This window comes from Pinus tabuliformis, chromosome 8, assembly GCF_031772625.1.
Source record: "Pinus tabuliformis cultivar Carrire ecotype Pingquan chromosome 8, CPIR1, whole genome shotgun sequence".
In the NCBI taxonomy this organism is placed as follows: Eukaryota; Viridiplantae; Streptophyta; class Pinopsida; order Pinales; family Pinaceae; genus Pinus; species Pinus tabuliformis.
In genome coordinates, this window is record NC_142294.1 from 1,563,790,401 (window position 1) to 1,563,934,579 (window position 144,179).

General features: G+C 39.0%; 2 protein-coding genes and 1 pseudogene across 4 annotated transcripts; 2 read left to right on the plus strand and 1 right to left on the minus strand.

Moving 5' to 3' along the window:
* The first annotated feature begins 26,050 nt into the window (after positions 1 to 26,050).
* Positions 26,051 to 28,807, plus strand: LOC149241960 (uncharacterized; annotated as a pseudogene).
* Positions 28,808 to 40,242: 11,435 nt separating this feature from the next.
* Positions 40,243 to 93,473, plus strand: LOC149241961 (replication protein A 32 kDa subunit A-like). Of its 3 annotated transcripts, none has more exons than XR_016246602.1 (11): positions 40,243 to 40,582; positions 40,683 to 40,799; positions 40,886 to 40,983; positions 72,512 to 72,553; positions 73,588 to 73,665; positions 90,550 to 90,628; positions 90,723 to 90,818; positions 91,633 to 91,718; positions 91,888 to 91,959; positions 92,042 to 92,194; positions 93,455 to 93,473. XR_016246602.1 is itself a non-coding variant. In XM_089374090.1 (10 exons), exons 1-10 carry the CDS (start codon positions 40,475 to 40,477, stop codon positions 92,121 to 92,123), a joined length of 858 nt encoding a protein of 285 aa, XP_089230216.1. In that variant the 5' UTR covers positions 40,244 to 40,474; the 3' UTR covers positions 92,124 to 92,309. The 3 variants fall into 3 exon arrangements, 1 of the variants encoding a protein (XP_089230216.1); XR_016246603.1 differs by lacking the exon at positions 93,455 to 93,473 and adding an exon at positions 92,323 to 92,363; XM_089374090.1 differs by lacking the exon at positions 93,455 to 93,473 and having other exon boundaries at positions 40,244 to 40,582; positions 92,042 to 92,309.
* Positions 93,474 to 106,202: 12,729 nt separating this feature from the next.
* LOC149241962 (uncharacterized) lies at positions 106,203 to 106,526 on the minus strand. Its single transcript, XM_089370731.1, has one exon. It carries the CDS (start codon positions 106,524 to 106,526, stop codon positions 106,203 to 106,205), a length of 324 nt encoding a protein of 107 aa, XP_089226857.1.
* Between the last annotated feature and the right edge of the window lie 37,653 nt (positions 106,527 to 144,179).

Sequence of the window (144,179 nt, forward strand, 5' to 3'; positions counted from 1 at the left end):
AAAATGAGAGTGTTTTTTTATCTTCTGTGACCATTCTAGCTAGTTCTCTTTCCGAGAGAGAACTACTCCAACTATAGAGATCAATGAATGCATTTAAAAAAGTATACTGCAAAAAAAAAGTGTACTTCTGGTAGAAAAAAATGTAGTTATGGTGGCAAAAATGCACTTTGATATAAGCGACAAAGGTATTACTTGGCGGAGTTGTTATAAGGGGGAGGTTGTATATGGGCGAGGGGGTATGTGGGATAGGGAGTATATGGGAGGAGGTAGTGAGCGTAGACAATGTGATATGGATATGGAGTATATGGGCCAGCGTATATGATAGTGCGGAGTATGCCAAAGCTCCCGACACCAATTTTCTTTGATTATGCAAAGTTCATGGTCGCAGTTTCAATATCGGCTAAGGAGAATTCCTCGGCTCTCTCAGCATGCTTGCTGCAGGTAGAGGGTGTTCCACTTCATTGTTTCATTATTGCTCTAGAGATTTGGCATCTGAGGGAGCCAGAGTGGAGTTGGGCAACAATGGGTGAGAGTATGGGAGCAACACAACTCTGCATTTACACTATTTTACATATATTCACCCAATCCCATTGATTAGGTGTCAACAAGTATAAATAATGGATTATGCTTATATGATCCTCATTGATTGCTTTTATGCCTTGTTTGTTTACCTATTCCGCCAAATCTTGGAGGTTGATTCCTTCCCTCTCAATTAACTCCTTCAATTTTGGATCCTCTGCTCCTACCTCACTAGGCGTCATCTCTGCGTCTCCCTCAAAATATTTTGACATATCTGGGATATCTCCTGGTTGCTCATAGTCCTTAGTCTACAGCCCCATTTCCTCCTCTTTATTCTCTTCTTTGTTCTTTTTTCTTTGTTTCTTCGTCTTCCCTACCTTGCTCCTCCAGGTTTTCCTCAGCCATAATTTCAAAGCTATTTGTCTAAGTTCTATTTCCCTTTACTTTATTGTTGTCTTCTATTAGGTCTTCCCCTTAGCTTAGGTCTGATAAAACCCTCTGTATCTTTTCGATTTGTATCTTTGGTCTTTTCTTCCACTTTTCTTAGTGGGCATTCCCTTATCATGTGGCCATGCTTATGGCATCTACGACATCTGAAATGGATTTTTTCATAGCCCACTATTTGTATCCAAAATTCATCCTTGAACTCTAGCTTGACTGCTTCTGGTAGGGCTCCCGAGACATCCATTTATACACAGATTTTGGCATATGCTATGTACCTTCCTTGTAGTGTTTCTTCTGAAATTTTAATGACTTTACCCAAAGAATCTCCCATCAAATTTAAGGTTGTAGGAAGCCAACATTCCATGGGAAGGGCATACAACCTGACCCAGACTAGGATGCATGTGAAGGTTTCCTTTTCTGGGGTAAAGTTTTCCATCCACGGTCGCATATATAGACCAGCTTATGCAAAGAAATATGGGCCACCATCAAAGATCTGGTCTCTGTCTTCCATATTAGCAAATACCATTATGAAGAATCCCTTTGACCCTAATTGCAATTCTATTTCTCCTCTTGGTTTCCAATGATGTTTCATGTAATCGCACAAGGCCTTTTTTGTGGGCCAGAGCCCCACAAATTTTCATATGACCGCATATGATCTCATTCATTCTCTAAAGGCCTGGGTTTCAGGATAGATGATTAATGTCGTTGGGTTCATCGTCTTTTTTGTCTTACATGGTCCTGTAGATCCCGTTGACTTTTGTTGTTGTTGTGGGTCAGTTGGCTTTCTTGTTGGGCCCCTGTCTTCATTCATTCTCTATCCTTTCCCACCTACCTCTGTTAAGCCCTGGGTTTTTCTGACGTACCATCTGTATGGCCATGTGCTCCAAAACCCATATGGATCCCTTTACCTTTGTCCATGACCACATTCCTATAGGAGGGAGCCCCTCTCCCTCCTCCTCGGGCAACCATTCGATACAAACCCTAGCTTCTGCTCTGTGAATTGCTAGGAAATCGCTTCTTCCTATTTTTTCCAACCATATTAATTCTAATCTCTATACAATATATACAATATCTCATTGTGGCAGTGTTTTGTTTTATTCATTAACATTTGATATATAAGTTTGGGTGAGATTTCGTTCTTATATAATATGGTTTAAATGTGGTTATGTTGGTGTTTTGGGTTTTTCATTAAAATTTGATTATATAAGTTTTAACTATACTTATAGACTAAATGCTCCTTGCATTTTTTCTGGTTAATTTTAACCAAAATACTGCAGAGATTTTAATATATAGAATTCAAATGCCCTAGGGGTTTTTCAAAGTGTTGAATTTATTTATGAATTCAAAAAACTATTTTAAACAACAAAAAAGCACAATCTTGTTTGAAATTGTATTGCCCGAGGGGTTTTTCAAGGTGATGAATCCATTTATGAATTCAAAAATATATTTTAAACAACAAAAAATCACAATCTAGTTTGAAATTGTATTGCCGAATTTCAATGAAAAAGGATATTTCATCTATAAATTAGACTACGCCATTTTTTTCAAATTTGATATAAAATAAAATAAAATAATTATTTTTTTAATTTTTTATTATTTTGAAATTTGTTTATTTATTTCATGATTGCTGCATTTTTTAGTTAAAAATGGTATTTTCCTAGATTTTTTCCTATTTCCAATTAAGTTAAATGATTAAAAAAAATAAATTTTAATGTGTGTGTGTATGTGTAATCTTGTACATTAACAAATAGGTAAATGTTTGGTTAATCTCGACAAATCTATCCAGGTGCAAATCTATATATAACATCGAGCGGGATCAAATCTCTCAAGGTGCAAAAGTTAAATCCATCTTAATTTTGACAAATCTATCTCGACAATCCACCCAGGTAGATTTGTTGAGATTAAGATGGATTTAACTTTTACGCCTCAAGAGATTTGATCCCTTTGGAGGTGTGTGTGTATGTGTGTGTCTATATATATATATATATATATATATATATATCCTCTCTTTGGACCGAGACGTGACATTATCTAATTATATATATATATATATATATATATCCTCTCTTTGGACCGAGACGTGACATTATCTAACTCTAATGTGACAACATCTCTTGGCCCAAATGTAAAGTTATCTAACTCTAACGTGACAAGGACTCTCTCAAGCTCAACATTTTTCTATTTATGTTTTTTATAATGAGCTCAACGTGTTAAATACATGAATTAAACTAGAGTGGGGTTAATCTATCTTGACAATCCGCCCAGGTAGATTTGTCAAGATTAAGATGGATTTAACTTTTACACCTCAAGAGACTTGATCCCTCTAGAGTTGTGTGTGTGTGTGTGTGTGTCTATATATATATATTCTCTCTTTCGACTAAGATGTGACATTATCTAATTCTAATGTGACAACATCTCTCGGCCCAAATGTAAAGTTATCTAACTCTAACGCGACAAGGACTCTCTCAAGCTCAACATTTTTCTATTTATGTTTTTTATAATGAGCTCAACATGTTAATTGCAGGAATTAAACTAGAGTGGGGAGGATAACAACATTTCACTTGTAGAAATTCCCACTGTATATCAACAGATTATGAAATAGACTAAAGCAAAATACAAGATCTACTTCTACAATAAGCTTTGTGAAATCTTAACCAATTTGAGCACGATCAATGAGAACACATATAACTAAGAATGAGAAATCAATCACACATAACACAGAAGAAATAACTCGGGGAAAGCCTCAACCTAAAACCCCAATCTCTGTATTATCATATAAGTGGAAATCTTGTTTAAGTTACAAAAAGAATCAGCTCTCAAGATATCCTACTCTCTCTGCAATCAAACAATACAGCTCACAGACTGAATAGACACAGTATATGTCCTCCTCAAGCCCTCCAAGCCTCCTATTTCCTTGAGCATTTTTTCTTGGGGTCTAGTGATGCCACATGTGTGAATTGGCCTCATCACACTCACAAAACCTGAAGAAGTAACTGCGCAATCCTTAAGGAAATAATTCCTTCTGCATTCAAGGGATATTCACAATGGAATATTCTAGCAACTGATAGTACATTGTCCCTCCATCTCATCTCAACTGGGTCTCTGTCTGAATTGACATGCATGAGTTATTTATGAGAGAATATTCAGTTATCTGAAGTGCAGTAGTTACATGCATGCATGCATTAACTAACTGAACTCACAATTAATTCAACAAACTGTTTGAATTAATCTAATTGGACTTGACTCAGTTAAATGAGCCAAAAAATTACAACTCATCCTTATCTCTTTACTTGATGGATAAATTCCTCAATTAATGGAGAAACTGTTGCATGTCCCCACATAGACTTCATGTTTGATTTTCTATAATTAATTAACTCATGGTGAATTAATTAATTATTTTACAAACAGTTGCTAAGATCAAATTCGAATTTTACTTCACTATTTTAGTTTAGGGACTGACTAAAATAGGAAGGTATCCCGAAATGCTATTTATAACAATACTAAATTTAGCACTTCTATATTTAGCATTTCTTGTTGCTATTTTCAATACTCCCTCTCAACAAGAAAGGGATTATCAGTAACCCCAATCCTGTCTCTGTGGAACTCGAACTTGCATTTTGACAATGCCTTCGTCAAAATATATGCATCCTGTTCCTCAGTCGAAACATACAACAACAACATGATCCTCTTGACCACACAATCTCGAAGATGATGATACCGGATATCAATGTGCTTGGACCTGTCATGAAAAACTGGATTCTCAGAGAGTTTGATACAACTCTAGTTATCACAGTAGATCACTGTAGGATCCATCCTCTGACGAAACAATCCCACTAGAATCTTCCACATCCAAATGGCCTCACATGCAGCTTGACTAATAGCCATGTATTCAGCCTCTGTTGAGCTAAGTGCAACTGATCTTTGTTTCCTGCTGTACCAAGAAACTACAGCTGAACCAAGGTTGAAGATTCCTCCAAAAGTGCTCTTCTGGTCTGATGGACTCCCTGCCCAATCCGCATTTGTGAAGCCTTGAAGCTTCACTCCCTCTGTCCGTCTGTACCACAATCCGAACTGAGATGTGCCTTTGAGGTATCTCAGCACATGCTTCGTTGCCTTCCAAAACAGCTTGGTAGGTTGAACCATAGCTTGACTCAGCTGGTTCACCGCAAAGCATAAGTCGGGTCGTGTGTTCACCAAATACATAAGTGAACCCACCAGCTGCCGATAAACAGTAGCAGCTACTACCTCACTTGAAGTAGCATCCTCCTTCCTCCAGTTCCCAGCTAGAGGAGTCTGCATGGGCTTGCACTTCTCCATGTGAAAGCGCCTGAGTATCTCATTGGCATACTTGCCTTGAGACACAAATACTTCACCATATTTCTACCACACCTCCATGCCTAGAAAGTAGTGCATAAGACCCATGTCTTTCATTTCGAACTCTCTTGCAAGGTCCTCCTTGCAAGACTGTATCAGCTGATCATCACCTGTCAAAATCAGATCATCGACATAAAGAACAATGATCAATGGTTTACCTTCTACCATGATGTGGTAAAGGTTCGCATCTGCTTTACTCTTAGTGAAGCCCAACCCGGTGAAATAGTTGTCGTTCTCGGTGTAGCAAGCACAGGGTGCTTGCTTCAGCCCATACAAATCCCTCTTGAGTCGGCACACATGCGACTCACGATTGAAGGCCTCGAAACCCTATGCTGCTCAATGTACACCTCATCCTCAATCTTCCCATTGAGGAATGTTGTCTTCACGTCCATCTGGTGAATCTTCCACCCCATCTGAGCTGATAGTGCCAACATCGATCTAATCGATGAGTACCTTGCTACGGGAGCAAAAGTCTCATCGTAGTCGATCCCTCGACCTGTGAGAAACCCCGGGCAACAAACCTTGCCTGATGTTTCTCAATACTGCCATTAGCTGCCTGCTTTACCTTGTAAAGCCATCTGGAACTCACCACTGACTTACCCTGAGGTCTTGGGATAACATCCCATACACTGTTCCGAATGATAAAGTCGTACTCCTCTACCATTGCATCCACCCAGACTGGTTGCTGCACTGCCTCCTCGAATGAAGAAGGTTTGGTATGTACACACTCCCCAACCGGGGCCATGTGCCCAGTGTACCGCTCGGGTGACCTCCTCTGTCTGCACTGAGAAGATGGCTATCCCACATTCTCCTGTGCATCCAGCATCAACCTGTCAGCTTCCCTTGAGCGTTTTCGCCCATCTCTGGAAGTATCAACATGAGTGGATGTCTCCACTCCCAGATCCTCTGCAAGTGGTTGCTCCGCATCAATCTGAGGCTCCTCCTCCTTAGGAACTGAAAGTTCCTCCTCTGCATGCAACTTGAGCTCCCTGTCAAGAGATAATCGCATGGCTTTCTGCTCATCAAACTTCAAATCCTTGCGTACCACAGTCCTCTGAGTGGAAGGTAGGTACACCCGATAGTTGTGGGGTGTATCCGTGTACCCCACAAGTATTCCCAACTCAGTTGTTGGGTCTAGCTTCTTCCTGGCATCTTTGGTCACATGATAGTAAACTGATGATCCAAAGATTCGGAAGTGACTTACATCAAGTCGCTTCCCGGAAAAGGCCTCTATAGGTGTCTTCATCCCCAGTATACGGTGTGGTCTTCTGTTCTGCAAGTATACTGTTGTATTGCATGCCTCAGCCCACAAATGTAGCGGTAGACTTTGGTCATGCAACATCGCTCGAGCTGCTCCCACAATTGATCTGTTCTTCCTTTCGGCCACCCCATTTTGCTGTGGGTTATGGGGTGCCGCCAATTCCCGTTTAATTCCTGTTGCAGCGCAAAAGTCTTTAAACTGTTGGGAGACATATGCTCCACCATTGTCGCTACACAAGGCTTTTATTTTCTTTCGACATTCTTTCTCTGCCAAGGATTTAAACTCACAAAACCTCAAGAAGGTCTGATCCTTCTTTTGCATAAAGTAGATCCAATGTCTACGAAAAAAATCATCAATAAAAATAACATAGTACCTTTGTTTAGCGGTGGAGGCTATAGAGAAAGATCCACAAACATCTTAGTGAACTTGCTCCAGGATTGCTCCAGCTCTACTGTCTCGATCCGTAAAGGAAGATTTCGCATACTTACCCAAGGTACAACCTTTTCATGTATTCGTCTACTCAAGTTTTCCCTTGGGAAATCCGGTAGAAATCTATTGCATGATCTTCAGGGCTCCATGGTGCAAGTGGCCTAATCTTCTATTCCATAGCTCGCCAACATCTTGGCTCTACACCATCTCAGCTTTGGAACTCAATGTAGCACAGTCGTCTACCTCCAACTTGTAGAGATTCTTTACTCGAATCCCAATTCGCTTTGTCTGTCAAGTACCGATATGCCTCAGGAATACCTTTCCTTTACTAAAGACTACATCATAGCCTTTATCTTCTAGCATAGTGACAAACACAAAATTCTTCTTCAGACCTGGTACATACTTTACATCAGTCAGGGTGAGGGGAGCTCCATGCTCCCTCTGAAACACAACCGTACCTTCACCTGAAACATGGTACTTTCCATCATTGCCCATCTCGATCCGCATCTGGAGATCCTTCTCCTCCAAGGTACAGAAAAGATTCTTGTCACCTAGCATGTGGAATGAAGCTCCACTATCCAAGTACCACACACATCCCACCATGGATGAAACCATGCATGCGATAAGCGAGAAATCCAGCTGAAATTGTGAGGCCAGTGCCTCACCATCAGGTTCGAGGAACCCTTCTTGGATTTCTTTTGTGGACAATTCGTAGCATAATGGCCCACTTCATGACAATGAAAGCATCGCACTTTCGATTTATCAATCTTCTTCCCACCATGGGAAGAACCGGATTTGGGATGGGATGCCTTCCCTTTCCCTTTCCTTGCCTTACTCGCCAAGGCTAGATTTTCCTCATCATCTTGCTTCGATAAGGATCCATATCTGGTGCTTCTTCTTATTTCCTCCTGCATCAGATCCGACCAAAGTCGTTCCCAATCTGGCAGTTTTTCTCTTCCATTAACCGAGTCTTGGTAGCTATGCCAGCTCTTAGGAAGACCGAGGAGTGCAAGACTCACCATGTCATCATCAGCGGTCGTGATCCCTACACTTCCAAGCTCATCCCTGTAGGTGGTGAGCTTGTTCAGATATGTAGAGATCGTGTCGCCCTTTTCACACTTGATCTTATGAAGCTTGTCTTTCAGTGCCAGCTTCCTCTGATCGTTGTTGTTCTGATATAGATCTTTCAATGTTTTCCACATCGAAAACGGTGTCTCCTTCCCATGGAGGCTCGAGACAATGTGGTCTCGAACTCCCTCCAGGAGGATTCTCCTTGCTCTAGCCACACATTTCTTCCATTCTACCAATTGAGTAGCATCAGTCGACTTGGGGACTTCTTGATCAATGAAGTCCTTTAGACCGTTATCCTCTAATACTGCTTCCATGTGATCCTTCTAGGCTATATAATTCTAGCTGCCATCAAGGGCATACTCGAGTCTCAAACCACTAAACACCATTGGAGAAATTGAGATGTGATAAGAACTCGATTTCTATATTCATGAACCACAAACTTCAAACTTCTCCCTTCTTGTATATTGTTCTTCTCCTTTGATCACCTTTGCTCTGATACCATGTAGAAATTCCCACTGTAGATCAACAGATTATGCAATAGACTAAAGAAAAATACAAGATCTACTTCTATAATAAACTTTGTAGAAGGTTAATCAATTTGAGCACGATCAATGAGAACACATATAACTAAGAATGAGAAATCAATCACACATAACACAGAAGAAATAACCCGGGGAAAGCCTCAATGTAAAACCCCAATCTCTGTATTATCATACAAGTGGAAATCTTGTTCAAGTTACAAAAAGAATTAGCTCTCAAGCTATCCTACTCTCTCTGCAATCAAACAATACAGCTCACAGACTAAATAGACACAGTATATGTCCTCCTCAAGCCCTCCAAGCCTCCTATTTCCTTGCGCAATTTTTCTTGGGGTCCAGTGATACCACATGTGTGAATTGGCCTCATCACACTCACAAAACCTGAAGAAGTAACTGCGTAATCCTCAAGGAAAGAATTTGTTCTGCATGTAAGGGATATTCACAATGGAATATTCTAGCAACTGATAGTACACTATCCCTCCATCTGATCTCAACTGGGTCTCTATCCGAACTGACACGCATGAGTTATTTATGAGAGAATATTCAGTTATCTGAAGTGCAGTAGTTACATGCATGCATGCATTAACTAACTGAACTCACAATTAATTCAACAAACTGTTTGAATTAATCTAACTGGACTTGACTCAGTTAACTGAGCCAACTAATTACAACTCATCCTTATTTCTTTAACTGATGGATAAATTCCTCAATTAATGGAGAAACTGTTGAATGTCCCCACATAGACTTCATGTTTGATTTTCTACAACTAATTAACTCATGGTGAATTAATTAATTATTTTACAAACAGCTGCTAAGATCAAATTCGAATTTTACTTCACTATTTTAGTTTAGGGACTGACTAAAATAGGAAGGTATCCCGAAATGCTATTTATAGCAGTACTAAATTTAGCACTTCTATATTTAGCATTTCTTGTTGCCATTTTCGAGGATAACAACATTTCTCTCAACCATAAGTCATGTTATTGAGATTACTTGCTTGTGGGATGTTGGATATAATCTTGGTGTTATAATGACAACTAATAAGTTTGATTCAAATTACAAGTTACTAGGTTTTAAAAAATTATTATTTATGTCCTTTATAAAAAAGAGATTGATTTTAGAATAATAATTAAAATTAATTTTTTGTTGATTAAGAGTCTTTTTTCAAGATAATTATTCCAGTAAATCACATATCAAATTCTTGAGTCAATGTGTTTTGAACCACTAAGTGTAAAGAAATATGGCATTCTAATTCCTAGTATTAATTAGTTAGAAACATTAATTTGAATTGAAAATCGCATAATCCAATAAAAACATTTTAAATAATAAAAAAGTCCTAAAAGCTAAAGGCATTTGGTGGAAATGTGGGAGAGAACCTATGCACTTAATGTGATTTTGTTGAATAAATTTGATAACGCAGTGCATAGGAGCAACTAATAATTACGGAGTAGCCTTTAAGTGCGACTTCTTGGAGTTTCTGGCAGATTTTTGGTCGGAATCCACGAAAAGATTTGTGGCCAAATCTTGATTTGTGTTGTTTAAACTAGTTTTTTTACCGCATATATGGATTCAACACCCTTAAAAACCTCTAGGGCACTTCGACTCTGAAGAGTACACTTGTCAAACTTGTGATTTCAATGAATCCTTGTCGGATTCTAGACAAATGAGATCATAAAATAAACCAAAAAAATTACAAAAAGTCACACTTAAAGACTACTCGAATAATTACTATCCTTAACTATTTGTTATTTTTCTATATATAAGTTTTATATATTCACTTTAAAATAATTAATTATTATATTATTAATAAAATAATTAATGCTTTTATAAATATTTTATTAATATAAATTTATAAATTATTATAACGTAAATTATAACCACATAATTACGCTAATAAGCGCCTCTTCTTGAAAATGGTCATGCCAACCTTCGTCTACCCTTTTGTCTTTGGGCTTACATCTTTCCCATGTTTTGACAACGACATTTTTCCCCTTTAGGTACGTGTTTCAGCACTGTGTGGACCACGGGGAATTTGTCTCCATCATTGCCTTGTATCAAAGAATGAGCGGGAGTGTTTCCCTACAAACTGTTGGGAATTTGATGAGCTTCATGATGGAATTGAAGGCTCGCATGCCTTTAAAATCATGTGCTAAGAACGCGTAACACCCTCCTCCCACATCCACCCAAGTAACTGTGAAAATCGGGGTAAACATGAGACGAGTGGCTACTATGATCAAATTCGACCTCCTATGTGACCTTAAGGAAGTGGAATTGACGGAACATCACACACGATCATCCAACATCATCAACAGAACCATTTGGAGACAAGTTAGCCACTTAGACAACCTGTCCCTAGGTCCCACTGTTGTTTTGGAGCTCTTAGGCCATATGCTATGGGCAAGGGAGCGACCAACAACCTAAAGCCACTCTCACGAGCTTGCTTGCCAGTGACCAGGGACCAAAATTGTTAGTGTTGTGCCAGCGACCCTGGGATTTAAGCCACTTTTTCGGGGCTAGAGCCCAGACCACTGCCAAAAATGGAGTGATAGCTTAGAATTAGTAAAAATACAAGGAAACAATGATGCAAAAGAAATAAACTGAACAAGACCATAACTAGACCCCTACTAGACATGACATGCATTTCGTCAAACATATCATCAAAATGTAATCTACATGTGTAATCAACATAATTAAGTGTAGGGATCTCATACTTATCTAAGAATCGCTATGAACCATTGTTCCCTCATGTGAATTGTTGCATTATCCTCTATTAGGTCATAGACACATTATCCATTCATATACAATTAAAAACATGTTGAGATCCATACATAGTTGTTGTCATAAAATATAAATATAACAAACATAATAGGAACATAAATGTCATAAACATATAAGCCATCAAAATCCACATATACATCAGTACATTTACACATGAAATCAAGGGAATGGATTTCTCATTAATGAATGCAATGAACCAACCAGAGATGGGACTAGCACTTTCCCCCCGACCATAGAATGGATGAGCCAAATATCTCTTCAACCATTCACCCCCGTGCCATATTACAAGCATGAAGGCATGATTCAAACCACAAGAACCAACCAGGGCATATCGAGGCTAAACCACCTCACCCTCATCAACAAAAACCAGACTTTATCGTAATCCATTGCGGATCACTAGGCCAACACAATGATCACATCATAACAGACTTTACCATGATCTCCACCCAATCACTAAGCCAAACAAGCATGGATGCCACCAGATTTTTCCACCTACACCGTGAGGAATTTTTCTGTCTCCTAGTCTCTCAGGCTTTACTGCAATCCAAACCCAGATCACTAGGCCCTAAACTGAGACCCACTCTCTAGGCTTTACCGCATATCCCAAACCCGAGATTACTAGGCCCAACGGAGAGAAAACCACCTCTTGGCTTTACCGTATATCTTGCCATTCACCGACAAGGATTCCTAGGCCATCCGAGGCAACATAAAATATGGCTTTACTGCAACCCATAGTCTCACTCATGGGTTACTAGGCCATGCGTTCTATCATTTCGAAGATCCACCTCACTCAGCTTTGAATCCATATGGCAATCCAGCTCAACCAAAACATGAGAACCCCATCACTCCATGGTTATCCATAAATCACAAGGCTATGCTGAAAACATTGTTACACCTCGCAAAACCCATGCCATGATAGAAAAGAACCACATGCAATCCCATGCATGAAAAATATAGCAAGGAAAATACACATGCAAGTCAATACCTGCAATGAAGCATGTTGTAGCTGCTCGATCCTACCTTTCCCTTCTTGATCTTTGCTTCCTCTTGCCTTCTTTGCCTTTCTAGCTCCAATGCCAAAGTGCTCTAAGAAAACAATAAGTGTCCAAGAGTATGAGATAGAGAGAGAGAATAATGGGAGAGCTCCAAAACTCAACTAACAAAAGGTTACCAACTAATCCTCATAAGCCTTTTTATGAATGAGGCCTCTATTTTCTTCATTTTCCATTATTTTCCTTCAATTTTCTCCTCACATGCAACATGTGATCTTTCACCTCCCTTTTCTCCTAATTTCCATATTTTTCATAAATAATTGTGCCAAAAATGTCATTTTGCCTTTCCAAAGCCTTAGTCATTGCCTTTTCCAATTTCCTTAGCCATAAACAATTAAATGAACACCCCCCAGGATGTATTTCCCAACATTCAGCTTGGAATAAGTGTCCCATCAATCGTGGTTATTGTTTTTAACTTTTATTACATGGAATTTTCACTAGGGCTATTACATAACCCTCCCCTCGGGGGACACCGTCCTCGGTGTTCAATCACATATGTACCTCAATAACCTGTTGAAAGAAGACATACTGCTCATATAGCTTTATAACACAGTTCGTTGCAGTATTTACAATGAAGGAACTGCTCAAAAGCAAAACATCATGACAACATGATAACATACCGCATAGTGGAGTTTTATAACATAGCTCATTACGATATTTATAATGATCATCCCGCTGAGTGTCAACCCACATGACATCATAACATCATGATAACATAACCACATGATGGCATAGTAACACGACAACATAATCATAATGACATAACACCTATACCGCATAGTGGAGCTTTGTAACATAGCTCATGGCGGTATTTACATCCATATACATGTTTATATATAACAACATTACCAAAACATATATCAAAACATATACTAAACACCATATCTAAGCATATATCAAAACACCATAAAAAGCATATACCAAAGCACCATATTAAAGCACATACCAAACCACCATATCAAAGTTGTTTTGCCTCAACCGATAAACAAGGAAGGATACATAGCCCGCATCTGATCCACCATCTCCCATGTAGCTTCAACAGGCCCAAAGTGCTTCCATTTCACTTTAAATTGCTCGATAGCTTGGTTCCGGAGCTTGATCACCTTTTTCCGCAAAAAAACACTAAGGCTCCTACTGGAATTCTCCATCTGGTTCCACCTACAATACAGACCAGTCAATCACATGATCAACATCCTTAGCATACTTCTTAAGCAAAGATACATGGAAACATAATGGAATTTCACTGTCGGAGGTAGTGCAAGTTGATAGGCTACTGGCCCAATCCTCTTAATAATATTGGAGAGTCCACAAAACCATGGTGCCAGCTTAGCACATGATCCAATCCTCAAAGAGATCTTCTTCAGTTTGATGCGCAAGTACACCTGTTTACCAACCTAGAACTCCTTGAACAACCTGTTCCCATCTAAATAACTCTTCTACCTATCCTGTGCTTCCTTTAGATTCTTCTTGATCACCTGCATTTCCTGTTCCATGTCTGCCAACATATATGGTCCAATCAATACCCTGCTAATCGGATCACTCCAACTGATAGGAGTGTTGCAACTCCGCCCATACAATGCCTCAAAAGGACTCATCCTCAATGACTCTTGATAATCGTTGTTGTATGCAAACTCAACCAAAGGGAGATACTCTTCCCACTTCTGTTGTTGATGCATCACATACATCCTCAACATGTCCTCTAATATCCTGTTGACCCTCTTTGTCTGTCCATCTGTTTGTGAATGATAAGTTGTGTTGAAGGCCAACTTTGTGCCCAAACCTGCAAATAACTCCTTCCAAAACTTGGAAGTGAACTTTGCATCCCTGTCTAACACAATCTTCTTTGGAACATTGTGTAGTCTAACCACATCTCTGATGAATACCTATGCCACATCACTAGTTGAGAATGTAGATTTCACCAGGATGAAGTGTGCAACCTTTATTAATCTATCCACAATAACCATAATGGAATCATGTTGTTTCACTGTCTTCGACAACCCTGTGATGAAATCCATGGAAATGACCTCCCATTTCCATTTTGGAATCACGATTGGCTGTAGCATTCCACCTAGATGTTTACACTCTGCTTTCACTCGCTGACAGTCAAAACACCTCGCCACAAACTCTACTACATCCCTCTTCAAATTCAGCCAATAGTAGAATTTCTTCACTGCTGTTAGTGTCTTCTGATAGCCTGGGTGACCTGAATAAGGTTTCGCATGAAACTCCCTCAATATCACCTTCATGAACTCACGGTTTCCAATACATATATCATGTCTTGGAACTTGACCAGTCCATCTGATGTAAGACAATAATCCATACCTTGTGCAGCTGCACTTGTACCGATGCCTACACCTATACTTGTACTAGTACCCTGCTACAACCTGTGCACAACTGCATATACCTGACCTCCTGTTGTCATGCTTGCTAGATCCTATCCTGTAAGTTTGTCCCATAGGAGCTCATAGTTGCCAAGTGATGTACATGTACCCATCTACTGAGAGCATCTTCCACCCTATTCTCTTTACCTTTGATGTACCTGATCTCGAAATCAAACTCACTGATCATGGCCAACCATCTAGCTTGCTTGGCATTCAGATTCGGTTGGTCAAACAAATACCTCAACCCAATGTGATCACTCATAATTACAAATCTCCTGCCAAGAAGATAGTGTATCCACATCTTCAATGCATGTATGATCGTTGCTAACTCAAGATCATGTGTCAGGTAGTTCTGCTTGTGCTCATTTAGTTTCCGGGACTCATAACATACCACTTGTCCATCCTACATAAGGACTCCACCAAGCCCTCTCTTGCAAGCATCTGTGCATACCATAAACTCTTTGTCTGGATGTGAAATTTGTAGCATCGGTGCATGTGTCAATAACTACTTAAGTTGCTCGAAGCTAGCTTCACACTCCTTTGTCCACTCGAACTTCTTACCTTTCCTTTGCAATGATGTGATGGGATAAGAAATCTGCGAGAAGTTCCTAATGAACCTCCTATAATAGCCTGCCAGACCCATGAAAGATCTCACCTCATCCACACTCTTAGGAGCTACCCACTCCATGATGGCCCTTATCTTCTCTGGATCTACTACAATGCCTTCCTTGGAGACAACATGTCCCAAGTAGTGTACCTCAGTCTGAAAGAAACTACACTTGTTGAGCTTAGCATACAACTAATGCTCTCTCAACAACCTCAACACTGTTGCTAAATGCTCGACATGCTCTTCCTCATTTTTAGAATATACCAATATATCATCAATGAACACAATAACAAAATTATCCAAATATGGATGCAACACACTATTCATCAAGCACATGAATGTAGTTGGAGCATTAGTTAAGCCAAATGGAACAACAACAAACTCATAATGCCCATACCTAGTCCTGAACACAGTCTTGTAAATGTCCTCTTCTTTGATGCGTACCTGATGGTATCTGGATCTCAAGTCAATCTTCGAGAACATTGCTACTCCCTTCAACTGATTGAACAAGTCATCGATCCTCGACAAAGGGTACCTGTTCTTAATAGTCACTTTGTTCAACTGCATGTAGTCAATGCATAATCTAAGGGTTCCATCTCTCTTCTTCATAAATAAGACCGATGCACCCCAAGGTGATACACTTGGCCTAATGTATCCCTTGTCCAACATTTCCTTTAACTGTAGCTTTAACTCAACCAACTCAGGTGTGCTCATCCTGTAAGGTGCTTTTGATGCTGGAGCTGCCCCTGGCACTAACTCAATAAAAAAGTCTACCTCCCTATGAGGTGGCAACTCTGTAATGTCTTGAGGAAATAGATCCTTGAACTGTTGTAGAACTGGGTATCTTCTCAACACATATGCATCCTCAACTTCCTTACCTTTATCACTAGAAATGTGCGCTGCAAATAACTTGCACCCTTTCTTGCAACTACGCTTTGCTTACATAGTTGTCACCATCCTAACTGATGTGGATTTCTTCTTACCTTACAAGACTCTTGGTTCCCCATTGTCATCAACACACTCAATGGTTGTGTCATAATAGTCTACTTTGTTCCTATGAGGATACAACTAGTCCATGCCCAACAACATAATGTATGAACCCAATAGTAATACATTCAAATATGTTGCGGTAGGCATACCATCAAAGTCAAATGCACAATATCTTAGCCAATGATGAACTCATTTCTTCATACCTATAGCCAACTGTACTAACCAAGACTCTGCATGTAATTCCTTACTCAAACCACACTTATCCACCAAGTTAGGACTAACACAGCTATAATTTGATTTAGGGTCAATCAAAAAGAAATATCTTGATCACAAAGCTTACCGTCCATCTCAATGATATATGCCTAGTTTTATGCCTATTTGTTGTCCATTGCCGCATAGATATGTGGAATACTTTGACCAACATCCCCAACAGTCTACACCTCCTGTGCAGTCTATATCTGAGGCCTACCACCCTGATTCTGTGGACAATCTCTCCTAAGGTGCTCCTTACCGCATGTCCAATACTCCAACTGACCAGTTCCCTCACCTCTATGTTGTTGTTGTTAATGTGACCCATGTCCTTGTCTATCTGCATTAAATCTCTTTTGCAGTGCCACATTATCTTTCTCCTCTACATGCGAAGGCCTTGTCCTACCATTTACCTTTACCTTTGTCCTTTCCTTTCCATCCATGCTGAGATTCATTCTTACGCTTTGATTGTTCACAACAATGCTTCAGTTTCCCAATAACTTCCTCAAGTGACCGAGGCCCATCATACTCAATATGATCTCTAAATGTTAATGAAAAACCACTGATAAATCTCTGAACTTTAGCCTTCTCATCAGTAAGATACAGTTCATATCTCAATAGCTCCAAAAACTTGGTCATGTACTCTTCATCTATCATTGATTCCATCTTTAGCTCATAGAACTCTTTAGCCTTACTATCGTAGTACCTTTATGACAATTACTTCTTCCTGAAAAGCCTCTTGAACTCCTGCCAACTGAAGTCATTTGTCCTGATGTCTCAGACCCGCTTAACATATTCCCACCAAATGTTTGCTCTACCTTTCAAGATGAAGATCGCTACTCTGGCCTTCATGTTATTTGTGTAATTATGCAACTCAAAGAATTTTTTCATGTTGGGTGTGTGTTATATTCTTTACATGGCTAGCCCCACGCATTGGGGGGCTACAGGGGGAGATGTCGCTCCCCCTTTTCTTTGCACCGGGCGCAACAAGGGGGGTGGAAGCCCCCCCTGAGGAGGGCGGTAGCCCCCCTCTACGGGGTCCAAGGCAGCAACCCGAGGAATTTTTTTTGGACTAGGTGGGTGCACCTACCTATGGCTTTGTGCATGGTTTTCACACATGGTTTTGGGCGTGATGTTTTTCTGCCCATGGTATTTTGTAGATCCGGTGAAGGGAACTACGATTATGTTCTAATCCAAGGTTAATGGATTGGGGTTTATGGATGTTTCGACATGTATATATATGTATTGTAACATTGAAAGGAATATAATGAAAAATCAATCTAGTAGTCCCGGTTTTGGGATCTAAGGGAAAATCCCTGTGTATATTTTATTTATCTTTTATGCTCTCGCCATTGTTTATTTTTTGTTTTTTATAATTCGTATGCAGGTAATTTCTGTACGGGGTTAAAACCTACATTTGGTATCAAAGTTGTTTTGGCTTCAAGGGGACGTCTTTGCTGTTGACGAGTTTTTCTCGGGCCTGTGGTAGATCCTGTTCAGTGGGAGATCTGCGGGATCGATTCTTGTGGTGAAAGAAGATGGCAAGTAGTGGAATGATAGAGATCGATAAATTTAATGGTCAGATTTTTAAGTTGTGGAAACTCAAGATGGAGGATCTAATGGTGGATAAAGATCAATGGATCGTGGTAGATCCGAGTACTAAACCAACGACAACGTCAGCTAAAGACTAGGCAAAGTTGGATCGGAAGGCAAAGACCACAATACGGTTTTGTATTTCAGATTCAATATTGTTGAATGTATCAAGGGAAGCTTCGGCGAAGGCTTTGTGGGACAAGTTAGGGACTTTGTACCAATATAAGTCTCTGGTGGATAAATTGTTCTTACGGAAAAAAGTTGTATAACCTAAGGATGAAGGATGGAGACTCGGTGACAGAGCATCTGAACGCCTTTAATACTATGGTAAGCCAGTTTTTATATGTTGATATAAAAATTTCAGATGAAGATAAGTGCATCAATTTGTTGTGATCTCTACTAGATTCGTGGGATAGTACGGTTGTTGCAATAGGTAGCAATGTGACTACCTTGCAGTTTGATGAAATAGTCTCATCCTTGTTGTCAGAGGAGATGAGACGAAAAAAATACGGAGGGATAGAATGGTGATGCCTTATCTGTACGAGGACGGTTCCAGAACATTTAAAAACAAAAAACAAAAAACAAAAAAAACCTCTAGTGGGAGATCTAAATCTCCAGGAAAACCTGTAAAGGTGTGCTGGAAATGTGGAAAGGAAGGGCACTTCAAAAAGGATTGTAGATCTAAAGCTCCTGAGAAAGGAAAGGGATCTGATGATGCTCCTTCTATAGAGGCGAAAACCACCTCAAATGAAGGGGGGATATGTACTTAGCTTCTTCTTCAAGTACACATGTAGATCACGAGGCATGGTTGATTGACCTAGGTGCATCCTTTCGCTTCACTCCCCACGGGGAGTGGTTCTGCAAGTATGATAAATATGATGGTGGTGATGTCTTCTTAGGGGATGATATGAAGGCTAGAATTTGGTCGTGGAAAAGTCAAGTTGAAGTTGCAAGGTGGAAGCATTATAACACTTCTGGGTGTTCTTCATATTCTTGCATTGGCTAGAAATTTGATTTCTTGTAAGCAAGTTGGATGATGTAGGTGTAAATATAGTGTTCAAGAAAGATACCTGCAAGATGGTTCGGGGAGCACTAGTATTGATGCGGGGAGTTTAGATTGGAATCTGTACAAGCTTCAGGGTAGCACTGTTATTGATGGGTGCAATAGTTTTGTAGTTCCTGAAAGTGGAGCAAAAAATCTAGTGGTCTCTGGAGAAAAGACCATGCTATGCCATCAAAGGCTTGAAAATATTGGAGAGAAGGGTCTTTGAATACTTCATGGTAATTGTGTGGTAGAAAGTATGTCTAATTTCTCTCTGAATTTTGATTTATGTGAAAATTGTGTATATGGGAAGCAGAATCGGGTGAGTTTCCCCTCTGGTGCCAAGAGGGCAAAACATATATTAGAGCTTGTGCACAATAATGTGTTTAGACCTGTGTCAGTTCCATCATGGGGTAAGTCTGTGTACTATGTATCATTTATAGATGACTTCTTAAGGAATACATGGATATATTTCCTTAGGAATAAATCTGAAGTCTTTGACAGGTTTAAAGAATTTAAGGCTCTAACAGAAAACCAGACAAAGAAGAAGATAAAGGGATTGAGGGCAGATAACGATGGAGAGTTTTGCAAGAAGGAATTTGAAGATTTCTGTAAGAAGTGTGGTATAGCATGAAAGAAGACTACTCCATACACACCTCAACGAAATGGAGTTGCAGAAAGAATGAACAGGACATTGTTGGAAAAGGCAAGAAGCATGCTCAATGGTGTCGGGTTAGGACATGAATTCTGGGCAGAGGCGGTGGAGACTACATGTTACCTGGTCAACATATCACCTTCATCAGTGTTGGAGGATAAGACTCCACAAGAGGTATGGACTGGTAATAAACCCTCTCTGCCACATCTGAGGGTATTTGGATGTGATGCATATGTACATGTTCTAAAGGAGAAAATAACCAAGCTGGATAGTAAATCCGAAAGGTGCATCTTTATTGGATATAAGGATGGTTTAAAAGGTTATAAGCTTTGGAAACCATAAACAACCAAGGTTGTGTACAACTGCGACGTGGTGTTTAGAGAGGTGAAAGATGTTATTAAACATGAAGTCCTACCAAAGGAACCTAAGAAGATAGAGTTTGAGCTAAAGGAGGAGGAATCAGATTATATAGTAGAAGAGGAATCAAAAGATGAAGAGCCACAAACTCCAGCTGTGAGAAGATCAGTTCGAGAAAGAAGGCAACCAGAAAGGTATAATCCATTTACTTTCTATTCAAATTTTTCTTTATCTATTACTGATGATGATCCCAAAACTGTCAAGGAAGCAGTAGATTTAGAGGATGGAAAACTCTGGAAAGAGGCCATGGTTGATTAAATGACATCTTTGCACAAAAATCAGGCTTGGGATCTGGTGGAGTTGTCTGCTGGAAGGAAACCCATTGGCAGCAAATGGGTGTTTAAGAAGAAGATGAATGTAGAAGGCAAGGCAACGAAATACAAAGCTCAATTGGTAGAAAAAGATTATTCCCACGTGTCGGGAATTGATTTTGGTTATATTTTTTCTCCTGTTACCAAGGTAGCTTCTATTAGATTACTTTTATCTGTTGTTGCTGCTTTTGATTTTGAGGTAGAACAAATGGATGTGAAGACAACATTTCTTCACGGGGATATGGAAGAAGAGATCCACATGAAAGAACCTGAAGGCTTTGTAGTGAAGGGTAAGAAAGAGCTGGTATGCAGGTTAAAAAAGTCTCTATATGGGTTAAAACAGTCACCAAGGATGTGGTATAAAAAATTTGATACATATATATGGGGATTTGGCTTCATCAGAAGCAAAGTAGATGACTCTGTGTATTTTAAATTAGTTGGTGACTGTGTTATTTATTTGGTCTTGTATGTGGATGATATGTTGTTGATTGGAAATGACAAAGAAAATAGCCAAGAATTGAAGACCCAATTGTCCTCCGAATTCGACATGAAAAATCTTGGTGCTGCAAACTATATTTTGGGCATGGAAATTAAATGAGATTGGGAAAAAAGGAAGCTCTGGTTAAACCAGAGGAAGTATGTCGAGACAATATTGCAGAGGTTTAATATGCAGGACAATAAACCGGTGAAGTTTCCTATTCTTGTCGGTGTAAAGTTATCTGTTGAATAGTATCGCAAGACACAAGAAGAGGAAGAGGATTGTCCTGTGTTCCATACGCAAGTGCTGTCAGTAGCCTGATGTATGCAATGACCTGTACTAGACCAGACATTGCACATTCAGTGGGAGTATTGAGCAGGTTTATGTCAAAACCAGGGAACGAGCATTGGACAACAGTGAAGCGGGTTTTCAGGTATTTGCGTGGCACTAGCAATTATGGTCTGTGCTACCAAGGAAGACCAGGATTGGATAGAGTTTTGGACATCTGTGGATTTGTTGATGCAGACTCAATTAGAGATCTGGATCAAAGAAGATCTACAAGTGGGTATGTATTTAACCTGTTTGGAGGTGCAGTCAGTTGGATGAGCAAGAGACAATCTGTAGTGGAACTTTCAACTACAAAGGCAGAATACATGACAATCACTCATGCAAGCAAGGAAGCAGTTTGGTTGCAAAGATTGTGCTCAAGTATGGGGTTGGTACAACGATAAGGATAAACTATGACAGTCGAAGTGCAATTTTCTTGGCAAAGAACCCTACTTATCATTCAAAGATGAAGCACATTGATGTTCAATATCACTTTGTGAGGGATATGGTTGAGGACAAAAATGTGTTGCTGGTAAAGGTGGACACTTTGAAGAATGTTGTAGATGCATTGACAAAGTCTGTGAGCACTCAGAAGTTTTATTGGTGTAGAGAAACAATGGGCGTTGTAGGGCTGGACCAATGAATAAGCTCTCCTGTGGAAAGAAAACAAGAAGTGGGAGAATGTTAGGTGGCTAGACCTACCTATGGCTTTGTGCATGGTTTTTGCACATGGTTTTTGGCATAATGGTTTTTTTCCCATGGTATTTTGTAGATCCGGTCAAGGGAACTACGGTTATGTTCTATTACAGGGTTAATGGATTGGGGTTTATGGATGTTTCGTCATGTATATATATGTATTGTAACATTGAAAGGAGTCTAATGAAAAATCAATATGGTAGTCCCGGTTTTGGGATCCAGGGGAAAATATCTGTGTAAATCTGTTTTATGTTTTATGCTCTCGCCATTGTTTATTTTATGATTTTAGAATTCATATGGAAGTAATTTTTGTATGGGATTAAAACCTACATTTCATTCCAAGTTTCCAAGCCTCCGCATCTTCCGGCTTCTTCATATCTCCATCAAAATTAGGTGGTTTTGCTTTCTTGAATTCATCTGGCAAGTATACCCTATCATTCCTCATGTAAGGATGATAGTGATGATGATCACGATGTCTATCAAAACCAACACTAGAATAGTACCTGTACTCATCGCCCCTCCTACTTGGAGTGTCCAACAACTTGCCATCTCTCACTATGTCAGATCTATCTGACCTGTGTCTACCAGGAGACCTACGACCAATGCCCCATTAGTTCTATCCTCATGTCCATGGTTGATCCGAAGTGGCCCTTATTGTTGCAAGTCTGACAAACTGTGAAGAAGTATATCATTAACCTCTGCTTGCGTCTCTTGTGCATGTATGATCCAGTCATTATCTTCCTTACAACTCCTTATCTCTTCCTTTAAGCTCCTCAATGTAACTGTCAAATCGGAAGGATTTCCAACACCATACTGCTCTTTAGATCCATATGGAGAGTCTTTGTAGGCAACCATCTTGCTAGCCATTTGGTATTTCTTCCTGTAATGCATAATATGTCAGATAAACTAAATCACAATAAACAAATGTACCTTAGTATAGCTCGGGGAGGATACCTTGTCTGCAAGATCACCAAATCAATGTGATACACATATAACATAATCATAATAACATATAGACATACACAAATAAATGTATCGACACATAAACATCACTCTAGTTGGGGACCAATCATCAATGCAAGGCCATATCAACAATGCATGCTATGACCTCATGCATGACAACAACCATTAATCCATTGTACACATTGCCACATGCAACCAACAACATGCATAAGTAATGCCTAATCAACTACACATACACATAAACGCATGTAGTTGAACATAAGCGATCAATTTTTGTAATCAACCTACAAGACTGATACATGTAATCAACATATTCAAGAATGTAACCTAACATAAAAGGATGTAAGTATGCAACATAAAATCAACATGTAAGCGACATATGATCCATATGTAACCAGTCACATACTCATGACAAATACATTTCACAAAATCAAATTAAATTCTCAATAACAATCATACTACAACCATAACCAATCATCAAGCCAATGCAACAAGCACATGAAATGCAAGTGTAAGAGACACACATGCAAATGACATGCATGCATGACCAACACACACTGCCCATCAGTCCAAGATTTGAACCACCCCTCTAATACCACTCTGTAACACCCTCCTCCCACATCTACCCAAGTAACCATGCCAATCAGGACAAACATGAGACAAGAGGCTACTATGATCAAATTCGACTTCCTATGTGACATTGAGGAAGTGGAATCGATGGAACATCACACAGTCATCCAACATCATCAACAGAACCCTTAGGAGACAAGTCAACCACTCAGACAACCTGTCCTTGGGTCCCACTCTTGTTCTAGATCGCTTAGGCCATAGTCACTCTCATGCTATGGGCAAGGGAGCGACCAACAACCTAAAGTCGCTCTCATAGGCTTGCCTGCTAGCGACCAGGGACCAAAATTGCCAGTTTTGTGCCAACGACCCCAAGATTTAGGCCACTTTTTCAAGCCCAGAGCCCAGGACCCTGCCCATAATGGAGTGATAGCTTAAAATCAATAAAAATATAGGGAAACAATTATCAAAAGCAATAAACTAAACAAGACCATAAACAGAGTCCTACTAGCCATGATAGGCATTTCGTCAAACATATCATCAACATGTAACCTACAGCTGTAAACAACTTATTAAGTGTAGGGATCTCATACTTATCTAAGAATCTCTATGAACCATTGTTCCCTCATGTCAATTGTTGCATTATCCTTTATTAGGTCATAGACACATTATCCATTTGTATACTAGTAAAAACATGTTGAGAGCCATACATAGTTGTTGTCATAAAATATACATATAACCAACTTAATAGGAATATAAATACCATAAACATACTAGCCATCAAATTCCACATATACATCAGTACATTTACACATGAAAATCAAGGGAATGAATTTATCATCAATGAATGCAATGAACCAACCGGAGATGGGACTACCATGTTCCACCCAACCATAGAATGAATGAGCCAAATATCTCTTCAACCATTCACCCCTATGCCATATTCCAAGTATGAATGTGGGATTCGAACCACAAGAACCAACTAGGGATACCGAGGCTAAACCACTTCACCCTCGTCAACAAAAACCAAGCTTTACTGTAATCCATCCCGGATTGTTAGGCCAACACAATGAACACATCATAACAGGCTTTACCGTGATCTCCACCTGATCACTAGGCCAAACAAGCATGGATGCCACCAGATTTATCCACCTACACCGTGAGGAATTTTCCTGTCTCCTAGTCTCTCAGGCTTTACCGCAATCCAAACCCGAATCACTAGGCCCTAATCTGGGATCCACTCTCTAGGCTTTACCGCATATCCCAAAACCGGGATTACTAGGCCCAATGGAGAGAAAAATCACCTCTTGGCTTTATGGTATATCCTATCATTCACTAACAAGGATTCCTAGGCCATCTGAGGCAACACAAAATTCTACTTTACCACAACCCACAATCCAGCTCAAGGGTTATTAGGCCATGTGTTCTATCATTTTGGAGATCCATCTCACTCAGCTTCGAAATCCATCCGACAATCCAGCTTAACCAAAACATGAGAACCCCATCACGCCATGGCTATCCATAAATGGAAAGGCTAGGCTGAAAACACTGTTACACCTGGAAAAAACCATGCCATGATAGAAAATAACCACATGAAATATCATGCATACCAAATCTAGCAAGGAAAATACACATGTAAGTCGATACCTGCAATGAAGTTTGTTGTAGCTGCTTGATCTCGCCTTTCCCTGCTTGATCTTTGCTTCCCCTTGCCTTCTTTGCCTTTCTTGCTCCAATGCCAAAGTGCTCTAAGAAAACTCTATGTGTCCGAGAGTGTGTGTGTGTGAGAGAGAGAGAGAGAGAGAGAGAGAGAGTAATGAGAGAGCTCCAAAACTCAACTGCAAAAGGTTACCAACTGATCCTCGGAAGCCTTTTTATGAATGAGACCTCTATTTTCTTCATTTTCCATTATTTTCCTTCATTTTCCTCCTCACATGCAACCTGTGACCTTTCACATCCCTTTTCTCCTAATTTCCATTATTTTCATAAATAATTGTGCCAAAAATGCCATTTTGCCTTTCTAAAGCCTTAGCCATTGCCTTTGCCAATTTCCTTAGCCATAAACAATCAAATGAACACCCCTAGGATGCCTTGCCCAACATTCAACTTGGAATAAGTGTCCCATCAACCGTGGTTATTGTTTTTAACTTTTATTACATGGAATTTTTACCAAGGCTGTTACAGAATGTGCCACTGCCTCATGTTGTAGACACGCCTTGCCGGTGATCAGTGAGGAGACCCTAATTCACGAGACATGTTATTGTGGAAGCTTTGAAAACCAACGATGAGCACAAATGAGTTCCTTGAATGGATGTCAAAGATATTGCGAGGGCTTATATAGGAGACATCGACTCGTGGATTTTGTACTTAAATTGCTGGAAAATCGCGTGTCGGAGGTTACATTGTGCATAGGGCCATGAATCCCAACACCAAAGTCCTGGAATATTGCATACATGATCTCAGCTTATCCCCTTCGAGTGGTCATGTGAGCACCTCGAATGTCCCTGTGTCGGCGAGTGTTGAGGAGATTAGTCAGAAAGATATAGCTAAACACATTGAGTACATCTACAGGCTTGTGCTAGAAAGCTATGAGCTTGCAACAAATAATAACAACACATTGACTACCATTCTAATAACCAATCGAATAATTCTCGACACCAAGCACTTTGTCAAGAATTATATAGGAGAAATGATGAGGAGAGGTGCCACCAATTGATGGGGCTTCGATGACGATGAGATTCTCAGAGTTATGTGCACGATGTCCCTGAGCAAACATTGTCTGGCCAGTAGCAAGCATAGTCGTAGCTCGCCTCCTGCGCCTTTGATGGACGTCGTGATTCTACCACCTCATGCCACCGTTGTTGATCTCAAGAAGGCATCCGAGAGGGCCCTCAGGGAAACATACTAAACCACAAGCGAATTCATGCAGAGTCCATCTCCGGTCTAGACGAAGACAACGACAACGAAAATATCCTGTTCAGAGCCCTTGAATCAGGGTCGAGTGTTGTAGTCTAAGGCAGTGACATCGACATGTTGAGCGAGCTCTAGTACAAAGGTAAGGAAGGAGGTGCCCAACGTGGATGATTGGTTGGTCGAATGTCCGTGTGGCACTAAGGTCGATGGCGGTGAGAGGATGATTTCCTGCGACGTGTGCTGGGTGTGGCAACATACTTGCTGCATTGGCATTGTTGACATTGACAAAGTTCCAAACATGTTATTTTTTCACCGCTATGAACTCCACCTCTTCCAGTCCATACTTAAGTATTTTTTTTTTTAATACATCCACTCCATTCCATTCTTTGGATGCTTTTGTATACATATAAATACACTATTATTCATCACGCTTTTTACATTATCCTTGAAATAAGCTTTAAAAAATCCCATCAAATCTAATCAATGATGAAAAATTCTGATGTATCAAAGTTGAGAGGTGCTTGTTACATGCCCAAGTTAATGGAATGATATTTGTAATATCATGTTTATTTGTCACATTCTCACTGGTCACATTCATGTGAATTAAAGCTTTGAGGTGCTTGTTGCATGGTAAGTTAGTGTGATGATATTTGTATTATTATGCTCTCTATGATATTTGTAATTTATAATTTTTTTTTTTTAAATGAAGTTAGTTTTGAAGTTTAAGTATTTGGGTTGATGTTATAGTTTGAGCCGTACTGGTAATTTGGGTGGTCTTTCGTCGATTTTGTCTCTATAACTTGTGCCCACCACTCTATCTCTAAGACCAATGCTTCATGGTGTTTCATAGCGTGAGGACAAGACCTTTATAAGAAGTGAACGTTGATCAAGGACGATTTTTTTTTATTCGTATTATTAAATCTTAACTTTATTTTATTATAAATATTAGTGGTGATTTTAATTTGTTATAATTATTGGAAAAATAAAATAAAATAAATGAATAACTTTGTCATTTTAATTAATTTTAAGACTATGTAAAATTTATAATAATTTTGAATTTTATTAATATTATTATTTATGATTATATAAATTTTATAATTTATTTATTTTATTAAGGGAATTGATCATTAGGGGAGTCTTGCAATTCTTTTGGACATTTTAAAGTTTTATTTCCTATTTTTTTTACTAAATATAATATATATAATAAAATTCAAAATATGAAATATAGAATGACATAAAATATAGAATTCAAAATATCTTTATGAATATAAAATTATATAAGTTATAATTTTAATAAAAAAATAATGAGGTTAATAAATTACTATTGTTTTATTAGAAGATTATTAAAGATGGACAATGCAGAGTGTAACTGCTCCCGGTTTTACTCGATCTATCCATGTCCGTCGACACCCTTATCTTCCATTGCAAGCAATGCCTTATATAAATCTACAATCTTATCCACTTCACTTCACAAACTCCCAAACGTAATTCAAGTTTTTGTCAACTTTGACTCGCATTTGAATTGTCTGTACAGTGTTATGACATTATTGGACCATTGGATTTCAAGGATGAGTAGAGAAGAAATACACAAAGAACAAATTTTGTAATTTGATTATGTAGACAAGGATCGTACCACAATCAAAGTGATGAAGAAGATTGTTTTTTCCCGCGATGGAGGTTGAGGGTTCGATTCAACTGTCTCAGAGTAAGAGAGTTGAAAATGGGGCACCAAAATCATGGGTGCTCCTGTGGCCCCCTCCTCCCATCCAAGAGGCTGCGATGTGGACTGCCCCAGTGGAGAACCCGACCCCCAACTCGTATATTGTGAAACCATCTCCAGTACAACATTCAAAGAGTACGCTCTCATAAAAAAAGCTTTGATCAAGGAGGAATTTGTTGTTTTTATCTATTCTTTCTCTGATTATATTTTCTATGTGCAAATCCCTTGGAGTTGGTGCTGCACAACTTCAACAAATGGGCCAAGAAGGCTGAGAATTTGGCCTCAAATGTGTGGACCAACTGTAAGTATAACTTCAATAGCTTCTTGCATTTTCCTGACAAATTATGTTTAAATGCAGTGAAAAATGGGCACAACGTACCAGATGCGACATGGGGAAGCCGAGCTTAGGTGCCAAAGCCCTAACAGGGTGACTTCAAAGCTCTATTTCGATAGGCATTTTTGGTTTCTCTAGAGGAGAAGTTACAAAAAATGTATGCCTAACAATGTATTGTAAAATTATGTTTGGATGTTCATTCAAACTCTTCGATGAAGGATATAATAATGTTCTTAATATGGTGGTGTTGCAATTTTGAATCACTCACCATTGTAATTTGTTACCATGTGAGGAAGGATTGCGGGAGAAAATGTAGAAGGTTTAATTTGGTTGTAGTTTAGGGAAAAGGTGATCCGGATTTAAACAGGAACGCACCAAATTACAGAGATAACCATATACACAACGATGCAGCGGAAATAATACTTCATTTCATTAATGGAAAATACTGAAATATGCTTACAACCAGAAATGGAAATAAACCAGCTAGGGCGATGGTAGCTTATCTCTGAGAAGAGATGTGATGGCTACATGCCTCTGAACTGTGTTACAATGAGGCTCGAAGGCCTATTTATTGTTGAGAAACAATGGAAACCCCTTAACATTCCAAAACCTAACCCTAGGAGATGAAACGCCAACTGTGGGCCCCGTTTGGGGTAAATTGGTACATCAACTTCCCGGGGTCGTAACTTTGTCATATGATCTCCGTTTGACGCGTACAATAGCTCATTAGAAAGATCTATCCGAGCACTATCATTGTTGGAACGGGCAACGGATTCCCATGTTGCCCCTGGATTCCCCAAAAAACGTCGTTTAGGGCCTCAAAACGGCTCTGGAAGTTCAGGACCCGAAAAAACTGCTAAAAATAGTAAGTTGTGCTACAATTAAGGAAACTGAAAATGCTGAGAAAGACAATGGTGGGGGTCCAGGTGGACTTGGCAGGTGGCCACCAATATCCACCTGGATCATTCCTCCCCCCTTAGGAAGCAATGGTCCCCATTGCGTTGAGCTCCTCCATGAGATGAGGAAACTTCTGCTGAACTTGTTCCCTGGTGAGCCACTTGCCCTGCTGAAGGAGTTGGCCTGCTTTGACAACTCGATACAGTTGGATATTCTGTTGGCGAGTGTTCTTGATCTGTGTGTCCATGATCCGATCAGTTGTAGCTTGTTCAATGCAATCTGGATTTAATTCTGTGGGTTTGAGCTGTTCTGCAATGTCGGATGTGTCTAGCAATGGTGGAAAATATGGCCGAAGGCGGTCCACATTGAACACTGGGTGCAGGCCAAGGAATGGGGGAATGTTGAGCTCAAATGCATTGTCTCCCATAGCCTTAGTAATGGTGTAGGGACCATATCGGAGTAGTCTCAATTTCCGATAGGCTCCAGTAAGGCGTTCCTTTTGCAAATGCAACCAGACTTTGTCACCCACCTGAAACTTGTGTGGCACCCGGTGTTGATCATGTCGCTGCTTGTACTTGGCATTTGATTTCTCAAGAATGTCATGGACCTGCTGGCGAATATGTTGGATGCGCTCAATGAAGCTGGTGGCCTTATCTGTTTCGGACTGGACATGAGCTGAATTCATGTGAGTAGCTGCAAGTGGCATGGCCACATCAATGGGGCATAGTGGCTGGAATCCCAAACCCACCTGAAAAGGGCTATGGCCAGTGGAGCTGTGAAGAGCTCGGTTGTAGCTGTGCTGAACATAGGGGAGGATCTCGTCCCATGTGCGTGGATGCTTTGAGTTATACATGCGCAGAATGTGCACAATCATCCTATTGACAACCTCTGTCTGGCCATCAGTTTGAGGATGGAAGGCTGTGGACTTCGTGAGTTTGGTGTCCAACATTGACCAGAGACTGGACCAAAATGTGCTGAGAAACCGACTGTCCCGATCTGAGATGATAGACTGTGGGATCCCAAAGTGCACCCACACTCGTTCAAAGAAGAGTTTAGCAGTGGCTTCTGTTGTGATATTCTTCTTGCAGGCCACCATAATGGCCATCTTCGAGAACCTGTCGACGACCACAAAAACACAGTCATTTCCATGCTTAGTGGAAGGAAGGCCTGACATGTAATCCATGGAGATGGATTCCCAAGGTCGACTAGGGGTAGGCAACAGGGTATAGAGGTCGTGCTTCTTAATGGTCGGTTTGGCAATGGCACAGGCAGTACATGATCTGATGTACTTCCCAACATCCTGTCGAAGATTCGGCCAATAGAAATAATTTTGCAGTACTGCCACTGTTTTCTCGACCCCGAAATGCCCAGCAGCCCGACTGTAGTGTGCTTCCCAAATCATCTTGGCACGCTCGCTTGAAGGAACACAAAGGTGACCGAGGTGGCATAATAGGGCATCCTGGAGGTGAAAATCTGCAACATGCCGACCCTCCAAGAGTGTCTGGTATGTGTGGCCGAATTCTGGGTCGCTTTTGTAGAGAAGTGGCCAATCAGAAGTCTCGTGCCCACAAGAGTTGAGCACGGTGGTTAACGCCATGATTGGTGGTCGACTGAGGCAATCTGCAACATTATTGGTGCTGCCCTTCTTATACTTGATATTCAAATGGAACTGTTGCAGGTATGTAGACCACTTCTGATGGCGATCATTCTGCAATTTCCCTTGGGTCTGTATGAACTGCAGGGGTCGGTGGTCTGTGTGGATGACCGTTTCCTTCCCCAAAATGTAATGCTTCCATTGTCGGCAGGCCTGTACAATGGAATACATCTCTTTATCATAAGTGGGGTACTTCCGGACTGTGTCTGAAAGTGTTTCACTGTGATATGCCACTGGATGTCCATGTTGAGTAAGGACTGCCCCAATAGCATAGTCAGAGGCATCTGTCTCGACCTCAAATGGTTGTTGTAAATCTGGTAACGCGAGCACTGGTGCCGTGCAGAGGCGATCCTTCAACTCCATGAATGCCTTCTGTTGAGATTCAGACCAAAAGAATTTTGCTTTAGCCCCTCCCTTGGTGACTTGACTCAAGGGCCAAGAAATATGAGAAAACCCCAACACAAACCTGCGGTAGAAGTTGGCAAGACCTAGAAATCTGCGGAGCTCTGTTAGAGTGGTTGGAGAGGGCCAATCCCGAATGACTTGGATCTTGGCTGGATCAACGTGCACCCCCTGTTCATCAATGATGTATCCCAGATACTGAACTTGGGTCATGCCAAAAGTGCATTTCTCCAAATTGGCACATAGCTTGTGTTGCCGCAGTGTTTGGAGAACCTGTCAGATGTGGTGGAGGTGCTCTTCCCAACTCTGGCTGAAGATCAGAATGTCATCCAAGTATACTACTACAAAGGAGTTGGTGAATGGCCGCAAGATGTCATCCATTAGCCTCATAAAGGTTGCAGGAGCATTCGTCAATCCGAAAGGCATGACCAACCATTCGAAGAGGCCCTCCTTGGATTTGAAGGCAGTCTTCCACACATCAGAGGGTTCGATTGGTACCTGGTGATATCCTGACTTCAGATCGATCTTGCTGAAATATTTCGCCCCCTTTAGTTGGTCTAGGAGGTCATCAATCCGCGGGATCGGGTACCTATTACAGACAGTGATCTTGTTCAGCGCCCAATAGTCAATACAGAGTCTCCACGTCGGATCCTTCTTCTGTACCAACACGATCGGGCTCCCACAGGGCGATGAACTCGGACGGATGTGACCTTTCTGCAGGAGCTCCTGAATCTGCCTCTTGATTTCATTGTTCTCCAGAACGGAGCGCCGATAAATTGGTCCATTGGGTAGCGGCGCACCTGGGGTCAGATCGATGGAGTGCTTGACTTGACAGTGCAGAGGAACCCCTGCCGGGGAGGTGAAGATGTCCTCGTACTCCTTCACAATCTTGTCCATCTGTAGTTGTCGTGCAGAGGGACCCCGTTTGGAGGCCGCGACCACTGTCTTCTTCTTTCCTTGAGGGCGTATCATCAGGAAAACAAATTCCCTGGTTTTGGAAATGATCTTACTGCATTGTTTTGCAGTAATCAAAGAGATGGCGGCATGTGGTGCTACCTCTGGTATCCTGAACAACTTATTTCCCAATGTAATAATAATAGCACGAGGCCTTGATTCATACACAACATGTCGCTTCCACAAGTATGGTTGTCCTAGTAATACATCACAAACTTCAAGGGGAGCAATGTCACACAATACCTCATCCGTGAAGGGCTTGATGTTGTATGGAAGGCGACACTGCTGGCTCACGCAGAGATCTCGTCCTTGGTGAAGCCACCCAATGGTGTATGGTTGTGGATGTGCTGTGGTCGGTAAGCCCAACCGCTTCACGACCTCTGCTGAAATGAGGTTCTTTTGACTCCCGCTATCAACAATGAACTGTATCGGGGAGCCCTTTACCCACATCTGGGAGTGGAAGAGACGCTCCTCCTCCTCTGGATCTTCGGGTTCATTTTTCTGGATCTTTGCGGTAGCAACAGTGGCGCTGGGATCAGCATCAATGATCTGCTTCCCTTTTTCATACCTCTTATCGGGCTCTGACTCAGAGTTGGAACATGCATCTGATTCTGAAACCTTTAGCTCAGCCACCAGTGACTGCTTGACCCGACACTCACTTGTGTTGTGAGTGGAGCTCTTATGGAACTCGCACCATTTTCCAGTGTCCTTTCTCGGCTTTGCGACGTTGTTCTTTGCTTGCGGCTTCGGCTGGTTGTCTTGGGCTGTCCCGCCTTGGCTTTGTCCTTTGTTCTGTGGTTTAGGGGCACCTTTCCCCTGATTTGGATTCGCAGATCCAAAGTCTCGCTTCTTTTGTTTAAACTTCTGCTCGACCTTGACGGCATATCGGTATGCTGCGCCGAGCGAGGGGATGTTTAGGAATTGTATTTCTTCCTGGATGTACTTGTGCAGGCAGCCACGGTATTTGAGTATCAAATGTTGCTCCGAATCCTTGATACCCAACTTTGTGCGAAGGGTATGGAAAAGATTGGTGAACTCCGGCACGTCTTGGTCCCTTCCCTGCCGCAGCGTGGTCCACTTTATGTATTCATCCTCATAGCTTCCAACAGGGTAGTACTGCTCCTTGATGGCATCCCGGAACGAATCCCAGGTGGGTGCGGCTGAAAATAGTGAGCCAGTACTTTCGTTCTTCTGCTCGCAGTAGGTTTCCCACCAGTCCTTGACGTGGGGGGCTGCTTTGAGAAGAGCAAAAAACAATCTTTTCCCGACTCGAAAATTCATGAACAGAAAAAATAACCCTCTAGCAGATTTAACCATTTATCTACGGCATCTGCGTCTATCTGACCCTCAAATATGGGGATTTCAAAATTAACTTGTACCTTAAAGGGTGTGGCGTTTCCAGAGTAGCTGCTGGAAGCCGATGCGTCGCTTCTGGGTAGCCGCTGAAGGATCTGAGCAAAGATGTCCATCATCGCGTTCCATTGTCGCTCGAGGGCTTCTTCGAGCAAGATTTTGATGGGATCTCCTGCCCCCTCATATTTCTTCTCGTCCGCCATGGGAGGCCGTCGGGATTTGCGAGGCTGGTCTTGCAAAGGTTCAACCAGTTCAAGCCCTAACTCCTTATATCCCGACCTTGTTGGGGACATGCAAAGAAAAACAGAGAAAAAGCAGACCGCTCTGATACCACTGATCCAGATTTAAACAGGAACGCAACAAATTACAGAGATAACCATATACACAACGATGCAGCGGAAATAATACTTCATTTCATTAATGGAAAATACTGAAATATGCTTACAACCAGAAATGGAAATAAACCAGCTAGGGCGATGGTAGCTTATCTCTGAGAAGAGATGTGATGGCTACATGCCTCTGAACTGTGTTACAATGAGGCTCGAAGGCCTATTTATTGTTGAGAAACAATGGAAACCCCTTAACATTCCAAAACCTAACCCTAGGAGATGAAACGCCAAACTGTGGGCCCCGTTTGGGGTAAATTGGTACATCAACTTCCCGGGGTTGTAACTTTGGCATATGATCTCCGTTTGACGCGTACAATAGCTCATTAGAAAGATCTATCCGAGCACTATCATTGTTGGAACGGGCAACTGTTGCCCATTCCATGGACCCATGTTGCCCCCGGATTCCCCAAAAAACGTCGTTTAGGGCCTCAAAACGCCTCCGGAAGTTCAGGACCCGAAAAACTGCTAAAAATAGTAAGTTGTGCTACAATTAAGGAAACTGAAAATGCTGAGAAAGACAATGGTGGGGGTCCAGGTGGACTTGGCAGGTGGCCACCAATATCCACCTGGATCAAAAGGACATGGAAGGGAAGGGTGTTTTTGGGCTAAAGATCGGAACCTTCTTGCTTGGCTTCACAATGCTGCACGATCTGCCCAATGAACTTCAATGACGTGGGTATCATATGGTGTCTAGTGTTGTTGATATTGGGTTTTTCAAGGATGTGGCTATCGCTGATGTGAGGAAGCACAAGACTAATGGGGTGTAGACTGAGGATGGTGTCCACCAAGTTGAGGTTTTGGATGTGGAGAGAGAATTGGAGGCCATTTGGCTAAATGGGTGAATTATAGGGCTACATTACATGTCGGGGATGCATAATTCGCTAGTTGGGTTGGAGTGGATTGGGTTGACTTCTAGCTAGCAGGCACCCAACTAGGGTTGAAGTTTTGTAGGTAATGCATATGAGTCTGTCCAACATAGTGCAAAGTGATATAAATTATGTATCTTGGTTCAATGGTAGTCTATCATAGACATAAAACTCATGGTATATTTCAACGATATGGCAAAACTTTATATAATTTATCACAATTGTTTCACAAGGAATTATAAACTTATCTAGTGTTATGTAGTGTTTTGGAATGTACAAAACAAGGTAAGTATGTATTGTCCTATATGTGCATTTTATGTCCTATATTTTTGGGACTGCAATCATCACAAGTTATCATCTACATGACCATGGTAAAGATGCCCTTGCACTTTTTTCCCAAATCCAACAAATAGGCATAAAGCCAAATCACATGTGTCATGTTTTCTTGCAGCCATGCAAGTTTGGTGAGAAGAAAGTTTGGATTAATTCAATTGCACGAGTCAAGAGCATCAAATTGAACCCAACATGAAGAAATATGCTTGTATGGTCGACCTTCAAGTAGATCATGGTAACATATCTTCTCTACAATCCTAGATTGAGATTTTGCAAGGTTGCTAAACATAGACTATGAGATAGACATTGAGATGTTTGGCTTTTGGAAGCTTCAAGCCATCTTGATACAAAATATAATGGGTTAGCAAAGAACATAACAAAAGTCGCATTAGAAACAACTTGTGGGACTGGAATGATGGACAATAGAATCTTGGAGTCGAAGACATAAGAGAATAAATCTATCCAAGGGAAGGATTGAGTTTCTAAGCTACATTATACAACAACTCATGGGAATCAAAATAATGCACAACATAAGGCTAGAGCTGAAGACAAGGGAAGAAATCATCCAAATCGTGTGTAAGGAGGATAAACAATGATGCAAATGTCTGAAAGGGTGCAAAACACTTATAAGGAATGCATGCCTCTTATAAGTGAAGAATTAAGGCATGGCATATGAAGTAAATTCTTTGTAGCCAACAATCGGGAGAGTAACAAAGTCTTCTTCAAAAGAGGACATAATTTCTCCAAAGAAAGTGTAATCCTTTGGGCACCATAATCTTCAAAATTCATAATTTCTCTCCTAAATTATAAGGTTCCCCCATGCCCAAGATCAAGTTTGTATTTAGGTCTAAAATCTTGGATTGAAAATCTTGCCAAGTATCTTGAATAAAAGTACATATACAAAGTCTTCAATGTAGGATTTAAATCCTTTATACAAATCCTCGTTTAGTTTATGGAGGAGTATTTAGCAAGTTTAAAATGTGGAGGAAGAAAAAGTACAGATGGAACAAGTAGCACATGGCTCTGCACTCTGCCTTAGATGTGGAGGAAGCAAATATTGTCACACTTTGCATTAGTTTGGAATTGTGGAGGAAGATAGAGTGCGAAGCACCCACCTTGCCTTCCCCCTTTTGCATCTCTGCATGAACTCTCACTCCCCATCCTCGCATGCCACATCACTCATTTCTCTCGATAACCATGGATCACTCGCACAAGTGCAACTACCAACCAATCAAATCATCATGTGGTAATGATGGTTGCATGAAATATGGAAGGAAAATTGTTCTTTGCAACGAAAAATTGTTGAATTTCTTGGTCTTGCATTCCAAGCAGAAGAGGAGATAGAGTGACTAGGATTCCAATCAGTATAAGGTAAAGAAAGGCTTGTTGGTCTTCGGAAAGGGTTGGCACTTGCTCCTAGATAAAGGACTGAAGAGAATTTGTCACAACCTTCAATAATAAGTCCACTATGGAATTTTGCTATTGCAGATCGAATGACATTGAAGAAATTAGTCTTAACATTGAATCAATCTGGCATGGGAAACATTCTAGACATTCGAGAAATTATTTGGCTTTATTTGCTAAAAATTGTCATGTCCATAAACAAATGATAAATTTCTATAGAGGTGGAGTTCTACATAGAGTGAGAAGGAGCCATCTACTCAGAAACATACTTCACTCCTTTTTGTTCAAATAATGATGGATCCAATTGTATAGGATATTGATGGTTTTACAGTGAAAAATAAAACTATTATCTTATTTCGAATATCACTTATGTAATTGTTAATTGGATCATGTTGTTGTATGTTGTTTTGATTATCAATTTTTGTGACTGTCAATTATTACTTGGGGTATGCTTGCCTGTTACATCCTCAAAATTTGGGGGAACACTATGCATGTCCTTGAGAACTAGCCTAATGTTCCTACATCCTTGAAACTTGGTGGGATATTGATTTTTGTATGCATCTTTCTCATATAATTTTCTTCCGTTTTCATGGAAAATTAGGATGCCATTTATTACTCGAATACACGGGATGCCATTTTAGTGTTCATTTGGAGCTTATTTACTTGTGTCATAACACAAATGTTATTGATGCACCTTATCTTGTTAAACTAATGTAGGAAGACCTGAGACATTGAAGACTAGGGATAATGAATGATCATGTTGACCAATCACTTTAAGATGTTGGTAGGGCAAACAAAGATAATTCCATTCCCCCTTTTTCCCTGCAATATTTAGATAGACAATGGCTCAACTTAGTTGGATTGTTCTTGACTCAAATCTCAATGAGACTAGAACCAAAGATGTCATTACTGGCTCTATTTTAAAACAATCATTCATATTGATTGAGCTAACCCATTACATTAATCAAATTACAACTGTTTTCTTTTTTCATTGTTAATATTTTTGAAACACAAGGATGTTAAAAAATGTACTATGTCAAATAATTTTTCCCCTCTTTATCCAATGAAAAGAATATACCTTATGTGGAAAATTACAAAGGAGGAGGTTGTTACATCTAACTACAATTCATACACATGGTAAAAATAACAATTCTATTTATTTATTGAATTCAATGTTGTTGAAGTGAAAAATCAAAGAATATGTGGAAAATAACAGAGGATGCGTCATTGTATTTTAGTACAATTTCTACACAAGGTAAAAATTTTCTTGAATTCAATGTTGTTGAAGTGAAAAAGCCTGGAATATGTGGAAAATAACAGAGGATATGGTTGTTATATTTTACTACAATTTCTACACAAAGTAAAAAATGGCAGTTCTATTTATTTTTTGAATTCAAAGTTGTTGAAGTGAAAAGGCATCTATAGCACACAAAAACACATATTTATGTAGTCAAATATGTGTTAATATCTCAGTGCCTTTACTTGGTCTTAAGTTTGTCCATTTGATGGTCAAGCTGCCAATTGCAAGCCTTGAGCCTAAATCTCTGCAAGCAATTCAGACTGCCAATTGCAAGCCTTGAGCCTCAATCTTTGCAAGCAATTCAAATCCTATTGCCATTTAATTCTACCCAGATTACTAGACTATGTTTTTCCAAAAATATTCTAATGTTGGCAAGTGAACTCATATTTTGGGTGACCCTTAGCCAATACTAAAATGCTCTTCCAAATTTGAAGTGTCTAACCGTTAGTTCTTTTAGCATTGCAATCTGGTCTAGAGACATGATTGATTCCTATAGCCATTACTACACTTGAATGTTGAGGAGCACTGAAAAGAAGGCAAAACACCCCTTCTACAACTCTTCAATCTTGAGGATGATTTCAACTCTGTTTGAGGTCCTAAATTAGTGGGAAAGAAGAAATATCAGAGATGAAGTTGCAAATAAGAAAGGAATATCCTTCTCCCCTTCTAAAAAATATTTTTCATGTGAAATTTTACAGTTTGTCAAATCCCAACTGTAAAGACATTCTAGACAAGCATGTTGGAGTCAAACTTTAATTCAAACATCTCTACTCAACTCAATTTCAAGTAAAGGAAATGTTTTCCAAAATAGAGATAATAACCACCACACTATTTGGTACTATTATGACTTCATGCCAATAATTTCTTGCTCTATGAGAAACTTAGTATTGTGAACCCCATATTTCACATTTAACATATGACATATTCCTGCATTTGGGTAATTGTTTCCGTCTTGCTTATCATATTTTTAGTAAATCCAAATAGACTCAGATAAAAATTCTATCTTTACATTGCCCTACCTTGTGCCAATCTTCAAGGTACATTGTTCTATTAGTCATGTCCTTTTAGGCATTTTTTACATCTAAATGGTTAAAATTCCCTAGGGTTGTTTCCTTCTATCACACTGCATTTCTCTTATATCCCAAGCATCAACCATCCATAATGGACTCATATCCTTGAGATTGCAATTAATATTTTCACACTTGTATTTTGTTGTACTGGGTTTCATATATGGTGCCAATAGATCTTACCTGATTCACAAGAGAATAAAGTTTGAGAGTTGCCTCCATTTGGTAAGTTCAGAAAATTGATTTAATTTAACATACAAATTTCCAACAACTACTTTCTTATTTATTATTTTATGATTGTCTCGTTCCAATATAATTTGTCTCGCCCCACTCTCCATTTTAGATACAAAATTGACTTGGATTTCTTTCCACATAAAAAGGTCTTTCATATAACAAGTTTGGTATGAGCCTTATCTTTGCAATATGATTTATCTAGATTTAAATATGCCATTGTTTTTTATATATACATGCCACAAGTAACTTAATAAGATGTTTCTACAACTTAATGTTGTAAATAAATATTGCCAAAAGATAAAATCTTAAATCTTATGTTACATATTGTGATTAATATGCTATATCCTAATATCAAGTGGAGAAATACTAATACAAATAAACTAAAGTTGAAAACAAAATTAACATTTACTTAAATTTTCAAATAAAAAATATAATCCTGTAAACATTAAAAAAAAACTTAAATTTAAAACATCAATCGTTAGTTACTTGATTAAGGAAACTTACAACTCCTCCAATTTTAAACTTATAGAGTCTAGACCTATCCTTACACCTTTTGGGGCCGTTGATAGTTATTTTTGTATACATTGGAAGTCAAAATTACTCCATCAACAAAAGAAATTTCGTCGACCATTGACACTAGAAGCCTAGCATGGTCCTGAAGCCTCGGGTTGAGTCGGGTACGATTAAAATATACGAAGTAAAATGTACGGGAAAAAGATACCCCAATGGAGGGGAAGGAAATTGGCGGGAGTTCTGCTTTCGCGCTCAAATCCCCAATATCAATTAAGATTCGGCAGTGGCAAACCACTATTATCATCTGAAAGACATTTCATATCAGTTGTTTCTGTTATTATTTTCCATTGTAAATTTCTTCTTTTTCTCCGTGGGGAGTGACAGAGTAGAGATTAAAGATGTTTGGCATGCAAAGTCAATCGGATGGAGGCTCTCTATTCTCCGGAGGCGGCTTTATGCCCTCTCAGGCCACCCAAGTTAACGAAGGTGGTTTTTCGTCTGTCAGGGTAAGGGGTTTTCCTCTGTCAAGATAGGCTATTTTAGGGTTTTTAATCTCTGCGTGTTTTGGCAGTTTTAAGAGCCCGATGAATTTGGATTGTTTTGCAGAAAAGCGGTACCGGCACCGGGCTTCTTCCATTGACAGTAAAACAGATAAGCCAGGCAACCCAGAAGCTCTCGGATGAGAATTCGAATTTTACAATAGATGGCGTGGATGTCAACAATGTAAGAATCATTCTTTAATTTTCACTGACCTTTTAGGTGTTCTATTATGGGAAAAATTGCCTGAATGTGTTTTTTTGGGTGTGTAGGTCACCCTTGTTGGGATGGTTTTCAACAAGGAAGAGAGGGTTACTGATGTGTCGTTTTATCTCGATGACGGTACAGGGAGATTAGAAGTGAAACGATGGTATGCTTTAGTATTATTATTTTTTCTGTTATAATGTAGCTGCTACTCAGTCAGGTCAATCAGAGTAATTTACTGGAATTTTTATTTGAGTGTAATTACATGCCCTATGTCACAAGATCGAATCCTTGCGTGTTCCTTTTTTTGGTTTAAATTAAATAAATTACCACGTGAACTGAAATTTACCCGGTGAAACTCATAAAACTAGTGTAATCACTCACATCACTTCAAACTGACTTTGTGCGAAGATCTATTTTTTTTCATGGATCTGTTATTTGCACGAATACAAGGCAAAGTAGTAAGATTTAATACGGGCATGATTTCAAATATATTTTAGTATGGACAACTTAATTGATAAAAAACAGTATGGTTTGAATATAGAAGTACACATTTTATTATAGTTGATCGAGAACCTCAACATTTCCTAAACTTTTTCCCTTTGATCTGGTATTTCCGCAAGCTAAGGAACAGGAACATAACATCCTCAATTGTTTGGGAAAAGGTTCTGGCAACTTGGGGGTTATAATGGAGATAAGGTAAGATAGATAAGATAATTATATTTATGTCCAACTAATGACCACAAAGTAGGTCAAAGGGATTGTTGAGTACACTGATGTATATATAAAGCGGGAGAACCAAACGGTCTCCTATAAAAGATACAATGCATGAAGTAAATCAACCTCTTGCTTTAGCGGAGAAGATCCAAGACCTAATAGGTTTGAGGATCAAACCCATCTCTCCTAACATTTGAGACATAACGCTGAAGAAACTCAATAATGTCTGTTGGCTCGATGAAGAGCCGATGGCAAGTGCAGACTGTCCACTAAATCGTGTCTTGGGGGGTTCACACGCTGTTGAATGCTGGAGGACCTAGTCCGTCTCCCAGGAATGGATCTGAGACAGAATTGCTGATGAGATCTTGTGTAGCAAGGTGAGGTCCCACGGATCCTCACTGATCTAGAGTCTGGATACGTATTGGTATTAATCGATCTCTTGGTGCCCCTGTCTGAAGGTAGTACCCTGAAAAATGTCGTGATCCTCTGTGTGGGGTCTGGTTTTATGGGAAGCTGAAGAACATGCGCTCAGAACCTAAGAGCCTCATGCATATATAGGGCCAAACATCTCTGATTGGGGTACCTGAAAAAGTCGGTGAGGGTTCGAGAATCTCTGAACAAACAATGAAACCTTCCTTTGATCTCGTAGTAGACAGGGCATTCAAGGATGAAGTGCACCTCGGTCTCCATTTCTTGTAAATGACATACCTGGCAGAGTCTGTCTAATCTATCCACCTGGTTGTTTGTCTCTACTCGAAGTCTATGAGAACCTACTCTGAACTGGCCTAGAGGCATGCGAAGAGCATGCATCCATTGGTGAAATGTATACTGGGGTCGAACAATGAGCCCGTGTCTCAACTCCAAGAAGTGCTCAACATAGAAGGCCATCTTTGGTAAGGAAATGAAAGTTTGGGAATTAATTTTTAGTATAAAAAGTTATATTGTATTTTCATATCAAGAGAGTAGTACTATTTATCTTTTTTTTCCAATTAGAATCAGAATAATGTTTCAATATATGTAAAGTTTAATTTTACAAAAATGTCGAAGTTTTATATTTATTTTGCTTTTCATTTTCTAGATAAATATTTATGGATATTAAAATTTCAGAATTTTGTTAAATATGATCATGTTATTATTATCTCTAATTAAATTACTAATGTCAATATTTTTTTTTAAAAGAAACGATTAGACTGATATATTCCTTCTTGGCTGAAATGTCTCAATTCAGATTACAAAATGGGAGGAGGGGCTCAGGTTTTGCCACATCCAGAATCCAAATAACTATCCTCTTAAAGATCTTGCTGATTTTACATTCTGTTCTTCTTGCAGAATTTTCTATCTGTCTTAATTTAAAAATACAAACAAACTGCTTTAGAAGAAAACAGTAATACATTCTTATCGGGCTGCTAGCAGATGGGGTCCCAGCCTTCTTCTCCATCTCTTATATAATTTCCGAGAGGGAGGAGAACTGCTATATTGGCTTCAGCGTCTGCTTCTTTGTTGTTTTCCCTCTTTATGTGAAGAAATTCCAGCTTCTGGAAGGAGAATGTAACCTCGAACCTGCTATTCCCTTTGAATTACTCAGACAGCGCGTTCTCTGCCCTCCGTAATATTTTTTCCACAGAGCCTGTTGTGCCCAACCCGGATTTGGAGCGATGATCCTCCAAACCATTTTGGCACCCATCGCTGTATTTTGAATGCTGAGATTTTTAAAGTTTAAGCCGCCTTCTAATCTAGACAGAGAGATCGTTTTCCAGCTTAGTAAAGGGATTTTCCTCTCGTAGCCTTCGCCCCCTTTCCAATTTTTTTTTTTTATATACTCCATCTTCCTCATTATACCCATGGGTGACATCATAACTGTTGCCTGAAAGATGGGCAGGCTGTTCAATACTGACTTTATCAGTACTGTCTTACCTGCTAGGTTGAGCCAATTATATCCCCAGAACTGAATTTTGAGCTTGAATTTATCCAACAGCGACATCCATTCTCTGCTGAGGACCCTTTTTTGAAAGACAGGGAGCCCCAGGTATTTGAATGAAGTCCAAGTAGAGGTGGCTGTAAAACCAAGACAATTAGAAATGGCTTGGATCAATCTGGCAAAGGTATTCCAACAATAAACTTGGCATTTGCCTTTGTTAAGCTTGCTTCCTGAGTCTGCACAGTAGTCATCCACTACCTCTTTAAATCGGTTTGCCAAGACCACTGAAGCGGCTCCCAGCAATAGAGAGTCATTTGCAAACAGCACATGATTTATACTTTTTACTCTTGTAATGTTTATTCCCATTATTTCTTGCTCTGTCTGTTTTCTGTTCAAGAGGAAGCTTAATACTGATGCTTGGAGGACAAAGAGCAAGGGGGAGAGGGGACACCCTTGCCTCAGCCCTCTTGAGGCTTTGAAAAACTCTGTGGCTCTCTCGTTTACCAGTGGGGCAATCCATGGCTCACTAATGCAAGCCTTGATCCAATTGATGAACTTATGCCCAAACTCGAATTTGTGAAGGACCTCCAGCAAGAATCTATGTCTAACCCTGTCAAAGGCACTTTCAAGATCAAGTTTGACAACCATTCCTTTCTCCTTCCGGGCCAAACTTGAGTGGATTGCTTCTTGAACCAGAATATAGCTGTCTGCTATCTGTCTTCCTTGAATGAAGCCCCCCTGGTTCTCTGGGATAATGTCCGGGAGTATTGTTTTCAACCTGTTCGCTATCACTTTTGTTATCAGCTTATAGCCTATATTGCAAAGTGAAATAGGGCGGAATCTGGAGAAGGAGTTTGCACCTCTTTCCTTGGGGATAAGAGCCAAGAAAGCCGAGTTAGTGCTTCCCCCTATTTTTTGACAGTTTTGAGATTTCTGGACCATCCTACACAAATCTTTTTCGACAATCTGCCAACAGTGCTGTAAGAATCTGGCTGTAAAGCCATCAGGGCCTGGAGCCTTGTCCGGCTCCATAGAGAAGAGGGCGGCTTTGATTTCATTATTTGTGACTTCTGCTTCCAAGAACTGATTCTTTTTGTTAGATATCCGCGTGGGAACCTCATTTACAGTCAATGGAATGTGAACCTGTCCCTCTTTTTCGCTATACAACTTTTTAAAACGCTGGAAGGCCACATTTTTTATGCTTCGAGTGTCTTTATGAATAGTGTTCTCTTCCTTGATTTCGATGGTGTTGGAGTTTTTTTCGAGCTTGGGCTTGTTTATGGAAGAAGGATGAATTCCTGTCACCTACCTTGAGCCAGAGCCTGCGAGATTTGATCCTCCAATACTCTTCCTCGGCCAGGCTTGCTTTAAGCAGCTTTTGTTGAAGGTCTGCTTCTTTTTCGAGAATTTCTTTTGTGATCTCCTCATTTTCTGAGTTAAGTTGGTGGGTCTCTAGCTGCTCTTGTAACTTCTTTCTTTCTACTGCAGGATTTGGGAGAGAATTTGCCCAAACTTTAAGAGCCGCCTTCACTCTCCTGAGTTTTTCCTCCCACACAAAGAATGGGGAGCCATTCACTGGTTGCTTCCACATATCCTTTACTAATTGCAAGAAGGATTGCTCCTTGATCTAGAAAGGATTGAATTTAAAAGGAGTGGGGCCTTTATCCCAGTGAGCCAAGAGTTCTAGCTTAATGGGCCTGTGATCAGAGACACTGCAGGGAAGAATATGCATTCTAGAATCTAGACCAAGAAGTAGAAAAGAGCTTTGAACAAGAAATCTATCTAACCTTGCAGTGATGTGGCCTGGACCGAGCCTTTTATTGGACTAGGTATATTTGCCCGACGAAGGTTTGATGTCGATCATGTCCCAATCTTGGAGTAGATCTTCAACCCACTCTCGCGCTGGATCCCTTACTATGCTCCCACCACGTTTTTCAGCCATAGATAGTGTGAGGTTAAGATCTCCAGCGATGATAATATTTGCTAGATCTTCAGAGTCTGCCAGCTCTCTGATAGAATCCCAGCAATTCTTTTTTTCTCCTGCACTGACCGGGATATACACATTAAAGAGACAAAGAGTCTCATCTGAATCAACGTGCTTCAGTTTTGAGAATAGTTAGTGGGTGTTGGCGATCTCTTTCACTCTTGTGAGCATGCTTGGATTCCAAAGGGTACCCAGGCCTCCTGAGGCACCTCTGGCTGAGACTGCTTGCCCTTCACTTCTTTTCCAGAGATTTTTGCCTATATGGAGGAAGGCCTTGTCCTCCATTTTAGTCTCCTGGATGAGGAGTATGTCAGGATATTCAGATCTTATCAAACTTTTTACTGCTTATTCCTTGATTTTGCTCCCCATACCCCTACAATTCCAGGAGACGATTCTCATTACTTATTTTTGGAGTGGAGAGCTCCTTTAGAGCTCTGGGGCGGGTTTCTATTCATCTTCGGTGTCTTAGCCAGGAGTTTCTTGAGAGTGGGTTGGCTTCCTTGTAGTTTGTCTTTGTATGTCTCCTGCTCTCTTTTCTCACGGGTTGATTTTCGGCCCCTCAAAGATCTTCTGGCCGAGGTTTGTGTTTCTCCTATCTCGCCTTCTTCTTCTGAATCCTCTGAGCCTTGTACTTCCTCAGCCTCTTCTGAGGGTGTATCTTCCATTCTGTCTGTTTTACTATCTGTTTGCTTTGGTTCATGGGGGGGCTCTTTTTGGGCCGATTCCTTCTTTTGTGTCTCTAGATCGTGGACTTCCTCTGATGCTGAACTGAGTTGTATAAATTTGTTTCCTTGCTCTTCCCTATGTGGGTTTTGAGACCCCGTTTGGAGAGCTTTCCCATTGACATTTCCTGTTTTTGGGGCTTTGCTTTTTGTCCTTTTGACCTGTGTCCACTCGTCCTCTTTGCCTTTCTCTGTTTCAGTGTTTTTTGGACATCCTCTGGCGAAGTGACCATAGACCTGGCACTTCCTGCATTTGAACGGTAATTGTTCATAATCCAACTTTTGGAGATGCGTCCAACTACCAACTCTGATCTTTATTGCCTCTGGAAGACCAACCTCGAGATCAACTTCAACACAAATTCTCGCACAGTCATATTGATCTTTGCTGTTTGCTCGATCAATGTATTTACCCAGGGTATTCCCGATGTGCTTGAGGGATTCCCAGTTCCAAAAATGCATTGGCAGATTAGGTAATCTAACCCACACAGGCACGACAGTGGGCACGTCGACTGCTGGATCAAAGTCTAGCGTCCACTTATTGAGACACAGTCCTTGGGGGCCCATGAAATAGGGCCCATTTCGGAAGATCAGATCCTTATCTTCCTTTTCAGAAAATTCGAATAGGAAGAAACCCTCCCCCAGGAAGTAAGAAGTGACTTTGCCCGATATCAGAGGCGCCTAGTTCCTTGAGACCCAGCTTTCAGTGGATCTGGGGGAGGGCCAGAGACCAGTGAACTGTCCCACCAAGGCACGCTCAGACAAAGAAAGGGCAACCTGGATCGGTTTCTTAGGCGGGAGCGAGATCTCAGGGATATCATCCAGACGTTTCACAAATTTCGAAACCTCTGAAGTTTTCTTTTTTGGCAATGAATTCAGCAGATTTGAGAAGGCCTCTGCTTCGGCGGGGGAGGGCGAAGAAGACTCCATGAAGGAGGTCTCAGCTCGGACGGATCGAGCTCCCCCAGATCGCAGCGGGCATAGTCGCTCAAAACAGCCTGCAGAGAGGATGCAGGGGATTGCTGGCGGTCGATCTAGCCTGCCAAATAGACGAGGATGCAGAGGTTCGCAGGCTGCACCTCTCGGAAACCCTCAGGCGGCCGCAGGGCCGAGTATCTCAGGCTCGATGCAGGGCGACAATCGGCAGCACAACGCTCGCTCTTTCTATTATAGACGTACTAATGTCAATATTACAATGGTTTGAGAAATCTAATATTTTAATTCTAAATTTTAATATAGTTTAAAATTGCTAATTTAAAATATTATTTAATATAATAACGTAGTAAAATATAATATATTATAATATAAGTACTATATAACAATTCCAATAGCAAAGCTTGATTGTGCATTTTCTTTTCCTTTGACTTATGCTTAAGCACATCAATGTATGGCAAGATTCATGCCAAAGTATTAAAAAAATGGATTGCATCGATTATAATGGATAACATGAAGTGGTTGCTTGCAATTCTTATGGACATGCGTATTAGATTCTTGTACTTCATATGTAGTTATCTAGTTTATCAAGCCACCAATAGTTATCTAGTTTAGCAAGCCACCATATGCCATTTTTGTTGCCCAACCTAAGTGCATTCACAATTGGAATTCTTAGTTAGCTCTTTAGGAAATTTTGAACACATGTAGAGTTGTATACTACCATGTAAATTCAAAACAGTAACTAATAAATACAAAATACATCCATACCATTAGATTTACATATATTTTCAACTAGAGAAAAATCTCCACTTTGATTACAAAAAGCCAACGATATATTAATTGGCAAGATACCAAGCTATAATAGTGTGCCCATGCATACACAATTGTTCTTCTAATATGATGGATGGGGAATCTCATGGTGGTTGTCTAGATACTACTACTTTGCTTCCCCTTCTTCCAAGCCTTTTGTGCTTTAAGAAACATTAGCCATTTATGGCTTTCTCGCTCTTGGAAGTTAGGGCTATGCGGTCATGTGCTTGTGTTCCCTTTTGTTTTCATTTATGGATCAATCATTGTTATTAACTATATGGTTTCCCCCTTGCAATTTATGCCAGCGATATATTAATTGGCAAGACACTGAGCTATAATTGTGTGCCCATGTATGCACAATTGTTCTTCTAATATGATGGATGGGGAATCTCATAGAGTGGTTGTCTAGAAACTACTACTTTGCTTCCCCCTCTTCCAAGCCTTTTGTGCTTTAATAAACATTAGCCATTTATGGCTTTCTTGCTCTTGGAAGTTAGGGCTATGCAGTCAAGTGCTTGTGTGCCCTTTGTTTTTTTTTCATTTATGGATCAATCATTGTTATTAACTATAAGGTCCCTCCCTTTTGATTTATGTTGATATAACTTAGGGGAGGTTGTTGTACCCATTTTGTTGATATGGTTTTGGGTGATACATGTTAAGGGTTTAAATGACCACCAAATTTAGATAATTTGTTTTATGTTTCTTTTATTTAAGGAGATAGAATTGGTGTTAAGGAATAGAGATGAGTAATAAATGGGAAAATATAGCATGAGGTTATATTTATTTTTATGGTGTCATGACTAGGTGTGCTTATTTTACCAAATTTTCTTAGGACTTGCCCTTTGTTGATTTTTTTAAAGGAGAAATGTGATGTCTAATTTGATAATTACTTGTAATGGTTTCTTAATCAAGTTGCTTATGTGACATGTATCATTAAGCAATTATAAATGTAAAATCTCAATAGTAATGCAATAATGATAATATGATCATAAAGAAACAACCAAGCATAAAAGAGACATTTTTCACTTAGGGAACTTGACCTCGGGAGAAAACCCAACAATTTTTTCTAGGAGAAATTCTTTAATTCAACGAAATGTACAATTTTATTTTACAATCAAACTAGGTTGAATTGACCACATAAATTCACATAGGTCAAACTTGGTCAAATAGAGAGAAAATTGACCTTTTGCCTCGCTTGTCAACTTTTGTTAAATAGGTCAAAATTTGGTCTCTTGTAATTGACTCATGAATTTGGTCAAATGTGGTCAAACTATGTTGAGAAAACTCAGTCAATATAGGTCAAAACAAATCAGAAGATGAGCTTGGTCAACCTTAGAAGACTCTTTAATTCGCACATGTGAAAAAAATCAGAAGATGATATGATGGTTTGAATTGGTGTCCAAGCGATGAGGTCGAGTGGTTTAGGATGCCTGAATTTGTGTCTTTATGGTTAGGCTGACCTATCCTTATGTTGGGCTAGCTTGACTTTGGAGGCAAATTAAATTTTGAATTTCTTCCTTCTAATTCCTTTTGAGGGCCGACTTGAGTAGTTTTGAATATTGATTGTAGCTACCCAAAGATCAACACTCCCTCTTAGTTAGGGAGGTATTCACCTTGACTTCTTGAAATGTTTACTTTGTTGAAAAATTTCTCCTTCCTAAGAAAAGATTGAATGAGATAGCTATGTTGATTTATCCATCCACTTCATGTTTTAATCTAGAACCACGTGGAAAGTATCTTGCGTCAACATCATGCAAAGGATCTAGTTATCTACCAGTCAAATCCCCCTTGCAAATGTATCTAGTTATCTACTAGTCAAATCCCCCCTTGCAAATAAATCTAGTCACCTATTAGCCAAACCTTTGGTGATATGGTTAGAACCTTCTGATTGGGCCCAACAAGACTAGTCCTGGGTCACTGGCTCTACAAGTTGTCACTTGGAGCAATGTAAATACCATTGACCAAAAAATGGTGAAACCCTGGGCCAATTACCAACCTTGCATGCCAATTGAATGATAAAACACTTGCTTGATGCAAAAGGCACTCACTCTACCCACTAGCTAAGTATTTCTTGGCAATATGGTTATAAACTTTTGACCAAGGGAGCACTTTGGGCCATTCTCCCTAGCCCCACTTTACATGGCCCTTGGGTAATACCTTTGACAAATGTTTGCCCTTGATGCTACAACGTCAACACTCCCTTTGATTGAGGGAAGCATTCTCAACCATTCCAAGCTTGTCCCTGAAGTAAACAAACTTGATCATGGGACAAGGGCTTTGTGAGAATGTCAGCGACTTGCTTGTGTATAGAAATGTATTGGATGAGGTTTGATTTCTTTTACGTGATAATTACTTGTGAATGATCAATGCCTTCTTATTACTTCTTAAGTGTTCTTCATCATGCAATTATACAATTGTATAAAACATAAAGATTATAAAGAGACAAGAGACACTAGAAATTAGGCTCCAAGCCAAAGCAAAACCTCACAAGGGGGAAAACCTAACAATCCTCCTCTTATATAATCACATCAAAATGAGATATCCAAGACCCAATACCAAAATTGCCACCAAAACATCAAGTCAATCCCTCCTCCAAGTCACCTCCAAGCATCAAAGTCAAAATAGGTCAAAATTGGTCCAAGTCTAATCTTCTTCTTGAAATTTTGGTCCTCTTTTGGTCAATGTCTTGAAATTTTGGGTTTGCAATAGAGGGGATCAAAATTTCAAGACATTGACCAAAAGAGGACCAAAATTTTAGGAATTATTCTCTACATGTGCTAGATTTATTCTCCTTTTAATTTGGTTCCCTTTCTCCTTTTCTAGTTCAGAAAAGTTATATTGTTCTTGAACAATCTATTAATCAATATATATATATATATATATATATATAGATATATATATATATATGACATTGAGTAGGTGGTTGTTGAAGGCCCAAGATGACTTGTTCCCAAGGAGGGCTGATTTTGATTATTTTGGTGAATTTTGACTCAAACAAAAAATTCATTTTTCTTTAACCCAAATGGGACTTGACTCAAATACATTTTCTTTTTTGACTCTTGACTTTATAAAATTGAAGAACATGCTTTGACTAAAAAATAAAATAATAATGAATATAATAAATATGTCAATCATAAAAATTATATTTTATTATAGTATGAAGACTGGCACTAGTTACATTTTCAACAATCTCTTTTAACTAGGGAGGTATTCATAATGACACTACATGATACTCTCAAGTTGAATTACTCATATAAGAAAGGATCTAGATTAACAAGCATCAATGATGATTTACATCATCATAGCTAGCATTGTCAAAATACCAAGGTCTTGACAAGTATGCTTTATCTCTCCACTAGATCAAAGCACACTGTTGGGAGGCATAAATTTGGACACCATTGCGTCTCAAGGCACATACCTCACCTTGGTGTTCTTAATGTTTGACCTTGTTGAAAGATGTTACTAGTTTTGGTCTTCATAATTGTACCTCTATGTATTTTATGTAAAAAGCAAAAAAAAAAAATAAAAAATGAAAGAGGAATTTTTTTTTTTTTTGAAGGTGTCCTAAGGTGGAAGTAGTTTTATGGGCACTTATATTCAAAGAGCACTCTCCCAAAATTTTCTAACAAAATGTAATTCCAGCTCTCCCAAATTCCCAGTTGAGTTGCAACTTGAACTCTCCCAACAATTTTTAATTCAAATTCTGCCATTTGATTGTAATCGCAACCCAATGATGATTTGTGTTAGGATGGTAGTTCAAATAGAGTGGTCACTAGAATTGTTTGGTACTTTGAGCTCCTTGATAATTTAAAATCCCTCCCAAAAGCATTTGAACTCTTCTTGCATTGTTGAAAAAGATGTAGGGTAAGATTGCATGGCATGAAAGGTCCATGTATCTTTATGGAGAACCCACTTCCTTCATGAAATTAATCTACAATTAAGATAAAAGGATACATGGTTGAAGAGCTCCAATTAAACAAGAATAAGGACTTGGGATAATGTAAAAATGATAATTTCTTTTTAGCTACCATCGAGTCCCTTAGCCCCCTTGACTTTTCTCCCTTGTGGAGTCATACCCTCCCATTTTTTGTCCTTCCTCCTCTATAATCTATGACGTATTTATTAATATTCAATGTTTGATTACAAATTACATTTGTTTAGCTTATAGCTATTCATTATGTACACATTTGCATTAATGGTTTGGGGATCAAAATTGAGGTATTTCTTTGTATGATTGAGTGTACTAGTGACATTGCTTTTAGGGTCCAACATGCCATATTTCACTAATTCCCTTGCTATGTTTGATGACATGGGAAATAAAACAAGGTTCTTTAGCGAGATGATGGAGTCAAGGGAGTTGTTGCTGAATGCTAGGGAAGGGAATTGGTTATTTGTGGGAGATATAAATTAACCATGGTAGTCCCAACCAAATGTTGCAAGGAGGCCAAGGGCAAGGTTGTTTCTACATACCCACTCCTAAGAACAATTGTTATGGTGTGCGATTCAATTGCTCATATATCATCATGGTGGTCGAGATTGGGGGTGGGGAGGCATGTGGAGTTGACCTCATTCCCCCTCTTTTAATCCTTGTTGAACCTTCCTCCATTTTGGCCTTGTGAATGGCATGGAAATTTGCCCAAGAATTTTGTCGTTGTTGAATTTGGAAGTAGGAAATGTACTCAAGGTTTATCCCTAAGGTGGTGAAGTTTTGGATGATTCTAGTAAGCTTAACATTTGTGAGTTGCGTCTCAAACCAGAGGGGTTAAGTTTGTTAAAGAATTAGGGAATTACAAAAGTGAAGAACAATGAACTACAATAAGAGGTGGTGTTGACAAACATGGTCATAACATTAATGCACAAGTGAGTGTAGCTCAATATATAGAATAATTGCATTCTCTTGAATTGATAGATTGATCCATAGGATAATTTAAATATAATCCAAAGCCTAAATCTTACAAAATAAGGAAGACAATTAAATTTAATCACCTTACGTGTGCTTTGATATTTGGCTCTTTTGCCTTGATTTGTGCTCTAATTGATGTGGTTGAGCTACCTTTAACCAATTTGATTGAGTATTTGACAACTTGTTGGAATTTGGTAGCTCAAAAGGTATTTTCAAATGGAAAAGCCTTGGGGGCTTTGTGGTTTTGAGTTTGAAACCCAAGAAAATGAATTTAATTATAAGTCAAGTAGGTTCAAGTCAGCCAACAAGGCGAAGGAGCTGACCACTTGAGGTTTCACACCCCTTGGACAAGTATATATAATAGCCAAAGGATAGGCTAGAGAGATAAAATGAGATGTGACATCACTTGTGTGGAGAACCAAGGAAGAATCGTAGTTTGTCAGCTAGTAAGGAGTTGAATCATTTGAGGTAGTCGAGGTCTAATATGTGGAAAATGGCTAAGAGGGTTAAGACTAGCTACAAGAGGGCTATAGGTAGCTACAAGAGGGTTGTAGGTTGGCCGTAGGAGGGGCAGACAGAGTTGAGGAACTGTAGGAAAGGGTCGAGGGCTTGTACTTAGGTTGTAGTCTATTAGGAAGTAGTTTGAGGCTATTGGAAGTAGGTCCAATAACCTTGACAACAAGGAACGGGGTTGCTTTAGAGGATTGACAAGGGCTGCTAAAGCGGACTAGTTTACAACTGTAATAGAGATTGTAGGACTAATAACAACCTAAATGAAAGAGCTGTAGTAGGGTTGTTGTTGACAATTGTAAAAGGACTGGAGAAGGATTGATTGCAAAGGACAACAACAACCAAGGAGGATAGTGGGCTAGGTTGCAAAGGATAACAACAACCAAGGAGGACAATGCGCTAAAGAGATTTGCCTAGGCATGTAGAAGAAGTAAATTAATTGTTGTAAGTTTCGTTTTTGGGCAGATGAGAGCCTAATGGGCTTTCAACCTTAGGTGTACAAGACAAATGATAGACTTGATATTGGAAATTGTATAGGGATTGTAAAGGGACATGATCCCAGTACGAGAGCCCTAAGGTTTATTTAGTGAAGAACTATTGAGAAATAAGTTTTGGGCCATAAATTATTATGTACTATCATTGTTCTCATTGCTGCTATATTTCCATTGTGTAAGTTGGTTTGAAGTTAGGCACTACTAGTGTGTTTATGCTTTTAGTTAAGACATAGACCAACCCTAGGGTGCATGGAAATTCTAACATGGTATCAAAGCTACTTTGTAGGGCAACTAAATCAAAGAGTGCATATGTGTCGGCTTTGGGAGGTAGTTGTGACTCTGTGAGGTTGTTGTAGAATGCAATGGTGTTGCCAAGTGAGTTGGCTACACATGGAGCAAAAGGTTCATATAAGGAACTATGGATATGTTGGACATCTTGAGGTTCAACAGAGAATAGGTTGGACATGTGGTCTTGATCTCATTTGGTGACGAGATAGGGTGGGAGTTCTAGTGGATTGGTGGAGAACTCGATGCACAATAGTATGTTGTGTGACAGGTTGTTACCATCATTGATGGACTTCTATTGATTTGTCAAAGTAAGTTGAAATAACTTAGGTGCCTTGGCAAGGAAGGCTTTGGCATGGATGAGGTAGCGTCATATGGATCACATTTTGATGAGTTTCATGAGATAGTATCTTCATTGGGTTGCAAAGTTGTGCATTCGACAATGGAGGCATGTGCATATGAGGTGTTTGACCCAAGAGGATGAGGACACTTGCATAGTTGAGTTGCGATGGGCTAGAGTGGACTAAGCCAAGTGTTCAACCACAACTCGGGATTGAACTTGAAAGGACACAAGTTTAGTTGCAACACTTTCTAGGAGGGAAAGCAAAGTAAGCCAAAGAAGGTTGTGTAGGCTCAAAGGGAGTTTGGGTTCAAAGGGAGATTGCAAGCTCAAAGGGAGAGATAACAGTGCAATGGAAGTCTAACCTTCAAGTTCAAGCTAGAGAGTGGAGTCTTCCAGGCCATGTAAGGAAAGTTGTAGTCCATGCAAAGAAGTCATGGTGCATGCAATGAAAAGTCATGGTACATGAAAGGAAGTGATGGACGATGCAAGGAAAGTCATGATCATGCAGGGAAAAGTCGTGGCACATGCAAAGAAGTCATGGCCATGTAAATAAAAGTCATAGAGTTGGAGGAACAAGCAAAGTCATGGTTTAGATGGCCATGTAGGATGCTTAGAAGCGTGAGGCTTCTAAAAGCATGGTGTCTTCAAAGTTCTAGGTCTTCTAGAAGGATGTGGTTGTAGATCAAATTCGAAAGTAGGGCCACTTCTAGGTGGTGGAGGAAATATTTTCTTCATTGAGAGGGAATGTTGAAATTTGGTAGTTGGGAAGGTATTTTTGAGTGGAAAAGTCTTAGGAGCTTTGTGGTTTTGGACCCAAAGGAGTGATCTTGAAACCCAAGAAAATGAATTTAATATAATTACGAGTCAAGTACGCTCAGGTCGATTGACAAGGCCAAGGGACACACCACTTGGGGTTTCATACCCCTTGGATAAGTATATATACTAGCCAAAGAATAGGTTAGAGAGATCAATTAAGATGTGACATCACTTGTGTGGAGAACCATGGAAGAATCACAATGTGTCAACTAGCAAGGAGTCGAAGCATTTGAGTTAGTTGAGGTCTAATTTGTTGAATATGGTTGAGAAGGTTAAGACTAGCTACAAGCTATAGGAGGGCTGCAAACCCTCACAAGAGGGTTGCATGAAGGCGGTGGGCAATTGTAGGAGTGGTAGACAAGGCCGAGGATTGTAGGACAAGGTTGAGGGCTTGTACTAAGGTTGTAGTCTGTTAGAAAGCAGGCTGAGGTTGTTGGAAGTAGGTCTAGCGATTTTGACAACAAGCAAAAGGGGTTGCCTTAGAGGATTCTTAGGGTTGCTAAAGTGGAATAGTTTACAATTGTAACAAAGATTGCAAAAGGATTGGTAACAACCTAAATGAGAGGGCTATAATAGGGCTATTGCTGACAACTGTAATAAAGGATTATAGAAGAATTAATTGCCAAGAACAACAACAACCAAGTAAAACAGTGGGCTAGGTTGCAACAAATAGCAACAACCAAGGAGGACAGTGGGCTAGGCTGTAAAGGACAACAACAACCAAGGAAGACGATGGGGTAAAGAGATTTGCCTAGGTATGTACAACAAGTAAATTAATTGTCGCAAGTTTTGTTTTTGGGTAGATGGGAGCCTAATTGATTCGGCTTTGGCCCTAGGTGTACAAGTCAAAGGATAAACCTAATATTGGCAATTGTATAGGGATTTTAAAGTACCATGATCCCTAGTGCAAGAGCCTTAAGGTTTTCTTATTCAAGGACTAATAAGAAATAAACCACAACTTGGGATTGACCTTGAAAGGACACAAGTTTAGTTGCAACACTTTCCAAGAGGGAAAGCAAAGTAAGCCAAAGAAGGTTGTGTAGGCCCAAAGGGAGTTTGGCTTTAAAGGGAGATTGCAAGCTCAAAGGGAGAGATAATAGTGCAATGGAAGTCTAAACTTCAAGTTCAAGTTAGAGAGTGGAGTCTTCCAGGCCATGTAAGGAAAGCTGTAGTCCATGCAAAGAAGTCATGGTGCATGCAATGAAAAGTCTTGGTACATGAAAGGAAGTGATGGACCATGTAAGGAAAGTCATGATCATGCAAGGAAAAGTCGTGGCACATGCAAAGAAGTCATGGCCATGTAAATAAAAGTCATAGAGTTGGATGAACAAGGAAAGTTATGGTTTAGATGGCCATGCAAGATGCTTAGAAGCGTGAGGCTTCTAAGAGCATGGTGTCTTCAAAGTTCTAGGTCTTTTAGAAGGATGCGGTTGTAGATCAAATTTGGAAGTAGGGCCACTTCTAGGTGGTGGAGGAAATATCTTCTTCATTGAGAGAGAATGTTGAAATTTGGTAGTTGGGAAGGTATTTTTGAGTGGAAAAGTCTTGGAAGCTTTGTGGTTTTGGACCCAAAGGAGCAATCTTGAAACCCAAGAAAATGAATTTAATAAATTTAATTTAATTACAAGTCAAGTACGCTCAGTCGATTGACAAGGCCAAGGGACACACCACTTGGGGTTTCATACCCCTTGGATAAGTATATATACTAGCCAAAGAATAGGTTAGAGAGATCAATTGAGATGTGACATCACTTGTGTGGAGAACCAAGGAAGAATCACAATGTGCCAACTAGCAAGGAGTCAAAGCATTTGAGGTAGTTGAGGTCTAATTTGTTGAATATGGTTGAGAAGGTTAAGACTAGCTGTAGGCTACAGGAGTGCTGCAGACCCTCACAAGAGGGTTGCAAGAAGGCGGTGGGCAATTGTAGGAGTGGTAGACAAGGTCGAGGATTGTAGGACAGGGTTGAGGGCTTGTACTAAGGTTTTAGTTTGTTAGGAAGCAGGCTGAGGCTGTTGGAAGTAGGTCTAGCGATTTTTTGAACAAGCAAAGGGGGTTACTTCAGAGGATTCTTAGGGTTGCTAAATTGGACTAGTTTACAATTGCAACAAAGATTGCAAAAGGATTGGTAACAACCTAAAGGAGAGGGCTATAATAGGGCTATTGCTGACAACTGTAATAAAGGAACTGCAATCTTTGTACTATTTCTCTCTGCTGAATTATTGAAGATACAAGAAGATTTGATCAAAGGGTTTCCCCATATTGGGGTTTGTCCCTGGCTAGCCGCCACATCTTGTGTCTCTTGTCTTGGCTTGTTTTTTGTTGATCGTTTAAATGTTCTATCTGCACTTTACTTAATGTACATGTGATTGCTAATCTGTGGATAATAATAAGAAAGATAAGTAAACTGCTCTAAGCATAGAACATACCATAATTTAACATGGTATTAGAGTTGAGGTGAAGACAAAGCCCAAGCAAGAGCAAGAGCAATCACCGAAGAGAAGGTTGGCAAGGCTATCTGAAAGAAATCATGGGGTCCTCAACACACTTCCTTGTTGAAGACAAACTCTGTGAGAAGTCTGACTATCACGGATGGAAGATGTCTCTCGATCTAACATTAGAAGAACAGGAAGTGTTGGACCATGTGAGAGGCGGAATTGTTGAGCCTCCATCAAATGCATCCGCTGCTGCTAGGAACAAATGGACCAAGGGAGAAGTCAAATGGTAGAGGTAAAAGAAGTGCTGGAAATCAAGGAAGAGGACAACCATTCAAGAAGGCAAGAAAGTCCAGGTATGAATCTAACACTGTTGACAATAAGCAAGATGAATATTATCTACCAGTTGCTCTATCTACTATTGCTTCCCTGAACTCGCTGGGAAATTGGCTTATTGATAGTGGTGCCTCAAGGCACTTCACTGGTTACAAAGAAGCTCTCTATAATCTGGTAGAGAAAGAAACCAACTTGGAAATTGTTCTTGGAGACAATTCAAAATATCCCGTGAAAGGCGTAGGAAATGTCACTCTTCAACTAAATAAGGGTAGTACCATCTACTTACAAGATGTATTATATGTACTTGATCTGAAAAAAAAAAACTTGGTGTCCATTTCGGCAATGTAAGACAAAGGCTACAAGGTGGCTTTCAGCGATGGCAAGGTACGTGTATGGAAAAAGAACTTTAAAGATGCTCTTACTCTTGGGTTTCGAGTTGATTCATTATATCAAGTCGGAGGAAGTCCGTTGGGTGTCATGACTTGTGACACATCTCTTCAGTTCGAATTATGGCATCGGAGGTTTGCTCACCTTCATTATAAAGCTCTACCTGATGTAAGAAAAGTGGTAATTGGGGTGCCTGAGTTCAGATTAGAGCAAGAAGGTGTATGTCCAGGATGTGTTGAAGGGAAGCTCAAAAGGGGACCATTCCCCTCAAGCCAAAGCAAGACCTTCGATATATTGCAATTGGTTCACTCAGACATATCTGGTATGATGCTTGTGAACTCTTTGGGAGGATATTTATATTACCTCACTTTTGCAGATGATTATTCTTGCAAGACTTGGATATATTTCTTGAAAGAGAAGGATGAAGTGTTCTCCTGGTTTCGACACTTCAAAGCCTTGATCGAGAATCAAACCGAAAAGAAGATCAAGATTCTAATGACTGATAATGGGACTGAATATGAATCCAATGAGTTTCATGACTTTTGCAAAGAGGCTAGCATTAAGAGGGAGACCACTACACCCTATACTCCTGAGCAGAATGGTGTGGCGGAAAGGAAGAATCGTACGATTGTGGAAGCTGTCCCTGCTATGCTCCATGATCGAAGACTTCCGAAGTTTCTATGGGCCGAAGTTGCGAACATCGTTGTATATGTACAAAACTGATGTCCTCATCAAGCATTGGGTTCCAAAACTCCTGAAGAAATGTTCACCAGTAAGAAACCTGACGTATCTCATTTTAGAATATTTGGAAGCCCCATATATTTTCATGTGCTGAAAGGGAAAAGGAATAAATTGGGTGCATCTGGAAAGAAAGGAATCTTTGTGAGTTATAGTGAAAATACTAAGGGGTATAGAATCTATGTAGCTGGTCCTATGTTGCGGGGGAGCACTCCCCCCCTCGCTCCCGCTCCCAATCCGCGCTCCGGGCAAGAGCGACTCGGGAGCGGGTCGGGAGCGCGCTCTCGAAATCGCTCCTGAAAAGGGAGCAATTTTGGGAGCGCGCTCCCTAAATTTTTTTTTTCGCTCCCTGCATTTTCGGGAGCGTTTTGCTTTTTTTGCAATTTTTTTTGTAGTAATGTTCGAAATGCAATTTTTTTTGAAAGAATGAAATAGTTTTTGAGTGGGGCAACTTAATGATCAAGTCTGTGCCCTAGTATTGATATGCTATTCATGGTAATGTTAAATTCTTAAAGTAAAAGTGACATTCTCCTTAATCTTCATTTTCATCCTTTTACTTCAATTTTTAACATTACCATGAAATGACTCAGGATGTTTGAGAGTGGTTATGGCCTCATTGGATTTCATATGGAGAAAGTAGAATTTTAGATTTCATTCAAAATCCAGCAGACTTATCAGTTTTTCAGGATTTCAGGGTTTGGGGATTGCAATGTTTCCATTGAATTTTGTCATGTATTAAGGTATGGAACCCGTATTTAATCAAGAGCACCAATCCCTCTATGTACTTTGATGTTAGTGACATTGGTTGTCGAACTCCTCTATCATGACCCTCCTAAAAATTGTACGCATCACTCAAACAAAATCTTGACTTGACATGCTATGCTTTTTCTATCTTATGTTAATGCTTAGAGGGTGATATTAATGACAAAGACCCCTATAAGATACAAAGGTAATGACAAAGATACCTCTGGATATTAATGCTTAGAGGGTGATATTAATGACAAAGATCCTAATTTTCCAACAAGACTAAAAAATTAGACATTTCTCGTGGTGGCAAGTGGCCCAAGCATAAGAAATAGATAATAGATTTACTTCTCTTTTCTAGTTTCTAGTAGCTTTTATAACTATTGACTCTTTCATATTTATTATGTTATTTTTTTAAACAATATATGACAATTTAAGTTTGAAGTTGGCAATTATAACTCATTAGTAATGAATTATGAATATGATGCTTCATGGAAGTTGAAAGTTGTTTCATTTCATTTCATTTTATAACATTTCATTTCATGTTAGATATTATTTGTTGTAATGGTTACACTTAGCTTACAAGTACAACTTTGGTGATCAATGATGATAAATGTTATATAATAAATTTTGAAAGCTTGAAACTTTAAGATTGATGAATCATGAGACTCAATATGTTGTATGTTACTATGTTACTAACTTGTGGACGTGGTTGATGAAGATTATAACTTCTAGATGATTGTTGTTATATAGTTCAATCTATGTTTTTAATGTCTAATTCATCATTCTACATGTTTTTGTTGACATATATGTATCAAAAATTAAAAATATATAAAAATATATATATTTTTAAAAATTGCTTTGGGATTTGCTCCCAAACCGAGAGCTTCTGAAAATGGTCGCTCCCGCTCCCGTTTTCGCTCCCATTCCTGTTTTCGCTCCCGTTCCCCGCTCCCAAGTAACATAGAGCTGGTCAAAGGGAAGTCGAGATTAGTCATGAGGTCACCTTTGACGAAGATATGGCCCTTAGCAAGGTGGACAATCTTCCTACTTTGAGGAGCACTCAAGAAGCTGACACCAGGGAACCTAAAGAAAAAGAAGAGGAGACAATGCCCGATGTGGAAGAACCCCTGGATCTTATTGATCCTTTGCTTGAGCCCTCCTCTTCAAGGAAGAGGCCTTCATGGCTTAGGGGGACACATGATGATGCTAAAGGACACACAACACCCCAAGGAACCTTTTGTGAAAGTAAGAAACTGAACGGGTATCAGGGATACCTGACCATCTAAGTCACAGGACACGTCCCTTAGGGTCCCGTGTCTCGTATTTTGCGTATTGGACACGATAACGGCCCTAATACGTGTCCAATACGATTTTTGACGTGTCCTAAAAATAGAATACGTATTCCATGTTTTCCCTTCGTGTCATGAATTTCGAATATGCGTATTTCGTACAGAGAATACGTTGCCCCTAACGTATTTCGATTTTTGAATACGTATTGAAAAAAAATGCGGTTTATAACGTCAGCGTCGGTCTATTTTGGGGTTTTTTTCTGTTGTTTGGAGCTGTCGTGTGTCGTGTGTAGCTGCGGGAGCTGTCGTGTGTCGTGTGGAGCTGCTGTTCGTTGAAGACCAGCGTTAAACCTCGTTCAAGACCTGTAAGCATTCACGTTAATTCAGCATTCACGTTACATTTGCTCGCTGTATATTTTGAGCCCACCGGCAGGGTTTTTATACTTACATTATTCTGTAACAGTAACACGCAGTTACGCTGCACGTAGTACTTCTGGAGTTTTGATTTATCATTTCTAGTGTCTGCTCAAGGCTCCGATAAAGGGTTTCCTCTTACCATACGAAGCGTCGAAGACTGATTTTTGTATTTTACAAACAAGTATAGGGCCTAGGCTATAGCTAAACAATGAGGGTAACTTTAGATTCAACGTCGCTCCTATTCCATAGGCAAAAAGTTACCCGTAGCAGCAATGGTGAACTGAGAGTTCGTAATGAACTGACTGAAACAATTGCATGATGCATCCCTTGCAAAATACACTGGAAATGATCCTTAGGTAGCAGCAATGGTGAACTGAGAGTTCGTAATGAACTGGCCGAAATAATTGTATCCCTTGCAAAATATAGTGGAAATGAATCTTGGCACCACCTGTAATAAAGGTTGGAAGAGGGCAAGAGATGTGGAACTCGTTGACCAAGAGACCGAATGGTGGGACTCTTTGGTGGGTAGTCTTTATCTCTTCTGTTGTCGGGAAAACGAATTGGAATGACCACACAACCCCTCAAGTATCTACACTGAAAACTTACAGGCTTACAGCATAACTTTATAAGTGGGTCAGCTAGCATGTATCCTTAAGGCTTATAGTTATCAATAAGATTTAGAACACCAATTTACTAATTTAGACAATGATCCATTGATCTGTTTTGTAGTTAACTATTGGGTGTTGCTGTTTATTAGTTTATAAAATTATACAGTTTCCCCACTTCACCGTTACAGTCCCATATGAGATTCACTGTTCAGATATCTGTAGCACTAGCAATCTAAACACAGTGACAGTGTGACACACTGATATAATTTTATAAACTGTCAAGACTCAATACTAAATAGTAAATACTAAATACTTAAATCCATTGTGAAGAGAGACATCAACAGAAGTGCCTAGCTAGAGCCATGTGGGGAGAAGAGAGGGCACACAGCTAGGGGTGCCTAACACTGGCAAATATTTATGAAGGGATGGCCTGTAGTCCAGAATAGTGTAACAGTAACACCATTGCACCTATTTAGAAAACACAGTGTGAACTGAGAAGGATATCTATTGTGGATATCTATTCTTATGTGCTTGTAAGTTGTAAATTTTGATTCTATTTATTTTTTTAAAGTGAACTATGAACTTTGAGAAGTAATTATATTTTAATTTGATTAGATAAGCTGCAACCTGCAATTTAATATGGATAAAAAACTATATTTCGGTATATATATATATATATATTTTATTAAATATATATAAAACGTGTCCCCCGTGTCCTGTTTCCAGGTCGCTGCGTTTCGTATTGAATACCACGTATTTACGTGTCCTCCGTGTCTCGTGTCCTCGTGTCATGTGACTTAGCTGACCATCATGAGCACGATCATCCAAAATGAGCCTTCATCATTCACAGATGCTGTCAAGTATCAAGTATGGAAGGATGCTATGACCGAAGAATATGAGTCTATTATGAAGAACGATGTCTGGGATATAGTCCCTAGACCCCAGGACAAGGCAGTTGTCACTTCAAAATGGCTTTACAAGATAAAGCATGCAGTTGATGGAAGTGCGGAAAAGTATAAGGCTCGTTTTGTCGCTCGTGGCTTCTCCCAGAAGGAAGGTATAGACTATGACAAGATATTTGCACCTGTTGCCCGATATACCACCATTTGCTCGATCATAGCCCTTGTTGCTTCGCAAGGATGGAACCTACATCAGATGGATATCAAGATTGCGTTCTTACATGGTTCGATCAAAGAAGAGGTCTATGTGGAGCAACCCGAAGGATTTGAGATTCATGATCGAGAATCTCATGTGTGCAGGTTGAAGAAGGCCCTCTATGGGCTAAAGCAAGCACCCCAAGCATGGTATGAGAGGATTGATAGCTACTTGATGAAGTTGGGATTCACTAGGAGTGAAGCTGACCCCAACCTTTACTTTAAGGTTATAGATGACAAGCCTCTCATACTGGTGCTATATGTTGACGACCTCTTTCTAACAGGTGCAGACCCTGTCATTCACGAATGTAAGAGAGAGCTGGCTTTTGAGTTCAAGATGAAAGACCTAGGACTTATGCACTATTTCCTAGGATTGGAAGTCTGGCAGAAACCAGGGGAGATTTTCCCATCTCAAGGAAAATATGTGGTGAAGATATTGGAGAGATTTGAGATGGTGGACTGCAACCCCGTAACCACCCCGATGGAGCTTGACTTCAAGAAGTTAAGCGGTAGTGCTACTGGACTTGTTTTACAAAATACCATTGAGTATCGTCAACTTGTCAGAGCATTGATGTTCCTAGTGAACTCCCGTCCAGATATATGCTGTGCAGTCAACACGTTGAGTCAACACATGGTTGAACCTCACCACATACATCGGATTGGTGCCAAGAATCTGTTGAGATATCTTTGTGGCAGAATTACTTATGGGTTAAGATACATTGCCAGAAATGTGAGACTACTTGGATATATTGATGCTGATTGGGCAAGCAATGTGGTGGACCGTAAGAGCACTTTCGGGTGCTGTTTCTCCTTGGGATTTGCTTCGATATCCTGGATGACCAGGAAGCAGAAGTCTGTGGCTTTGAGCACCGTCAAGGCAGAGTACATTGCTGCTAGCATGGCCTCCTGTGAGGCAGTTTGGTTACGAAAGCTCTTCAGTGAGCTGTTTGGATTTACATTGGATACCACCGTGATCCTATGTGACAACCAAAGCAGGATTCATTTATCAGAGAATCCCATATTCCATGATCGCTCCAAGCATATCGATATCAGGTACACTATATTCATGACATGGTGCAGCGGGGAGCTATAAGGCTCCAACATATCGGTACAGATGAACAGGTCGTTGACATCTTGACAAAGCCCCTAGGAAAGGTTAAAATTTTTGGCTTTTTGAGAACGACTTGGAGTCGTTCAAAGACCCTGTCTTGAGGGTCAAGTATGATGTACTGAGCTCTGGGAGCTCCAGGGGGGCGCAGGGTACTTCTTGGAGCAACATATGACCACAGGTAACTCACCATCCCCTGTTGGTGCACTTTGTACAGGATAAAAGGTTCAACCTTCCTCTGACACCACGTGGTGACTATGGAATGGGGTGATTAGTTCTCTTGTGGGCCAGGATGATTAGTTCTCCATGGCAATTTTGGAACAGGATGATTCGTTCTCCTGTAGGCTAGGATGATTAGTTCTCCATGGCATCCACTGGACAGGATGATTAGTTCTCCTATTGAGGCATCCTACCCATGCAGGCTGGGACTCATGGGAAGTACCTCTCATCTAAACAATGAGCAGGGAAATGAGGATAGGGACCATAGTAGTTCTATCGATGGACGCATTGTTGTATCTACCATACTCCCTATGCTAGGATGACCTCCATTGATCTGGGATCAATGATATTGGTCTAGGACCAGTGAGAGTGGTACACCCTTTGAAACTGACTTCGGGTCAGTGGAGGATGGTATGAGACATCCTTGATCACTTCTTCTTCATAGTTTGAGTAGAGCAGAATTGAACAAAGCAGAGCAGAGCAAAGCAGGGGCCAAGCTGTACAAGGCAGTGCATTTGATGGATGAATGGTAGCGACGGTCAGATGAATTGCAAATGGAGTTCTCCCTAGTTGAGAGGGAGTGTTAAAATTGGCAACTAGGGCCAAACTCCATGTGGGTCACCTTATTCATGGCTGATAATATTTTTCCTAGATTCCTCTTATCGAGAGGTGTAGGATTGATCTAAAGATCATCCGATTCCGATAAGTATTTATGGAGATGTGAATTTATTTTGATTATTGACAAATTATCAAAGTCGGCCAACAACTTATGTAGGCTCAGACGCCCAACAAACACATTTATTCACCTTCAACGTTTGGATATAAATACAGGATGACTCCTCATTTGGTCACTCACTTCTCATCATATATTTCTCTCTCCTGCGCAGAAAGACTCTCTCACACGTGAGCCGAAACAGGTCATTCGAAGTCTTGGACTGGTGCACGGCGAAATCTTGGATTGGTGCACGACAAAAGTCTTGGTCTGATGCGTGGCGAAGTCTTGGATTGGTGCACGACGAAATCTTGGACTGGTGCACAGCGAAATCTTGGATTGGTGCACGACGAAATCTTGGATAGGTGCACGACGAAATCTTGGACTGGTGCACGACAAAATCTTGGATTGGTGCATGGTGAAATCTTGCACTGATGTGCGACGAAAGTCTTGGATTGGTGCACGACGAAATCTTGAACTAGTGCACGACGAAGTCTTGGACTGATGCGTGGCGAAGTCTTGGACTAGTGCATGACGAAATCTTGGACTGGTGCACAGTGAACGACTCGCCGGTGAAGACTTGGCGAGTTGGGTGTTCGGTGGGAGCACCCGACGAGTTCGATCTAGGGTTTGCTGCTGCTGATATAAATCAAATCTTTGTACTATTTCTCTTTGTTGAATTATTGAAGATAAAAGAAGATTTGATCAAAGGGTTTCCCCATATTGAGGTTTGTCCTTGGCTAGCTGCCACATCTTGTGTCTCTTATCTTGGCTTGTTTTTTGTTGATCGTTTAAATGTTCTACCTACACTTTACTTAATGTACATGTGATTGCTAATCTGTGGATAATAATAAGAAAGATAAGTAAATTGTTCTAAGCATAGAACATACCATAATTTAACAGAGTGCACCCATTAGGTTGTGAATCCACATTGCCTTTGTGCTAGCATTCAGTTTACCTCTATATTTATCCTTTGTTGTTGATAAGGAAACTACCTTTTGCATTTTACAAAACCAAAGAACTGTAGAAATTTCTTATAATTTGTAATAAAAAATTTCACCTCACAACTAGTGGTATCTTGGATCTTAACCTTTCGAATTCAGCCTTTGGGCTGTTATAAAATACAAAATAAAATGACAATGGTAGTGGATAATATTTCAATTTTTAACAACCATAAACTTTCAAGCTAGTCAAGAGAAAAATTACCAAAGTGTTTTGATAGGTTTTTGCTCTCTAGTGTAGTTTTATCATGAATAAAACAGATCTAAAAGCCTTTTTTCTTCCATAAATACAATACTAATAGAACCCTTATTTTGTTCAATTGCATTGCTATATCACTTAACATAATTAGTCTTGAGTTATGTTAAATAAACGTGACATATCTGAAAATTAAAAACCATGACAAACATAGAATTTGAAAATAAAATCTGCAATTTAAACAAGTATTGTACAATTGAAAAGTTCGTTAATATGCATAAGATGAAGTTTTTGTACCCACCATAGCCTAATCATAAAGCGAGTGCAATTTGTTGATGCCTTAACAATTGCCTTGGCCCCCAAAGTTTGTTCAAAACTTGGAGTGTGCTCCTTTTTTGGTTTATGTTTGATATCATTTTCTCATAGCCTTGCAACATTATCTTTCCTTGTCCTTTTAGATGAATAAGTTAATTGGGCCTTGTCATGTTTCTTTAAGAATTTTGCTTCAATATTTGAACTGGGCTTGATTCTTAGATCAACCCCCTTCACTTATTTGTTGAGCTTTTTCTTTGATTTTGAAATCGTCCTTAATCTAATTTTGTGATAGCCTTGGTTGGTTCGGTAAAAAAAGGCTGGTTTGGTATTGAATCTACCTTTTCCACTTATGTGCCATTGGCTGCTTCAATTTAGGCATAAAAAATGTTCAGATTGCCTAGTTCTGCCAGTTTTGGTCTGATTTCAATAACATAGTTTGAAATTGACATCTAGAATTAGTGGCTTGTTAGTGTTGAAACTTGAGAGGGCATCTTTTCTCCAATATGTGAATTTCAATAACATAGTTTGAAATTGACATCTAGAATTAGTGGTTTGTTCCTTAGTGTTGAAACTTGAGAGGGCATCTTTTCTCCAATGTGTGAATTTTTTGTCATTTTTTCTCAACCTACAATGTGATGATCTTTGAGAGAGCTGCTTAATGTATATATTGGAGCATGCATGCCTTTAGTGTGGGAGCTAATATAGAGATTTGGATGTCCAAGAGCTGGTATTTCTATATTTCAAGGGAAAAAAATCCCTTGGCTTTGGTAGAGTTGATAGCTGGGATAACCCAAGGGAGACAACTAACTCGGAAGAGGCTGAGTTAAATTGTGGGAGTGGAACTCAATGTGATAAGGACCTTAGATGTTCTTAGTTGCCTTTTAGTTTTCCCTCTCTTTTTAGTGCCATACAATGTTCCACTAAGTTTTTGGGACAGGGGGATGTAGGAACGAGGAGACACATAGGAGGAGACACACAGGGGGGATGTGATGGAGCACCCCTAAATTTTAGGGGATTTTAGAGGGGATGATTTTGAATTTGAATCATGTTTATATATATATACCCCTAAATTTTAGGGAAATTTAGGGGGGTGATTTTGAATTTGAATCATGTTTATATATATATATATCCTTAAATTTTAGGGAAATTTAGGGGGGTGATTTTGAATTTGAATCATGTTTATATATATATACCCCTAAATTTTAGGGAAATTTAGGGGGGTGATTTTGAATTTGAATCATGTTTATAATATGTACTCACATCATAAATGATTCAATAAAATGGAAATAGTAAAATATTGTACACATTGATTTAAATTCATCATTCATTATTCTAGAATCTAGTTAGTACTAAGCAAAATAGTATATATGCTAAAGTGTGAAGGTTGAAATAATAAATTGAAATTACTCAAACTCAAAATAGTAAAAAGTGATGAGTCAGACTCAGTCTAAGGTCATCATTGTCTAGAGTCAAGACTCAAAAGTCCACACTAAAAGTGGACAATGGACAAGTGTTATCATAATTGAACTGATTATCAAATTGGTTGATGCCAAAATTGGTAACCAAAAGAAAATGGAGCAAAATATTGTTTGACCAAAAAACCAAAAAATATGTAAATATTGAAATTTTGAAAAGAATATGTAAATCTTCATGAACATCCATATGAATACAAACCATTATACACAAACATGGAAAGTTTATCTCTATATATATATATATATATATATATATATATATATATATATATATGTAAATTGGGGTTATCTCTGGTGGTTGGGTGGAATGGTTATTATCTTCCCTACCAAGGTTGAAATCCGCCACTAGTGACATGATGAGCTATACTACCTTGATAATTTGTTGTAATGGCTTTGTTCTTATGAATATTGTTGTATTACCTTTGAGCCTTGTGAACTCTCAAGTGAGTATATCTATGGGCTGTCTTGACGAGCAATTTCACTCTAGCCTTGGGGCTAAGAGAGAGGTTAATTTCCTTAGAATATGTGTGTGTGTGTGTGTGTGAGAGTGACAAGTAAAGGTCCATATAACCAAAATAACATTGAGTGCAATCTAATGTTACGAAAATTGCGATCGGGATGAAATCGACAAGGGTTCGAAAAAAGGAAAAAAATTGTAAAAATCGGCAAAACATCAACAAAATAAAAAAAATACAATAATTTTTTTTTTCAATTTTTTTTAGTATCTAAAGCATCCAATTTTTTTGACGGTTTTTTTGGCAATTTTTATGATTTTATCACAAAATTTTCATTTTAATAAAATTCTTGGTGTTTTTTTGATGATTTTTGGTGATTTTTATGTATTTTTGGCTATTTTTACAATTTTATCGTGATTTTTTTTTCATTTTGGAAAAAAATGCCAATAACATCGGCCTATTAAATTGCTACACGAAAAAAATTGGAATTTAATAGAGATTTTCTAAACCCTAGTGTAAATCCCTCTTTGAACCAAAAATATATCATCAAAAAGGCTCTAGATGGCCCCTATATTTAAAAAAAAATCATGGTACAACAAATACCTACTTATCATCAAAATCGTTGCCTATATTGGGATTCTCATCATCAATATCAACTTTTAAGCATTTAAATAAGATAGAAAAAACTTAACATGTCAAATCAAGATTTTGTTGAGTGATAGGTACAATTATACTAGGGTCATGACAGAGGAGTTCAACAATCAATGCCTCCAACGTTGAGGTACATAGAGGGCTTAATGTTCTTGATTAAATGCTAGTTCCATACCCTTGTACACAATAGAATCCAATGGAAACATTGCAATCCCTTCAATCATGAAATCTTGAAATCTTTAAATGAGCTAAAATTCTACTTTCACCATATGAAATCCAATTAGGTTTGAACCATAGTTTTAAAAATCGAAACCGATGACTAGACCGGTCCACTTAATAAATTGGGTTTCAAACTGGAATCGGTCAAACCAAGACTGGTAAGATCTCAATGAAAAGGTCTTTAAAAAACACATGGAATAATTAGTTTTTAATAAAAAAAACTATTTTTAAGATTTTAAAACCATGATTCCAAAACAATAGAAACAAAATATGCAAGGTTTGCTCATCTATATGCCATGTAAAAGTGATGATATTAAAATGGCACCGAGTGCAATACGTATTAGCAACAAAATATATAATCAATGAGGCTCAAAATAACCTCTAGAGTTTGAAAACAATACTCTAAGCTATGGGGCCACTGACTTGCTACAAGTCTACATATCAGTGATCAACAACATGATCACTCCTCATCATGATCAAAGTCGTCACCACTACTAGATAAGGGATTATCAACATGAGCTACATAATAATATGGCTTAGAGTTTGAGGACTCTTAAAACTCTACAACTTTAGTAGTAGTAGTAGCAAAAATAAACATCAAAACTACAAATCACTAATCAACATGGTCACTCATGAAACTCATCATTGATTCAACGCTACTAAAAATGGGATCATCAACAAGAGATACATAGACATTATCTAGCTCAAAGTCTTCAGACTTGGATTGCTCAACTTTATAAATAGAAATTGAAAAAGTTTAACATGCCTAACCGATGATTTTGGTTTGAGTGAAGGGCTCATCTCCTCAACCTTATAATGTGGTAGAAAAAGATTAGCATGCCTAACCAGTTGTCTCCTTTGAGTGAAGGATACATTCTTGTTAAGGCCATGGTACGTGGTAGAGGAGTTCAACAATCAATACCACCAACATCAACAAAGTTCAACGATCAATGCCACCAACATTAAGGTTTTTAAAGGGCTTCATGCTCTTGATCAAATGCCAATCTCATACCCTCACGCATGATAGAATCAAATGGAAACATTGCAAACCCCCAAACCATGAAATCTTGAAAACCATTAAGTCTGCTGAATTTTGAGTGGAATCTAAAATTCTAGTTTCTCTGTATGAAATCCAATGAGGTCGAAACCACTCTCAAACATCTTGAGTCATTTCATGGTAATGTTAAAAATTTAAGTAAAAGTGACTTTCATCCCTTTACTTTAAGAATTTAACATTACTATTAATTGCCAACATTGTTAGGGTTGAGATGTGTTAGTAAATGACAGGGTAGCCATGCTTTGGGCTAGTTTTGGAGGAAAACAACCCCAAATTTCCCTCAAAACAACATCAAAACTCACAAAACTGTATTCTGCTGGCTCTGTAGTTGGCCTAGCAATAAACTGATACAGTTTAGGACAGAATAGGCCGGTTTGACCATAAATTGGTCGATTAGGGCTGGTTTTGGTGAAATTTGGGCGAAATGGACCCTTGAATTGGGTTTTTTGGCCGGTTTGACTTGGCCAACCAATGAATGGCCGGTTTGACCTGTTTTTGGTTCAGGCTGGCCGTTTTTAAAACTATGTTTTGAACCACTCTCAAATATTCTAAACTAATTAATGGTATTGATAAAAATTAAGATAAAGGGGAATGCCACTTATATTTTAAAAATTTAACATTACCATTAATTTCATAGCATTAACAGGGCCTAGGGTTGAATACTAAGCTTCCCCACTCACTAGTGTTGAATACTAAGTGAGAAATGCATCCACCACATTGGGGAAATTCCCCGCCCACTATGTTTCCTCAAGTTTGCCAAAAGGGGGATGTGGGGAAACATTTCCCCAGTTGTCCTCCTGTCATGGGAAACATGGGGAGTGTGCCCCTCACTCTCGGGGATGTGTCCCTGTGGAACACTAGTGCCATATGAATGAGACAACTTGAATGGCAATGCATTTTGAGTTTTAAGCAATTTCCTTTTGCAAATCATGCCTTTGTTCTAGGATTTTGTCATGCACTTTTTTCTTGCATTGGTATTTTAGATGCTGTAAGCGGTTCCCGAGTGTTCTCTCTTTATGTTATTTTCAACATTTTCTAGGAGCTGTGTGTGCACTTACACATTGTATTCATACTGGTACTCTTCAGTCCCATCGACCTATTTCTGTGGTTATTTGTTGGACATTAATAAAGTTATGTTATCTAGCTTGTATTTGTTTTGTATGCTGCTCTGGTAAGGTATTTTATTGGTGCATGCAGCACACATTCAATTTTGCATATATTCTCTTCCCATGGTATTGCTGGTATTGGCCATCTTCCTGTCCCATATTATTGATAATTTGAGCTGGTTATTCTTTTGTCAGTGTCTATTATCTCTCTCCATTCAACTCATTGTACAGGAAGAATATTTCTGCTGGCTTGGGGTTGACATGTTCTGTGCAACATTGCAATGTTCTTGTATGCTAAATTTTATTTGTGTCCAGAGCATATTTCATATCTTTTAATATGGTCTTTAATGCTAGCCCTCTTTTTGGGAAATTAGATGTTCCTCATTTTGTTAATGCCAAATTAATGAACTGAGAACCCATACTGGTTGGTGGTTCCATATCTTGTATTGTTTTTTGTTCAGCAAAATAAGAGGTGTTTTTTGAGAAAGCACTCTAAAATTGGTAACTGAGGGTAATATGTGATTTTAGTTAACGATCTTCAAGAAAATTAACATTGTGAATGCTATATAACTTGAAGCATTGCTTGAGTAGGATGTAAGTTTTTAATGCTATTAAAATGTTGGATTTAATTTGCATGCAGGGTTAATGACACAATGGAATCTGCTGAGATGGCTGAAGTGCAGTAAGATTTCATCATTTGTCTTTAGATTTTTATTCTTGTATTTTTGGTTTAATGGTTCTAATCTCTTGTCATCTTGGTGACATGGATTTTGTTGGCCTTTAAATAGTTAGCCTAACCTAACCTTTTAGCTCATTAAAGGAAAATTATACTCAGAAAACAGACATACCATTATGTACTGAACAATGATTAGGCATTTCATGTAATAAATAAACATCACAGAAATCTGATAAAATACCATTTGAATACATCACAGAGAATGCAATGGACTCATCGGCGTGCAGCTACGCACTGTAATTATCATATATATATATATATATATAAACAGTAGCCCACATGCAATATCTTAACTCACAGGTTCTGTTCTGAGAGCCTGAATATATAACAGAATCAGTTGCAGATTGCAATAAAGAATTGTCAAATTGACATCTTCCTTTTCCACATCCTTCCATCTTCTCTGCTCAAGCTGCAACTAGCCCTTTTGGTAGCTTCCCATCGTATAGCCTTGACCTGCTGTTCTTGTCCTTTGCAATCCATCCTTGTGGTACCTGCATCCTACAAGTGTCCTTGCAGCCCTGTCGCTTGTGTCTAAGCCCATTGTTCTACTCGGTGTTACCGTTCTGTCCTACAATACATCCTTGTGGTGCTAGCCAAAAACTGCAACCTTTTCCAGTGCCAAGGCTTGTGGACACTTACTGGTTTCAACCTAGTGTTGCAGTCTTTCCCTAAGCTGTAACAATTTTTAGCCTGGGATAGGTTTAATAGCCTGTTTGGAGTAAGCACTGGCCTGTTCTGCTGGAGACTGGCGATGTTAAATGATTGTTATATTTTTTTATGTATATTACTGGTATGTGGCTGTTAAAAAATAGCTTGAAGTTAGCACTGGCTTGTTCTGCTGGAGACTGGTGATATTAAATGATTGTTATATTTTTTTCATGTATATTACTGGTATGTGGCTGTTAAAAAATAGCTTGTTGTAAATGGCCTATATTTGAAGTGTTTATATTGGGAGTTTTGAATTTTGTTATTTGATGCAGCAATGGTGCATATGTTTGTGTCCATGGGCATTTAAGGAGCTTTCAGAACAAGAAACTTGTCAATGCTTTCTCTGTAAGGTGTGTATTGAAAACTGATAGATTGTAGTTAGAAGGTTATATATGATTCATATTACACTGTTACCATAAATGCAACCAGAAGACATGTTTCTGGTTCTGTTCCAGTTCCAGTTCTTGTTTCCATTTTTGTCTTGACACTACATTCGTACAATATTAATCAATTTTATATGCATGATATACAGTCGAAGGGATAATGTCGGTTCATGTTTCCTATCATCTGTAATGCTCTCACGACCATGTTTTTCATTCTGTTTCTGTTACCCATTATGTTCTCTGTTTCAAGTAGCTGTTAACATATATATAATATATATCACTTGTTAGATTGCATTTGATTCTTCTAGGATATTTCAGATTTCGTAGGTTCAATACATTTCTACTTAGAAATGACAAATTTACGGATGCATTATTATGACATGTTAAGCCCACAAACTGCTCCCCCGAGTTTTCAGAACTTGGGACCCCTCATTTTCAGTACCTAGAGTTTCGATCTGCTTTTGCTTTTCATGATAAGTGCAACTGAAGTTTTTGTTTTTTTCTTGTAAGTTTGGCAAGACTACATCTTCATCATGTCCGATATATCACACCCTGATTGGGGTGGGGAATTGAACTGGTGACTTCACATCAAGGGGTGTTTTAACAAAGCACCCAATCACCGTCTATCCAATACCCCATGGAAAGTGCAACTAATGTTTTGTTTGTTGGAACTTGGAAGGGTTTCAATATTCTCTAGAGTTTCCATACATAGCCAATTTTTCTTGCTTACATGAGTCCTTTTTGAATATTTTGGAGGTTTGCTTATGTGAGGGGACCCTTTTTTCTAAGGGCGTTCTAATTTTCAAGCTCGTCCAACCATCCTTGAGATCGATCCTTTCAAAAGCTATCATCTAGGATTTATTGAAGTCTTTGCACCCATCCAAAAGATCAACCTTCGATGAGGTTGTGGCATTGCGCACTTCTCCAAAAGATTAATTCTTGTGAAACTTGCGCTAGCATCTAAAGTGTGCAAACAATTTCTTTTTTTTCTTCCACTTTTTATAAAAGTATATTCATTGGACCCTTCCATGATGACAAGTTGAAAAATTAGTTGTACTCAATTAACGAGTAAATTAGGTAAATACTTAAAAAAAAATTATTCTTTATAAAATACTGTCCTGTTATTTAAAATATTAAAATTTAATATACTATAATATATGTAAGTGTCTTATTCAAAAACATGAAGCATGTAAACTGAATGTGATGCTTATTTGCATATTGACGAGAATTGTCTATGCTTTGTAAAAAATTTTGTTTTCCCACCCCGGTTTTCAGTTTCTCTTTATTTCTCCCATATAGTTAAATGCCCTTTCCCATAACCATACATTTAACCCCCGGATGCGGGTGTTTAAAGCGATGGGACGGGAGTTGGATGTTGGCCACATGCCGCTCCACGGGCATCACGTGGCACTCCATGCGAGAGGACGACGAGATCAATCCCGGTTTAAAACAAAGGGACGGGGGACGACAGCAGTGAATGCCCGGAGAGTGCACTCGATCCAGAGCATTGCTGCAGTAATGGCGGATGGGAATTCGAGGTGGGTAGGTGACGATGAAGAGCATATATCCGGTTTGGAGCAGGGAATTTTGGTCGTGTTGCATTTGTCTGGCCTCTCTGCCGTTGAAGCGGTCCCTTCTCAGGCAGTTGGGTCTATTACGGAGCTGGTTTTGGTAATCGACAGTCTGGTTCACTTGGCAGTTTGCAGGGAGTCTCATCTCATTATGGTGAGGCCCAGACAGAGGTTGCTGAGCCGTCGTGGTTCCTCCAGAGGCGGGGGTTCGAGCAGACCTGTGAGAGATGAAACGAGGCATTGCTGCCACTGTAATCTGGCAAGCTCCATTGGAGCCATTCCCCTGCACTCTGGCCAACATATGGATGCCGGGGCATCCAGCTCGGCCTCCTTGCCAGCCTTTGGCTCCACTATTTTCAACTTCACCAGCTCTACGACAAACCCGAGAATTAGTGCTCATGTTTCCATTCTGTTCATCGAGAACCCTCCTGAGGTGGATGACCCCATAGAAGCTCGGGAGCATGGGATGCAGGACTACCATGGGGATGCAGAGCAGGCTCCGACAGCTGAGTTGGAGCAGGAAGAAAAGAGCTGGGCCAACGTCGAGGAAAATTCCAAGCATTCCCAGAATGCTCCTAACGCTACTACTGGGGAAGCGGAAGCGACCTCGCCTACTCATGCTGAGCCGGATTACTACGGCTGATGCCCAATTGTGGAAGAGCAACCGGATGAGCCGAGTGAATAAACACGCCGGCGCCCTTGCTCCACCAGGTCGCTCCAGACTTAGTTGTTGTCTCCTGGTTTGTTGTTGTTTCAGTCAATGTTTTTTTAGGATATCAAAGCTGTTGGTTTTTTGTGTCAATGATGAAAGTACTTACTGTTTCTCCTGCGCGGGACGACTTGAACAGTTCTTTTTGTCTAAGACCCCTGCGCGGGCTTCCGTCTATGGACAGTCTTGGAACTTCATGGAACCACCCCTGCGAGGGCTTGCTATGAGGAATTATGTCTGGGTCTTTGTCAGTCTTAGTTTTTGTCTATGTCTGCTGCCCCTTGAGGGCAAGAGCATACTGGTCTTTCCTGATAATTTTGCACTCTGTACATATTTAATAGATTAGCCTTGTTACCGAGAAAAAAAAAACCATACATTTAACAAGCTGGAAAAATTAAATTCGCTGAAAACACAAATTCTGGAAATTTTACAGAATGCTGGAAATTGCAGAAATAAAAATTCAGCAGTAATAAACAGCCATTAAAACACATTTAAACACTGAGATTTTTGGTCAATGTGACCCTGGAAAAACCCTTTACAACTCTTGGGGAAAACCAGTTTGAGAGCTCTTTTTTATTTCTGAAAATTGCCTTTTTACAGTGAGAAATATTAAGCAAAAAATCAGCAAGCAAATTTACAACTTATTTCTTTTCCCATGCCTCACAGCAAACTGGAAATTACAGCAAACAGGATAGCAATAAATGCTGTATGGCCTCCTCGATTTTCGTGCCCACTTTTAACATTAAATGTTGCTGTATGACCTGCATTAAATGCGTTGTACAGACTGCAATAAATGCACTGTACGAACTTTGATTTGCGTGCAGAAAAAAACAGCAAATTTCTCCTCAATTTCTGTGCAAACCACTTGATTTTTGTGCAAACCAGCTATACGGATTTCTAGAAAATCGTGCCAAAATCTACCTTTCACTGTGTGCTGAATCTGCTGTACAAATTTGCTCAACTGCTGCCTTGGAATGTGTGCCAAGCTGCTGTCTCCTTCTCCTCTCTGTCCAGAAATCTCCCTTGCTCTCTTGCTCTCCTTCTCCCAATTTGCTCATGAAAGAATGAATGACCTTTTCCTCCTTTTCCTCTTTTAATCTAACCCCAAGTGACTTTTGGGTGATCCAAGTGACTTTTGGGTGATTCCTAAATCCAATGGCTGAAATAGATTGAGATCTAAGGCTGAGATTAAATGCTCATTTAAATCTCACTTTTTATTTTTTAATTCACCCCACTTTAATAAAGACCCACTTAGTCATTTATTTCCAAAGTCACTTTTCCTTTTTAATTTTTCATTGACTTTATAAAAGTCACTTTAAAATTAGACTTAGTAACTTTATCACTTAAAGTCACTTTTAAATTAGATTTAACTTTATAAAAAAAATTACAAAGTCACTTTAGGAGAAAAATTAAATTCTTTTGGACACTTTTCCCTAGGCCAAAGATCAAAGCCTTAGGGAACCACATGTTCTCTGGTACCAAATTTCAACACTCCCTCTTACCGAGGAAGGTGTTCCTCACCACACCCATCTTGTCTCTGAAGTAGACATGCTTGCCCCGTGGTAAGGCTTTGGTAAGAATATCTGCAACCTGCTTATCAGTGGAAATATACTCAAGCTTCACAGCTCCCTTCTGAACCATAGTTTTAAAAACCGGTGGAGAAAACCGGTTACCGGCCTAACCGGCCGGTTGGAAGCCTGGCTGGTCCGAACCGGCCCTCTTAACCCGGTTTAGACCCCCACTTGCCCAAAAATAGGCCCTAACCGGTAAAAACCGGCCGGTTTAGGGCGGAACCGGCCGGTTTATAGCAAACCGGCCGGTTCCGTCCTAAACCGGCCGGTTTATGGACAGGCCGCCGGTAAACCCAAAAAAGCGCAGCGGTTTAGCAAATGAGGGCGGTTTAGGGGTTTTGGGGGTGAGGGAAAGGTATTTTCCCTCCAAAAACACCCTCACACTTGCTATAAGACACCCCTCTCACTCTCATTTGTCTCACACAACTGATTTGGAGTGTTTGTGAGTTTGTTTGTGAGCTTGGAGAGTGTGGAGTTTTTGCTGAAGTAGTCATCTTGGAGTTGGAGTTGGAGCTATTTTGGAGATAGTGTGTAGCTGTCAGTGGAGTTGCCATCATCAAGAGGAGGCTAAGGGAGCTACTTTGCATTTCCAGGTAAGGATTTGCACTTGATAATTCCTCATTTGAGTCTGCTGTCCATGAATTATTTTTTTTGTGCTATAAACTTCTCACTTCAATGATCTATCATCTATGCTAAGCCTATGAACTCTCTAGCTCTATGCTATCAAATTTTGTAGCTTGCATGTGCATTTTTTTCCTACATTTATCATTGGTTTTCCATGTTCCTTAGCTGCAATTTTTTTTTTTTAAATGGCAGATTTATTTGCAAATTGTTATTATTTCAAGCAAACATGGCTCCAAAAGGAAAGGACAGTGCATGGGTTCATTGTGATGTAATTGAGGGAAAAATGATATGCAAATTATGCCATAAATCTATTGGAGGTGGGGGTATTCTTAGGTTGAAACAACACTTGGCTGGGGTAAGAGGCCAAGTAAAGCCATGTGATGCACCAAAAGAATTGTTAGGTCCTATTAGGGCAGAATACATTGCCAAGCTTGAAAATTTTTATGAGGATAAGGCTAGGGAGAAGGCCATCCAAGATGAAATTGCAAGGAAGAGGGAATTAATGGAAACCATGAATGTTTTGAAACAGAGTGGGTATGATGATTATGAGATTCAAGACTCCACTTCTATCCCTTCCACCAATGACCCCTTTCACTATGTTCATCCTTCTGTTGGAGTTGGCCAACCATCAAAAGGAACAAAGAGACCAAACATCCAAAGTTATTTCTCATCTTCTGCCACCATTGCCTCTTCTAAATCTAATCCCACTTCCTCCCAGCCAAGTTCTCAACCCACTTTGGATCAGCATTGGAAAAAACAATGCAAAGAAACTTCTCACCAATACATTGCTAGATGGTGGTATGATTCAGATATCCCATTTAATGCTGCTCGCTCACCTTATTACCAAGCTATGTGGGACTCTGTTATAGCTGCAGGAAAGGGCTTCAAAGGCCCTAGTATGCATGACTTGAGGGGAGCTCTTTTGCAAAAAGAGATATCTTCCATTGATGAGTATTTGGTTGAGTTTAAAGAGTCATGGGTCAAAACAGGTTGTTCCATTATGTCAGATGGATGGACCGATGGAAAGAACCGCACTATCATTAATTTCCTTGTTTCTTGCCCTCCAGGAACCATGTTTTTGAAATCAGTTGATGCATCTGATAGGGTAAAGGATGCAAGCCTTCTATTTGAGCTTTTGGATAACATTATTCAGGAAGTTGGGGAGCAGCATGTTGTGCAGGTCATCACTGATAATGCCTCAAACTATGTTCTTGCTGGAAAGATGCTTGAGGCCAAATATAAGACCATATTTTGGACTCCATGTGCTGCACATTGCATAGACCTCATGCTTGAGGATATAGGCAAGGTGGAGTGGGTAAAAAACACTGTAGAGCATGCCAAGTGCATTACAAAATACATTTACAACCACTCATGGGTATTGAGCCTAATGAGGAAACACACTAGAGGCAAAGAGCTTGTTAGGCCTGCAATTACGAGATTTGCAACTCACTTCCTCACGTTGCAATGTCTCAATGGTCAACATAGAAACTTGCAGAAAATGTTTTCCTTTGATGAATGGTCTGAATCTCGGTGGGTTAGTAGACCAGATGGAAAAGACACCAAAAAGAAAGTGTTAGACACTTATTTTTGGAAAAGGTCTGTAGAGCTTGTGAAAATTACCGAGCCCCTTGTTAAGGTGCTAAGGTTGGTGGATGGGGAAAGATTGGCCATGGGCTACATTTATGAAGCTATGGATCAGGCAAAGGAGCAGATACGGGCAGCTTACAATGATAGGTTCGCTAAATATGGCCGTATATGGGAGATCATTGATAACAGATGGAACAATCAACTCCATCGTCCTATACATGCAGCCGGGTATTTTTTGAACCCAAGGTATCACTATAAAAATCGGCTAGGAGATCAGCGTGATGGGGAGGTCAGAGCTGGATTGATTGATTGCTTGGAGCGCATGGTCCCTAACCATGTAGACCAGTTGGACATACATAGACAGCTTACTATTTTCAATCAAGCAAGTGGTACTTTTGGCAAAAACTTGGCAAAGATGGCAAGAGATGTGGACCAACCAGGTAAGCAATTCCGATTTCCATTTTGTTTTTCATTTCAAGTTAAAATTGTTTACGTTCTTTACAATTCAAATTATAAACTAAGTTACTAATTATTGTCTTTTTCTTTGCAGCACATTGGTGGGAGTCATTTGGTGGCCAGTGTCCTCAATTGCAAAGGTTTGCAATTAGAGTCCTCAGTCAAACTTGCAGTGCTTCAGGTTGTGAGCGCAATTGGTCTGTTTTTGAGCGCATACACACGAAGAAGAGAAACCGTTTGGAACAAAAACGGTTAAATGATCTTGTTTTTGTGCAATACAACCTTCGACTGAGGAGGAACCAAATGATGAGCAAATCACCTGATCTAGATCCCATTGTGTTGGACGATATTGATCCAACATCAGAATGGGTGGAGGAGACTGAAGATCCTGTGTTTGAGGCTGATTTTGATATCGACATGGCTTTAGCGGAGGATGAGGCAGATTATGTGGCGGCATCAGAACCAGGATCAGTAGCGGCATTAAGGAAAGGCAAGGAACCAATGGAAGGCACTAGTTGTGCAGGTCGACAAACTCGTGCTTCCATTAGGTCCACTTCTATTGTCATTGGTGGCATTGATACTGATGTTGCAGATGAGGCAGAGGCATCCTCAGACTCTGAACCAGATGATGTCTATGTAGCTCCTGATGATGATCATGTGTCTAGTAGTGGTGATGGACTTGATGATTGATCATGTGTACACTGTAGACTTGTAGTAGGCCAATGGCCTCATAGCTTGCAACATTGTTTTTGGACTTTATAGGCCATTTAGAGCCTCATTTCTTATGTATTTTGCTATTTTGTCGATGATATGTTTTGCACTCGGTGCCATTTTGATATATTCACCTTTGCATGGTATATAAATGAGCAAACTTTGCATATTTTGTCTCTATTGGCTTGGAATCATGGTTTTACATCTTAAAAATAGTTTTGTTTCATTAAAAATTAATTATTTAATGTATTTTTTAAAAACCGGTTCGTTTAGACCAAACCAGTCCCGGTTAGACCAGTTCCGGTCGGTAAACCGGTTCATTAGGTGGACCGGTTCGGTCACTGGTTCCGGTTTTAAAAACACTGTTCTGAACATAGTCTCTGATGAAATGATATCTGATCCCGATATGCTTTGACCTGTCATGAAATACTGGATTCTCCGTGAGTTTAATGCAACTCTGATTATCACAGTAAATCACTGAAAGTCTCAACGGCTGACCAAATAAGCCAAACAACATCTTGCGAAGCCAGATGGCCTCACAACTAGCTAGACTGGCTGCCATATACTCTGCTTCTGCTGAACTCAGTGCTACTGACTGCTGCTTTCGGCTGAACCATGACACTACTGTTGAACCCAACCCAAAACAGCACCCTGAAGTGCTCTTCCTATCAGAAGCACACCCTGCCCAATCAGAATCAGTGTATCCTGCCAATCTCACTCCATCTCCCTGCCTGTAGTCCAGACCATAATCCACTGTCCCCTGCAAGTACCGCAAAATGTGTTTTGCAGCCACCCAGTGAATCTTCTTAGGCTCACACATAAATTGACTCATCGTGTTGACTGCAAAACAGATATCTGGTCTAGTGTTGACCAAATACATCAAGGAACCAATCAGCTCCCTGTACAATGTGGGATCCACCAATTCGAAATCCGAAGCATGAAGCTTCTTCCAATTGGTGATCATCGGTGTCGACATGGGTCTACAATCCTCCATGTGGAATCTGCTAAGGATGTCCACAATATACTTCCCTTGCCCTAGGAAGAAATGCCCCTCCTCCTGCCACACCTCCAAGCCCAAAAAGTAATGCATCAAGCCGATGTTCTTCATCTCAAACTCCGTCGCAAGATCTCTCTTGCAGTGCTCTATGAGTCTCTCTGCACCTATAATGACCAAGTCGTCCACATACAACACCAGAATGAGAGGCTCCTCACCAATCACAATAAAGTAAAGGTTCAGATCTGCCTCACTCTTTGTGAAACCCATCCCCTGCAAATATGTATCTATCCTGGAGTACCAAGCTCTGGGAGCTTGCTTCAGGCCATAAAGGGCCTTCTTCAGTATGCACACATGGGATTCCTTCCCATGCACTTCAAAGCCCTGTGGCTGCTCAATGTACACCTCCTCCTGTATGAAGCCATTGAGAAATGCGGTTTTCACATCCATCTGGTGGATCTTCCAACCCACCTCTGCTACTATCGATATAATGGAGCGGATCGAAGTATATTGAGCCACGGGAGCGAAGGTCTCCTCATAATCAACTCCCTCTACCTGGGAGAACCCTCTAGCCACAAACCTTGCTTTGAATTTCTCAATGTTGCCATCTGCAGCATGCTTTACCTTGTAAAGCCATCTGGAAGTAACCACGGATTTGTCCTCAGGCCTCGGCACCACCTCCCAAACATCATTCTTCATGATAGAAGAATACTCCTCCTGCATGGCCTCTCTCCAGACCTGCTGGCTAGTTGCCTCTTCATAGCTAGAAGGCTCAGAGTCAAGGATGCTGGTAACCATCGCCATATAGCTACAAAACCTCTCAGGTGGTCTACTCTCTCTGACCGGCCTCTTCGGCTCAGCAACAGATGTGGCATCTCTCAAGGTGTCCTGAAGCCACTTGGGCTTCCTCTTCCCTGAGCGCACTTCTCCCACCGGAGAATGAAACTCCTCCTCCTCATCATCATTAGGAGCCTGAACTCCTGACTGTTTGTCTGCTGTCTTCCTGCCTGCACCTGAACCTGTAGAAGCTGAGGTATCGTGTGAACTGTCCATCAGTGGACTCCCTAGTGAACTGCTCTGCATGCTGCCCGGAGCACCACCCCTCTGGCTCGGTGAGCCACTGCTCACTGACGGACCTGACATCCTCATAGATGTACCTCCTGATCCTCCTGATCCCTGCCCATTGGATCCCTGCGACCGACTCAACTGCTGCTGAGTGTCTGGCTGATCCAGATACTCTAACTCCCGTGACCTCCTAAAGGCCCTGTCCTCCTCGAACTTCACATCCCGTCTGACAACAACTCTCCTCTGTGCAGGAATGTAAATCCGAAAAGCCTTTGAGGTCTCACTGTAGCCCACAAAGATACCCTTCTCTGCGGTGGGCTCTAGTTTGGTCCTCTTCTCCTTGGGTATATAGGAGTATGTAATGCATCCAAAGATATGAAGATGACCAATATCAGGCTTCTTCCCAGAGAAAGCCTCCTCCGGAGTCATGTGCCCCAAGGCACGATGCGGACTCCTGTTCTGTAAGTAAACCGCTGTGTTGCAGGCCTCTGCCCACAAGAACAATGGAAACCCCTGATCATGTAACATGGCTTTGGCATCCCCTATGATGGATCTGTTCTTCCTCTCTGCAACCCCGTTCTGCTGGGGGTTGTAAGGAACAGTGAACTCCCTCCTAATGCCTTCCTCCGCACAATAGTCAACAAATTCTCCAAGGGTGTACTCTCCTCCGTTGTTCGACCTCAGGGACTTGATCTTTCGACCTGTCTGTGTCTCCACAAGAGCTCTGAACTCCTGAAACCGCTTGAAGACCTCACCCTTGGTCTTCAAAAAATAAATCTAGGTCCTCCTGGAGTGATCATCAATGAATAAAACATAGTACTCATATCCACTCAAGGAAACATGAGACATCCGACCGCTCACATCGGAATGAATCAAATCAAGTATCTCAGTCGCTCTAGTGTCATTGCTGGGAAAAGGGGATTTGGCAAACTTGCCCATCGCACAACCTCTGCAAGTATCAAAGTGATCAGTACTGAAATCTGGCACACCTGTAGTGATCTCTCGCAATGTCCTCAAGGCTCCATGATACATATGTCCCATCCTGTGGTGCCAAATCTCACACAGCTCAGAATTGCTAGCTCTGCTGTCGGTACTACTGCTCAATGCCAAAAGGGGTTGGAATGCAAACTTGTACACCTTTGCATGGCGTACACCTATCACTCTAGCTGAATCAGCTGGAGTGCCCCTGGGATACATCAACACCTGTCCTCCCCTGAACAGTACCTCATATCCTCTGTCCTCCAAAGCTGAGACAAATATGAGGTTCTTCCTCATCCCTGGCACATAAAGAACATTTGACACTTTCAAGGGAGGTTTGGACTCCCTCTGAAATGTCAGTGTCCCCACCCCGACTGCTTTAACAACTCTGTCATCACCGAGTACTACCTCTATATTAGTGCCACTCTCTGAAAGCTCTGAGAAGTACTCACGGACTCCTGTCATGTGACGTGAAGCCCCACTGTCCACATACCAGATACCCGAAGATGCTCCGCTAATCGAGCGAAAAGCATGCTTCCTCTGAACCTGTGTGGCAGGTGATTCTGCACTAGAGGACTCACACGTAGTGAACGCAAACTCCCGGTCAAAACGACCTGCAAAGTCCTCAATCTCCGCTGAAGCTGCCACGCCCTGGTTCTTCCCCTTCTTCTCCGGACACACAACTGCATAGTGTCCCATCTTTTGACAATTCCAACACTTCACCTTGGAATAGTCCTTCTGTGTGTTCCCCTATTTACCTTTACCTTTGCCTTTGCCCCCACCACTGCTTGAGGAAGCCTGCTTCTTCCCTTTGCCTTTCTTGCCTCCTGCCACCAGTGCTACATCCTCATCTTGCTCAACTGGCTTGGCTGTCCCAAGCTGACCTTTCTTGATCTCTGTCTGAATGCAATCATCCCAAAACCTCTCCCATGTGGGAAGGGTCTCACGTGCACAAACCCTATCAACAAAGTTCAACCATGAACGGGGGAGGCCATTCACTGCAATCCGCACCAATTCAATGGGTGGAATGGCCTCTCCAATCGCTGCCAACTCATCTCTCACATTAGTAATCTTTGTGAGATATCCAGCTGCACTCTCATTACCCATTTTAATGTTCTTCAGTTTTTCCTTCAGGACCATCTTCTGGTTCTCATTGGTACTCTGGTAGAGATTGGACAATGCTGTTCACATCTCATGGGCATTGCTCTTTCCTCTCACATGAGGAATGCAATGGTCTTTGATTCCGTCTAGAATCAGCCTCTTACCCTTGTTGTTCTTTTTATTATAAGCTGTCAACTGAGTAGCATCAGTAGGCACAACAACAGGGTTCCGTGTGGTATGCACCATGATATCCCAGACTTCTGCCTCCCCAAAGATACTCTGCATTCTCTCCTTCCAAACGCTATAATTTGTATGCCCATCCAGCCGATCCTCCACCCTCAATCCCAATGACATCCTGCTGTCCTAAAACTGAAAAATAGCACTGCTATAGTAAAGATAAAACTGTTGTTTATGAAAAAATCAGCTTGCTGAAATTTTCTGAGTGAAAAATCAGCAGCTGTAATTTTTCCTTTTGCTGTCCCAAACTGTCCTTCAGCACTCAAGCTCTGATACCATGTAGAAATTTATGTTTTCCCACCCCGGTTTTCAGTTTCTCCTTATTTCTCCCATATAGTTAAATGCCCTTTTCCATAACCATACATTTAACAAGCTGGAAAAAATAAATTTGCTGAAAACACAAATTCTGGAAATTTTATAGAATGCTGGAAATTGCAGAAATAAAAAATCAGCAGTAATAAACAGTCATTAAAACACATTTAAACACTGAGATTTTTGGTCAATGTGACCTTGAAAAAACCCCCTACAACTCTTGGGGAAAATCAGTTTGAGAGCTCTTCTTTATTTCTGAAAATTGCCTTTTTACAGTGAGAAATATTAAGCAAAAAATCAGCAAGCAAATTTACAACTTATTTCTTTTTCCATGCCTCACAGCAAACTGGAAATTACAGCAAACAAGACAACAATAAATGCTGTACGGCTTCCTCGATTTTCGTGCCCACTTTCAGCATTAAATGCTGCTGTACGGCTTGCATTAAATGCGCTGTATGGACTGCAATAAATGCACTGTATGGACTTTGATTTGCGTGCAGAAAAACCAACAAACTGCTCCTCAATTTCTGTGCAAACCACTCCTCGATTTTTGTGCAAACCAGTTATACGGATTTCTAGAAAATCGTGCCAAAATCTACCTTTCACTGTGTGCTGAATCAGCTGTACAAATCTGCTCAACTGCTGCCTTGGAATGTGTGCCAAGCTGCTGTCTCCTTCTCCTCCCTGTCCAGAAATCTCCCTTGCTCTCTTGCTCTCCTTCTCCCAATCTGCTCATGAAAGAATGAATGACCTTTTCTTCCTTTAATCTAACCCCAAGTGACTTTTGGGTGATCCCTAAATCCAATGGCTGAAATAGATTGAGATCTAAGGCTGAGATTAAATGCTCATTTAAATCTCACTTTTTATTTTTTAATTCACCCCACTTTAATAAAGACCCACTTAGTCATTTATTTCCAAAGTCACTTTTCCTTTCTAATTTTTCATTGACTTTATAAAAGTCACTTTAAAATTAGACTTAGTAACTTTATAACTTAAAGTCACTTTTAAATTAGATTTAACTTTATAAAAAAAATTACAAAGTCACTTTAGGAGAAAAATTAAATTTTTTTGGACACTTTTCCCTAGGCCAAAGATCAAAGCCTTAGGGAACCACCTGTCCTCTGGTACCAAATTTCAACATGCTTATCACATGTGAATTGAAGTGGGGATCCACAAAGACAAGGTTTCTAAACTTCTACGGGAAATGTAAGTGTCTTATTCAAAAACATGAAGGATGCAAACTGAATGTGATGCTTGTTTCCATATTGTCAAGAATTGTTTATGCTTATCACGTGTGAATTCCATTGGGGATTCACAAAGTCAAGGTTTCTAAACTTCTACGGGAACTTTTCATGACATGAAACATGAAATAGTGCATACACCAATATGGTGGTAGGATATTTTTGTAGTTGAGAGACATGTGATTTAATGCTTGGAAGGGTACTTCATGGAATGATACACTATAGCCAACTAAAATAGAGATGGCTTTTGTCCGTAGTTGCCAAAGGGAAGTATTGTGTGTTGAATCAATGCTCATTTACCGACTAAACATTGGGAGTGAGGATATTAATGGGTTATTGAAAGAGATATACAAGTACCATAGATTAATGGAAGGGCTAGGAAGGGTCCAATTTTAATTGTTGCTTGGCACCTTATCACTTCGGTGAAGAAAGCTTCAGAACACATGAACCTCTCATTGTAGTAGCATGACATTGCACAATGCTCAGATACACACAGCCATAACCTTTTTGAAAGAAAATATGCTTTTGTTTGTTGCACTTTCATAAACTTCTTTAGAGAAATTTAACAAGTCAAAGCCGCTTGCTGGCCAAGCTACTGAGAGAGATTCTAATTCTACTACTGTATGTGCATGCAATTTCTTCTGTTGCCTGTTGTCATTGGAATTTTAGTAAGAATGCCTTTTACTGTGTGGATTACTCTGATACATAAATAATGCATTTTTTTTCTGTTTATCTCTCAGCTGTTTGTCTATAGCCATGAACATAGAACCATGACTAGCTATTTGATCATATTAATTTATATCTGGTTATCTGTATTTCTGCCTTGATCCACAGTAACTTTCCTGCTGAAGGTAATAGGAGTATGGCTGGCATTGTGTTCATTTCTTTTAACTATTAGCTTTTATCCAGGAGTGTAGAGTAGATTTGCACTCCTCATGTAAAGTAGAACTGCATTTGCATTCTGATTTAGCATTTTAGGATGTAAATCATTATTTGAAACCTATTAACAGATGCTGGCAAGAATCTGGATGGATTCTGTATCCCAAACAGTGTGAGGTCTAATTGAGAGTCGACACCTCTCATTGGAGAGAACCTGTATTGAACTTTTCTAGTGCAAGTTTACCTTTTCATTCTGAAGATCTGAGCTTGTGCAATGAATCTCTGAAACATAATATGGTTGGATACATTATATGTATGGCTTTTGTTAGCTTCCAAAATTGTGCATCTAAATATCAAGCCCCTCATACCATTCAGAGAAATTTTTTGATTAGCAGCCCAGTGTCGCCACAGCAGCTCTCCGCTCACTTTAGAGCTAGTGTTTTTCTCACTATAGGGGGGATCCCTATATGCTTTCCATTGTATAGACTTTAGGCTCCAGTGTAGTATGACAACCGGGGGAGCACAAAAAGTTTTGGATATGTGAAAGAGATTGGTAGGTTCATAGGACTGGTGCCTTAATCTTAGGGTTATGTAGTCTATGTTTGCACAAAGAGGCCTTGTGGGATTACGGCGAATAATAACACATTTATCTGGTTCTTAGATCTCGCCTGCTAAGCAAATCGACCAGATAACTGAACTACTGCTGAATGGAGAGTGCTTAGAAGTTAGAACAATGATAAATCCCATGAATATCAGAAACAATTCATGAATCATGTAAGCCAAATAATCAAGTCTGTTATAGATCAAATTCTCAGGAACAGAGCATGTCAACATTCATTGACCCTTCAAGATTACATACAAAAGCAGATCAGACCTCTACCCTTTGCTCGATTCAAAATTTGTCAAAGGATGATCAATGATCCATATGAAAAATAGAGAAGGGCTGGTTCACAAACAGCTCTTGATTACATCAACAAATCAACAACCTGATCTAACTAAAGCCTGTTATAGATGAAATTCTCAGGAATAGAGTATGGCTGTTTATGACATTCATTGACTTCCTTTCAACATTATGTAGAATAGTGGAGGACAAGCAGATGATAACCTTACCCTTTGCTCAACCCACAATTTCTCAAAGGATGATCAATGATCCATAAGAAAAAAATAGAGATGAGCTCGTTCACAAACAGCTCTTGATTATGACAGCAACTCAACAGGCTAATCTACAGAAAAGAAGAGGGTAGAAGGAATTTCAATATATACATAATCCTCCAATCTGGAATTACAATTGGTCTTATTACTAGCCCTTGAGGTAAAACCCCAGGAAGGCATCCTTTGAATCAACTGTTCTATCTTATTTTTAGTTTCATAATATAACTCACTATGGATTAGTTTTGACAAAGTTACAATGACCATCCCGCTATCAGTCTAATGAACTCTCTGAAATTAGCTACGTGTCCCGTGAGAAAGTCCGTTCTCTCAAGCCTTGAAGCCAGGACTCTCAACTACCTAAATTAATCAATGTTCACCAAGTCTGGGTTGATACTTTCCGTGGGTTTCATTGAAGAATCATGCCTGTCATCCTTAAAGTACGGACTAATCCCGACATCACCTTTTACATATCCTTAATTTTGGATTCTCAACTTCCTAAATTAATCAATGTTGACCAAGTCTGGTTTGATACTTTCTGTGGGCTTCATAGAAGGATCACACCCATCATCCTTCAAGTGTGGACTAATCCCCTCATCACCCTTTACATATCCTTAATTTTAGGTGTGTCCACGATTTGAAGCCTTAGCCTATTCGTGGTAATGGAGAGGATGCCCCTCAAGCTCTTGTAACATGATCAATGATCCATCTGAACCAATCTTTGAAGAAAGAGCCTCATTATTCCTTAAAATCTGTAATCAACTTAATGCACTATTGTTTCTCGAGGAATTATTGTTTAGGTCTGAGCTGTTTATGTCTCCAAGGTTTTCTTTTAAGTTAGCATATATATGCTAGCTCATTATCATACCTCCCAATCTTTCTCAAAGCTTTTCGCCAGTGCGTTTTTCCAACTTAATGATGTATGCTCCTGCCATCTTCCCTGCTGCCTGCAGGTATCCCCAGGTCTGTTATGCATATGATGCCTCCAAGAATGCATGCACTGATCTTTTATTTTATCTGTCACAGCTAGATAGAACAAGGCAAATGTTAATTTCCTTAGAAAGGTACACCATACAAGGCTACAAATGTGCATAATTCCTTCAACAATGCCCCCCTCTGTTTTGCATCCATTGTCTAAAATGCCTGCCAAGGACCTCAGTTCAATATCCATTTAGATCTGTGATCTGGGTGAGACAGTTTATTGCGGCTCTTGTAATGTTGTATTTGTAAAGAGGACAAGTGGCATTGCTTACATTAACTATGGTGATTACAGGGAAGCTCACATAGTCCGGGATCATCCTCATAAGTTAAGAAGTCAAATACAACTATATGCGCCTTCTGCATGAAGAAGATATTCAGTTACAAAACGTTCAGTGTGTGTTGAACTCATATTTACTCCGACTGAACCAGATTTTTCACAATTGCAATTGGAAAAGGCTGACATTCCCTTTGCATAACCTCTCCAGCTGTTATCCAATAAAATTCAACGTCTTATTAAATGAAAACTTCATGTTGGCATACTCCAATCATTTTGCCATTCATCTTTTCACCCAGATTTTCCCAAGATTTAGCCCATGCAGTTTTAGGGGCTAATAGGTTTGATTGCATTTTATTAGGCTTTTGAATTAGACTGACATCTCTATTCTCTATTGAATGATTATTTCAGGCCTGTAACTGATTTTAATGAAGTCACGTTTCACTCCTTGGAATGCATTTTTGTGCATCTCTATAATATGAAAGTTCAGGTACGGTACTAATGCATTTTCTCTTGAAATAAAATGATTTTCTTTAGTTTGAAGTGTTTAATTCGTGATGATCACATTCCTGTGCTATCTACAGGTTGGTGCCACTCAGCCCAACTCAGCAAGTCCAGCTGCTAAGGTTGGATCAATGGGACCACCAAATGGATTGAGTAACACTCCTAGCCACAATCAAGTAAGATGAAAGGATGGTGCTATGTGATGTAACCGGTTTAAATTTACAAGGCTTTTTGGCAGTGTTCTTATCAATGTGGGAGTAGATTCAAACATCTTGTTGTTGGTGTCCATTTTGTTTGTCACATTTAATGTGTTTGTCACATTTAAGGTTCTACAAGCCTAGGCCCATCTTAACTTTGGAGCATTGAGAGTGATCAACTCCCTCGAGGTGAAACCTTTCCTTAAAGTTTGCACTCAAGAAAATGTTCGCACCTCAAGGGATTTGATCCCTCTCGATTCTTGATAGATCCAAACTTAGGAAGGATCTGGGCTGGTTTAAAGAATTGCTTGTTAGAGTTATAAATAGTGAACTTTGAGAATGTGGGCCTAGTGACCTGATGATAGATTGTTTTCCACTTTTACTATATTGTAACCCTATTTACATCATTGCAATATTTCAATTAACAAAGAGTTACTTTTTCTGCATATATGTTAATTGAGTTATTCTTCCGTTAATCTATGATTCTTGTATATCTCTTTCTTTATATGTTCATGTGAAATTATCATTATCTCTTCTCTATATAAGTTCATATAAAATTAGGGTTGTGTTGTCATAAAAATATTGCGAACTCTAGTTGGAGCGCGTATTAACATTATATCTTAAATTAGGTCATTATATATTTCTTTTACATTATATTTTCTATTTTTTTAAGTGATGTGTCAGCTACCATTGAACAGGAAAGAATTACACATTTGCCTCAATACTTGGTTGTAGAAAGCACCTCTTGGCATGATATATGTGCAAAAGATCAGTAACATGTTTCATTTTGCAGTTCACGAGTCCTGGTCCTGCCTCTGTGGGTGGAGCTAAAGACTTGAATGGGAGGGTTCAAAGCATATTTGAGGAACCTGCGAATCTGTAAGTTGCTGTCCCCAATGTTTTTTTGGTGAATCTAGTTATCTTTATGATTCTAAATGAAATATTATTGCTGAAGATTAAACTTGTTTTGTATAAATGATGAGCTTTTGATTTTTCTGGCCAATTGGCAATCTAATTTCCTAGATGCTTCTGAATTTTGATGTGACAGAGCAATAGAGCATGGTGTTCATGTAGATGATGTCGTGAGGAGATTGCCTGGTTTCACAAAGAAGCAAATCATGTATGATTTTCAAAATTTATGCTTGCAAAATGTTGAAGGTCATAAAGTTTACATGGAACTGATTGGGCATTTCGTTTTGCAGGGACTCTATCGCATTCTTGATAAATGAAGGTTACATCTACTCAACTATTGACGAGGACCACTACAAGTCAACTAATGGCTAATACAATCATAATCATACCATTGCTTATATGTGTTCTATGAATTTGATATCTACGTTTGGCCTCCAGACTAGGTGTATATTACTGTGAAGCCTCTTTGTGAAGTCCTTGAGCTTGTGGCTGTTTTTATATTCACTACCCATTTTCATTATTATTAATTTTTTGAATGAATATGCGGTTTTGTTTGTATGTTTCATGTCAGGAAATATTGAGGCTAAACATGCAATACTTGAATATATCTCTATCCACCCGAAATATGAGAGCGACTTTTGAAATAACCATGGTTGATGTTGCAATGTTAAATATGAAATGAATCTAAAAATGATGACATGTTCAAGTTCGACATGAAAGAAGGTTAAGCTGGATATACTTAGGGTTCCTGATAAATGCTGACCACTTAAAGCTGCAATGGCAATCAGACAATCTTGGAATGGGAAAACCTAAAGACTTGCGTCAATTGCCAATCTAGGATGGGCAACCTTTGGAAGAAAGACCACAAACCACCGATGATGCAAATAAATTGTTGTTCATGGTAGAAGAATGGATTACAATTGTGCTAGTGATTACAATTGTATTCTTAGTGACTATAATTTGTGAAATATTCTGGACTTGCTTTGGACATTAAAATTTCAAAAAAAACTTGTAAACAAATTGAGATTGATTTTTTTTTTTTTAATATTTAAAAACACTTTCAATGCCCCCTGCACATGGCAACTGTCACAAGCTACAAGAGCATTGCTTTGGCTAAGCAATTGCCACTAGGGTCTATTTATTTTACCAAAGTCGGTTAGGATTTTAACCTTGCCCCATCTGCAAATACAAGCATGAGCATCTCACAGGGGAAAGCATGTTTCTGGGAAGACTTGAACCTTGGTGTGGTCATTAACAAAGCCCTGCTTTAACCAACCTGACAAGCACCCTTTGAAAAGATTGAATACTAATGCTTTGTTCTTTCAATCTGAGAAAAAAGTCAAAAGTCTAATCAAGCATCTTACGGAGCAATACACCGATATATTATCGGACTTGCATAAAGTCATTAAGTCCTTTTGAAACTATAGATTTTGATTGAAATTGGATTTATTTTATTACACATCATTGGAGAATATACTAATCATGTTCAGTGTCAAGAATATTATATATTCTGGTTCAATGTGATCTCTTTTGCAGTCCAACATTGCTCCCATTGGGCCTTATATTCTTTTATGATTTATATGTGATGACCTTGTTAATTCACAATGTTGCATAGAACTCAATTTTTTGTTTTCAGTTTAATTCATAAATTTGATTGCTTTGTTTGGAGTATAGTTTGAATTTACAATGGTTTTTCTTTTAAGGAGCCAAAGCAAACAGAGGGTATTAATTGTGCGGATGAAGACTCTTAGATTGGATTCAAGAACTCCTGGGATCGATTTTGAGTTAATTCGAGGTCAGGTAGGGTTATTTTACTCTGCAATATGAACCAGAGTTTTATATTTAACAATATTGAAAGGTTATTTTAATGCTCGTAATTTCCACTGAAGTACAAGAACCTTTTTGAAGAACTTTGAGAGAGGAATGCTTGGGTAAATACGGACATATAAAAGGAATGGGGTTTTGTTATTTCGTTCACAAGCCTTTTGAAGTTTTGCAAACCTTGACTTTGGGTATGGAACCACATGCCTTTAAATCCGCAAATCAGGATGTTTGTGACTCGAAGAAACGACTTGATGCCTATATAGTGCTTGACCCACTTCGGGTTTCACAAATTTATATATGAATAAATTATTAGTGAAACTTTGGAGAAAGACAAATGAACGAATTAGAAATATGAAACAACAAAAGGGAGGTCGAATAATATGTTAAAATCCAGAAGTTGAGTGCTTTCCTAAGAATTTTCAGTCTTTTTGCAACTTAGATAACGATGTTTGTGAATTATGAATCCCTTTTTAATGAACATTCCAGGTTTAGAGTTAATCTGGTTTATCAATTGTAACATCATGTAAATCATTTTTCTGTCAACTAATCAATTGGGCAGTTCAAGGCAACCAATATATATATATATATATATATATATATATATATATATATGTAAGAGTTGATTTTTGGTGTTAAGGGCACATCTCCATTGGGCAGTTCAAGGCAACCAATATATATATATATATATATATATATATATATGAGTTGATTTTTGGTATTAAGGGCACATCTCCAGGTACAAACCAGCTACAAATCTGTATTGTTTATTTTGATTGTCAATTTACTTAGTAGATTTTTCTTTTGTTTATATCAAATTAACATAATAAACAAAGTACTACTAACTACTTGAATCACCATGAGAAATAATTCATAATTTGTATGTGCAAATACAAAAATTTAGTAAAGCAAGGTATGCTTCATACTACCAATTTGTGAAATATGGATACATACTACCAATTTGTGACATGTTACCACATGATTCACTAGTTTTCACAAGTTGGGGCAATGCCAAAATGCTATCCTAATCCATCTAGGTTAACCATAAGTCAGTGTCACAACAATTGTCAAAACCTAACTTTCAACTCCTTTCTAGGGTTCCCTCCTAGCCAACGTTGGCCACTCCATGCAAGGAATCTCATCAAGCTCTTGTTGAAGAATCTAGGGCAATTAGGTTAATATGATTTTTCTCTCTATGATAATTGTTTGTGAGGTACTTTTTACTTTTTCTTATGAGCACAATCTTTTCTTGTTATTATTAGAGTGTGTTTTCTTACTTCATCAAATAGTCACCAAAAACAAAATAGTCAAGAACACAAGATGTTGGATTTTTGCTAGGGCCAAAACTTCTCATTCTTTAAGAGGAAAACCCACGCAAATTCTTCTTGTAGAGATTCCAATTGACGAATACCAAGACCATGACCCTTGACCTATTTAGCCACTCCAAGGCCAAGACATGAATCCTCTTCTTCGTCATTGTTGAGATCATCATCTCTGCTCCAATATTGAGGTCATCACTATTGCATTACTAGGATCATTACAGTCGCACCATCATCAAGATCTTCATCATAATAATGAGCTTTTTATAGTTGCCTCGACATTGAACTCTTCACCACAATGATACTACAAATTGTAGTTGTAGCAAATTGTTATGTTATCTTATTGCACCAAGACAAAGGTATATTTCATTGATCCATCATTGAGATTGTAATAGAGGTGACACCATAAAATCTTCATATTTATTAGTTTTACGAGACCTCAAAGAGGCTTTCCAGTGGCTTATTGCAATGATACCACGACTAGGGATTTGAATGATTGTGCTAAAGGTGTGAGCTCATAATTGTTCTACATTCAAATCCAAGCTCTCTTACTGTATCACTGCTTTGATGTTTATCTCCTTTATACCCATAATATGTAGACATATTACATGATTGTTCTTTGTATCTTATCATCGAAACTTTAGAAGAAAAATCCAAACTATCAACTTTACTTGCTTATTCGGATTTCACAGAAAGATTGAACTTCTTCGCTGTGATTGATATGCGAAAAAATCTTAGAGACTGACATGTTCTTTTGCCCTTCAAAACCACAAAGGAAATCAAATTTTCGTTTTAGCTCTTTCTCATCAGAAATCTCAGAGGGATATGCGAAGCTCCTTGTTTTTTATGTGATGAGCATAACCTTCTATTTATAGTTGTTCGTTCTTGTAATAGGCCGACATTACCATCCGAATAGCTGTCATTTTAAATGAGTCGACATAGGTTATCATTTAATTCAATTTGCAAACCGATATAAAGAGGATTGTGCTTGTCTTTTTGGAGGGCTTTTCTAAACATTAGGTTGACTCATATACATTTTATATATGCTCAATAAGAGCTCTTCATGACATTGACTCTTTGACTCAATAATAAATCCAAAGGCTTTCAATGGGAGCCACTAACAAATAAACCTTTTGCTCATGAAGCCCATGTAGTAAGGCATACAAAAATAATTTCATTTATTTTTATTTCATCATTTACAAGTTCCATGTCATTATGAAGATTGAACTTACGTACACTTTCTTCAACACTCCCTCTTAACTAGGGAGGTATTCATAATGACCCTTGGTCATTCTCAATCTGAAGAATTTCTCATAAGAAGAATCAGATTGATAACCCATCTATATAGCATCATAGTAACCAACATTGCTTCCACAACAAGGCCTTGATTGACAACTCTATCTCTCATCAGATCAAAGCATCAATGTTGGCGAGACCAATGACTATAGACACCTTCATCATTGTCTCTCAAGGTACATACCCACCCGGGTGTACACTGAGTATGAGCTTCTAGGACTATTCTTGTCTTGGGTTCCTAGCCTTCAAAGAATATCAGTCTTCTTGTTTACTCTTATCTTGGATGCCCCACACATCTTCAAAGAGCACTGGATGTCAGATGATTACCTAATCTTCCATTCTTTCTTCCCAAGTGAAGACAAGGATGTTGTGTCTATCTCCCCGTCTTAACTAGGGAAGATATGCCCGTTCTTGTAAAGGAATGTACCCAAGTTCCCTTTGACCAAGAACTTGCCCAAGCTCCTTCTCAATTAGGGACTTGTCAGAGCTCCCTCTTAACTAGGGACTCTCTTTTTCATCATGTTAAAATTGGCAACCAGGGCAAAATTTCATGCGGGTCATCTTATTCATGGCTAATAATATTTTTATTAGATTCCTCTCGTCGAGAGGTGTAGGATTGATATAAAGATCATCCAATTCCGATAAGTATTCATGGAGATATGAATTTATTTTGATTATGGGATTATTATCAAGTCGACCTACAACTTTTGTAGGCTCAGAAGCCCAACAGTCGCATCTATTCACCCACCAACGTTGTGTATAAATATAAGAGGACTTTTCCTCATTTAGACTCACTCATCTCATCACATCTCTCTCTCTCTCTACTGCGCAGATATGAGTCTTTTCTCTACTGCGCTGAAATGGGTCTCTCTCTCTCACACATGTGAAGCCGGAAGCTGTTGAATTTGAAGCTGCAACTGCAGAAGTAAAGATTGACTTGCGTGGCCTAGAAGATCTCCTCATCTGAACTGCGTTGTAGGTTCATCTGAACCTCCTCTGAAAGCCGCAACTTTTGGTGGTGGAATGAAGTCAATCCGACGAACGGTTTGCAAGATATCGACTGCCCTAGTTTGAAGCCGGAAATTGCTGAAACTGAAGCTGCAACTGCAAAAGCAAAGATTGACTTGCGTGGCCTAGAAGATCTCCTCATCTGAACTGCGCTGTAGGTTCATCTGAACCTCCTCTAAAAGCCGCAACTTTTGGTGGTGGAATGAAGTCAATCCGACGAACGGTTTGCAAGATATCGACTGCCCTAGTTTGAAGCCAGAAACTGCTGAAACTGAAGCTGCAACTGCAGAAGCAAAGATTGACTTGCGTGGCCTAGAAGATCTCCTCATCTGAACTGCGCTGTAGGTTCATCTGAACCTCCTCTGAAAGCCGCAACTTTTGGTAGTGGAATGAAGTCAATCCGACGAACGGTTTGCAAGATATCGTCTGCCCTAGTTTGATAATGAAGCCGCTAATGCTGATGCTACTGATCTAGGGTTTGCTGCTGCTGATATGAATCAGATTTATTGTACTATTTCTCTCTGCTGAATTATTGAAGATAAAAGAAGATTTGATCAAAGGGTTTCCCCACACATTGTGGGGTTTGTCCTTGGCTAGCTGCCACATCTTGTGTCTCTTGTCTTGGCTTGTTTTCTGTCGATTGTTTAATGTTCTATCTGCACTTTACTTTATGTACATGTGATTGCTAATCGGTGGAATATAATAAGAAAAAAAAAGTAAACTGTTATAAGCATAGAACATACCATAACTTAACACATCAACAACTTTTTCTTCGAGGGTCCTTCAACTCCTTGATCAATTTCTTTCCTTGATGTCGTGAAATTTAGTCGAGTTCTTTCTTGTAGGGCATACGCTGTCCATCACTTTCCTTCTTTGTTTGTCATGTCATTCCTTTCTTCATGGAAAGTGGCATTCTTGATACATATTGGGAACCTTTGTCATATGGCTACTTCTTCATCATGTTTCTTTTAGGGATTTCCATCCACCACATGAATGCTAGTTGTACTTGCGCTTACAACTCTTGTTCTAGAAGCCCTGCATGAACTCATCCATATATTATTCAAGAAATCAAAACATAACATTAACTTGTACCTTACGAGATGGCTCTTTGTCATGACATCTGCCTGTGGGTATCATCATCTTGCATACATGTTGACACATCTCCCAAAGATACCCATAAGGTCTCCATCTTTTTCAGAGTTTCATCAGAGTCTTCATATATTTCCAGAAGATTTCTTAGTCAAATCTTCTTGATATTTTGGATGTTGATTGCTTTCATCATGGTTGCATATCTCATGATCTCTTCCTCTTACACATTCCATTCCCAGGACCTTCCAATTAGAGTTCCTTAATTGTAGTCAACCACCTCATACTTCATATGAGGACATATTATGTTGATTTCATCTCGTGTGACTTATGCTTTTTTGCGTTCTTTCAGAAGAGATCTTTTTCCCTTGATCATGCTTCAAGATAGAAGTAATGATCCATGTTACTTGCAACCACACGACATGACTTTATAATATTAAACACAAGCATACATACCTCATTTTACCTTTAGGTCATCTAGGCTTCTTCCAACAACTTCCTTGATTGAAGTGTCTTCAACCCCTTGATTTGCTTCTTCTCTTATGTCACCATAACATCATCCATGAATTCCATCAGTTGGAGTGTCTAATGGAACACTTGCTTCCTCTTTAGATTAGTGAACCCTTTGATGAAGATTCCATCAAAGAAACTTGAGGATTTTGCATATCCCCATTTGGCAGATGTTTCCTTTTTGACTTGATGTATGATGAGCCTTGTCCTGGATGACTTCTTTTCCGTCAATGTCCAATGAGGTTCCCAAGAGCTATATCCTTCATGTTTGATTGCCATGGATTTTGTCTTTCATGATTCCCATGGTGATGTCATGAGCTCTTGTTTCTAATGCTTCCATGATGCCATGATGCATCTTATTATCATGGTCATATATATAACAAAAGATTTAGGAGCTTATGATAAGACCCCTTTTGTGAGGGATACCATCTCAATCATACTAGAAATCTGTTACTCCCTCTTTCCTTGGCCTTTTTCTTCAGCTTCCTCCATCTTTTCGGCGATATGAGCTTTCTTTTCATAATCTTTCCATATCACTATTTTGTCTTGTTTGAGGACCAAACTTCCCTTTCCTTTTTGCAAATGAGTCCTTTACCTTTCAACACTTTTGCCTTCAACTTGTCATTTTCTATCTAGCATAGAGACCATAAGTTGTTGAATGAGGTAACTTCCTTGTCTATGGACATTTGTTACCTTGCTTATCAGTTAGTGTATTTAAGAATAATGATGATTATCTTCTTATCATCTCTCCAAGATCTCCCAATTGAGATCTTATGAAGATATTCCTTCATTCATTAATGCCTTCAACTAAGTGATGACCTTCTGCATTTTCAGAGAATATGTCTTCTAGTATTTCATATATCTATTTGATATCTCTTCTCTTGTTACATAGGGACCTTTAACTGATTTCATAAGAATCCTATGAGTCCCTTGATCCTTTTTCCATGCATTCAAACAATGCTTGCCCTTCAGAGACTTTTGCATAGATATCAATGACTTCTCTTCCAGGGACTATATCAATCCTCCTTTCTTATACAATGAATTTCGATGACCCAACCAATTTATAGATCTCCTTGCAAACACGAAGTCATTTAACCAAACTTGATTATAAAATGAAAGATACTTACATGAAAAGTGAAGATGAACTCTTCTACTTGATCACTTTGATGATGGTTGAAGAAGATGTATTAGAGCTTCCTCTTGGATGATCTTCTTCCAGGGCAAGGAGATGATCCTTGCTTGATTTATAACCTTGAATACGCTGACAATGCCTTCTTGCCTTCAATATGCTTCACTTTCTTTTGTAGATTTGAATTGCTTCTAGGGTTTCAACTTTCTCCAAGATGATGTGATCTTCGATTTTGAAGTCCTTCGAGCTACCTTGCTTTGTAGACAACTTGATGAGGTTCTTGGTGGCCTAGTAATGATGGCTACAAAGACAAAAAGTCTTGTTATTGTAGACTGTTTTTTCGATCTAGGGTTTGATCAAAATTAGGGTTTGACTCTTCAATGTAGATCTTGATATTCTTCAACTTGCATTGATGCCCTTCTTGAAACTTGATCCTTGAATGTCTCTTTGTTTCCCTTCCTTTAACTTCAACACCTTAGCTCTGATACCATGTTGAAGAATTTAGGGCAATTAAGTTAATATGATTCTTCTCTCCATGATAACTACCTTGAATGTCTCTTTCCTTCAACTTCAACACCTTAGCTCTGATACCAATTGAAGAATTTAGGGCAATTAGGTTAATATGATTCTTCTTTCGATGATAACTATTTGCGAGGTAGTTTTTAGTTTTCTTATGAGCACAATCTTCTCTTGTTATTGTTAAAGTGTGTTTTCTTTCTTCATCAAATATTTACAAAAAACTAAGAGACAAGAACACAAGATGTTGGCTATTTGCTAGGGCCAAAACCTCTCACTCTTTGAGAGGAAAACCCACAAATTCTTCTTATAGAGATTCCAATTGACGAATACTAAGACCATGACCCTTGACCTATTTATCCACTCCAAGGCCAAAACACCAATCCTCTTCTTTGTCATTGCTGAGATCATCATCTCTACTCCAATACCGAGGCCATCACTACTGCACCACTGGGATCATTACAATTGCACCATCATCAAGATATTCATCATAACAACGAGATTTTTATTGCAGCCTTGACACCGAACTCTTCACCATAGCGATACTACAAATTGTAGTTGCAACAAATTGTTATGTTATCTTAATGCAGCAAGAAGGAGGTATATTTCATTGTTCCATTACCGAGACTATAATAGAGGTGGCACCACATAATCTTCATATCTATTGGTTTTACGAGACCTCAAAGAGGCTTTCGAGTTTCTTACTGCAATGATACCACAACTAGGGATCCAAATGAATGTGCTAAAGGTTTGAGCTCATTATTGTTCTACATCCGAATCCGAGCTCTCTTGCTATATCATTGCTCTGATGTTTATCTCCTTTATACCCATAAAAACACAGAGATATCATTGAACTGTTCTTCATATCTTGTCATTGGAACTTCAGAAGAAAAATCCATACTGTCAACTGTAATTGCTTATTTGGATTTCAGAGTAAGATTCAATTTCTTCGCCGTGATTGATATGCGAAAAAAAGCTCAAATACTGATGTGTTCTTCTGCTCTTCAAAACCACAGAGGAAACCAAATTTTCTTTTTTGCTCCTTCTCATTCAAAATTTCAGAGGGATATGCGATATTCCTTGTCTTTTTGTGATGAGCATAGCCTTCTATTTATAGTTGTTTGTCCTTATAATAAGCCGACTTTACCATTCGAATAGCCATGTCATTTTGAATGAGTTGACATAGGTTATTATTTAATTCAATTTGCAAATTAATATCAAGAGGATTGTGCTCGTCTTTTTGGAGGGATTTTCTAGACACTAGGTTGACTCATATACATTTTATATATGCTCAAGAAGAGCTCTTCATGACATTGACTCTTTGACTTAATAATAAATAATAAGGCTCTCAATGGGAGCCACTAACAAATAAACCTCTTGCTCATGAAACCCATGTAGCAAGGCATACAAAAATAATTTCATTTCTTTTTATTTCATCATTTACAAAGATCATGTCATTATGAAGACCGAACTTAGTTAAACTTTTTTCAACAACTCCAATAATCATGCCATCACATCAAGTTCCAACTCTAAGCATCTCATCATTTCTTGGGTCTTCACTCTATTGTTTATCTTCCTTGGGATTTAGAAATCATAGTCAATTTGCATCAGACAAGTTTAAGGCTTACAAGACAACTTTAGTTATAGCCTCCAAACTTTCATTTCCATCTTAGGGATTGAGTCTTAAAATTTTGTATCAACACAAGCAACAAGATCTTCATGGAACTTCAAGAGTACAATACACGTCTTCAACCAAGGTCAATTCTCCTCTCTTCAAGCAAGGTATCAACCAAGGTCAAGACTCCTCTCTTCAAGCAAGGTTACTCATCTACCACCTAATGATCTTGCCCTAGTCTCCATGGATCATGCATAAGCATGGTTGCAATAACACAATAATTGTTTTCTCTTTTCATGTTTTTTTTAGTGTTGGAACCTTGGTGTTATCCCTCTTTCATCAATGCAACAGTCAAGGCTTCTCCATTGCCGTACAAAGAATGAGTGACAACAAGAAGCAAGACTTGCACTTGAATTATAAATCCTCTTTCCTCTAGGATAAGCACAAACTTGAGTGTCCTCTTCCATCGCACAAGTGAAGACTCCCAAAACATCTTCAAGAGCATGTTTCCTCTAGGGTCCTTTTCTTTCCTTTGCTTTCTTGTTTTCTCCTCTTGGTGCTCTTCTATTTCTGAAACTAATTCCAAAGCCAAACTGACAAAAATCTCATGAACTAATCCTCATAAGCCTTTTTACCATTGAGGCTTTTATTTTTTTCATTTTCCTTTTAATTTTCTCTCATGTAAATTTGTCTCTTCACCTTTTTTTTCTCTTATTTTCTTTTATTTTCATAAATAAATGCCAATTAATTTTGCCTTTTCTAATGCCTTTTACAATTTCCATAGCCATTAATAAATGGAAAGTGATGCCCACTATAGTGCTTTCCCCACATTCAACTTGGAATACGTGTCTTGTGACTTTGGCCTTATTTTGCCTTTATTAACTTTTATTACATGAAATTTTATCCCGAGGCTATTAGAAACCTCTCCCTCTTAGGCGAACACCATCTTTGGTGTTCTATGACACTTATGACCAAAAAACTGTTGAAAACAAGACATACTGCATATGGAGCTTTATAACACAACTCGATGTTGTATTTATAATGAACATCTACTGCAAACCATGATCAACATGACAAACATGACGGTCATACAACTTATTGGAGCTTTATAACACAACTCATTGTTGTATCTACAACCATACACATATATACATACATATGCCAAAACTTATATGCTTGACCCAACAAATAATGAAGGATACAAAGCCAACATCTAATCAACCATCTCCCATGTAGCTTCATCGGGCCCAAAGTGCTTTCACTGCACTTTAACTTGCTCGATTTCCTGGTTCCGGAGCACAAGTTATTTCTGCTACAATATGCATTGTGGTTATGGCTGGGATTCTCCCTCCGGTTCCACCTGCAATACAAACCTTTCAATCACATGATCAACATCTTGAATGTACTTTTTAAGCAATAAAACATGGCACATCATGAGATTTCACTATCGGAGGTTATGCAAGTCTGTAAGCCACTGGTCCAATTCTCTTGAGGATCTTGAAAGGCTCGAAATACCAAGGTGCCCACTTGGCACATGACCCAATCCTCAAGGAGCTCTTCTTGGGCTTGATGCACAAGTAGACATGCTCCCTAACCTGAAACTCCTTGAATGCCCTATGTTGATTTGCATGACTCTTCTACTTGTCCTATGTTGCTTTCAAATTCCTCTTAATAACTTGCATTTCTTGTTCTATCTTTGCTAACATATCTGGTCTAATCAATACCCTGTTCATTAGATCACTCCAGTTGATAGGAATATTACAACTCCACTTATAAAAAATCTTAAACAGACTCATCTTCAAGGACTTCTAATGCCAATTATTATAAAAAACTCTACCAGTGGAAGATACTCCTCCCACCTCCATTGTTGATGCATGACATGCATCCTCAACATGTCCTCAAGAATTCTGTTAACCCTCTCTGTTTGTATATCTGTCTATGGATGATAAGTTGTACTAAATCCAACTCTCTCCCCAAACCTGTAAACAACTCTTTCCAAAACCTAGAAGTGAACTTGGCATCTCTGTCTGATATGATCTTCTTGGGAACACCATGCGGCCTCACTATCTCTTTGATGAAAATCTAAGCTACCTCACTAGCTAAATTCATAGACTTAATTGCAATGAAATGAGTTACCTTACTTAATTTGTCAACCACAAACATGATGAAATCATGTTGTTTCAATGTCCTCGACAAACCTATAGTGAAGTATATGGAAATGATGTTCCATTTCCACTCTAGAATCGAAGTCTGCTGCAATAAACCACTTGGATGATTACATTCCACTTTTACCTACTGACAGTCCCAAACATCTCACAACAAACTTCGCCACCTCTTTCTTCAAGTTCGACCAATGATAGAATTTCTTAACTTTTTTTCCCAAAAGAAAAATCGTAATTTTATTAATGAAAACAAAATTACATGTTGTAGATGCTGAGATGCATTCCTAGGCCAGTCAATGACTGCTGATCATAAGTTGCAAAAAAATAATGTACATATGGGGAGAAAAATAATGCTTTTCCCCCTTTTTTCTTCTCAACCTTGCGCCACTCCCCTTGAGTCGGCATCAAAAATACAAGCGCAAGTGAAGTGTCAGTCTTGAGTCGAGGGTTTTCTTTATCAGAATCAGAGTTGTCTAATGTATGTAGTCGTTTGGATCCACTGGGATCCATTGTGTCTGGTATCTTTACTGGCTGTGAGTCCATCAGAAACTGTGGATGTAATTCCTGTGCTTCTGGTTCTTTGTTCCTCTGATTGTCCTCGTTGGGTATGGGATATTCCACATCAGATTCCTCCTCCTCATCAGAGATTGATGGGGAAAATTGCCATCCCTTGGCCTGTTTCCCTATTTTCTTCTTTCTTCAGGTATCTTTTTTGGCTTCAGGGCACGTATTTTGTAGGTGTCTTGTTTGCCGGTAGGTTCTGCATCTAAACACTGTATTTTCATAATCTAGTATCTATGTCCAGCATCATTGTTTGTGCTTCAGTTGTATGTAGTCTGGCAAGCCTTTGTTGAGATCTACTTCCACACAAGTTCGTGCGAATGTGAAAATTATTTCCTCCAGTCTTTGTGTGTCCGTTTTAATGTATCGCTTAATGGTGTTGCCGATGTCTGCAAGGACTTGTTGGTTCCAAAGATGTAATGGGAGATTGTGCAAACGAACCCAAACTGGCATCCTGGAAACAACCATAGTATTTGCATCAAATTCCGGAAACCATGGTGTGATGAAGAGACCCGTGGATCCCCAGAACCATGGTCCTTCCCGTAAGATAATGGCTCTAGCCTTTGTTGAAGGGAAATTCACAATGAAGAACCCCTTGGCACAGAGGTGAATATCACAGTGAGTAGTCCAGTTTTGCGAAAATCCAATGAAAGAGCTCAGTGGATTTTGGCCATTAAGAGTTGAATCAATAGATAATAACTTGTTTTTCAAAAATATTACAATGCTCATCTGTTTTTGGTATATCTATGTTTAATTTTGGGATATGATTCAATTGCTCCACAATATATGGACTGGGTTTGGTTCCGACTTGCTTTGTTGTCGCTGAAGGTGTATTTTTCCCTTGGAGGATGTTCTTGAAAGAAAGTCCTCCATTTTTGTGCTTCTGATGTGTTTCTGTGTTTTTGGTTGAACTGCTCCCAAAGCCTCCTCCTATATGATTTTTTTTGTTGTAATCTGTTGCGCCACCTCTCAGCCTCAGATTGAGTATTATAGTAGACACAGGTAAAATATTGTAGTCTGTGAGAGGTCTGGGATCTTGGAGTGCTCTGCCCCCAAAAATCAGATATTGTAATCCAGTAGGATATCCAAAATGATGGGAGATAAGATTCTTCAAATGCAACACAGTCTGTTGTGTGAACCCAAACCAATAGTGACATCCCCGAAGGGGTTTTAATAAAAAATTAAAATCGAAAAGAATTTACCAGTGGTGAGGGTTCTGATTCCGTTTGGAGGTGGCAAGGCCAAGCAACGTCAGATGCGCCACATTGCATTGGGGTCTTTGTGGGCTCCTTTAGGAATCTATTGCCCTGTTCCCTGTAGCCAGCCTCCTTCTTGGCTTTCTTTGCGACCCGCAGGCTATCTTGGGGATAGACTTCATCATAGCCATCGGAGTAGCAGTCTTAGCGGTTGCAGCTGGTTCCTTGGCATTCAGAGCCGTCGCCTTTGGAGCCACAGGTTTTGCAACAACCTTTGGAGACTCAGCTTTCTTTGTGCTGCAGGCACGACCACGACATATGGGCACGAACAACTGTGCTCCTTCAGAGCCGTGATGGCTTCATAGATCCTCTGTAAATGAGGGGGTTGTGCAGGTGAGGGTTCCAAACCCTTGTTAGCCGTTGGCTTCTTTTCCATTTGGGATTTCCCATTTTTCCCCTTCGACACCTTCACGGGATTTTCTCCAGCGGCTATGGCATCTTCATTCGCCATGGGCTCAGCCAGGATGGAATCTGCAGCAAGATCAGTGGAAGCCATGAACTAGTTGTCTCCAAACCCTTGCAGAGATCCGCCGTTCATCTTCAGACTCCTTCTCCAAGGGGGAAACCTCCTTTACATTACACAAATGAACAACTCTTGGATGATCGAATTTCTTAACTATTGTGAATGTCTTATGATATCTTAGGTGACGTGAATACGACTTGACACGAAACTCCCTCAAGATAAGCTTCTTGAGCTCACTGCTACTTGGTAAATAAATCTTGTTCCTAAATATGACCAAGCCATCCTCCTTGAGATGATACTCCTCATTCTATCACCTTCACCTTACTGTTGTAACTTGTGCCTCAACTGCTAATACTTGTCATCATGCTGTCTTTCCTGCAAGATTTTCTCCTGCAAATCTTTCGATAAAAACTCACTGCTGCAATATGCTTCTACTACTTGTATTCTTCTACTAAGAGCATCTGCAACTTTGTTCTCCTTTCCCTTAATGTACTTGATCTCAAAGTATAACTCCTTGAGATCAGGCAACCATTTAGCTTGCCCAACATTCAGATTAGGTTAGTCAAACAAGTACCTCAGTCCACTGTGATCAAGACGAACCTCCTGCAAAGAGATAATGTATACACTTCTTCAATGTATGAATGATAGCTGCCAAATCAAGATTATGAATCACATATTTTTGTTAGTGCTTATTCAACTTCCTTGAATCCTAGCATACCACATGTCCTTCCTACATCAAGGCTCCACCAAGTCCTCCCTTGCAAGCATCTGTACATATCACAAACTCTTTGTCAGAATCTGCAATATTCAAAACCGGAACATTTGTAAGCAAATGCTTCAACTGCGTAAAACTAGCTACACACTCCTCTATCCATTCAAACTTCTCTTTTTGCTGCAAATATGTAATATGATAGACAATCCATGAGAAGTTCCTGATCAACAACCTGTAATAACTTGCTATTCCCATGAATGATCTAACCTCATCCACATTCCTAGGAGCTACACACTCCATGATAACTCTGATATTTCCCAGGTCCACTTCTATTCCTGGGAAACAACATTTTCCAAGTAATGAACTTTTTTCTGAAAGAAACTGCACTTATTAAGCTTGACTTACAACTGATGCTTTGTCAACAATATTAACACTATTGGCAAGTGTTCTACATGCTCTTCTTCGTTCTTAGAATCTATCAATATGTCATCAATGAATACTATCACAAATTTGTCTAGATAAAGACGCAACACACTATTCATCAAACACATGAAAGTAGCTGGAGCATTAATAAGACCAAACAAAACCACTACAAACTCATAATACCCATACTTGGTATGAAATGTTGTCTTGTATATGTCCTCTTCTTTGATGCGTACCTGATGATATTTCGATCTTAAGTTAATCTCCGAGAACACTGCTGCTCCTTTCAGCGAATCAAACAAGTCATCAATCCACATAAAATGATATTTGTTCTTGATCGTTGCCTTGTTCAACTATCTGTAATTAATGCAAAACCTGAGAGTACTGTGGGTGCGGTAGCTCCCCTTGTTAGGGGGTTTGTAGGGGGGTGGTAGCTTGCCTCCACGGCGTACGAGGCATCGCCCCAAGAATATTTTTTAATGTGGACCCAATAATAGTTGGGTGGACCCAAGGATGGAGGACAAACCCAAAAATGGTGGGAGGACCTACCCATGGCTTTGTACATGGGGTTTTCAAATGGTTATGGGCATAATGATTTTCTGCCAATGGTAATTTGTAGTTCTAGTCAAGGGAACTACAATTATGTTCTAATCCAGGGTTAATGAATTAGGTTTATGAATGTTTCAGGATGTATATATATTGTAACATTGAAAGGAACATAATGAAAAATCAATCTAGTAATCCCGGTTTTGGTATCCAAGGGAAAATATCTGTGTATATTTATTTTTTATATTTGCCATTATTTGTTTTTTTGTTTGAAGAATTCATTTGTAGGTAATTTATGTACATGATTAAAACTTACATTTGGTATCAGGGTTATTTCAACTTCCAGGGGATGCCTTTGCTATTGAGGGGTCTTGCTCGGGCTTGTGGTAGACCCTGTTCAGTGGGACATTTGTGGGATAGATTATTGCAGTGGACAGTGGAAAGATAGACATCAAGAAATTTAATTCTTAGAATTTTGAGTTGTGGAAGCTTAAGATGGAGGATCTGTTGGTGGACCGAGATTAGTGGATTGTTGTAGATCTAGGTACAACATCGACAAGAATGTCGGCAAAAGACTTGGCGAAATTAGATCGGAAGGCAAAGAGCACAATACGATTGTGTTTTTCAGATTCAATATTGTTGAATGTATCAGGGGAAGCTATGACGACATATTTGTGGGTCAAGTTAGGGAATTTGTACCAATCTAAGTCTCTGGTGAGCAAATTGTTCCTGCGGAAAAAGTTGTATAACTTGAGGATGAAAGTTGGAGACTCGATGTCAAAGCATCCAAATGCCTTTAATACTGTGGTAATCCAATTGTTATCTGTTGACATAAAATTTTAGACGAAGATAAGTGCATCGGTTTTCTATGTTCTCTACCAGATTCATGGGATACTCTGGTTGTCGCAATAGGTAGCAATATGACTACCTTGAAGTTTCATGAAATAGTCTCATCCTTGCTGTCGGAAGGGATGAGACGGAAAAATATGGAGAGCCAGAACGGAGATGCCTTGTATGTAAGAGGACGACCTCAAAACAGAGACAAAAATAAGTCCTCAAGTGAGACATCTAAATCTAGAGGGAGATCTAAATCTCCAAGAAAACCTGTAAAGGTATGCTGAAAATGTGAAAAAGAATGGCACTACAAAAATGATTGTAAATCTAGAACTCCTGAGAAAGGAAAGAGATCTAATGATACTTCTTCTATAGAGGCGAAAGCCACCTCAAATGAAGGTGGAGATGTGTATTTGACTTCTTCTTCAAGTACAAATGTAGATAATGAGGCATAGTTGATTGACTTAGGTGCATCCTTTCACTTTACTCTTGATAGGGAGTGGTTTTGCGAGTACAAGAAATATGATGGTGGTGATGTTTTTTATGGGATGTTAGGAAGGCTAGAATCATTAGGTGTGGAAAATTCAAGCTGAAGTTGCAAGGGGAAGGATTAAAACACTTCCCGGTGTTTTGCATATTCCTGCATTGGCCATAAATTTGATTTTTGTAAGCAGGATGGATGATGTAGGTGTAAAAACAGTGTTCGAGAAAGATACCTACAAGATGATTCGGGGAGCACTGATATTGATGTGGGAAGTTGGATTGGAACTCTATACAAACTTTTGGTTAATACTATTATTGATGGGTGTAACAGTTCTATGGTTCCTGAAAGTGGAGCTGAAAATCTAGTGGTCTCTGGAGAAAATACCATGCTATGGCATCAAAGGCTTGGACATATTAGAGAGAAGGGCCTTTGAATACTGTATGGTAATGATATGATAGAAGGTATGTCTAATTTCTTTCTAGATTTCGATTTATGCGAACATTGTATATATGGGACGCAGAATCGAGTGAGTTTTCCCTTGGGTGCTAAGAGGGCGAAAATGATATTAGAGCTTGTGCATAGTGATGTGTTTGAACCTGTGTCGGTTCCATCACTCGGTAAGTATGTGTATTATATCTCATTTATAGATGACTTTTCGATGAATACATGGATATATTTCCTTAGGAAGAAATCTGAAGTTTTTGACAAGTTTAAAGAATTTAAGGCTCTGGTGGAAAATCATATAGAGAAGAAGATCAATGTGTTGATGACATATAATGGTGGAGAGTTTTGCAAGAAGGAATTTGAAGAGTTATGTAAGAAGTGTGGTATAGCACGAAAGAAGAATACTCCATACACACCTCAACAAAATGGTGTTGTAGAAAGAATGAACATGATTTTGACGAAAAATGCAAGAAGCATGTTCAGTGGCGTTCGATTAGGGTAGGAATTCTGGGTAGATGCAATGGATACTGTATGTTACATGTTTAAAAGATCACCTTCATTAACGTTGGAGAATAAGACTCCACATGAGATATTAACTAGTAAGAAACCCTCTCTTTCTCATCTAAGGGTATTTCACTGTGATGCATATGTACATGTTCCAAAGGAGAAAAGAACAAAGTTGGATATTTGGTGAGCACCAGTGTTTCAGCAATAATGCTGCAACTCCTGGGCTTCCTACTTTACTTTTATTAACTCGGTAGTTCGTAACAAACTTAGAAGCGACAGTGCTGTATGCACAAGTACTAGTTCTTACTGCAGGTTGTCACTTGGTCAACCGGCGTAAGATCACTAGGAGCTCAAGCCAACTTCTATGGATTCTAGAAGAAGCTCTATATGTGATGAAATGAAAAGGAGAGATTACTCTACTGATGCTATTCTACTTGCAGAAAGGAAGACTAAAATGTAAAGCAAACCAATGAAATCCTAGTTAACCACTAATCCTACTCTTGTAGAAAGCACTATGAAAACCATGAGAGGAATGCCATTACATACTTAAGGAAGCAAACAACATCTAACTAAGCTATTTCTGGAAGAAAATGAGCAAAACACATCTTTTTGGATTTTTATGTGAATTTGTCATGCATATAATTTATTTGTTTGTGAATGTGGCAGCGAATAGGTGGCATTGGAGGGCGGTTTTGGGATGTAAGAGGATGTAGGATGGTGTGGATGGGTCTTAGGAGGTCTTAAGTGGCCTTCTGGAGGCTTTTCCCAAGCTCGGCCTTCAAAAGAAAGCCTGCAAGAAAATCTATAGGAGGACACAGGAAATCTATAGGAGGAAAAACAATGTTCTACAGGAGGCCTATAGGAGGAGGCCGAGAGCAGTTTTCACTGTTTTGAAGGTGTGAGAGTGGGTGAAGAAGGTAGATGAAGGTTGGAATGAAGTGTTAGGGCACCTAGGGTCTAGGAAGAATCATTATGAGAGAGAGATGATTGGATTTGCTCAAGGAGAGAGAGGAAAATCTATAGAAAATGCAGGAAACTAAGGTAGAATTGAGGGGAGACTTGTGCGACCTATAGGGCATGGATCAGATGGAGGGTGGAATGGCTGATAGGCTGGACTGCTACTAGAAGATATCTGCTGCATAAACAACTGTCAGTCAACTAATGAGATTAAGCAAGCAAGGAAATAAGTGCATCAAAAAATAGAGTTTTTGCATTAAAGTAAACTATGATCTATGAAAGGAAATGCTGATAATCATTGCATGAAGAAAAGCATGAAAGAAGACTGTTGCTAATAAGGAAATGAACATGATGAAGAAGTTCTGAAGCAAAGCAAACTAGACTATGAACCAATTAGAAAGCTGCAAACGTTAGAAGTCCTATGAAGGAGGAAAATCTGTGTTTTCGGGGCAGCAAGAGGGTCTTTGCCTCAAATCAATGTCCCAAAGGGAGGAAGAGAGGCCAAGGCACTATTGCTATTCTTTTGGATATTTTCTTTATCACTACTTAACTTGCTATAGAAAGCACAAATGGAAGCAAACTACTGAATCATCAAAAGCAACCTATTCTTAACCATAAAAGAAATGTATCTAACAACAACCTAATATACAAACTGAAATGAAACATACAAATACAAGTAAAGAGGAGCTTGGATGCTTGGATTAAGCCCTAACCCAAGAGCTTCAGCCCTTTGAGGTGATTCAGTGCTAACTCAAAAAGGATTCCATCTTTATTCTCAAAACAATAATAAGATTACATGAACTGTCACAAGATAGTAAGCTCGAAGTTGAGCAGAGTTTACATAAGAAAAACTGCAACAAAAGTTCAACAAAAATTTGACCAACTCCCTAGTGAGGCCCTAGGCCTCTCTACTTATACAAATGAAGCTCCCAACAGCTTCCTCAAAATCAGGGAGGCTTGGCTCCCAAAACTCGAGATAAACATCAGTTATCCTCCACTTTGCTCGGTTACCTACTAATGCATGACTTGGTTGCTTGTACTCCGAGCTGAATGAAGGGAAATTCGAAGTGAGGAGTAATAAATGAGGGGGATTCCCTCTTATAAGTCCTCTCCTTTGTCCACTTCGAGTTATTGTTGCCATTTGTCCACTAGATCTTTGACTTTGACCACAAAAATCATCAATAATCTACATTAAACACATATTAGACCTCATCGCATCATAATTAACTCAACTCACTCTATAAGCATAAATATAATCAGAAAATCATGCAATAAGCTAAGAGAATGGTTGATTTGACTAGGTTAGGAGGTAAAATGAGCCCATATAATTACCCATTTATGAGGCTCATCATCACCTCCTACTGAAAGTGTTGCTCATTCTCTGAGCAACTTAGTCCATCTCTTCATCTTTGATGGCCCTGGTGGCCTCCCTAGCATCCCATGCTTCTGATGTGGTCTCCTCCTCTTTGTCATAGAATCCTGCCTTTCTGTCTACCTCTTCCCTCTGCTGTTGTTGTTGTTCTTCTTTTCTGCCTTCTAGCATTCCTAGCAACAGTGGGGGACTCAATTTGAGGCCAATCCAATTGACCTGCAGCCTCATCATGGAGCGCTTGTACATTGACACTCTCCTTAATGCCTCTTTCATCCTCATTGGGGAGTGATACTCCCTGATCTGCAGACTGTGTGGTAAGGTGTTCCATCTCCTCACACAAGCATGCACATAGTCATCCCCAAGTAACCTTTTCATATCCTAAAAATGTGCAATGGCTTGAGCCTGATCACTTATATATCTAGGGGCAATCTGAGGATTATGTGCAAACAGGTTATGTGTGCTAATGAGTGCCATGGGGTCTGATGGCTCAACTCTGATCATTAAGGGCTCATTCTGCTCCTTTATCATCAACTTTCTTATTTCTGCTGCCCTTAACTCTTCATGGTTCATCCATGAGGCCATGGCCATTAGTTGCAGGTCCCCTAGCCTAGCATTGGGGTCCCACACATTCATGTCTGTGAGGGCCATGTTATGCAGATAGAATTCTGCCATCTTTTCCTTATCTTCTGATGTGCTTTGGTCACACAGGTCCATAAACTGCCTGTAATCTTGGAAAGGCATTGTGCCTCTTTGTGCCAAAGTCTTGATCTGAAATTGCATCCATTGGTCCTTGAGATACAGGCCATAGGATTTTGCTAGTGTCCTACATTGCAATGCCTCCATGGACCAGCTGGCCATGCATGCCAGTTGGGTCTCTTTCTCTTGTAGCTGTCTTCTTAGCAATTCATTTTCAGTTTCCAAGTGACTTCTTGTGATTGCTTCTCTATGCCTGACATCACTTAACTTTCTGCCCATTTCTCTGAGTTTGTCTTCCATGTGGTTAATATCCTCAACTCCTTTGGATTTAGCTATTTGCATCCACCTATGGGTCCTTATTCTTTCTTTCTGCAACTCAAATAATAGTGGAATTGCAAATTTTTGTGGAATGATTTCCCCCCCCTAAGAAGATTATAGTAAGAGCCAAGACTAAGCTGGGGGTTAGGTTCTTGTGCCTCTGTTGCTTCTTCCTTCCCCTGTGGCTGTCCTTCTACCTTTTTTTCAAGTTTTTCGGTCTCTTGTAGTTTTACAGGGTCTCCTGTAGAACAGTTTGTGCCTCCTGTAGAACTGTTTTTGAGTCCTGTAGTTCTACTTTTTCTTTCCATGTGGGAGAACTAGGAGTCCCCCTTTCATAAGTGATAGGTGTCTTGGAAGGGGATTCTTTTTCTTGGGCAGAGGGTGAATCTTCAATAACAATTGGCACTTTGGAAGAAGGCTGGGGTTTCCCTATTTTTATCCTTGTGCTTTTCCTAGCCCTGAAGTACATTGAGGTCTGTCTCTTCCTCTTTTGTTTTGGTTTAATTGGGGTGCTGAGGGCAGTGAGAGCAACTGCTGCCTCTCTTTCTAGGGTCTCAAGAGACACTTCTGTCTTTTCTGCCCCTTTTTCTCCTCCTTCTGTCTTTTTCTCTGTCTCTGTTTGTTCTGTTTCTCCCTGCTCTGTTTTGGTTTCTTTCTTCTTCCCTTCTTGTTCCTCTAAATCACTAGTTTCTTCTCCTTCTCCCCCTTGCTGCTCTTCCTCCTCACTACTAGTGGGGCTAATATCATAGGTCAGGGCCTTGATGTCATCTTCAGCAGTCATGTTTCAGAAAATTTCCCAAGCTATAGGGATTGTAAATGTATGGAGGGCTTCTTCCACTAAAATTTTGATTAACCCATGGTGAGCTAACTGGTCTGGATTTCCTGCTTTTGCTTTAGTACTGGAGTCAATGAGGGACTGCAGGAGGAAGTAAGGGATGCTGATCTTCTGAGGGGCTGGAGTGTCCATGCCATACCTTAATTCATGCATGATTCTAAAGTGATAACCATAGACAATGCTATACCTCCCCTCACAGGTAATATACTTGATTATTTGATAGCTAACTTCATCCCAAGGGTATGGTATGCTATCCCTTCTTATGCCATTCTTATCTTCTACAGGGGTTTCATTGTTTTGGAAGAAGTTTTTATTGGCAGCCTTGCCAATTGGTTTTTCATCCTTACTCAAAGGCAACTCAAGAGGAAGGGTAATGACCCTACTGATAAATTCAAGGGTTAACTCCATGGAAAGGTCTCTAAAAGTGACAGTGGCATGTGTTTAGGAGTGAGGGACCAAAGAGTGGGAAAATTCCTGAGCAATTTCCTCATCAAACCCTCAAAATTTCTCAAAAAAGTTCATCCAATTGGCTCTTGTGAATATGTCCACTACTTGGGGGTGTGCATGGAGCCTGGAGGAGTTGGTTGGCTCCTTCCTCATAAAACCTCCTGTCATTTTGTCTATGCTTCCTTGGAAAACAAACTATGGAAATGGGGAGATTTTTTTTATAAGAAAAACAGAGAGACAGAGACTGTGTTTTTTTTAAGAAATAAGCAACAATTATTCTATGAAATTCCTCCACCCAACAGTTCTATTTTCTCCTCAAAAACTAAACCAATGTTAGCATATTTTGATATTCAATGGAAATATGCCAAGAACCTACCTTTGAAGCCTGAGAATTGTGTTAAAAACCATGTTTTTCCTCTCCAAAACAGCTTACTAGCCCTCCTGTAGAACACTGCCAACCTTCCTGTAGGTTCTCCTGTAGAACCTATAAGTGCTCCTGTAGAACGCCGAGAGCAGGGATATTGGAGAGATCAGTGGAGAACGATAGGTATGAGGTTTGTGGGGGCACGAGAAGGTAGCAGGAGTGGAGTTTTGAGGAGAGAATGAAGGAGAAAGGTGGTGAGAGTGCTTTGGCGAGGAGTACTTATGGCTTTTTATGGATATTTTCGGTGATGGAGGGTGAGCTGGCCAAGTGTACATTGGCCCCATTCTAACCGTTGGTCCCCACCTGCCTTGTCATCATTTCCCTTTCCTCGTAATCATCCCTCATGATTGCATTGGAGTTCCCATCGCCTCCACTGCCTGTCCTTCACATCTCTCTTGAGTTTGACTAAGCGCACGTGTGGTGACACCTTCGGATGAGTGAAGTCAACTGGATGAGGGTGGCCAAGTTAACTGGCCACCTCAACCCTAGCCAGCCTCAACCACCTCGTTGCCGTTGCATGCTCTCTAATTATACCAATGCAAAAAAAGGAGCGGGTTAGTCACTTACTTGAGATCCGAATGCGTTTGCTGTGAGGTGCTATGGCCTTTCCTTCTGTTGCATGCCTTTATTTCTTTTGATGCATGCTTGTCTGCTTGCTGAGATATGGCTATGTTCTGTGCAGGTTCTTTTCTGGCTGGATCTAATCTTCAGTTGTCTGCTTCAACCTTCAGATTGCACTCTCATGCTGCTGATGCTAGATTTTAATGGGATCAGCTGCTACAGGAATTCCTACAGGAGCTCTTGTAGTTGCTTCTCCCCTTGAAATTTTTAGCTTTTTCTGTGCTTGGAGCTGTGAGGATGATGCCAAAAATTGCAGATAGAGATGGAGAGGTAATGGTTAGGCTTCAGGTGAGGTGAATGGTGCTGTTCTTTTCTCTTATTTTTTTTGCTTTTTTGTTTTTTGTTTTTTTTTTTGTCTAAAAAACTATGTTTTTTTTGTGTTTTTTCTGGGAAGGGAGAAGAATGGTGCTTGAGATATGATGCAGGTCTAGAAATGATGGAAGAGAGGGTTGAAGACTGCAGGAGGATTTATGAACCCTTTATGAAGCTTCCCTGTTCCTCAAACTGCCTTTAAAATCCATTTTTGGCTCTCTGTAATTTCTACAAGAGCCTCCTGTGGAAAACACAGGGCCTCCTGTAGAAAACATAGTTTTCGAAAAAGAAGTACAGTGAGGTGAAAAGAATGTCAAGAATGATGGAGAAAGGTGAGGGAAGGTAGGATAGGTGCTAGTGTGGATGTCAGGGTTCCCTTGGCACCTTCTTCTGCTTCCTGTAGTCCTCTTGCAACCGTGCAATGCAAATGAAAATTCTTTTTTCTTTTCCTCTTTTTTTTTTGAAAACAACTAGGGCGCCTCAGGGAGTTTTTCACCCTAATTGCCTGCCCTGGGCGCCTCCAAGGGAGGTTTTCACCCAGGGATCTTTTTTCTCTCTTTTTTCTTCTTTCCAACCCATTGATCGTCTCATGGAGGTTTTCAATCAATGAGCCAATCTGAGGCGCCTCCAAGGGGGTTTTCACCTTAGATTTATTTATTTATTTATTTTTTTCCTACCCTACTCTACTTGAAAGACAAAATCACTTTCAAGTATAAAAATACTTCCAATGGAGCCATGTGCACATCAAGATGATAGATAGAATGATGTGGAGGCTTGAAATGTGTGCTTTGACATGTACCTGGATTTCTGAGACCAAATGATTTGACTTTGAAGGAATCAAGCATAGTTGAGGAAAAGAGTGATTCCGCAACTTAGTGATTGTCTGGAACCATATTTTAATATAGCTATGATGTCCTTGGTCATTTTTCTGATTTGGATCATTCTTCATGTCTTCTTCTACCATGACCTTTACATCTTCCTCTTTTTGCTGATTTTTCTCTTGAATACATGGAGGATTTGTTGGTAACCACGAGGGAGCTCTCTCAGTCTCTAATTTTGATGTTTTCTCTTCATCAAGTGCAATGCATGGTACTTTGATCTTCTCTTTTGAATCTTCTTCTTCTGGATGTGGTCTTTCAATGATATCAATATAATCTCTTTTTTGCAATACTCTTTCTGAGCTACGGTGAATACCATTGAGCTTGAGATGAGTTGTTTGGAAGTTTTGTACCTCAACATTGTAAATGGGTTGAGCTACTTCAATGTGTGGGTTTGGAAATGGTGGTATAGGTAGTTGAGTGGGAGTGTATACTTGAGATGGATGTGGATGGGGTTGTGGTTTGGTAGGTGGTGGAGGAAGAAGAGCAGGAAGAGAGATGTATTGGGGCCTCCACCCCTGATGAGATGCATTCCACTGAGGTTGCGGCTGAGCATAGGGTTGAAATGAATAGGTGGCTGGTTGGGCATGATATGGAGATGTGAAGGACCAAGGAGGAGGTGTGGACCAGGAAGGATGAGCAAGGGAGCCCCAAGAAGGTATGGATGTGACTTGGTTGGGGTTACAGTATGCCTGAGATGTCCCTTGCATCCCCTGTTGATATGGTCTAGGTCCATGTGGCCTCTTTTGGTTTATGTAATAGATCTGTTTAGTGGCTCCTTCAACCCCTTGATATACAACTTTAAGTCCGGGTAAGGAAGGAAACTTATTTGTAGCATGATTTTCTTCACAGATTGAACAAACCTCTATAGAGTTCAATGGGCATTCATTCCTGGGATGCCTCCTGGTGCATCTAGGGCAAAAGATGGCCAAACCCCTCTCTGCTTCCTCTTGTTTTCTTTTGATATTTAAGGTATCCATTTGCATGGCAAGAATCTGCAGCATCTCACTTTTGAAGCCTTCTAGCATGTTTCCAATTTCACCTTTAATGGATGAGTTGGAAGAAAAGGTATTGCCCCAAACATTTCTGTTTTCAGCCATTGGCTCCAGAGGAATGTTTTCTTCTTCTTCTTCCCCTATAGGTTCTTCAAATATGTCTGGATGTTCACCTAAGGGTTCTTCTTGATTGCAACTACCGAAGAAGAGAGAAGGTTGGCTGTGTGAAGCAATGGGGGTGTTGGACAAAAATTTTCCTGAGTTATCTCTATTCCTACGAGGCATGAAAGGAAATCTTTTTGGTTGGTTTTTGTTTCTTTTTCCCCACATTGATAGTACCTGCAAAATTGAAATTGATTGAACAAAACAAATTGCAACTAACTGAAATGAACTTGCTGAAATGAAATTTGCAGAATTGAAGAGGAAAGCAAGGAAATGCAGAACTGAAGGAAAAGAAGGACTAGTCTACTTTTGCTGAAATGAAATTTGCAGAATTGAAAAGGAAAGCAAAAGAAATGCAGAACTGAAAGCAAGGAAATGACTAATCTACTTTTGCTGAAATAAACTATTAGCAAAATGTGGCAATAGAAAATAGAAGAACGCAGTAATCACATAATACTCTAATGCTTCCCCGATAATGGCACCAAAAAGTGGTGAGCACCAGTATTGCAGCAATAATGCTATAACTCCTCGGCTTCCTACTTTACTTTTATCAACCCTGTAGTTCGTAACAAACTTGGAAGCGACGGTGCTGTATGCACAAGTACTAGTTCTTATTGCAGGTTGTCACTTGGTCAGCCGACGCAAGATCACTAGGAGCTCAAGCCAACTTCTATGGAAACCAAAAGCTGCTCTATATGTGATGAAAGGAAAAAGAGAGATTACTCTATTGATGCTATTCTACTTGCAGAAAGGAAGACTGAAATGTAAAGGAAACCAATGAAATCCTAGTTAACCACTAATCTTACTCTTGCAGAAAGCACTATGAAAATCATGAAAGGAATACCATTACGTACTTAAGGAAGCAAACAACATCTAACTAATCTATTTCTGGAAGCAAATGAGCAAAAAAATATCTTTTTGGATTTTTATGTGAATTTATCATGCATGTGATTTATTTGTTTGTGAATGTGGCAGCGAATAGGTGGCGATGGAGGGCGGTTTTGGGATGTGAGAGGATGTAGGATGATGTGGATGGGTCCTAGGAGGTCTCAGGTGGTCTTCTGGAGGTTTTTCCCAAACTCGGCATTCAAAAAAAATCCTACAGGAAAATCTACATGAGGAAAAACAACGTTCTACAGGAGGCCTATAGGAGGAGGCCGAGTGCAGTTTTCACTATTTTGAAGGTGTGAGAGTGGGTGGAGAAGGTAGATGAAGGTTGGAATGAAGTGTTAGGGAACCTAGGGTCTACCAAGAATCATTAGGAGAGAGAAAGATGATTAGATTTGCTCAAGGAGAGAGAGGAAAGTCTATAGAAAACACAGGAAACTAAGGTATAATTGAGGGGAGACTTAGGCGACCTGTAGGGCATGGATTAGATGGAGGGTGGAATGGATGATAGGCTGGACTGTTGCTAGAAGATATCTACTGCATAAACAATTGACAGTCAACCAATGAGATTAAGCAAGTAAGGAAATAAATGCATCAAAAAACAGAGTTTTTGCATCAAAGTAAACTATGATCTATGAAAGGAAATGCTGATAACCATTGCATGAAGAAAAGCATCAAAGAAGAATGTTTCTAATAAGAAAATGAACATGAAGAAGTTCTGAAGCAAAGCAAACTAGACTATGAACCAACTAGAAAGCTGCAAACACTAGAAGTCCTATGAAGGAGGAAAATCTGTGTTTTTGGGGCAGCAAGAGGGTCTTTGCCTCAAATCATTGTCCCAAAGGGAGGAAGAGAGGCCAAGGCACTGTTGCTATCCTTTTGGATATTTTCTTTATCACTGCTTAACTTGCTATAGAAAGCACAAATGGAAGCAAACTACTGAATCATCAAAAACAACCTATTCTTAACCATAAAAGAAATGTATCTAACAACAACCTAATCTAAAAACTGAAATGAAACATAAAAATACAAGTAAAGAGGAGCTTGGCTGCTTGGATTGGGCCCTAACCCAAGAGCTTCAGCCCTCTGAGGTGACTCAGTGCTAACTCAAAAAGGATTCCATCTTTATTCTCAAAACAATAATAAGATTACATGAACTGTCACAAGATAATAAGCTCGAAGTTGAGCAGAGTTTACATAAGCAATGTTGCAGCAAAAGTTCAACAAAAATTTGACCAACTCCCTAGTGAGGCCCTAGGCCTCTCTACTTATACAAATGAAGCTCCCAACAACTTCCTCAAAATCAGGGAGGCTTGGCTCCCAAAACTCGAGATAAACATCAGTTATCCTCCACTTTGCTCGGCTGCCTGCTAATGCATGACTTGGCTGCTTGTACTCCGAGCTGAATGAAGGGAAATTCGAAGTGAGGAGTAATAAATGAGGGGGATTCCCTCCTATAAGTCCTCTCCTTTGTCCACTTTGAGTTATTGCTGCCATTTGTCCACTGGATCCTTGACTTTGACCACAAAAATCATCAATAATCTGCATTAAACACATATTAGACCTCATGGCATCATAACTAACTCAACTCACTCTATAAGCATAAATATAATCAGAAAATCATGCAATAAGCTAAGAGAATGGTTGATTTGACTAGGTTAGGAGGTAAAATGAGCCCATATAATTACCCATTTATGAGGCTCATCAATATTAAATATGAAAGGTGCATTTTTATTGGGTATAAAAATGAGCATCTTTTGGCAAAAATGAGGCTTGGGATCTGATGGAGTCACCGGCTGGAAGAAAACCCATTGGAAGCAAATGTGTGTTTAAGAAGAAAATGAATACAGAAGGAAAGGTGGATAAATAAAAATCTCGGTTGGTAGCAATAGGTTATTCCGAGTGGCCAGAAATTGATTTTGGTGATATCTTTTCTCCTGTTGCCAAGTTAGCTTTTATTACATTACTTTTTTCGGTTGTTGCTGCATTTGATTTTTAGGTAGAACAGATGGATGTGAAGACAACGTTTATTCACGGGGATATGGAATAAGAGATATATATGAAGCATCTTGAAGACTTTGCGGTGAAGGGTAAGAAAAAACTTGTATGCAGATTAAAAAAGTCTCTATATGGGTTAAAACAATCACCAAGGATGTGGTATCATAAATTTGATACATATATACCGGGACTTGGCTTCACAACGAGTAAATCAGATCACTATGTGTATTTCAAATTAATTGGTGATCATGTTATTTGTTTGGTCTTGTATGTGGATGATATGTTGTTGATTGGAAATAACAAAGAAATTATCAAGGATTTGAAGACCCAATTGTCTTCCAAATTCGATATGAAGGATCTTGGTGCTACAAACTAATATTTTGGGCATAGAAAAGGAGATTGGGCAAAGAAGAAGCTCTAATTAAACCAAAGGAAGCATGTTGAGACAATATTGCAGAGGTTTAATATGGAGGATAGTAAACCGATGAAAGTTCCTATTCCTGTAGGTGTAAATTTATCTGTTGAATAGTGTCCCTAGATAGAAAAAGAGGAAGAGGACATGTCCCATGTTCCATATGCGAGTGCAGTTGGTATCCTGATGTATGTAATGGTATATACTAGACCATACATTGAAAATGCAGTGGGAGTATTGAGTAGGTTTATGTCAAAACCAGGGAAGGAGTATTGGACAACAGTTAAGTGAGTTTTTAGGTATTTGCGTGGAACTAGTGATTATGGTTTGTGCTACCAAGGAAGACCAAGATTGGACAAAGTCTTGGACATTCATGAATTGATGCAGATTGGGTTGGAGATTTGGATCAAAGAAGATTTACAAGTGGGTATGTGTTTAACCTATTTGGAGGAGTAGTCAATTGGATGAACAAGAGAGTCTATAGTGGCACTTTCAACTACAGAGGCAAAATACATGGAATTCACTCATGCAAGCAAGGAATAATTTTGGTTGCAGAGATTGTGTTCAAGTATGGGGTTAGTACAACGGGCTATAAGGATATATTGTGACAACCAAAGTGCAATTTTCTTGGCAAAGAACCCTGATTATCATTTGAAGGAAAAACAAATTGATGTTCAATATCAATTTGTGAGGGATATGGTTGAGGAAAAAAGGGTGTTGTTGGTAAAGGTGGACACTTTGAAGAATGTTGCAGATGTATTGATGAAGTTTGTGAGCACTGAGAAGTTTTCTTGGTGTAGAGAAACAATGGGTGTTGTAGGCCTGAACCAATGAAGAAGATCTACTGTGACCCCTCTATCGAAAGAAAACAAAAAGTGGGAGAATGTTGGGTATGTGTTATATTCTTTCCGCGATTGATGGGGGGCAGACCCAAAAATGGTGGGCGAACCTACCCATGGTTTTGTGCATGGGTTTTGCACATGGTTTTGGGCATGATGGTTTTCTGCCCATGATATTTTATAGATACGGTCAAGGGAACTAGGATTATGTTCTAATCCAGGGTTAATAGATTGGAGTTTATGAATGCTTCAACATGTATATATATGTATTGTAACATTGAAAGGAACATAATGAAAAATCGATTTGGTAGTTTAGATTTTGGGATCCAGGGGAAAATATCTGTGTATATTTGTTTTCTATTTGAAGAATTCGTTTGCAGGTAATTTATGTACGGGGTTAAAACCTACAAATGATCGATTCTATAGCAATCACGTTCTTGTTTCCGTGACTGCTTCAAGATCTAATATGATTTTTCCTTCTTTGTCAATTTCCAACAATATTTTTTGAACTGGGAGCTTGTCACCGATAACCTTGTTTAAGCATGAAACATAGAAAATTGGGTGTACTCAAGAATATGTAGGCAATTCCAATTTTTATGCCATAGTACCAATCTTTTGCAACACCTTGTAATGACCATAGTACTTGAGTGATAATTTATTATCCTTCTTAGCTTTCTTGAGGGACATTTTTTTTGTATGGTTGTAGCCGTAAAAATACCAAGTCACCTACGTCAAAACTTCTTTCACTGCGATGCTAATTTGTTTGTTGTTTCATTCAAATTTGCACTAGAGTGAGGTTATCCTTTAAGAGTTGGAGAACTTGTTTTCGATTCTCAATGTGATCTTCCACTGCTTGAATCTTAGAATTTTCTCTTAAATATGATGTGGTGGATGGTGGATGATATCCATAAAGTGCCATAAATGGGCTCATTTTTCTACAATATGGAAGGAAGTGTTATACCACCATTCAACTAGAGGTAACCACTTGACCCATTGTGTTTGTTTATTGGATACAAAGCAACAAAGATATCCTTTCAAACATTTGTTCACTATCTCAGTTTTCCCATCATATTGAGGATGATATGATGAACTATGAGCTATTTGAGTACCAAGACAAGAAAATAATTCCGTCCAAAAATTTCCAGTGAAAATGGGATCTCTATCACTTACAATAGTCTTTGGATTTTTGTGTAGATTTTGAATTGTTTCCATAAATGCAGTAGCAATTATACTAGCTTTAAAAGGATGAGATAATGCACAAAAGTGTGCATACTTGGTAAGTCTATCAACTGCCACCATGATGAAACTCTTTTCTTCGCACTTGGGTAAACCTATGGTAAAATACATTGAGACCTCCTCCCAACACTGACTTGGAATGACTAAAGGTTGTAACATACGCGGGGTCTTAATTGTCTAAACTTTATTTTTTTGGAAAACTAAACATTTTGGTCTTAATTGTCTCAACTTTATTTTGTTGGAAAACCAAACATTTTTCCACAAACTTCTGAATATCAGATTTAAGACCATCCCAAAAAAATTCCTTCTTGACCCCGTGGTAAGTTTTTAAAAATCCTGAGTGCCCTCCTAAGGGGGAGGTGTGCAATTAAAAAATAATCATTTGTTTGAGTTGAGAATTCTTACATAGATATAAGCGATCTTTGTACCATAATGAATCTTTTTTCCAGATAAATATATTAGATGTACTGAGATCTTGCTGTGACTTTTGAATGAGTGTCCACATCTCTTCGTCATTCTTCCATTCATTCCTTGATTCAGTTATCCAATCAAGTTTGATAATAGAAATGGCATAAAAAAATGCTTCCACATCCTCATACTTTATTGAGAGTGCATCCGCAACAACATTTTGTTTCCCTTTTTTGTAGATGATTTCAAAGTCATAACACAACATATTGGTGACCCATTTTTTTTGCTCTTCTGAAGACAATATTTGTTCCAAAATGTATTTAAGACTATCATGATTTGCTTTTACCTTGATGTTTCTTCCCATTAGGTAAGGTCACCATTGCTTTAGTGCATGTAGTATTTCCAACATTTCCTTCTCATAAATAGGTTTGTGTAAATACTTTCCATTGATTGGATGACTTTCAAAAGCAATGGGTCTTCCTTCTTGCATGAAAACAACACTAATTCCAATTTTGGTGTCATCACATTCCACAATAAAGGTTTTTGTGAAGTCTAGTGTCGCTAAGATTGGTGCTTAGCACATTGCCTTTTTAAGATGTTCAAAGGCCTTATTTGCTTATGGAGTCCAAGAAAATGCATATTTCTTCAGTAATTTTATTATATGTGTTACTATTCTCCCATAATTCTTAACAAACTTGCGATAATACCATGTTAGCCCGAGAAATCCTCAAAGATGCTTTAGGCTTGTGGGGATTTTCCATTCCTTAATCGCTTTAATTTTGTTAGGGTCTACCTTAACACCATCATGAGATACAATATGACCCAAATACTCCATCTCCTATACTCCAAAGAAACATTTGAAGATTTTTGCATATAATTGTTTCTCTTCCAATAGTTTGAGCACCCTATCAACATGTTGAACACGATCCTTCCAAGAATTGTTGTAAATTATTATATCATCAAAAAATACCAACACAAATTTTCTAAGAAAGGGTTTGAAATTGGAATTCATTAAACATTGAAATGTGGAAGGTGCATTAGTAAGGCCAAAAATCATGACCAAAAATTCATAATGACCTTCATGAGTTCTGAATGTTGATTTTGGAATGTCTTCAATATTCATTTTAATTTGATGATATCTTGAATGAAGATCTAGCTTGGTGAAGTAAATTGCTCCATGTAATTCATCAAGGATAGGAATGAGAAATTTATCTTTAATAATGAGCTTGTTGAGCTCCCTATAATCTGGAAACACACGCCATGATCTATCCTTCTTGTACACCAATACTACTAGAGCAGAGAAAGAACTTTGTCTAAGTTGATTTATACCGGTCTGTAGCATTTCTGCAACCATACGTTCAATTTCACTCTTTTGGGCATAGGGATATCTGTAAGGCCTGATGTTTAGAAGAATGCTTTCTGGAATTAATTGAATATCATGATCATGATTGAAAATAGGTGGGAGGCCTTTGGAAGTCTCAAATACCTTGGAATGATTGTCCAAGATTCTTTGGAGATATGGAGAAATGGATGATTTTGATGTTTGAACATCTAGTGAGCATATAATTATGAAATTATGCCTCATTTCTATTTGTTCAAAAGCTTTGTCATGCCATTAGAGCTGATTATCTTCCATGGTTTTCTTGCAATGCCCCTTAATTCAATTTCCTTTATTTTTCAAGAAAAGTTCTTGAAAATTAAAAGCTATCATCCCCAAAGATTGTAACGATTGGAATCCTAATACAACATCAACACCATCCATTGGAATGGAAAACATTGGAATATTCCCCCATGGTTATATTGATATTATGACACTTCTGTGAGTAATTTATATTTCCTCCATTTGCAACCATCACTTGACACTCTGGTGTTGGATATAGAAATAAATTCAGTTGCTTGGTCATCTTACAATGAATAAAATTATGGGTACTACCAGAATCGATCAACACTATTACCTTTATTTTCTTGACAAATCCTTCTATCTTGAGATTTTGAGGAGTGGTAATTCCTACCAATGCATTACAAGATATGGTCAAATTCATTTCTTCTTTCTCTGGGGTTTGTTCATGGTGTAGATCCTCTTCTTTTGATGTTTCTTGTTCCTTCTCTTCCTCTTCTTCAAAAACTAAGTAAAATAATTTATTCTCAATACACTTATGACCCTTAATGTATTTTCTATCACAACTATAACAAAGCCCTTTTTTCTTTTTTTCCTCCAACTATTGTGGTGTTAACCTTGTAGGTTGTGGGAGGCTAGGAGCAACAACACTTCCATCTTTATAGTTATGAGTGGTCGACTTCTTTTTTTTCCATAATATTGCTTTCAACTTTTCTTACCACCTTTAATGCCTTCTCCAATGAATTAAGTTCCCAAAGGCAAACCTCATGTTGGATGGTATCCGTTAAAGTACCCATGAAGAAATCAATCCTATGGTCCTCTAGAATATCATTTACCTTGATATTCAATCCTTGGAAGTCCTCAATGTGTTCTGCTATGGATTCCTTTTTTTTGAGATTTATCAGTTGGCTAAAGAAGGTATTGCTCTTTGAATCCTCATAATGTGCTACCAATTCTTCCTCAAAATTTTCCCAAGTGACAATTTATTTACGAGAACAAAGCCATCGATACCACACAAACTAATTTTATTCTAAATATAAAGATGCAATTTGTACCTTTTGTGTGTGCAACACATCATGTAGATCAAAGAATTTCTCCATATTTAGTATCCATGTTACTGTATCCTTGCTATCAAAATTCCTCATGTCGATCTTTGGAATGTGGTGGGTTTTAAACCCAACATTGGAGTCTCTAAAATCATAATTCATATTCCTTTTGTCATCCTCATGATTTTCATGGACTACCTTGTCACCACTGGTAGGCCTTTCTTGCAACAACTTTGTCAATCCTTCTAATTTGACATTCATCACGTCCATGTCTACTTTAGAAATTCCCATATCTAATTTTAAACCATCCTTCATGCCTTCCATGTTTCCTTTTACTTTTGATTATAATCCATCCAGCCTAGCTTCTAATTCAAATTTTGTTACTCATTCCGAAAGAGAAATTTGTTGCACTTGGTCTCATAATTTTGATATATCATGTTGCATTTCTTCCTCTTCTTCATGTGCCATAGTAGAGTTTTCTGGTTGCTTACTAGGTGGGTTTATTTTTTTGTTTTGAGTCATTTGGAATAAAACAATTATATATATGCTTCACTCTGCCATTTGAATCACTTCAAACTAATTTTTCAAACATAAGTTATGCAAAATTTAAAAACAAATACAAACTTTTTTCTTGTTTTTTACGAACTTGATATTGAAACTATATATCTCTATAATTTTAGCTCTCGAAGGTCTGAAATTTCGTTCTATGGTAGCCCTCTAAGTCTTCTTTTCAATGCCATACATTATAGTGAGATTAGATTCTTCAAGAAAAAATTATGCCCAATCTCCCACGATGACCTAATTATAGGTTGGTTCAGTAGAGAAAACTTGTATGAAATGACACATGTCATTGTTCCAACCTTCGGCCTTGAAAATGATAAAATAAAACTACAGTTCATGAAATTTCAGCCACTTTCTAAAAAATTCAAATTTGATGCTCAGAGAAAAAGTTATGATGAATTTTGCTAGATCCCCTATTTGAGATTGAATTTTGGAGCCTGAAAAAAACCTAAATTATTTAGATCATATCTCAAAAAATATAGAGAACCAATATCTTAAATTTGTACACGAAGTTCACCAATATTTCAGTTCCAGGTTATTGAAATTCTAGCTTTTGAAGCCTCGTATAAAAAAAATTATAGCGGAAATTCTAAGATGACTTGTTTGAAGCAGCGAAACCCTAGAATCCAAAGTTTTAATACCAAGTGTTATGCAACTAGATCACAAAATAGAAGAAAATATAGATCAACAACTTGAAAATTATCCTCTTTAAGGGGGAAACCTCCTTTAAATCACATAAATGAACAATTCTTGGATGATGCAAATGACAAGACCTCCTTTCTATATATAGGATTATAAGGGGTCACAATATAATCAGAGCCTACATAACAATAATAAAGTAAGGGCACAAAAATAACGATAGTGGGCTTCTATAAGGCACAAAAATAACAAAATGGGGGCTACATTAATAATAAAAATAAGGGAGTTAAATTAACAATAATAATAAGGGGGCTACATTAGTATTATAGGGACCTAACATATGGACAATCCTTCTTACGATGATCCTTGCCACATATCTAACATTGAAACTATTCCCTTCCACTGTGTAGACTTTTATTGTAGATTCAAACTGCAGTTTGGGATATTCTAAAATAATTGACTTGAATATATTCTACTCATCAATGAAAACAAAAATTGATCGATGAAATCATGAAGTAGAAAAGGAAGAATTTCAATCACACATAACACAATAATTTATCTTGGGAAAACCTCATCTAAAAACTCCGCTATCTGTATATTGCATTAACCAAAAGAACTTAGAATAAAATACAATGTTTTTTCAACCCTAACAATCTTTGCACAAGTACAATCTCACTCTCTGCTTCACAAACCATGTCAAGCCAATACTTAGCCAAATCCGTTGCCTCCCAAGCTCCTACTTCCTTGTGCTGTTCCCTTGGGAATTAGACCATATTTAATTGGGAAATTACTCACTAATATCTGCGTAATCCATCCATAGGGCTTCCTCTGATTGCATGCATCACTGGTTTAATTTAGATGATTTTACAACTGACAATACACTGTCCCTGATCTCTAATATTAACTGGGTCTTTGTTCAGTCAATTTAGTGTCCTAAATTGATACATAAATTATCAATCCGAGTATCGTAAACTGATGAAGTGTAGTGCACTATATGTGCTAGATGACCCTCTTACCTCACTATTTTTGAGTTTTATGTTTGTTTTGGGGTTTTGTTCTTTTGATTCCTAATGTTCTGCAATGTAGTCTACAAAATCTTAATCCACTGCTACTAAGATCTAGAGAAATGAAATGAGAGCTAAAAGTGTTTTTTAGGTCAAATTTGGAAGTAAAGTTTGTAAACAAGAAAATGAAAACAAAGCTTCTCTTCTTGCTATTATGATTGTTTCCAAAACATGAACTGAAAGGACGTAAAAATATTATCTACTCAATTCAAAACCAAAGCTTAAATGAGAAAATGAGATTGCAACTATCTATGATAGATCAAAAGTGAAATACTAAAAGTAAGATTACTTCTAGTGTCTAATCTACTGCAGAATTAAAGCTTAATGAACAACTGAAGATGGAATTGCAACTAAATTTAAGTGAAAAAATAAAAATGAAATTGCAACTATTCTATTATGAAAGCAAGGCTAAATGACATATTGTTGTCACTCTGCTACATAATTTAGGGAGAACTACCTCCTTATGATAGCAATTTGAGAGATTTCATTCTTCATCATTCTAAGAAAAATAAACATGAAAATGCAAGGAAAGACTCATTCATAAATAAAACATTTCACCACTTAATTTTAGGATTAACCATCAACTGAAAGTGTTTTTGGAAATATCCATTTATATCATGAGTTACTAATTTAAAGTGATAAGAAAATGACATTGAACAGCTTAACTCAAAAACTAATGAACAACAATTGTAATGAAAGATTCATTCATAAATGCAACATTTCACCACTTAGTTTTAGGATTAACCATCAACTGAAAGGCTTTTGGAAATATTCATTTATATCATGAGTTACTACACTAATAAGAAAATGGCATTGAACATCTTAATTTAAAATCTAGAAACTAATGAACGACAAATAAAATGAACTAATTTATGCTACTGAAATCAATTTAAAACTATTGATAAGAAACTAGAGAGTAATGAAAATCAAAGGACTATTCTACATTGGAATACAACTACTCTGAGTTAGTGAAAAGATAACACAAGCTGCATTTACAAACAGAGTTAGAAAACGATTATAAACATAATGAAAAACATAGTGAATGTACAACTAAACTATCAAATACAAAACAGAAATAAAATGTACCCTTGACCACGCAGGGGCCCTCTGCAAGGTCTCGGATTATCAACACAGAATCAACACTTCACAAGTGCTTCAGATATCCATTGAAAACAAAGTTTTTATATTAAGACAGAGAGCTGAGTTTTTCACACTACAAAGCAGAAATTTGCACTATTACATAAGCAAAAACTTTATCTTGTTCTGCGTTCTACACGCTGGTATTTATAGAAAAAAATATGCAACTGTTTGAAGAGAGAAATAAGCTAGAGCAAACACGTAGACAGGTAATGTATGCATAATTCTTGTCTTCGGTTGCCTTGAAACATAAATCTTCTAATAGTGGATGTTGGATTCTGTTTGTGCAGGTGGCAGATGAAATCCTTGGCTTCAGGAGACTGCCTCTGATCCATCACTAAGAATCGTGTGAAAAACAAAGTCCTACTTGCCATAGGTTTCTTACAGTTGACTTCCCTTTGACTGGAGTCCTCCTCATCGATCTAGGCCAAATGGATAGGATACAATCCATGCTCTGACGTTTTCCAAGGTACCCATGTGGTCCTTTTCCTCTATTGACACCTGTAACCTACAAAAGCGTGGAGATGGCTGTGGAACAACCGATTAGCTGTGGAATGTGGTTGCATTCCGTAGCTGAAAGACAAAAACCTATCCAAATAACAAACATAACAATATAACTTGTAAATCACTGAAATATACTCCTTGAGGCAATGTGCAATGGATTTTGATGATTAAGGATGCATTGTTCATGGAAAAGCAAAGGAAGAAGGATGAGAAAGTTGCTTAAGAAAGAAGTAGTTTTGGAACTCAACATACCCCCACTGCGAAACTATTGCATGTCCCCATGCAATCAAAATTGTAAACACCCTCCTTTTACTGCATTTGCTCTGAGACTTCAGCCAAAACATCCAACCTCTTCTTGCTTCTCTTTGCTGCAACTGCCATCCTAGGCTTCCTCATGAGGAATCTATACTTGAGGTTAATGAGAGCCCGGTTTAGCTTCTTGTTTTTCCTCTTTAATTTTCTATTCTTCTTATGCCACAGACCCAAATGAAGCATAGCCTTATTATGGATAACCTTATCCAGCTTGTTTTGTTCTTTTAAGACTTCATTTTCCTTCTGAATATGCCTATTTAAAACCTCTAGCTCATAGATTTCCTGCTTAAGTGAGCTAGTCAAAGTCTCTTCTAATGTAGCTCGCTACTCAGGGTTGGATGAAGTCACTTGATCTACTGATGTATTCTTTTGCTCCAGTGACTCAATATAATCATAAATCTGCTGTTGGATTGGGTCAATCCCTGGAGAGACTCTCTTTGGGCTGCTTTCAAAGTTTTGTTGAGGAGTGTGATGTGGGCTTTGCTCAAATGAGATATTGTCTTGGGATTGAGTTGGAGTTTCTTCTCCCAAATCTATGAATTGAGTCTCTTTTGATTTTGTTTTATTCATTCTGCCCTTGAGTCTAGAACTTCTCCTCAAACTTTGGGAGGCTATGTTTTCTTCCTCTATAACCTGTCTACTTTTCCCCTTCTCCTTCTCTTTCTTGAACTGATCCCTGATGTTGACTAATCTCTTAGAAAGTAATTGTTCATCTTCTGATGAAGGTTCAAGAGTGTTTCTATGGGTTTCCTCAACTTTTCCTTTCATCTTTCTTCTTTGTTTTGTCTGCTTCCTGATTTCTAGTAATGTTTCAGAGTTGGGCTCTTCTTCACTGCTTTTTTGTGCTGAAGTTGTAGGAGTATTTTGAATTGTAAGACTGGTTTTCCTTCTACTCTTTTTCATAGAACTTCCTTCAGGTAATTTTGGTGCATCTTGGAAAAAATTTCTGATCAGAAAGTTCTCCCATGTGTCTCCTACACTCTTTAAGTGATATTCAACTAAATTTTTTATGAGACCATGGTGATAAAGATTAGTTCCTATGGATTCCATTTTCTTCTGAACAGTAATTGCCATTCTCCTCATACTATTCAACAGGAAGAATGGGAGATTGATGGTTCCGTTTTCAAGAAAATTCATCAACAACCTTATGTGATACATATACTTGGAACCAAATCTACCCTCGCATGTAATAAATTTTTGTATAATTAGTAACATGCTACTCCATTTTCCCTTCAGTGCAGAGATGGGAATTCCTCTCTTAAAAACTGAATTTTCCATACCTGGATTTTGGAGAATGATTTTCCAAGTTTCATCATGGAATTCTTTTTTCTTGAACCACCTCTCTCCAACCTTTGGTACCTCGGTTGCTGCAACAATGAAAGACTTGGTCACTGTAAACTTTATGTCACCAATCTCCACGTCCATCCCATCAAATGATCTAGCAAATGACTTGGTGATTTCTTTATGGTGACCCTCGAATTTCTCAATTAAACTCAGCCAACCAGCTTTCTTCAACATCCCTTTCAACTGAGGATAACCTTCTAGGTATTTCACTCCAATAGGTTCTATTCTAACAACGAGACCCATTACTCCTGTTCTCTGCTTTTCTTCAAATTTACCTTCACTGTCTGCGTGAAGAACACTGTGTATACGACAGTGGTATATGGAAGCAAAAATGGTTATAGATATGGAGATGAAATAACAGAGTATGTAGAAGGAAAACGACTATGAGTAGGAGATAAAACATGGAGGGTATATGATGCTGTATGCATGAAATAGTGCAGAAGATATATGGAATGGAATGGCTGTAAACTGTGTGGAAAACATAGTACTACTATACACAAAGAGAATCGGAAATGATTGTGTGCTCAACGTATCTGAGTGCTTGTATACACAAGAAGGCTGCGAAAGTATAAGTGAGGAACTCGATGTAATAAAGGAACAATAGGGTTGTGAAGAGCTGTATCCAATTAGGTTATGTCATGTATCTAGCTGTTAAATAGGTGTGCTAGAGAAGTACAGTGAAGTACGAGTTAAAAATGGAGATCAAATCATGAGACCGTTAGGCATTTAAGTCGAAAGGCATGGTGGAATAGTCACGACAATCAAATCTCACGATGACAAGTCAAGGAGTAGTGTGATTATACGAGTTATACACCTTATGTTTTATATTGCTATTTGAAATACGTTTTTGTGCTTACCTCTAGAACCATACCTTTCCGCTTGCTAACCTTTTGTTGTTTGTTTCTTCAGGTGCTTAGATGTTGATATGTCTTCAAAAGTTGTTTTTCTCCACTATTACCTACATATGCAATTTATTATGAACTGGCCTTTTCATTTTTTTGAACTAATGATCAAACTGTTACTGCAGAGTCAGATTGGCTGCAGAATAAGATTAGCTATGGAACTGGAACCACTGTGGAATGAGAACAACTGCGGAATGTAAAACAGAGAGTAAAATGTGACTTTATGAATGAATGAAATGGAGATGACTGTGTAGATGAAAATATGATAAAATGGAAATGAAAAATGGAGATGGAAGAAATGCTGAAGAAGAAAAATTTATTGGTGGAATATGGTGGTGGAGTGGAGTGAAACTTGGAAAAGTAAAACAGAATGAAATGAAGTAAAACAATGAATTTTTAGAATGCATAATGAGTCACCATTTTTTTGGAAAATATAGGGTGTCAGAGTCTTTTGATTTTCACCCTGTATTTTCTATATAAGAATGCCAATCAGTGATTGGTTTTCAACCTTATACAATTTTTTTTAGATATGATGAAAAGAACAAAGACTAAGTTGGTGGAGAAGAAGGATTCTTCTTCACCAACTTCCTTTCAGAATTATTTTGAAAGATCTTGATGAACTCCTCCTTTGAGATTGGTTTTTGATAAATTTTCAACCTATGACTATTCACAAGGAGAGGAGTTTGATTCTCATCTATTGTTTTGATTCTTACTGCTCCATTACTGAAAACTTTTTCAATCTCATATGGCCCAAGCCATTGAGTTTGAAACTTTCCTTGAAAATCCTTAAACTTTGAATCAAATAATAGTGCCCAATCTCCCTCTTGAAACCTTTTGTCCTTGATGTACTTGTCATGCCACTTAGCCCTCTGTTGCTGAACTACACTAGTCCTTTGAATAACCTCTTTTCTGATTTCATCAAGTTCATTCAACTGCTCCAGTCTATGCTTTTGAGCTTCTGATAAATCCATCCACAACTGGAACGCCATCTTGAAAGTTTTGACTTGGAACTCTATGGGGAACTGGACTTGTTTCCCATAAACAAGTTCATAGGGTGTATGTCCTGTTTTGTTCCTCCATGTAGTTCTATAGGCCCACAAGGCCTCAGGAAGCCTTTCTGCCCAATCTCTTCTATGTAGATGCACAATCTTGGTGAGGATTTCTTTAATCACTTTATTTGTAGACTCCACTTGACCATTTGCTTGTGGATGATAGGGAGTGGATTTCCTATGCTTGATCTTGTACTCTTCCATAAGTCTCTCCATGATGTTGGATGTGAATTGATTTCCTCGATCTATCACAATTTCTCTTGGAACACCAAAGCGAGTAAAAATATCTCCAAAAAGAAAACTAACTATAGATTTTTCGTTAGCAAAAAGTAATGCTTTGGCTTCTACCCATTCGGTGACATAATCAGTGCATGCCAATATATACTTTTTCTACTTGGATGGAGGATTAATAGTTCCAATAAAGCCTAAAGCCCATTTTTCAAAGGGTTCGATAAGTACCCGAGGTTGTAATGGCATTTCATTTGAGGGGGCATGTCTCCCTACCATTTGGCAGCTGTCGCACCTTCTGACATATTCTTTAGCATCTTTGAAGATGGATGGCCAATAATATCCTAAAGAAAGGATTTTATAGGCTGTCCTCTTGTCAGCGAAGTGTCCACCACAGGGCTCGTCATGACATGCTTTGAGAATATCAGGAATTTCATCTTCCTTGACACACCTTCTGATCATAAGATCTAGCCCTGTTTTATAAAATTCGTTAGTGATCCATGAATATCTTGCACTATCTTGAATAATCTTTCTTTTCTCTCTAGGAAATAAATGTGAAGGTAACTTCCCTGTAACCAAGTAGTTAGCAACATCTGCAAACCAAGGAGTTTGAGTAGTTACTGTAAATAAATATTCATCAGGAAACTTATCCTCAATCGGAGAGTCTTCTTTGATATTTTGAATCCTGGACAAGAAATCAACAACTATGTTTTGTTTTCCATGTCTATCTAGCACAATAATGTTGAATTCTTGCAAAAGTAAAAGCCATCTTGTAACTCTGCCATTAGTAATAGGTTTATTCATTAAATATCTAATTGCAGAGTGATTTGTATGAACAAAAATTTCATAGCTTGTTATATAGTGTCTAAACTTGTTAATTGCATGAACAACAGCTAAGAATTCTTTTCAGTCACAGTATAATTCAACTCAGTGGGAGTCAAATTTTTACTTGTATGGTAAATGGCATAAGGAATCAAATCTTTTTGTCCCAATACATCTCCTAGAGCTGTATCTGAAGCATCTGTAGAAATATGGAAAGGAAGTTTCCAATTTGGTCCTCTTAAGATAGGTGCTTAAGATATTTTTGCTTTCAAGGTTTCAAATATTAATTGGTAATCAAGATTCCACTTGAATTCACAATCTTTTGTAAGAAATTTGAAGAGTGGAGATGCTACTTTGGTAAAGTTTTCTATAAACCTTCTATAATATCCTGTAAATCCTAGAAAACTTCTAACATCTTTTTGGCAATTTGGAATTGGTAGCTTAGAGATGACTTCAACTTTTGATTTGTCCACTTTAATCCCATCTCCTGAAATGTCATGTCCTAAAACAATACATTCTGTAAACATCATAAAGCATTTTTCATGGCTTAGTGAAAGGTTTGTCTCTTTGCATCTTTTAAGGACTTTTTTCCAAATTTTCCAAAGCTTCTTCAAATGTGTTACCATAAACTGTAAAATCATCCATATATACCTCTACATAATCATGTATTAGATCAGAAAAAATTCCTAGTACTGCTTTTTGGAATGTTGCTGGTGCATTACATAACCCAAAATGAAGCACTCGGTAGGCAAAATTTCCCCATGGACAAGTAAATGTGGTTTTATCTTGATCCTCATGTGCTTCCTGAATTTGATTATAACCACTAAAACCATCCAAGAATGAAAAATACTTTTTACCTGCTAATGTATCTAATACTTGATCTATGAAGGGAAAAGGAAAGTGATATTTCAAGGTTGCTTTATTCAATTCTCGATAATCAATGCACACTCTCCGTTTCCCATTCTTTTTGGGCACAATGACCAAAGGAGAAACCCATTGGCTATCTGAAATATGGTAAATGAAGTTTACATTGAGTAATTTTTGGAGCTCTTCTTTCACAATATCCCCATGTTATGAAACCAGCTCAAGAAAAGATAGAAAAGATAGATCAACGCCTTAGAATTCAGCCTCTTCGAGGGGGAAACCTCCTTTACATTACATAAATGAACAATTCTTGGATGATTCAAATGACAAAACCTCCTTTCTATATATAGGAGTCTATGGAGTCACAATATAATCCAGTCGACCTAAAAATAATAATATAAATCCACACAAATAACAATAGAGGGATTCTATGGGCACATTAATAACAATATGGGGGTAATGGGGGCACAACAATATAAATAAGGGGTATAACTACAATAGTAATGGGGTAATCACTAGTATTATAGGGACCCAACATGCCCCTCTCCTTCAAAAAAGTGTTGTCCTCAACGCTTGAGTAGTTCAGGATACTTCTGCATAAAATTCTCATCCTCCCATGTGGAATCTTCAGCAGATAAGTTCTTCCACTTGATAAGGTACTCTGAAATTGATCGATTTCGTAGCTGTCGAGTTCTTGTTTCTATAACTGCTTCCGGTTCCAATATAATTTTTCCTTCCTCGTCAAGTTCTGGCAATATTGTTTGAACTGGGAGCTTGTCGCCTATAACCTTCTTTAAACATGAAACATGGAAAACTGGGTGCAATCGAGAAGCTGCAGGAAGCTCCAATTTGTATGCCATAGTACCAATCTTTTGCAACACCTTGTACGGACCATAATACTTTGGTGATAATTTATTATCCTTCTTAGCTTGCTTGAGGGACATTTGCTTATATGGTTGTAGCCGTAGGAATACCCAATCACCTACATCAAAACTTCTTTCACTGCGATGTTGATCTGCCTGTTGTTTCATTCTATTCTGTGCCAACACGAGGTTATCCTTTAAGAGTTGGAGGACTTGTTGTTGATGTTCGATGTGATGTTCCACTGCCTGAACCTTAGAATTTTCTCTTAAATATGATGTGATGGATGGTGGTTGATACCCATAAAGTGCCATAAATGGGGTCATTTTTGTTGCTGTATGAAAGGAAGTGTTATACCACCATTCAGCCAGAGGCAACCATTTGACCCATTGTGTCTGTTTATCAGATACAAAGCAACGAAGATATCCTTCCAAACATTTGTTTACTATCTCAGTTTGCCCATCAGATTGAGGATGATAAGATGAGCTATGAGCTAACTGAGTACCAAGACAAGAAAATAATTCTGTCCAAAAATTTCCAGTGAAAATGGGATCTCTGTCACTTACAATAATCTTTGGGTTTCCATGTAGCTTTTGAATTGTTTCCATAAATGCAGTAGAAACTGTACTGGCTTTAAATGGATGTGATAATGCACAAAAGTGTGCATACTTGGTAAGTCTGTCAACTACCACCATGATGACACTCTTTCCCTCAGACTTGGGTAAACCTGTGATAAAATCCATTGAAACCTCCTCCCAACGTTGGCTTGGAATGGATAAAGGTTGTAATAGACCCGGTGTCTTAATTGTTTCAACTTTATTTTGTTGGCAAACCAAACATTCTGCCACAAACTTTTGAATATCTGATTTAAGGCCATCCCAAAAAAATTCCTTCTTAACCCTGTGGTAAGTTTTTAAAAATCCTGAGTGCCCTCCTAAGGGAGAAGTGTGCAATTCCATAAGAATCTTTTGTTTTAGCTGGGAATTCTTACAGAGGTATAAGCGATCTTTGTACCATAACGAATCATTTTTCCAGCTAAATGTATCAGACGTACTGGAATCTTGTTGTAGCTTTCGAATAAGTGCCCACACTTCTTCATCATTCTTCCATTCCTCCCTTGCTTCATTTATCCAATCTGGTTGGATAATAGAAATGGCGCACAACAATGCTTCCACATCCTCATCCTTTCTTGAGAGTGCATCTGCCACCACATTTTGCTTCCCTTTTTTGTAGATGATTTCAAAGTCATAACCCAACATCTTTGTGACCCACTTTTGTTGCTCTTCAGAGGATAATCTTTGTTCTAAAAAGTATTTAAGGCTATCATGATCCGTTTTTACCTTGAAGTGTCTTCCCATTAGGTAGGGTCGCCATTTCTTAAGTGCATGGAGTATTGCCAACATTTCCTTCTCATAAATAGCTTTGCTTAAAAACTTTCCCTTGATTGGACGACTTTCAATGGGTCTTTCATCTTGCATTAGAACAACACCAATTCCATTTCCTGAAGCATCACATTCCACAATAAAGGTTTTTGTGAAGTCCGGTGTAGCTAAGACCGGTGCTTGGCACATTGCCTCTTTAAGATGTTCAAAGGCCTTTGTTGCTTCCGGAGTCCATGAAAATGCATCTTTCTTCAATAATGTTGTTAGAGGTGCTGCTATTCTCCCATAATTCTTAACAAACTTGCGATAATACCCTGTCAACCCAAGAAATCCTCGCAAATGCTTTATGGATGTGGGGATTTTCCATTCCTTAATGGCTTTAATTTTGCTAGGGTCTACCTTAACTCCTTCATGAGATACAATATGACCCAAATATTCCACCTCCTGGACTCCAAAGAAACATTTGGATCTTTTTGCATATAATTGTTTCTCCTCCAATAGTTGTAGCACCCTGTCAACATGTTCAACATGATCCTTCCAAGACTTGCTGTAGATTAGTATATCATCAAAAAATACTAACACAAATTTTCTAAGGAATGGTTTGAAAATTGAATTCATCAAACCTTGAAATGTTGAAGGTGCATTGGTAAGGCCAAAAGGCATGACCAAAAATTCATAATGACCCTCATGAGTTCTAAATGCCGTTTTCGGAATGTCTTCAATCTTCATTCTGATTTGATGATATCCTGAACGAAGATCCAACTTGGTGAAGTAAATTGATCCATGCAATTCATCCAGTAATTCATCAATGACAGGAATGGGGAACTTATCTTTAATAGTGAGCTTGTTGAGCTCCCTATAATCCGGACACATGCGCCATGATCCATCCTTCTTGTGCACCAATACTACTGGAGCAGAGAAAGAACTTTGACTCGGTTGAATTATACCAGCCTCTAGCATTTCTGCAACCATACGTTCAATTTCACTTTTTTGGACATAGGGATATCTGTACGGCCTGATGTTTGGAGGAACACTTCCTGGAATCAGATGAATAGCATGATCATGATCACGCATAGGTGGGAGACCTTTGGGAGTCTCAAATACCTTGGAATGATTGTCCAGGACTTTTTGGAGATCTGGAGAAATAGATGATTCTAATGTGGAAACATCTAGCGAACATAATTGTGCAATTACACCCCTTTGCTCTTTTTTTAGAAGCTTTGTCATACCATTAGAGCTGATTATCTTTCCTGGTTTCCCTGCAATACCCCTTAATTCAACTTCCTTTCCTTCCACAGAAAATTTGATGAAAAGTTCTTGAAAATTAAAAGCTATTGTACCCAAGGATTGTAGCCATTGGACTCCTAGTACAACATCAGCACCTCCCATTGGAATGGAAAGCATTGGGCTAGTCAATACATATTCTCCCATGGATAGCTTGATATTATGGCACTTTCCAGAGCAATTTATTGTTCCTCCATTTGCAATCATCACTTGACACTCTGGTGCTGGATATAGGAAGCAATTCAATTCTTTTGCTACCCTACAATGAATAAAATTGTGGGTGCTTCCTGAATCAATCAACACTATTACCTTTTTCTTCTTGATTTGTCCTTCTATCTTGATGGTTTGAGGAGTGGTAATTCCCGCCAATGCATTACAAGATATGGTCGGATTTATTTGTTCTTCATCTAGGCTTTGTTCCTGGAGTATATCTTCTTCTTTTGACCTTTCTTGCTCCTTTTCTTCTTCCTCTTCACAATCTATGTAGAATAATTTCTTCTCAGCACACTTATGACCTTTAGTGTATTTGCTATCACAACTGTAACAAAGCCCTTTTGCTCTTTTTTCTTCCAATTGTTGTGGTGTCAACCTTATAGGTTGTGGAAGACTAGGGCAACAACACTTCCGTCTTTATAGTTGTGAGTGGTATGCTTCCTGGTTGCCATAATTTTGCTTTCCATTTTTCTTGCTAACCTGAATGCCTTCTCTAATGAATCAGGTTCCCAAAGGCGAACATCATGTTGGATATTATCCTTTAAAGACCCTATGAACACATCAATCCTATGCTCCTCTGGAATATCTTTTACCCTTATGTTCAATTTTTGGAACTCCTCAATGTGCTCCATTATTGAACCCTTTTGTTTGAGACTTATCAATTGGCTAAAAAAGTGTTGCTTTTTGTATCCTCATAATGTGCTATCAATTCTTCCGTAAAAATTGCCCAAGTGATAAATTGTTTACGAGAGCAAAGCCATTGATACCATACAAACTGATTTGGTTCCAAATATAAAGTTGCCATACGTACCTTTTGTGTGTTTTGCACATTATTGAGATCGAAGAATTGCTCCATCTGTAATATCCATGTGGCGGGATCCTTGCCATCAAACTTCCTCATATCGATTTTTGGAATATGGTGGGTCTTCGATCCAACATTAGAGTCTATGGAATCATGATTAACATTTCTTTTGTTCACATCATGAGTTTCCTTTACAACCTTTTCACCATTAGTAAGTATTTCTTGTAGAAAATTTGTCAAATCTGTCTTCAAATCTGCCACGTCTGTCTTCAAATCTGTCCTCAAATCTGTCTTCAGATCATCCATCTTAGCTTCCATGCCCTTTATCTTAGATTCCACGCCATTTATCTTAGCATCTGTTAGCTTTTGTGAGCGTGACATTTGTTGCACTTGTTCTTGTAATTTTGATATATCATGTAGCATTTCTTCCTCTTCTTCATGAGTCATGCTAGAGCTTTCAGGTTCCTTACTAGGTGTTTGCATTTTCTTTCCTCGGGGCATCAGTTACCGATAATAATTCTTTACTATGCCCTTTGAATTCCTTCAAACCAAGCTTATGCAAAAATAAAAAATAAAAACTACACACCTTCTTTTACTTTGTAGAAGCCTGATATTGAATCTGATGTATCTCTGTAATTTTGAATCATCCAGTTTTGAAATTGTTACCTGTAGTAGCCTTCTATGTTTTCTTTCCAATGCCACTAGTCTGAACCAAATTGGATTCTCCAAGAAAGAGTTATGCACAATCTCCCGCAGTGACCTGATTATAGACTAGTTCAGTAGAGCGAACTTGTATGAAGTGCCACGTGTCACTGTTTCAACCTTTGACTCTGAAAAATATATAAAAGAAAACAACAGTCCGTCCTCTTTCTGTACCTTCTTACGAAATTTCAATCCGATGCTCAGAAAGAAAGTTATGACGAGTTTCCCCAGGTCACCTGTTTTGAGTGTAATTCAGGAGTCTGCAAAAAGACCAACTTTCTGAGATCATATCTCCGAAAATATTGCGCGAAAAGCTCTGAAATTCGGACCCAAGGTTCAGCGCGATTTATTCTCAAATGGGTTTTTTTTGCGACTTCTGAAACGTCACAGAAAAAAAGTTATAGCGAAAATGTCACGATGACCTGTTTGGAGCAGCGAAACCCTAGAATCCAAAGCTCTTATACCAAATGTTATGAAACCAGCTCAAGAAAAGATAGAAAAGATAGATCAACGCCTTAGAATTCAGCCTCTTCGAGGGGGCAACCTACTTTACATTACATAAATGAACAATTCTTGGATGATTCAAATGACAAAACCTCCTTTCTATATATAGGAGTCTATGGAGTCACAATATAATCCAGCCGACCTAACAATAATAATATAAAGCCACAAAAATAACAATAGAGGGATTCTATGGGCACATTAATAACAATATGGGGGTAATGGGGGCAAAAAAATATAAATAAGGGGTATAACTACAACAGTAATGGGGTAATCACTAGTATTATAGGGACCCAACACCCCAAGATTTGGATTCATCCTTCTTTGAGGTTGTTTAATTGGTCTACTGTTTTCTTCAATATAGATATGATGGATACAAGTCTTAGGATCAATACTTTTCATGTCAGTATACTCCCATGCAAATGCAGCAGAATGTTTTTGTAATATTTTGGTTAACTCTTCTTGTTGTAGTTTCTCCAAGTTTTTATTTACATTCAATGTCCTACCTGGAAAAATTTCAATTATAGAGCTACCAAACTCTTCCATAGAATAGAGAGACATTTGCCTAGATGACAAGTATTCAACATTAGATTTTTCCTGGAATTGTGCATGATCATATTCTGAAGATGTTTCAAAATTTTCCAATGTGTTTAAGATTTGACTATCTTCACTAATTTCTGATATAGTAAAGATAGGATGAATAACATCTTCATCATCGATCCATTCCTTGTCATCTATTTCTGTGATTGCTTTTGCTGGAGGATACAAAGTAAATTTCTTTGTTGAATTACCATCAGAAATGTACATGTCACCATATCGACAACTAATAAAAGTATCAGCTGTGGCCAGCCAAGGTCTTCCTAATATGAGTGGGTGTCCTCCTAGATTATTCTTGGGAGTTAGAATCATGAAATCAACAGGATATTCCCAAGAATCTAAGGAGACTGAAATGTATTCTAGCACACCATCTGGTTTGATTACTGATCTATCTGCAAGTTGCAGTAAGGTAGGTGTGTAAAGAAGGTTAGGAAGTTTAAGCTGCTCCATAGTTTGTCTACTCATAATGTTTATTGCTGTCCCTAAGTCAATCAATGTGTTTGGAAGTTCAATCCCATTTATATGTGTCTTGACAATTGGACTTCCTGGATCCACATATTTCTGCATGGTAATCTTTCCCATCATGATATCTACTATCTTTCCTACCAGGTGAATTCTTTTTGTTTCTCTTGGTTTTCTTCCTGGTCTTTTGATGCTCAACTCCTTTATTGTCTTAGCTAGAATTGGAATTTCTCTAATAGCTTGTAACAAAGGAATCTTGATACAAACATTCTTCAATTCATCTAGGAAGTCATAATTGGGAAACAAGATCTGTTTTTCTACTCATCTATCAATTTGTAATCTCTCAAGAAAAGGAGGTGTAAAAGTAGATGCTGGTTGCTCAATTATAGGAGTTGTGTTTATTGGCTCTTTTTGTTTTTCTTTTTGAATGTCTTGGTTTTGGAGGGATGTTCCCTCAAAACATTTATTGACTTTTAGAGAATCCTCCTCAGAAGCATATTGTTGTTGAATAACTATAGAAGGTTTTTCCTTTTCTAATATCCTACCAGAGCTAAGTTGAACATCATTAAGATCTAGAGGGGAAATCATATAAGTATGAAATTGGTGTCCTTCTACCATGTAAGCATTTTGAGGGTTTTTGATATTGGGGTTTGGCAATGGTTGGGCTGGTAGTTGATTTGGTTTTTGTTGAAATGGAAGTAAGAGTTGAGGATTTTGACTTTGTTGTGGAAATGGCAATGAAAGGTGAGGGATTTGATTTGGAAGTTGTGGTTGTTGATTTTGTGGGGGAGGATAGCTCTGATAAGATGGAGGATATTGATAATATTGAGCAAATATCCCATAAGGATTTTGTACCCCTTGTGCCCATGGTTGAGATTGATACTGAGTTTGAGGTTGAGGCCAAGGTTGCTGCAAGAATTCCAGTTTGGTGTGGGATGAAAGTACATTGGATTGTTAAATCCTTGATTTTGTTGCCCCTGCCAAGGTCTTCTTGCAACAAAACAAAGAGGTTCTACAGAATTTGGGACTGTTTCTTCTTGAAAG

Bases quoted from the DNA above. Each gene is read 5' to 3' on its own strand.
- LOC149241961 (XM_089374090.1), top strand. From the start codon at position 40,475: ATGTTTGGCATGCAAAGTCAATCGGATGGAGGCTCTCTATTCTCCGGA. The intron at 72,554-73,587 runs GTAAGATTTCAT...TATTTGATGCAG, and splicing joins GCTGAGATGGCTGAAGTGCA to CAATGGTGCATATGTTTGTG. The intron at 91,960-92,041 runs GTATGATTTTCA...TTCGTTTTGCAG, and splicing joins TTCACAAAGAAGCAAATCAT to GGACTCTATCGCATTCTTGA.
- LOC149241962 (XM_089370731.1), bottom strand. From the start codon at position 106,526: ATGGCTTCCACTGATCTTGCTGCAGATTCCATCCTGGCTGAGCCCATG.